The sequence below is a fragment of the Rhipicephalus microplus genome, chromosome 1, assembly GCF_043290135.1.
Source record: "Rhipicephalus microplus isolate Deutch F79 chromosome 1, USDA_Rmic, whole genome shotgun sequence".
NCBI classification, from domain to species: Eukaryota; Metazoa; Arthropoda; class Arachnida; order Ixodida; family Ixodidae; genus Rhipicephalus; species Rhipicephalus microplus.
The window spans coordinates 196,437,440-196,581,618 of NC_134700.1; the positions used below are offsets into that span (position 1 = coordinate 196,437,440).

The following is a 144,179-nucleotide window of genomic DNA, read 5'->3' on the forward strand; positions in this document are numbered from 1 at the left end:
GCAGTCAAAGAGAGGCGCAGAAAATACTTTGGTTGTGAAAATAAGACTAGAAAGCCATCGGGATGTGTTTTTCAAATACGAAATGACTCTTGTACACAACAGTCCTTCAACCAACAGAACCAGCAGTAACACAAGAGAAACTGACTAAATGACACATGTAGATGAAGATAAAGTGCAGCAAAACCATAAATAGAATCAAAATATTTTTAGACGAACGAAATAAAAACTATTCGTTCCATAAGGAAATGGCCGGAGGTAAAGGTCCCAGAAGTCCGGCCCATAAAACACTTCCGGAACTCAGTATTAAGAATGGTAGTTCTGTATGGCCGGCTACGCAGGCCTTAGGGCTCTCGGAGGAACATACCAGAAAAAAATTACGGGTGGTGCCACAAACTTGCAAAAAAAAAAATTTATTATTTCAGATTGTTTTTGTATACAGGGGTATCCATGGCTTAGAGGCGTCACCAACAATTTGACGAAGCAGGTGAAATCTTTGTGTATATGAAATAAACATGGTACACAGTTTGAATCATAGAGCCCCTATTTCTCATAGTTACTTGACCGAGAGCAGTTTGCTGTATTCGTTTGCAAGGCTATAGATCTACAATACGATAGATAACCAGATCTATACTGTTTTCATAGCTTTTGCAAAAGACAGAGACCAACAGCGCGTCTGCCTTGTTCTTTTACGTGTAATACAAAACTCCTCCTACTTATGACCGTCTTCGAAGCCCGTTTTGAGTATCTTTCTTCCCGCGACAAAGAGAAGACAAAAAGATGGCCTGATGCAACAAACACTGCCGAGCCACCACACTCGTCGGGCGGGAGTTCAAACTCATGTTCTTAGTAAAATGTTGGCGTAACCCTTTCGTTCGCTGACTGCAGAGAAATCGATGAGCGATGTACTCAAAATGTGGCATTAACCTCCTCGTAGCATTCACGAGTCACTCTCGCGCGCACTTGGATGATTCTTTATTGCGCTACAGCCAATAAAAACACTGTTTGCAGTAGTACCATTTCCATCTGTGATAGTGCAGTCAAGGCAATGCAATCTGGATGCTAGAGATGACCGTTTCTCTTTCTTTGGTGTTTGAAATGCTCGAAGCGACTACCAATTACGGTAACTCTTGCGGCAGGACCACTCGAAATACGTGTAGTCACTCTGTCATCGCATGTTCGGTTAGTATCTGCCTCGCACGTTCTCGGTAGAACGTCGTCCCTCGGGAAATCTTGGTGGGCTCTTACTCTCGTTGGTGGCAGACATTCTTTCGCTATCGCATGTGAAGACCTTTTCTTTCTTTTCTTAAATTCCTGTGCTCTCAATGCAGTTATTCTACTGTTCCAAGCTGTCAGGTGATTTTGCGTGAATATTTTGTTCTGTACGCCTCGAGCGCATTGCCTACGTCTCTTAAAGCTGAATACCGCCCAAGTGCAGACCCTCTTTCAGGCTTCTCATCTTGCCCCGTCGCGGTGGTCTAGTGGTTAAGGTAATCGGCTGCTGACAGGCAGGTCACGGAATCGAATCCCGGCTGCGGCGGCTGCATTTCCGTTGGAGGCGGAAATGTTGTAGGCCCGTGTACTCAGATTTGGGTGCACGTTAAAGAACCCCAGGTTGTCGAAATTTCCGGAGCCCTCCACTACGGCGTCTCTCATAATCATACTGTGGTTTTGGGACGTTAAGCCCCACACATCAATCAATCAATCAATCAATCAATCAATCAATCAGGCCTCTCATCTTGATGGCTGAGGTGATGATTTATTTCGTGCATACTGATTACCACGTGCTATTTTTAACAGTATTTTCTTATTTTCTCTTACACGAACTTCAAATTCGTTGACGTTTGGTCCTTCCGTTTTTTTTCCACACGTTTAGCGCTTTTTTTTTTTGGCTATAAGGTTGAATCTCTTGAATCTCTATAGCTCCAATAACAGAATAACTAGAAATTTTCTCAGGGCTTCCAAAAGCCACAGGTGTTTGAGTATGACGTCCTAAGACAGTATTCTTGGCCGAAACGTTGGAACTCGTTTCTACCGACTTGTGCTCAGTCGAAGGTTGTGTCACTTCTTCATCTTCACCATCACTTAGACTGAGCATTACATGTTAAGGCCATGTTGTGAACTGCCTATGGAATTCACTACAATAACACTTTTGGCTCCATTTCGGCTCCATGGGTAAGGTCTTCCGCATGGAGGGGGGGAAGGGGCATTCCTTCTCCGTGCGAACAAGTCAAGTTCAGCTTACACCTCGTCACTTAGCTTCCTGCTGGTTGTGCAAGTGCGCATAATAGTCTCCTTTCCAATTCGTTTAATTAAAGTTGGAGGTCTCACATTGCTCCTAGGATGTCAAAGTCAAAGCGTTTACAACGTTCCACGTCGCTTTCTAGTTTTTCATGAAGTATTGCCTCAGAATTCTGGCAGTCAACTTTATTCAATACAGGCTTCATTGTTTGAAAAATAGGCAGTATAGTCGTTGAGCTTGCCAATTTGTCGTTCTGTAGACGAAAATACTACGTCAATTTCTCTTGAGATTTCTTCAAGAGCTCTGCGTAATGATGTTGGAGTGCCTTCAAGTCACTTATTGCTCTCGTCAATCGCTTTGTGTCTCCTTCACGCTCATTAGTTCATCGTTTTAACGCGTCAAAATAAACTATGTTTGCGTGGCGCTGTCTCATTTAAAGGAAGGCCCTTTTTAATTACCCTCATTGCAATGCTTTAGCGTTTTGATTTTGAGACTCCCGGATGCACTATTCACGCAAGCACAGTCGGTCGAGTAGCGAACAGGCGGCTTCGGAGTCTAGGCCTGCAGAACAGGCGTCATCATGGCAAAAGTTAATCGTCCTGGCCTCGCAGAACTTGTAGTTGCCTCCGAAGAAAAAATCAAGTGGGCGAACAGACATACCGTCATCTGCTCCGAGAGCTGGGCTTACAGGACGCGTCTCTCGTCTCTCCAAGGGCATTATAGCCTCATGATCCTTCGGCTGTCTTGAAAGACAAGGTCAGACCAGAGCCAAAGCAGTCATGATGGGCTCCCACCTCGCGAACCTCCAGGTGACGAACGCTGCTAGTTCAATGTGTGAGTAGCCGTTTGTGTTTTAGATCTAGCCGGAGTGTAAGGCCCGGGTTTCACGGCATAAAATTAAAAAAAAAACAGAAGCCAATGACAAGCCTGCTTCCTTATTCTACATTTAATTCCATACTAAATCCCACTGTGCAAGGTGCGAAACCGTCTGCGTCTCCCATTTTCAACAGTGATTTAGCCTGTGTCAACAGCGATTTAGCCTGTGAAACTGGTTGATTGGGCGAGACGCGTGCAAATGCAGGCTCCCTATTCCTCATATAAAAGCACCACCATCCAGCGGACATTCCAAGGACTGAACGAGAGGAGGCACACGCACACTTTCTTACGGCTTGCTCTTCGTGTACTTCCCACCTTCAACCACCGCGAGTTCATGGTATTTACTAGTTCACTGTACTCATGGCACTGCGGCCCAACGGTCGCTAAACCTTTCTAAAACCTAGGAGGTTACAACCAGCGAGTATAACATAGAACTTTTTTCTTGTCTTCTGTGCGTTGTTGAAGAATAAAACTTCGCAGCGTGCGCGTTCACTAAAAGCGTAATTCTCCTGTCTCTCATTCTCCCTTAGCAGCCATTGGCCTGTACATTGAGCACTATCTTTTCTTGTTCAACAACCCACAGAAGAAATCTCTCACCGGCACCACCTTGGAGGTCAAAATGTTATACTTGTTACACACTACTACAATGGCTACGAGGGATGAACGGGTGCCGCAATGATAAGTTTCGCCCCTAAAAGTTGAAGGCTTGGTGCCTTTTAAGACTTAATTAGCCTAACCGAGCTCCCGGCTTGCGCGTTTATTCCCGTCCTCGTTATCATAATAATAAAACAGAGTGGTATAGTGATCTCGGTGTCAGAGGTGTGGATCCCACTTCTCGAACAAAAGCCACGCTTTATAAGACATAAGTGTCATGGCTGAGAGTGATGTCAAGTTCCCCGGCAGAATCGCGTACTGTGACATTATTTGTCGCTCGCTTGTAAATGAACCGTAATTCAATTACCGAAGCAAAGAGTGCGCACTTTCTTCAAATTTTTTTGCCACGTTCTCAATGTTTTGTTTTAGAGCATCGTTATTTTACTATCTTGCTGGGATTTCACGGGCATAAATTTTTCTGGCATGATTGTCAGGTAATTGGGCGGAATAAGGCGGTCAACTATCGGCAAGAAAATGTATCACAGACACAGATAATGACATGTCCACTGATAACGGAAGCGTTTTTTTTGTTGTTAGATAATCAATTTTCAAAGGAGTTCCTTTTACAATATTGCATCACGCTTATTTTACCTTCATTTTTTATATAATTATGTGGTTTTTTTTACTAGCACTTACAGACTTTGTGAAATGTTTTATAATGCAGTGAAAACGAACACTGACATTATGTGCTCCCGGGAGATATTTCTTTTGCCAATTGCATTTTTTATCGATATTCACACATCAATTTCTACCTTGTTTTGTGAAGGGGCGGTTTCATTATATAATCAATACTCCGTGTACCTGAATAAACCAGAAAAAAGAACAGAAAGAAATTCAGACTGCATACTCATATTCATGTGACGTCCGCGCATTTTGTGAAGGTATGGCCATAAAAGGGAACGGAATCGACAATAAGGAATTGGATGTGTAGACCTTGATGGTCCATTCGACCAACTGCTGCACTGCACTGCCAAATAATTGTAGGCTGCTAAGCGCGTATCTCAAACGGGAATCATCTTCAGAATACGTTCTATTGGATATGTGAATGAACGAAGGATCATTACTGATTTTCCAAATTGTGGGGCTTTTTGGGCAAGGAGGTATTTTTTATAGTTGTCAGAATTGTAGAGAACGTAGAATTAATATATTTTTACTTACTCATGAGAGTATTCTTTGTTTGGTCGTATTTTTCTTCACTTACACAAATATATTCTTAGTTTATTGTGCTGAATGACCCTGTTTATGCACAATTCAGTAAGCGCGCTTCAGAAATGTATTGACGCTTTATTTTTCTTTCGATATACAAGTCTTCTTTCCAAAGTGCATAACCGAAATTCTCTACGGACAAGTCTATGTAGCTTAAAAAGACAGTCTATTGCGAAAGAAAGTTTATTTGGGTTGGCAGTCAGAGTGCCAGAAACTGTAGAAAAAAATTGCGTGGCCGAAACTGTTCGGCAGTTTCGATGGAAGGAAAAAGTTTTGGGATAGCGTTCTCCTAATGGGGGGTGTGCAATGTTCCATATCAATTCTCCGAGCAAATGATATCACGGCACATAGCAGCAGTTATGCTAAAGCGCGTAGTGGGTCACACGTGTACACAACATATCGATCATGGAGAGAAGCAAGTACATAGTACGGTTTCATTTTGAAGTTTGGTGGCTGCAAAATGTCGTAGAACTGATCAAGTAAAAAAAGTATTTTCTACTGGTTTATCGAATTTGTTTGCTAGAGCTACTTGTTTTTCATTCGTTTCTCCTCTCTCTAGATTTTTACAAGAAATTATAAAGTTGTTGCGGAACAGTTCTCCGGAATTCCAAAAAACAGCGGGATTACTGAAAAGCGAAATTTGTAACCACTCGCTTGTAACGCGAAGCTACAAAAATCTACTCGATTTTTCGTGTGAACTTTATACAGATTCCTCTTGATTTTTTGTGGTTTTGTGCTACAAATTAATGGCTAATCATTTCCCTTTTTCAAACAGTCATGTTATGCGCCAGTTCAGAAGTATGCATCGAATGTTTCTTATTAAGAGAATAGCTGATGAAGTGTTTGCTAGGTCACTCTAACCCACCGGCATTTTATATAAAAAAAGTGGCTACATTTCGTAGGATAAACGTGAAAGAGATCTCGCTCTTCTGTCACCCCTGTTATTGCAGCAAGAACTACATTAGCCGTATGCTCGTCGTTTCGCTGTAGCCGGCGGACGCACCACCAGCTGAGCCGTCGCCCAGCAACTGCCGCCGCTAGTAGCACACAAGTATAGCAGGTGTGGCTCGGTGAGATACATCAGCAGATATGAAAAGTCGTTGGAGCGGCTGCGAGAAGTCAGGCTTCGTCATTGGAACGAAACCAAGACGAGGCTGAAGAAGAACAAGCGGCACGCCTCTACAAGCGTAACCATACAGAGAACAAAGTTAAACAACGAGATTAACCACACTCATCCCTATAGCATACGCGAAGCCAGACACAACTGACTTGAGGCACAGCCCATATTTCGACAGGCTTCCTTGCTTAATATTTGCTTTAACGAGGTGCTAGAAATAGTGACGTACTTCGACGAAAACTTTGTTCTCACAGCACGGCTGTTTAGGATCTTTATTGAGGTGAGTAGGGGGAACGGATTGTATCATCATTATGAACTAGCATACAGTCTTTGTTTGCTTATTTGTTTGCTTCCTTGATGATGTAGTACATACCCACTGTGCGGAATTGGCCGAGAAATCGTAGCGTGCTTTTTTGTGGCCATTACAACTATGTTTATGAAAGAATGCATAATAAATTACAAATAATGTCAGAAAAGCCATAAAAAGGAACAAAAAAAGGAGAAAAAGGAAAAGGAATATTAAAGATTTCAAGATGACCACGCAGGTGCATTTACTTCACCTAATCATTCAGAATCTATGTGGTAAAGCACTTTTTGATGTGACACAACAATACTTATTACAGTGGAGATATACACTGAGGTACCTTTGGTAGCCTGAATGGAATCGCCAAGCGCATTGAGCGCGTCCTTGTGGCAATGTCTAAAGACAGAGGCACCAATGTTTAGCGCAGCCTTCACTGTCAACCTGACCCCTATCTTCGAAAAGTAAATAATTAAAAGCAACTTTTCTAAGTAATTGTTTCTATTTCTACGGAAAATGTCCAGAGTGGTGGTAACACCTTTATAGCTCTGTGTAAATTTAAAATAGGAGTGGGGACGCGGCATCGAATTGTAGTAATCATAACTTCGAGCTTTCTAAGTGGAGTTCACTGAAGTCGCCATGGGAATTGAGGTGGTTATATTCTGTTCATGTCTTTATTGTTTCTATCATATCAGTGCATATTGCTGATCTTCTATATGTGATTATAGTTATATAATATGCTTCAGGAAGTACGGACATTACTGAGCCATCGAGCGCTGTTAATGCTAAAGAATCGGCCAGTTCATTCAATATTAATCCGCAGTGACCTGGAACCCAGAGTATCTACAGGTGTTTCAACTGTGGCGGCACTAATGTATATAACGTTCTTGGAGTTCGAGAGCTTTCAAAAGCTGTAAGAGATGCTCAGACTGAACGGGAATTTCTCATTATGACTGCGCTGTCATCATTTGACGGAACGTTTTACATTTCTAAAATAACCGCCACAAGTTCAGCTTCAAAAACTGGTGTGAAGTCAGGCAGCGTAACTGAGAAAGACCAGACAAGCAATTTAGAGGCAATTCCTACGCCTGAGTTTTCATTATTCACTGAAGCATCTGTGGCTATTATATAATTTGTTTTTGCATGAACCCGGAAGTGTATTATTCTGTTATTTGAAAATCTAAGAGACTGAAATTTAACTTTTCAGAGAAAATGTCGCCATATTCTATTATAATATTACAACTCGAGACAGTGCTTTCAATACGACTTCTAATGTCGACATTTATACTTTCTAGTTTGTTTTGCAAAAACTTTATCTGGGGTCTGTCAAACTGTGGCTGATGAGCAAGAAAGAAGGCGTCTGGGTCTGAGATAAACGTATATTTAGATCTTGCGGGTAAGCTATAAAATTTCAAAAAAAAAATCACAGCATTTCCACAGAGTGATTGATAATGATAAGTGGGGCGAAGCGCTGGACGGTTTCATCGCTAAACCATGAACCATCCGCGAATATCTCCAACTACTTAATCAAAAGACTTGACGAACACTGTATATATTTATAGAAGAAATTATATTATTCGTAATTGGTAGCTATACGTCGCTAGGCGGAAATGTTGTAGGCCCGTGTGCTCAGATTTGGGCACACGTTAAAGAACCTCCGGTCGTCTAAATTTCTGGAGCCCTCCACTACGGCGTCTCTCATAATCATATGGTGGTTTTCGGACGTTAAACCCCACATATCAATCAATTAGCTGTACTTCGCTTCCATTCTTCTTTCGATAACCGGCTTTATTTTCGTTGAAGTGGTGGATAGGTGATGGGGCGAAGTGGAATGTTTTAAAGGACGAAGTAGTGGGCAGTTCGCAAAGGGAAAACTGTATAGGCGGTCGCGTACAAACAAGGGATGTACACAGTGGGACAATCTATAGTTCTTCAATGCGCACCTGGATAAAAGTACACGACCATATTGCATTTCATACTGGCTACTTCTCAATAGTATTTGCTTTATGGTCGGTGAAGGGGTAGGTCGGTGATGAGGCGTAGTGGGATGTTTCCAAGGACGAAGTAATGGGCAGCTGGTAAAGGTGGAACTATAGGCGGTCACGTACATACATCGAAGAGATGTACAGACCCACGCCTTTAGGAGCATCAGCCAGAAAATGGTTGTACTATCAAATTGCGAAATTGGCAAAGTAGTGTGTAGGCAGGCGCGCTTCATCATGCAGTGTTCTGATAGGCACAAACCTGGGGAGTCCCAGACAAATTCGTAGTGCTTCTGGCTCCAATACAACCAGAGCTTTTGTTTTATGAAGAGGGCTGCCCGAGAACAGTATGCATCTGAATTTCTGTATTAGACGCATGTACAGTGCCGTCCACTCTTGGTACGAACACGGCGCTACGTGGCCGCGCTTGGCGGGGCGCCAGCGAAAACGGTGCGGCCACGCATCGAAGTTAATAGGCGCAGGCGCACAGGCATTGAGCGAGATCTTGTGACACACTAGTGCATCGTGCTGGTTTTTAGGTGAAGCACGCCTATCTATGAGCATGTTTGAACTGATTGGGTGCCTCCGCAACTGCATTGCAGGAAAGCGCACTTCGCTTACAACACTTTTTTGGGAAGTTTTTCGCCAATTGTGAAACTGGTTTCTTCTCCCACTGCCACCACACTTGTTTATAAATCACATCTTTCAAAATTGCTCAGTGCTACTTTGGTTTATCGAAATGAAGAATCGCAAAGCTGCTTTGTACATATCGGAGACGTTGTAGAAGACGGCTGCGGATAATTTCGATGTTTGCTTCTTCAGAACGAGCTGGAATTAAGCAGCTCGTGGGCCTACTTGACTCTCATGTCCATGGAAGTTCCACGAAACTGATGGAGTTCTGGACGCGCAACCTTGATCTCAGCGTCTGTTGGCATTCTTTATACAAAAATATTAGGAACAGTCCAGCCTTTTTTGAAAGTCACCTAAGAAGCGGGCTTCATATAAGCAAGGCGATCGCCCCACCCTAATATGTTGCATTATTGTCATTCATCTCGATGTGCCATCCCGAACATTCTGAAGCTTACATAATACGTTGAGGTTTACTCGCATATATGGTCGTACATCAACGTTCAACTCATCAGCGCTCCCACGAGTCATTACAATATGGAATAACCTGCCAGACAGCATAGCTTCACTGTCCAACCCTGACACAATCCACCCACCAGCTAATTGCTCATTTTTACTGAAGTAGTTCATTGTCCAATAATAAACAGCAAAATTTTTGTATACACGTGTATGTATACGTAAATATGTATGCATGTATATTGCACCACTATTATGTACACATCATGTATTTAATCACTATGTATTATGCCTATGTACATCTTACTACGAAGTGTTTAATTTTTTTGTTTCCTAGTGGCGTTTGATTCATTTACATTTTTTCTTTACTGATTTATGTTGTTTTAGAGCCTCCCTTACATAATGTCCAAGAGGCCTGTAAGCAAATTCAAATAAATAAAAATCAATCCCCGTTCACCCAATCTTAAAGGCTTGTTATTTGGAGGCAGTGGTCCTCCCGCTTGTTGCCGCCCGCTAAGTATCCCTTTTCTGCTTCATGTCATATCTTTTCAGCAATGAAATTATGCTATAGCAATGACACTTCGCAATAATCAAGGGTTCACATCACGAATAGCTCCTCGGCTCTTGGTATGAACATCTCTTGAATTCTCTTTTCTATACGTAAACAAATGGCTTGGTTATACATCGCGCTCAGAAAAGTCATCAATGTTCAGAAACTTTGCATGTGTAGTTGAATCCAGAGGGCTCATAGAGCATCCTTCCGTTCATCACATCCGCCTATCAACACTCTACGACGCGACGTGATTCGTTCATCAAGCATCCCATAACCTATGACTTTTACTGTATACTCGATACAAGCTTTTTTTCAAGCATCATTCAACATTTTCGTATGGTTGTTTTACTTTTACACCTGGTTTCTTCCTGGTCATCATGCAAACTCAGTTTTGGGATGTCGTGTTATGATTTATCCGTCTCATCACAGAATATATATAAAACCCGTAAGCAACAGCAAATAAAACAGCTTGCAGCACCAAGCATGTGAGATATTGTTGTTAAAAGGCATTGATACCGTGGTCAAAAAAGCATATTCCAAAGTGTCGAGAATCTACCTGGGAGATTTCAAAAGTGTTTGATAAATATTTTATGTAGAACAAAAGATAAACTTATCAAGCAAAACAGCTCCCTTTGCCCACAGTCTTGCCAATGCTGATTCACTAAAGCTTGGTAAATTATGCACATTCACAGGCCTGCTTTGAAGTTTGTTGTTTCACTTCCACCGGCGTCAGACAAACACAACCAGCACGACAATGTCGTAGCGCGGAAATACTAGAGCTCCACGACGTTATGTTTTGGAAAAGTTCCCGACCTACTCGTTTCCTAAACAATGGCCCACTACAATTCGTAGGATCGTGAGTGCTTTATACTATATTATTTTTCTCCTACATGTGCATCGAGAAATAATGCAAAGCAACTTTATTGATAGCAGCAGTTTCTTCGCTTTCTGTGTCACTGATAAATGCAATTATGCATAGCGTAGATTTCCTGAGGGAGTTTCCGGCACACGCCGCGTAAATTTTCTCGAACTTTTAGCAAGATAGTTGTGCATGCCTTTAGAACAACACCTGCCTTTTCACAAGTAATATCTTCGTGCAGGTAGGCCACAATTAAACGTATATCATTCAGTATAAGCACCTCCTCTGGAGACAAACTAGGGGTATCTGATGCACCGTATGGGTCTTGCTTAATTGAGAAATCTATTCCGAGCTAAAGTTTTGCATACAGTTATCCTCTGGGTATGAAAAGTAGGGCACATAAAAGCCAGCCTTTTAAACTTTCTTTAAAATGAAAGAGGCATTCCCAGAGTTACGTTTTCGTAATAAAGACTACAATCTGTGCGCGTTCGTGTGTTTTTGCATATGCGTGCGTACGTGTGCCTCACACGCTTACACACACGCACAACAGCACTCCTTAGTTTAAGCTGAATAACTATATTCATGGAGATTTGGACATTTCATATTTAGGGTACTTAAAACCATGGCGTTTATGTCCTATTTTCTATCACTAGTGGATTCTTTCAGACAAAAATTGAGCTTGGAAAACTCGCGTTACTTGGTGATACTAATAGCTTTGTTCGGCAACACCCCAGATGTGCACTACACGCAGATACCCTGCAAGAGAAGATTGGTGCCAACCTTATAATGCAAGGCCGAACGAGAACCGACTGAGATGGTTACACGTCAACCAGCGGATGGACGTGCTTGCTACCAGAGTACCTGCCCTCTCCTGGTGATACCAAGGAACCAGGTATTACTCGCTTCTTCATTCAACTTGGCAGCTGATGAAGCGCTCTTGTGTGACTCTTTGGTACGCACTATCCCCTTGTAACAAGGTATTAAACGTAAGTTCTAAGTTGGCCCGACTTTCCCAGAGCCATTTCAGCAGATGTTCCGGGTTGAAACAATGGACAGGGCTGTTTGACGTGATGCTACCTCGTAAAAGGCCACAGACTGGTTATCCTTCGTGTGAATTCCCGTGATTTGTGATTTCTCTTTCTACAAATTTTATTGTATTCTCATCTACGCATAAGCTTGCTTTTGCTCCTAGACTTCTCTGGGCATCCACGGGCAGCTTATTCAACAAGGAATAAAACACACTTAGCGTCACTCCAACGTGTTCCTCCTTTTAGTAGCCTTTTCGCTAGCTTGCGCTTACTCGAAACCAAGGACATTTTGTATCCCAAAAATATTGATCTTCACTGAAGTAAAGTAATCCCCATTCCCATATCAAGAAAACACGTGCCTTGATTGCTGTGTTTTTTTTAGCGAGAAAACCGTAAAAAGGAGCTGCAGTTTTATAGCCAGACGCTGCACGGACTGCCCTTCCGTGTTACGGGCTTTGCGAACGAGCACACTACGCAAAGTTACGGTCTGCCCTTTAACGTGCCTTACGCTTTTCACGCTGCTCGCTGTAAGAGGCGGCTACAAATAATTTAGGAAAGAGAAACCTTCTCTTCCTGCAAATAACTTCTCGTAAAAAAGTTCGTAGAGTGAACTTAAAACAGCTAGAAGAAACAAAACAAAGAACAAACAAAGTTAAGTGAAAGGTACAAACAAGACACTACAGCTATACGATCATCGCGCATTGTTTGTTTTTTCCACCTGTTCTAGTTTTTATTGTTGTTGTTGTTTTGTTTTCACGCCGTTTAAGCTTACTAAAAGTATGAAACAAGTAGCCCTGAAAGCGTTGAACTTGTTTCTCAACAAACACTAAGCAGCAATTACGTAAATTAATTTTTTATTAATCGTTATGTCAAGTAATAACTATATCTTTAGCAGCCCCACCAATGGACTGCTTGTGAACTAAAACCATGTGCGAAGAAAAAGTCTGAAATGCTTCATAGTAACTCTGCAAAGAAGTACACTCCGGAATATTGTGTTAATATTTAGGAAGAGAGCGGAAAGAGTTATTTTGGGTTGAAAACTTATTATTTCCCACGACATTGCGGTACAATCAGCCGGCATATCGCAACAATGCTTTAAGTCCATGAAACAAGTAGTCTCAGTGGCTCTTTATGGCGAGAGTTTGCCTCATGGCTGTAATACATCAAATTGTAGCCGAAATCTGCCACATACGACGAAAAGGGACCTCAATTAAGGACTCCACTCTTGCAGAACTGTCTCGTCGGCTTGCATTAATAAATGTTTTTCATCTCTCTCTCTGTGTCTCTCTGCTGCCTAAGAAACGGATGTAAAAAGAGGAAAATTTGTTTTATAAAGCCATAAATGACAAAATCAGGGTTTCAGCCGTATGTAGCAAAGGAGTAGGAGGAAGCAATAAAAGGGAGAAGGCAGGGAGGTTGACCAGAAAGACATCTGGTTGGCTACCCATCCAGATGTCTACACTGGGGGATTAGAGAAGGGGACAAGAAAGATGAGAAAGAGGGAAAAGAAAGCAAAAGCGGGGGGGGGGGGGCGAGATACTGACAGTAATTTCACTGCACCATGTAGAACTCTACCGCATGTCAGAGGCGTTCACACAAGCCTGTATTTCTCAGAAAACACAGCAGGGCTTTCACTGCCTTGTGGGCGGTCGAGGCATGTGGACGTTGCTGTAATAGCACCTTCACTGAAAGAGGCTGATCATCCAGTCGCCGCACTGCGTTGGCAAGTACTTGTTTATCTGAGGCAAATTGAGGATAATGGCACAGCAGGTGTTTGATATTTTCATCGATGCCGCAAACATCGCACGCCACACTGTCAGTAATTAATATTAACGTGGTATAAGCTTTCGTGAAAGCAACTCCCAGCCAAAGGCGATAGAGAAGCGAAGCTGCACGTCGATGTAGGCCGGGTGGAGGCCGGAGTTGTAGTGAATGGTCGAGCTCGTGCAGTCTTGTACGTCGTATGCTTGGTGTGTTCCTGTCAGTCAGTGTGAGACTGCGGGCCACTTGACGAATCTTCCTCACCGCATCCGCTCTTGAAAGCGGAATCGGAACGCTGTTTGCTTTTTTATGTTTGCTTCTTTATGAATATTGCCTCATACCGTCCTGTCGCACTTGCCAGTTGTGTGGGAAAAACAATGGAACGAATGATTCTAACACGAATGGAGTGGTATTTAGAGCACTACGAAATCTATCCAGTATCCATGACCGGATTCAGGCGCGGCCTTTCGTCAATCAACAACGTTGTTGATCTGGTGACATATGTTCAACACCAGAAAGCCTGTAAGAGACTGTGCGCCACCGTGTTTCTAGACGTTAAGGGGGCTTACGACAATGTCACCCATGAAGCCATCCTTAGTGCTTTGGAAACAGTAGGTCTTCGTGGCAAGATATATATGTGGGTGTGCAGCTACTTACAGCTGAGATCATTTTACGTGATGACAGCGAATGGCCCAACACCTGATTATTACAGCAGCCGAGGAGTTCCTCAGGGAGGAGTGCTAAGCCCTACACTTTTCAATATCTCATTGGTCTAGTCGAGCAGCTACCTAGCGCTGAAGAACTTTCTGTCTACGCTGAGGACATCTGCATTTGGACATCAGGTGTGACAAGGCCTCAGCTTCGCGCCTACCTTCAGAAGGCTGCTACAACGACGTCACGCTACCTTCGTAAACAAGGTCTCGAGGTGTCCTGCGAAAAATGTGCAGTGGTAACGTTCACGCGGAAACCAATGTCTGCTTACAGCATATCGATTAATGAAGAATACGTATCGTTCAGCAGAAGCCACAGGTTCTTGGGAGTCATAATAGACAGAAACCTGTCGTGGACTCCACACGCGAACTATGCGAAGAAGCGGCTGATTGCAACATGCCACATGTTCAAATTCCTTGCAGGGAAGAATTGGGGAGTGCCCACACCATCTATGCTACAACTGTACAGAGTGCTGTTTATCGGATTTTTACGGTGCAGCTTACGTGCAATATATAACACCGGCAAGACCAACCTGCGCGCAATTCAGAGCATTCAAGCCCAATCACTTAAGATATGCCTTGGATTACCCCGCACTGCTTCAACGGCTGAAAGCATTGCCATCGCTCAAGATCACTCGATAAAGACGCGTATTATTACCGAGACAATGCGCATTTACCTCAGGCATTATTCCAGGACCCCTCTCACCACCAGGCGAGCCTAGCTGCTGAAAGACCCCGCACGACACACGGCGCTACTGTCTACAAGCATCGTTCGTCGTTTACTGAGACGTACGCACCTGCATCAAAGCCACTGCTTCCTCCTTGGAGCTTGAGCCGGCCGCGAGTTCGCTTAATGATTCCAAGAATGAGGAGAAAATGGGACTTACCGAAACATGCCCTGAAACAACTGAGTCTATTCCTACTGGAACAAAACTACAATAACCACGTGTACATTTACATGGACGGCTCTACTACGCCGTCTAGTTCAGGTGGAGCAGTGGTTATACCATTACAAAGGGTAACCCAGTGTTTTAAGACTTCACATGTGACAACGTCCACGACGGCAGAACTCGAGGCTCTGCGCAATGCACTGGAACTCATCAATTCGGAAAAAAGACCAGGTAAATGGGCTGTGTTTTCTGACTCAAAACCAGCGTTACAGTGCCAGATATCAGTTCTCCATCGTGGATGCCACGACCAGTTGACCTACCAAACCGGTAAACTTCATCACCTTTTAATACAAAAAGGCCACGACGTCGTCTTTCAGTGGTTATCTGGACATTGTGGTATAGGCGGCAATAATTCTGCAGATCATGCTTCTCACACGTATGTAGCAAAAAAGGAACTGAACTCACGGGGAGGAAAGGCCCGCGGAAAATTTTTTTTTAATTTTTTTACAGGAAAGCCTAAAATTCAGGCTATATAGAAATAAAGGCGGCAAACAAAACTTTGAACTGTTGGGTTCTGAAGCCACAACCTCTTCCTAACGGGCGTGCTTCACCATGAGTCTTCATGCATGGTAGCCCTTCCTGGCACGTCGCGTTTCTTCGGTTTTGTGTTTCTGTTCAATATTTGCGCATGCGAGTGAGCTGTTCATGTCGGATCGTTAGTTAACATAACAATGTGGCATTTTCGCACAAACGTAAAACCGCCAGTAACACAACTGCCACGTTTTTATTCGTGCAAACTTGAAGTTCTTAACACTCAACATTTTGCTCAAACCAGAAATTTTCGCGCAACAAGTAGACCTTCCTTGGAGGCGCAAGTCAAACGATGCTCTGTTATGGCTGAAGAAAACGGTGAAAGCTCCTGCTTCTAGCATTCATATTTCTTCTTAAACCGTTGAATGGTGCAACGTTACTTCACCCACACACTCGCGGATCCATTAAGAGTGTGGAAAGTAGCCAGCAAAGAAAAATGAAGACCATCCACACTGACCTGAGGCATACAGAACTCTAGTCAAGCGTCGTTCAATCAGTTATATAGCTCCGCCCGTACATTTACTGCGGCAGCCCGGGCTGCCGTTTGCTCTGCAACCCGCGAGGTGGTTTGAACACCTCAGTAAACAACAAAACTAGGCGAGTTTTTGCTGCTCTATAAGTGCTAGCTTAAGTTCTACAACCGGAGGCCCTTATATTTTATGCTGATTCTCGCCAAACGGGTGCCACTATTTGCTGGAGCAGAATGAAGCTTACAATGATGGATCGGCTTCTCTTTAGGACAAAACGAAAGTGTGGATGTACTTCTGCAAACAGCACATTGTTCTTTATTGTTCAACTACATCAGGCTGCCAACAGGCTAATCTAACCACACAATTTTTTAGTGTTTGTACACAAATTTCAGATAATTTTTTTTTGTGGATGTCATGGCAGCTTCACACCACAACACATAATCACGATAACTCCATCGCTCCATACAGTGATGAAGCTGTTCTCTGCAACATATTATATTGCCGAAATTTATTTCAGACTCTATCGCTAAACAGGTTTTGTCACTTTCAGTAATATAGTTTAAATGAGAGTTGTACACTGAACAAAGCAGGCAAAACTACGCGACATCCGTTTTCCCCTTATTCGTATAAATGTTGTCCCTCGGAAATCGTTCATTCATGAGGGAAAATGTCATCGTTTACGATACTTGTTATGAAGCCACTAAAATTGTTGACTACCCTAATGCTGCTATTTCGAATAAAACATCTGAATAAAGCATCTATTTCACTTACAGTATTGAAGATTCGCCTTAGGTATCACGTACTTCTTCGTAGCGTCCCCTTTATGCAGTTCAACCACCTACGAGGCCATCATCGTGATGATGTTCTCCTCTCAGAAACAGCCTTGTCCACGGAACAAAATAAATCCGAAAGAAACGTACTGAGGCAGGCTCATACCCACAAAAAGGAGGGGGGCTACGTTTTCATTTTTTTCCTGAAATTGAGATCAAGGAAGGTGACCCCTTCCTCTTGAAAAAATATTCCTGGCGACGGCCTTAGTACTCAGCTGTTGAAACAGTTCGTATGAGAAGGTAAGAGCTGAGTTTGAAGAGCTAAGTGACAGAACTGTCGACGCAGTTCAAGTTTTCGACTGTCTTGTATTTCTTTGATAAAGGTGCGACAGATCTAGGTATGCCTGATGATAAATATAGCTTGCTGTTAAGGTGAGAGGCCGTATCATTTGACGCTGGCGTCAACGACACATTTTTTAGCTCCGTAATGAATTTCTAATGTCACAATGATCGGCATACTCTTAAAACAAGGCTTGGATATTTATTCAGTGTCACCTTTCATATTGCTCATTTATTCTTTGTTAGTTTCACTGCATTGCCAGTTAGGGACGAACAGGGGAAAAGGGTGAAGAATACACGTGTATAGGGCGTCTTTCACAAAAATTACTGTGCATAGGTCGTTGTACAAAATGTAAGTGAGTGCAAGAGAATTATTGTCGGATTTTCATCTTGTTTGTTCTTCTAAAGCTGAAGGGAGATAACGGATTATGGGTAAGACAGAGAGACTTGTCATAGTTGTGGTACACTGTGATCTTCACTCTCACAGGCAAAGGGCAGCAAGAGGAAACAAACTGCGATATGCGATACGTGTTATCAATAGTCATAGACCAATGAAGGTGCCCCGCCACGTTGGTCTAGTGGCTAAGGTACTCGGCTGCTGACTTGCAGGTCGCGGGATCGAATCCTGGCTACGGCGGCTGCATTTTCGATGGAGGCGGAAATGTTGTAGGCCCGTGTGCTCAGATTAGGGCGCACGTTAAAGAGCCCCTGGTGGTCGAAATTTCTGGAGCCCTCCACTACAGCGTTTCTTACAAACATATCGTGGTTTTGGGACGCTAAACCCCACAAATCAATCAATCAATCAATCATCAATGGAGGTTCACAATGTGGGAGCCCATTTCGTTTACATTGGCTATGGTCTGCCTTTGCCCTTCAAGACGACCCGATCTTCGCAAGGCTACGATGCCTATGGAGAAAGTAGAGTCGCACCCTGTCACCACAGCTTTAGGAGCAGCTAATGATATGCGTGCCCACCCACTATGATTTTGCTTCTGTGACAACTAGCCTTGTGAGGCCAGGACGATGAACTTTCGCAGCAATGAAGGCCATCCTACAGGCCTCGATCTTGAAGACGACTATTAGGAATTCAACCCAACATGTTTGCGCAACGATAGTCAATATAGGGTTCCAGAAATCGAAGCTCTGAAGTCTTTTGGTGCGAGTAGTTGGGAAGACCCTATGAATCAGATTCCGCCACGCTAACACTGCTATTGTGTATGCGAGAAGACTGTGGAATTGCATCTCTCATAATCATATGGTGGTTTTGGGACGTTAAACCCCACATATCATTGTGGAATTGCAAGCGCGAAAGACACAGCGACTGTGAGTGACCAGAACTTGAAGGAGCTTGAAGATATGAAGATATGACTGAAAGCAGACATTGGCGAAGTCATGAGATAAAGCGACATGCATAGTCGGAAGCTGTGAAAGCTTCAATTTCGACATCTTCAGAGTGTTATCGAACCTCCAACTTGGAGTAGAACAATCAGGAAAAGGATCGATGGGCGCATTTGCACGACGAACAGACATTTCATTGACAGGGTCTAAGCCGAGCACCAGTAACTCGCCGGGCTAGAGAATGCACGTCGACCACAACGAAATTAGGGCTGCTACCAATTGGCAAGAAGGCCTAAGCATTGTAACTCTGAGATATGGTAGTCAAGATACAGTCACACAAGCTGCGTTTGAGCACAAGTGGCGCGGATCTACTTCCAACAAATGCACTGAGAACTGCGGCTTAGCAATCATTGCACTATCATCTGTTGGTTTTGGGAGCGCTAGTGACACTTTCAATAATTCTTTAATTGGTACTCATGATAGATCCGGCTCACCTGTCATAAACGCGTCAAACGTGGGTCATGAAGACCAAGGGACCAAGCAAGGAAAAATGAAAGTCCACTAGAGAAGAAGCATGCAAATACTGTTTTACTTTACACGTGTAAATCAATCTCATGAGTCACGATCGCGTCCACCGTGACGGAAAGCCTGAATAGGAGACGGTACTTGTGCCTTGTGCAATGAAACAGCCGCAGAATGTCGTACTGAAGGTGTGATATAAACACGATCATTGCGGAAAAAACATGGTAGCTTGCTACGACACAATAACGACTTCCAACAGCAAGGAATTCAAGAAAATAAAGACAAGACTATATTCGCTTGTGATTGCCCAATATTGCCTTGAAAAAGAGAGAGTTGGAGCCCGCGAATACTTCTAGAAACACGACGTGATACGAACAACGGGCGAGGCGTAGACTAACCGAACATGCGCTGGCAGACTGACCGCATGTAATCAGCGCGTTCGTGCCGAAAGTTGTATTGTAATTAGAAATCATTTCGGGCATTTGAGACATCGATTGAAGACAAGAGGCCCTCGCTAACATTCAAATAGCTCCCACTTGATAGCGCGACCTTGGCCTGAATTGGGAGTTTTCAAAAGGCGTTGTACTGAATACACTAAATGATTGACTGAATAAAAAGATTGTCGAAGTGTGTGCGAAAATAACTTGTGAACGCTAAGAGATGGTAAGAATACTGGGCGTAGAGGGCATCACACATCAGCTTTTCTGTAGACAGCGAACAGAAATGTGGCGCAACATGTTTCAAGGAAGGTGAATTCGCACTACCACCTGGACCGTCCTGCACCTCGGCAATGTTTTGTATCGTGCAAGCTTTTTTAAACACGATAATCTATCTTGGGGACTTTCGACGCAAACATTTTGGTCTCTCTGTCTATACATTGTATGTTTGTCCACTCTTAACGGCACCGCGTACTCTGAACGGCACCAGCCGATACCTCAAACGGCCGACCCCATCCGCAGCACCCACCATTGTTGTTCAAGATTCAGCGTTTATACTTGTGCGATTGTCAATTTAAAAGCAATTATTGCGCATATCTGGGGCACCATACCAACACGTATATATTCTGTATGTGCGTATTTTACTAGAAAAGGCATACATAAGTAACTCTAAAAGACCATAGCGTTTATCACGCTGCGCTGACAATGTAACGCTAGCACGAAAAGGCGAGCGTTTCCAACGCTTTGCTAGCTCGACACGGTGGTGGCGCCTACCCATCGCATTGCGTTCTACACCTTATCGCCTCTGAGACAGGCGCGCTCGCCTGTCTCAGAGCTGCGCGATTCACTTTCTAAGAAAACTGCCAGATGGCGCTCATGTTTTACGTGTGACGTGACTTGATGTGCTCGTTAACCTCTGCTGCACGCTCGAGGAACTGTAACACAGCGCCTCCAAAATACCATTCACCAATTTTCTTGCGCAGAACATCAAATGTCTTTTCCTCTCTCCATACGCAAGACTATCGTCTTTCGACGACATTTGCGGTGTAACATGTCGATATGAGGCCATTTTTTTTTGTGGTGTGCTCTTCCACATTTTTCACTTCTTGGTCGTGCCCGAGAAGACGTTGAAAATGGGAGATGAAGGCGATTTCAGCCCACACGCCTACAGTATTCGGCCGTATTTACTGTGGAGTTAAAGGTGGATGAAGCAGACAGGCATGGCGTTGCTGTCTGTTTTTTATGGGCACCGTAAAAGTGGTTGGGCCTTCACAGTACAAGGTGTCTGCAGAAAAACATGCATACTGTGATGCACCGAATGCAGGGAACATCTGACTAAATTGCTGTCTAAAAACCATGTTCGCAACAATGCAACGTTGTGTCTGCTTCAAATAAAAATACTGAAGTACAATATTTGCAAATTGCTTTGAGGCTATGAAGGCTTATATGTAACTAAAAGCAAAAATAATTTGTGGAGTATTCTTGCGAAAATTTTGATACATGCTTCAAGGCTTACGCTTAAGAAAAGCGTCATTAATAACAGGTATGCTGAAATAACGATTATTGTCCATTCAATTTTAAATTGAATAATGATCGAGGCTATTTTAAAAAGTGAAATTTTAGAAATATGTTCAGAAAAGCTTAACGTTCACTTGTTTAAAGCCCGCCCCGAATATCTTGAATAATTATTTCAACTTGGCTCATAAAAAGGGAAGCAATGCACGGTGGGGCATTGACATGCGAGAGTAGACATGAGCTTGCTCTATGTTTGGGATAGATCCATATAGTAGCTTGCAGTTTTGCGGAATATTATAGAGAATCAGGGGGTATTTCATCGTTCTCCCAAATTTTTAGTTTGAAGAAAAAGTGTCAATATTTAACGTTAAACATACGACACGTTGTGCTCAATTGTAAGCCAACAATGTTAATAATACAAACGTCGCAGTGCTTAAGTGTTGACTGATGGTTAACAAAGCGGCTTCGTTTACCGAAGAAGCCATGCTAGACTGACCATGTGACAGATCAATGGTCATTGTCTTCAGCAATTGCCGTTATTCGGGTAAGCCCTTTAATGGGAGGCACGTGCCTAATCGCTAGAGCAAGCTGACAGTTCATGCTCAGACGAGAAATTCTAGGTCATTGAACGTCGCCGAAGAAACAGAGATTGTAGAAAACATAAAGCCAATGCGCAAGCTATCTTCTGTTCAACGATTAAAGCTGCTACACCAAACTGTGGCCAGTTTTTCGTTAAGAAATAGAAACCGTAGTGATCCCGAGTACGCCGATTATAAATAACATAAAACGCAGTGAAGTGGGGAAGCTTTCGAAAGATGGACAAGAGTACTGCCGCTGCTGAGATGAGTGGCGCCAAAGAACAGGGGAGAAGAAAGCTAACATTTGGGTGAGTCGAACGTAGTTAAACATGTTGGATGGTTCAGCGTGAAGCGAATGAGAACGTGGAAAAAGAAAATACACAAATTCGAGACATCTTTCAAAACTACCTGTATTACATTAAAAAACACGGATTTTAAAGCACGACCTGCGCGAACGCAGTCAAGTAGATGACAGAAAAAAATATATTGTCGTTTTTTTTCCTGTAATATTTTACCACATAGGGTAGATTTATGAAACCCTTGTTAAATCATCTCAGCACAATTGTGGCATGAGAAAATAGCGTCGTGGCTCGCTATAAATGCTTCTGCGTGGAACATCGGTGTGCTGTAGAAAAGAAAAGAAATGAAGATTAAGGGTCATTTTTTTTTTGTTGTTGTTTTCACTGAAGTACATTTGTGAATGTCATCGACATTCTTAGCAACAAGCAATTATAACGAAAAGAAAATAATAAATTAAAATACATGCAGCCGCGAGCCCGCCTATAGCGCAAACGTGGTATCGAGTGTTTCAACTTATTAGCGATGTCCACTTGCACTAACACGAAGCCTTCGACATGCACAGTTATGATCGGTTTGGTTATTTTGCCATCAAGCACTAGATCATCTATGAGAGTCTTCGTGGGCTTAGATGGCACTTGCGCTTTGTGGTTAAGCGGCCTCGCCACAAACGAAGTCTGCTTGTGCCGAACCTCACATCGATGTGTAAACCCATCGATTATAGAACTGAGCGGCATGCGCTCCCGTGTTCACCCTAAGCTTTCGAACTTTGCTTCTTTGAAGCGTGGTAGATCGAAAGCTGTTACAATACAAGCTCTCTTTTCGCTTCTCAGTTTTTAAAGCAATCTGAGAAATACTCTGTGACGTATGGTCTTGGTAAGATTCTACAATATCCCTCCGCAGATCCACGTGAAAGTGTTTTAGATACCAAGCTGCTCTTCGGTTTGCTAGTGTAGTGATGTCCCTCCGTCCACACCGCTCCCCTCCCCGCCGGTGTTAGAGTGGTGCCAAGTACCTCACGCCCTTTTGGTGAAAAGAAATTTGGTGAATGGTATTCTGTAGGCGCTGCGTCAGAGAGCCTTGAGCGTGCAGCGGAGGCGAAGGAGTGCATCAATTCACGTCACACGTGAGACATGCGCGCTATATGACAGTTATCTTGGAAAACGAAGCGTGCGGCTCTGAGACGAGCACGCGCGTCCGTTCCAGAGGTGATAACGTGGAGAACGCAAGGCGACGGGTAGGTGCCATCACCATGTTGTCTTATCAAAGCGTTGAAAACACTAGCCTTTTCATGCAAGAGTTGCATGGTCAGTGCAGCGTGATTAACGCTATGGTCCTTAGAATTGCTTGTGTATGCCTTTCCTAGTAAAAGACGCCCATAAAGAAAATATACGTGTTCTTATGGTGCCTCAGATATGTGCAATAATTGTTTTTAATTGACAATCACACACGTATGAACGCTGAATACTGAGCAACATTGGTGGGTACTGCGGATAAGGTCGGCCGTTTGGGCCATCGGCTGGTGCTGTTTGGGTATCCGGTATCGTTAAGTGTGGACAAACAGACAAATGGACAGATCGACCAAAATTTTGGGGTCAAAGGTTCCCAAAATAAACTGTCGTCTTCAAAAACTGAAGCGGCGCCAACCACACCCCTTCGCCTCTACGTCCTCTCCCAGAAACCACAGCAGCGCATCTAGAGTTTCCACCGGGAAACTGCGAATTCAATAGCACGCGGGCGCATTGAATGTGCCAGACGCTTGGGAAGATTAGGCACTGCTACACAGTGTGTTCATTGTGTGGCCGTGCCTCGGGTATGTGACATGTGTTTGTGGAGCACGTGCTCGTGAAAGTCGACAAACAATATGGCGTTTGCGATACCTTCACAAAAGCTAGTGCGACATGCTGCAGATTCTTAGCACCACCGAGTACACGGAAAGCAGTGGCGCTGCCATCGAGAGCGTCACCGCTGAGCGCGGTGACGGTGGTCTATCGCGATGAGTATGGCATACTTACGGTGATGTTTTTAAGGGCGAAGCTCCTTAAGCCGCGGGTCGTGCGTCCACGATGTATAGTGGTAGAATTAGTAGTTGTCGTAGTAATAGGTAGCCACCCCCCCCCCCTCCGCTTATACCTTGGAAAGTCCACTGGACGGTGGCACTGCTATATAATAGATATATGATGAAAAGATACGAGATAGTGGTACTTGTAGTGTTCACTAGACGGACGGACGGATGCATGGACTGACAGACACACAAGCAGAGGCATGTATGGACGGACGAACGGAAAGAAAGGCAGATGCACGGATGGATGAATAGACGCAGAGACGCACGACCGGACGGACGCAGGCAGGGACGCACGCATGGATGCACACACGGACGAATGAACCGACGCAGTCAAGGAGAAACAGACAGCTGGACGCATGGACGGACGGACGCAAGGACAAACGCAGGGACGGACGGACAGACGAACGGAGGCACGGATGAACGCAGGAACGGACGCATGGACGAACGTACGTACAGACGGACGGACGCATGGATGGACGAAAGCAAGAATGAATGGATAGACTGATGGATGCTTTGCCCCACTCATAATCATTTACTCCGTGGATATGTTGTGATCTTTGGCTATTGCATGCCACTTGTTTATATACACGTTCCATTATCGTATTTAACGTTACTTTCCATAGTTTTTAAATGCGGAACATTTCTTAGCGAACATCAGCGACTTTGAGCGTATCTATCTATCTATCTATCTATCTATCTATCTATCTATCTATCTATCTATCTATCTATCTATCTATCTATCTATCTATTTCTCTTTATATCTATCTATCCGCCTACGACATTTAGCTCTCCTGGCCGTTTCGATAATGGTATCGATATCAAACTTGGTATGGCATAACATGACTGTATGAAGTACATATTTGGCTAGTATTAACATGAAAATCATGAAGAGTATGTCACGAATGTAATGATTTACATTTCATGGTCCTGCAGCTCTTGCGGTGGTTTCTTTCACATGACATGTTGCAAAACTGGTATGGTATGACATAATTGCATGGCGAACATAAGCGATAGACCCTCACATGAAAATCATGGCGTGCGTGTCACGTAACAACATGACTACATGCCACGCTCATGATGCGCTCGCAGTTGTGTCTCTCGCTTCACTTACACCAAATTTTGTATTACGGGGCATGAATGAATGACGAAGGTATGTGACTGGGGCAAACATAATAATCGTGAGATGCCTGTCATGTAACAACATGAATATATGCCACAGTCAAGGCACAATCCATTCCGACATGACGTGGTGCGCGTTCATTTCATCGTGTCACGCCGGCGTTGCCACGCCAGGCGCCGGTCCTGCTATATATTCGCAAGCGCGCCGCGCTTCGTTGCTTTGACGCATGCGCCTTTCAGCGCGTTCGGCGTCCCTCCGTCATGAAAAGAGGGAACGCATCAGCGCGTAATGCAGCATGTCGCATTTCGCACCAGTTGCCGTCGGGCCGTGCCGACGGACGCTGGTCGTGCCTGGCGCCAGACTATAGAGTGATTGCGTTTTGCTAACGTAGCGTCACTGTGCCCAATGTGCGCGGCCGTCAAGGCTACATTGGATTACACTGGGCCCTTCATGATGCGCTCGCCGCCGTTTTGCGAGCTCCACATATAACAAATTTGGTCTTACGTGACCTCAATGGAGGACGAACTATAAGACGGGTGCAAACATGATAATCCTGACTGTGAGAACATGACAACATACCACGCTCATAACGGGCTCACGGCCGTTTCGCTAGCTCCACATATACTAAATTTGGTATCGTGTGACGTGAATAGATTACAAAGGTAAATGACACATCCAAACATGATGACCATGACACGCAAGTCATGTGCGGCATCATTTACCTCCACCTCGTGACGCTGTGCTGATTTTAAAGTGACATACCAACATTTATCTTTCGTCTTCGTATATCATCGATGATAGATAGATAGATAGATAGATAGATAGATAGATAGATAGATAGATAGATAGATAGATAGATAGATAGATAGATAGATAGATAGATAGATAGATAGATAGATAGACGGACAGATGGATGGATGAACGTATGGACGGATGGACGGATGGATGGATGGATGGATGGCCAAACGGGCGGGCGGACGGGTGGATGGCCGGACGGACGGGCGAACGGATGGATGGCCGGACGGGCAGGCGGACGGATGGATGGCCGGATGGGTGGACGGATGAACAGACGGACGCACGGACGGGCGGACGTATTCGAAATCGCCGCAGTAGGCTAAGAAATGCTTCGCGTTTAAAAACCAGTAAAACATTATTATGGATGTGGTGAGCATAACTGCTAGATGGCGTATTTGAAACTAATTCATCAATTAGACAATTTGCGCAAAACAAACAAAGACGAAGGAAGGAGTGCGTGTGTGCTCCTTTCTGGGCCGTTGTGTTATTTTGTTTGATGTGGCTAAGATATGAATGTAATGAGCAGTATTATGACTTTTTGCAATATGACGAATTATTTGCTCACCAAAAAAAAACAATTGTGCAGCATTCTAATGAAGTACCACCATCTTCCTGAATCAATTATAATAACAAAATGTTCATTTGAAGCGGCCGTTACACCTATCTGGATGTACTTTATACAGTTTGAGAAATACCTAGTATTTTGACTCTTTTTTTTTAAAGCATGAATTAGGGGTGGAAAGAGGATAGAAAGACATATATCGAATGACAACGAAAACACGCACGCATGCACACGAAGGCAGGAATGCTAACCAGGTCAGTATAACCGCTACGCTAACCTGCACAGGGGAAATGAATGGAGGCACCGAAATAAATAAAGACAAATAAGAGAGAGTGAGACAGAGCGGAGCTAAGTACATGCTGATATGACTGCAAAATACACATGCTTTAAACGTATTTACGCCTTAGCAATGGTGAAGAAAATCAGCAACAGCTCCATAAGTTTAGCACCACAAGCTCAGCACTACTCTCGACATGCCATAACATTGAGGATAAATCATTTTGCGTAGCAATAAAGACTATACTTCAAGGAATACCAGTTCCTTGGCTATATTTTATAACGTGGTGATTGGAGCTTCTTCATCCGCTTTGCACTCTGTTTTATCACACTTTATAATGCGTTTAGGCGATTCTGCTAAGAAGTGATACACTTTCGGTACTTGTTATTTCTAAAAAAAAACTACTCTTTGCATATCAAACTGCCTTTAATTACGCCAGCGGTGTATTCAGTTCCCTTGTTGTGCAAATTATAAAAAAAGGAGGCGCTGTAATTTTGACGTGCTTTTTGACCTTTAGACAACTTTAATTATAAGCTAAAAAGAGCTTGTTGCACAATCGCAGGCACTGTTTCAAAAAGTAGTCACTTTCAAGGAAAACTCCCGTTTTGCTGTTACTGAGGAGAGAGTATGCCATCTTTTTAGATGCGAAGCAGCTCTTCGACTAGCCTATGTAACCCTGTCACGTGCGCCCGCACAAACCCCTCGCCGCAGCTGTTGAAGTGGTGCCAAGTAGGTGAAGTCGCAGCTGCACATTAACGTCACTCTCTCTCTCACCCGCAGCAGCTGCCGGCTCTTCCCAACACCACCTAGAGGAAATTCTTTCTAGAACACACTTCTTTCTCGCTTCACCCTCTCCACCAACCACAACGCTCAACCGCACGTTGAGTAGAACCACCGTGTCCGCAGCGGCCGTGCGGACACGGCCCGCCATTGCAGATGGCTAGCACGCTGCGTGTATGCGGCTGCTGTGGACGCGCGACTGAAATCTGTCCTGTTAAAGTATTGTCTGGACAGGCGGCAAGTTAGTATGTGTGGTCCCCTACAATTGTCATTCCCTATAGTTTACCGGGTTTCTCTGTTCTCGCTTTTTAATTTTTGGCACTACAGCACGAAATGTTAAATAGCAGCAGTAGCAACCACAAAGCACATGTTTATTTCTTTGCACTTCAGTGGTGCCATATTCCGTGAAGTGATCGTACAATGTCAAAGGGAGTTGACTTCCTCAGAATTTCATTAATAAATAAATAAGCTACTCAATCACTAGCTAACATATTTATGAAGTTCTTTGTACTCAACTGCAACTTGTCATATCTTCACTAAGATTCGAAGAAGAGACACGCATTATTGCATAGTCTTTCCCACTCTGAGTTTTCAAAAAAAAACGAAAGTTTATATTCAATTTCTTGTCTTTAGTTTTGAAATAATGTTAAACTTAACGGACGTGACAAGAATAATAAGCCAAAAAGAGGGTTAGCGAATACCAGCCAAGCACTGTAGTGTAGCTGCCACGAAAACACAAGCAGTTCTGCTGCTTCTGTGAACCACGTGTACGTTGGCGTATATGTCAACCTCCAATCGTGCTTTGTTTACTCTGAGAAAACTCAAAAGTACCGCACAATATGGCTCTTTTTTTTTTGCTCAAGAAAACATATGTCCGCGTTCATGAAACCAAGACTACAAACTTCGAGAAAAACGTGGGCGTACATTTCGAGACGTCGAACCAGGATTATATTCTGTCATTCGTTATTGACGAGCGATGAGTCTTTGAGTGCAGTCGTTTTTTCAGTACGTACTAACGCAGCAAGCTACAACTTCTACTCCACTTCAAAATGCCTCACGATACATACAATTCAACACGGTCTCCAAAAGCAAGTAAAGCAAGCTCACTACACCAACGTGTGCATCCAGCATGAAGATTGGGGAAACGTGGCATTTGACTGGAAGCTTCAATGCCCTGTTCACGGTATAAGATAGGCTGTCACAAGTGAATAACACAGCCAGTAAACATATGTTGAATGTATGTTGCAAGGGATCATGACAGGCGTATCGCTTAAAAGCCAGCCTTTCTATGAGAATAACAAACGCTGTCTCCCGATGTGGGTTGAAATATTGATTTCTGCCATCAGGTCTCACAAGTCAACATAAAGAAAAAAAATAGGCGGGAAAAGAGCAAACATCCGAAGTAAAATGCCATTCCAGCGAAACTTGATTTGGCTCGTTCTCGATTAGAAATTGAGTTTTGTCTATGGCAGATACTCGAGAACATTGATCATGTACGTTGATCTATCATGCACTAGTGGAAGACGTTGTCTTACGTTGACCTTTCTTGAATTCAGTCATTCCGCTTGAGTGCAGTTTTCGAATACAATTCAGCCGCTCGTTTCGAAATATTGTAAGTATTTTCATATTTATCGACTTACTCCGTATGGTACTTGGTGGCACAGCATTTTAAATTGCTACCATTTCCCTAGGTAGGTTCTCCGTAACTTCCGAAGGCATGCTCACAGGGTTTTCAAGCAGTGGTTGTTAATAATGCTGGTGTTATTTTACCATGAACTCTGCTTGCACACTGTGAAATATGTGCCTGAATGAAAATGGCAGACTTGGCTTGTTGGTTGTATATATTTGAAGTTTAAGGCGTGAAGATAAAGGCAACACGGACGAAGATAAGGTACACACAGACTCGGCACTCCCTGAGTGAGTAGTTTTATGGCCGTCCCATAGAAGCGAGATGCGTGCGCACAGGCCGCTCCTCTAGAGCCCGGCTGTGGTAGTGCCTTATTATCGTCCATGTCGTCTTCCTGGCTTAAACTTCAAATATGTGCCTGATTTTACACGCGCAAGTTAGAGAGCTACTGTATACTAGCACTTCTCTATAGTGATCAAATAAATAAAAACATTTCTAGAATTCACTTTCTTTAAAGGCACTCCTTCCCAGCTTGCTCGTGACATGAACAGTTTAGGATGAAATGAAACGTCAGCGAAAGCCATCTATTTCTCAAAGACCTTCAAGAAGTAAGCCATAAAATACTACTTTTTAAGATAAGAAAACTGAATCTTGGCTATAATGGATTTATCTTTAGTTTGAACACTGCCTCAATAAATTCTCCCAGTTTGTAACTGCTAACAACACTACTTTCTCGCTAAGCCTAGTCCACACTGCTGTGTCTCAGGTATCCGCATGAAGTCCGCTTGTGTTACACACTTAAAAAATGACGGACCTTGTTACGCGCCTTGTAACATGCAAGTATTCGCTGACCACTGCGTTACCTTTTGAGAGAAATGGCAAAAATGATTCTTGTATCCCCAAAATGAATTCACCTCTGTTTCTGAAGAGGGTAAAATTACGGCAAATGCAACCCAAATCATCCAAATGTACAGTTGTACCTGTCTCTTGCGCGTCATGTTTTTGTGGTACGTGTCACCTAATCAGCGCTTCACTCTTAAGAAGTGCAGTCTTATCGCTACCATACTGTTCATATCATTTTTTTAACATTGTCACTATACAAGTAAAACAATTAACAGTGCTCAGTGCTCATTAGGCTATCGTCAACAAAATTCCCCTTTGAAACTAGCACTGTACAAAACGCCACTTGTTTGTAGTTAATAAGAACACACATAATTCATTTGAGATCCATCTTCTGCTAACATAATTAGCGTGCTTGAGCTCGAGAAAACAAGAAAGCCCGTTTAATACATTTAACTACAATTGTACCGCAAGTGTTACTACCGTGAAAAACATAACGACAAACCTACAACCTGTATCATCTCGTCGTAAATTTACCCGGTTATGTGTGTTTCACAAAACTTTTTCCGGCTTCTCCAGTTTTCGCGATGAAGTATTATTTCTTCTGCATTTCATCTCAGCCAGGCAAGATCATCTCGCATAGTTGGCGTTGATTCATTTCAGACTAAATGTTGTTCACTGTCTTACACTCCCTGCACATCCGCATAATGCAGCCTCGTTCCTGGATTGACAGCCGGGAACCAGGTGCTTGTTTCTGTAATAACTTAGTTTACACTGTGTACTAAGGCTGGTTAAGCTGTGTTCATTCGCTGTTTACTTCCTACCTAATTTGTCTGGCAAATTCGTACTGCTTTAAATATATTTTTAGAAACCTGGAACACCATGATTGTATATGCAACTTTATTTTCTTCACAGACATACTGTACGTGACATGCTTATATTTGTACCCTTATAAAAACAATAAAAACGTTCAATCGGTATTTTTGTGACATGCTCACATTATCAGTACCGGACGATTTTGTGTACCAGCACCATAGCTACATCTTTTCATGCACACACACTTTTGAAGTGCCGGAGAACGCGGAGAGCTCTACGAAGTGAAGAAACAGAAAGTGCGTAGAGGTGAAAGTAAAAGAAAATCAGCTACAACAGGACTGAGTGACCTTGCGATCAATGGGAAGGGCCTTCATTGCGCAGTGCTCTAAAAGAGCCTGATAATCAAGATTTCGTCCATCTTGTGGAAGTCAATAGGGCTGATTCAGCACTGGAGCTGTAACTTCGTCATCTAGGAATCACCTCTGAAATTAATTTGCGAAGTAACACCACTAACGCTTAGCGCTTAGAGACAGTGCGACGTGCCCAGATCATCGGTATCTCTGAAATAAATACTGTTGTATTAACATTCAAATTATCTCGCACAATAAAACGACTCTATACTTAGGCCAGTACAAAGAAAAGCCGAAACCCAGAAGCGAGAATACCAGAAGCGAGAAAACCCAGAAGCGAGAGACACCACGACAATGGACGTAGGGTTTGCTCTGTCTCCGTGGAGACAAGTTGGCCTCCTTTTAGTGGCGGCATGTAATTCACCTACTGTGAGGCATCACGTATCGGGATTTCATGTTCTCATCAAACCAACAAAGGCCTCCACGCTCAAGAAACTTCCTCTACTTCCTCGCATTCTTACTTCGCGTTCCCAATGACACTGAAGTGTTTAACAGGAGCAGTGAGAGGAGAAACCGCAGCGGACAACAATGGTGCATTGGTTACGAGGGCAATAAATACATCACTATCCAGTTGGAGAAGCAGTGACAGCTTTCGCTGTGTGGTTGGATGTGTGCTTTCATATTCTTGAGAGCTCGGGGGGTCTCTCGGCGATCGACACACAAAAGAGTAGGGCGCACAATAATGCGGCCCCGTGTCATTGCCCTACTCTGCCTCTTCCTGTGCTTGAAAGGCGTCCTTCCCAATAAATCAATCTGCATGGTAATGCTCTTTCACTTTTACGGATGGTTGCCCACCAACTACTCGGCAGATAAAGTCGAATTACTTCCGTTTATTTGGCCCTGTTGATCAAAAAGGCTTTTCCTTGACGGGGAATCATCGTTACGATACATTCATAGAAGCAACTCACACATGTTGGGCATTCTCTGAAAAGCGTTTGATTTCCAAGAAAAAGTTATTCGTAAAGTCTTCATATCATGAATATGCAAGGTAGTTTAACAAAACTTAGCTAAGCTGAATGACAAGTGATAGCATGTGTCCACCTAAAGAATGGAAGGAGTGCATGTCAGCACACTTTTTGAACAGTTTCCTTTCAAAGTGAATGATCAAAAAGACAACAGACACTTGAGTTTAGTTCACGTCAGCTTCCGTTGTACCTATACAATCTGTAATGATGGTACAAAGGCCTCAATGCCTTGGAACTTCAAAGCCAAATAACTATAATCCAAATCAAAATTATTGCCGGGCTTGTCTGTCTAATTATCATGGGTATTATTCCCAACTTTCAAGCTCGCTGACGAATGAATGTATCAAGAAACAAAGAAACGGTGGATGATGGCACGACGTTATTCGTTTCATGGAAGCAAAAAACCGAATTTAAAACCCACGCCTATAGCCAGCATGAAAAAACAAACTAGAATGCATTAATAAGAAATATAAGGCGTTCCATGGTGCTAGAGAGCTCTGGAAATTGTTACCATCTAATGTTATTTGTAGTTCAACTAAATCATAGTATAAGGGCTTGTGTCATTTTTTCTTCATTGAAATGCGACCGCCACCACGGCCGCGATCAAACTCGACGCCATTGGGTGAATATATATATATATATATATATATATATATATATATATATATATATATATATATATATATATATATATATATATATATATATATATATATATATATATATATATATGTATGTGTGTGTGTGTGTGTGTGTGTGTGTGTGTGTCTACCGGATCCTGCTCACGGCAAGTTATCTTTTCGCCCACTTTTCTTTCTTCTCATTTACATTACAATTATCCTAATAACTTCCCCTATACCTTCCTTGGCAATATTGTCTGTTAGATCTCATTATTATTGTGTAAAACACGAAAAACGAGCCCTTAAGCATACACTTGTTTCCCTTAATCATTAACGAGGGTCTCGTACTTGCAGACTTGGTGCCTCCAGGTTGTATACGGGGGACTACTGATCAGCTGCCAGTTATTAGTAAGTTCACGTGCTACGTGACGCCAAACAGGCTCATAAAGAGTGTACCACACTCGCCGCCATCGCTACTAGTGGCGCTGACTGACACTCCCACGTTTAAATTGACATAGATACCCAATAAAATGACCGGGGGGGATAGCTGTCGTGGTAGCTAAGTGGTAGAACATCGAACGCGTTATTCAAATGTCGCAGGTTCGGATCCTGCCCACAGCAAGTTATCTTTTCACCCACTTTTCTTTCTTCTAATTTACATTTCAATTGGCCTAACAACTTCTCCTATACCTTCCTTGGCATTATTGTCTGTTAGATCTCATTAGTATTGTGTAAAACACGAAAAACGAGCCCTTAAGTATACCCTTGTTTCCCTTATATATATATATATATATATATATATATATATATATATATATATATATATATATATATATATATATATATACATATATATATATATATACATATATATAAAGCCGAGTCAAGCAAGACTAATGAAGTGGAGTCAAGTCTTCAATAGGAAAGTCTTCTTAGTAACCATGCCACCTTCATGCCTCAATTGCAATGAGAGTGAATCTGTGGATCATTTCTTTCTAACGTGGAGATTATTCTCAAATCAGAGGAAACCACGTTTGTACGAACCGCTTGGAAGGTTAAGCTTGAATTTATCCCTTCCGGTTCTTCTTTCGTTTGGGGCTACCATGCTGGGTTTCATCCACAGGGCTGGGGACTTTCCTTTTGCGAGGCCGTATGCCACTTTCTACAAGAAACGAGACGAATTACAATATTATCGAAGTTCATCGAAACCACAGTCAATCAAATTCAAAAATAATTTTCAGAAAGTTAGTCGGCTTCCTTCTTCAATAAAACAAATTTATTTGAACGTTATCAATATTAAACAGAATATTTGAAAATGTTAGTTTTTTTTCGTCTTTATTGTGAAACAATCTAACAGCTAATTTCCAAATAATCTGTTACTTTCCATTTGGAACTTATGAACAAATTATTTTATCTAGCAAGGCAGCGCTCGTTTCATGGCCGTTTCCCCTAATCGTTTTCACCAGGATAAAAAACAATCAATCAATCAATCAATCAATGAATCAATCAATCAGAATATTTTGTTCTTCGGAGCTGCTTCATAAGACTTCAGTGACAGAAACGTCTGCGGGGCCCTCTGTGGATTCCTATGTAACACAAGCAGATTACCTTGCTGGGCCATTGGTCAGCTTTCAATTTTACTAGCCAAGCCTAAACTTAGTATTTCATTATTACACTGCATTGACCTAACCTACTGAAGTTTTATGTATAATATTTATGCCTCGGTTATTCGTGAAGTTCTATTATTTCTCTTTTTTAACTCTTATATATTTTTCACATTGTGCCTAAGTAATCCCGTCCTGTAAAACAAAGTAATCATCTTTTTATAGCCTGTACAGTCCCAAGTTGTTAACTTACACTAACCGCTGGCTTATTGGCTGATCCCCCTTAGTGGGTGAGAGCCACAAAAAAGGATCAGGCGAGCAATCAGTCAATAAAATGAGCTCGGGATATGGAACTCTCTTTTTTTTCCCAAAAGTTGTCGAGGCAAGCTTTCGTACCATGCCTTATACAAAGCAGTCCTCTACAAATCTTCACCCTGCTTCACCCTAGCAAATTAGGCACTTGCTTTCTGGTTAACCTCCCTGCCTGTATTCATACTATATATCTCTCTCTCTCTCAACCTGAAGCTCATTCCAGCGGCAGGTTTTTCTCTGTATGGTAGCATTAGATATAGTAACAGTATACAACAGAAAAGGTAACTGAAATAACTGAAAATTCTTTTGCTTTCTTCATGCGAAATGTTGCGGTTTATTTAAGCTGTATTCTTTTCGTTTACGTAGTCGTGTTTCAAAAAGAAAGCATTTCCTGTTTAAATGCGAAGCATTTCTTCTTCGGCGACATTGAGCGTATCTATCTATCTATCTATCTATCTATCTATCTATCTATCTATCTATCTATCTATCTATCTATCTATCTATCTATCTATCTATCTATCTATCTATCTATCTATCTATCTATCTAGCCGCCTACGACTTTTAGCTCTCCTGGCCGTTTGGATAATGGTATCGATACCAAACTTGGTATGGCATAACATGACTGTATGATGAGCATACCTAACTAGTCACAACATAAAAATCATGACATGTATGTCTTGAATGTTATGATTTACAATTCATGGTCTTGCTGCTCTTGTGGTGGTCTCGATCACATGACATGTTGCAAAACTGGTATGGTATGAGATGATTGCATGGCGAACACAAGCGACAGATCCTAACGTGGAAATCATGACATGCATGTCATGTAAGTCATGAGCCATGACTACACGCCACGCTCATGACGTACTCACAACCCTCTCGCTAACTTCATATATACCCAATTCGGCGTTACGTGATGCGAATGGGAACGAAGGTATGCGACTGATGCAAACATGATAATCATGAGATGCGTGTAATGGGACATTATAACTACAAGCCACACTCATGATGCAATCGCAGCCGTTTCGCTAGCTTCATATACAATAAATTCGGTATTAAGGGACGTGAATGCACGACAAAAGGATGTGACTGGTGCAAGCATAATAATCATGTGATGCGTGTCATGTAACTGCATCACTACAGGCTACGCTCATGATGCGCTCGCGGCCGTCTTGCTAGCTTCACATGAACCAAATTCAGTATTACGTGACGCGAACGGACGACATATGTAAATGACATGTGCAAACATGATGATCATGACATGCGTGTCATGTAACAACATGACGACATGCCGAACTCATCATGCGCTCAGGGCCATTTCGCTAAATTCATATATGACAAATTTGGTATTACGTCACGTGAATGGATGACGAAGATATGTGACCGGTGCAAACAAAATAATTATGAGATGCGTGATATGAAAGAGCATGACTACATGTCACACTCAAGGCGCCAATACACTGAGACGTGGCCCAGTGCGCGTGTGCTCCAGCGTTCGTTTCATCGCGTCATGCCGGTGATGTCACGCTAGGCACCAATCTGCCTGGTACATATTCGCAGGCCCGGCGTCCTTTCGTCACGAAGCTAGGCAGATGCGGTGCTTTCTTGGTGACGTGGTTGGTGCGAAATACAGGTGGCATTTCGTACCGGTTGCTGCCGGGCTGCGCCGACAGACGCTGGTCGCGTCTGGTGTCATACTATAGAGCATAGAGTTTCATACAGTATTATTGTATGAAACTCTATGATATAGAGTGTTCGCGTTTTGCTAGCGTAGTGTCTGTGCGTCCAGCGTGCAGTCGTCAACGTTACGTCGCAGTATATAGGCACCCGGCAATGCAGTTTACGAGATCTGATGGTAGCACCAGACACACAGCCTAGCGAGCATGCGTAGCAAATTGAGTCTTCAAATGCGTATCCTAGCGAGTAGACGCAGCAAAACTGAACTTGCACGTGCATATTATTTTATATTTTAGTTGTGAGCAGGGGGTGACGTGTGATTATGTAAGCGCTCAGGAAGCCTTTCTTGGAAACTGAGCCAAAAAGGGCATTGATACTTCAGCGAGTTTCATTTGCTTGATCCCTGGCGGTCAGTACCAACAATGCTGAGGCGGCCCAAAATGCTTCGTCGTGCCCTCTTGTCCACTGTCGGGTGCTATTGGACCCTTCATGATGCTCTCCCCGACGTTTCGCTAGCTTCACATATTCCAAGTTTGGTATTACGGGATGTGCATGGACGACGAACGTATGTGACTGGTGCAAACATGATAATCATGAGATGCGTGTCTTGTAACAACACGACCTCATGCCACGCTCATGGTGCGCTCGCGGTCGTTTCTCTAGCTTCACATATACCAAATTGGTATTGCATGACGTCAATAGACGGCGAAGTTAAATGATACGCGCTACTACACCATATGGTTAAATGATACGTCCGAACATGATAATCATGATATGTGTGTCATGTAATACATGACTACTTGCTACGCTCATAGCACGTTCGCGGCCGTTTCGCTAGGTCCACTTATACAAAATTTGGTATCAGGTGGCGTAAATAGATGATGAAGGTAAATAACACGCCAAATCAAAATAATTATGACATGGAAGTTATGTACGGCATAATTTACCTCCGCCTCGTAACGTTGTTCTGATTTTAAACTGACATATAAACCTTCCTCATTCGTGCTTCACATATCATCGATTCCCACTGTACGTGGGATCTGCCAATTTTTATACTGGGAATGTAAGAAGGCCAAGCCAGCACGTGGTAGGCCCTGTACGTAGCGGTCGTGATCCAGCTGTATGGTTAACGGCCCGACGAACTGCTAACATACTTTATCTCAGTAGTTGGTCGGTTGTGATGCCGCCGCTTCAAACGTAACAGGAACTCGATGCAGACCATTTCGAAAAGTTAATTCGAGCGCGAAAACTTGACACGATCACTAACACACGCACACAACCATGCATCTAACACACAGCGCCCATGTGTGCGTGTGTGCGTCTGTGCGTGTGTGAGTGATCGTGTCAAGTTTTCGCGCTCGAATTAACTTTTCGAAATGCTCTACCAACTAGCCCAACAACAAGTTGTCTTCGATGCAGACGTCGAGCGTGAGAATAAAGCGATCCGTACATCCCGACTAGCGACAAAAACGCCTGCGACACGCTATACGAGCGATTCCCGCGATTAGAGTACACGCCCACCGACATGCTCTCGTTTATATTTCGTAGTGCACATCAGCAAAAGATGGCATCCTTAAGTTGTCTCTTAAAACATCACACTTCCCTTGGAAACGAACGTTCCTTTCAGGTGATTGCGTGATTTGTTGAATGTGTCTGTTCTTCTGCGTGAACCTGACTTACAGTATACACTGCTTCACCGTATAAGTGAGGCAGTTTTTTTCTCGAAATGACCGCATCGTTCTTGGAAGAAGAGCGTGGGCCGTTTCGTAAACAGTGCCTTGGAGTGCGCTCGTTGGCGCTGCCATTGGGCTGCGAGTCTCGGCAGAAAACGATGTTGTGTGGCAGCGCAGTCGAGAAGGATTATGTCTGTCTCGCCAGCTGACGCGTGGACCAGCTAGAAATTCAATTCTGTGTCGTGGTTTTCGGCGACAATGAACTGGCCTAGGTGACATTGGCCCTCGGAATCGTTTACCAAAGCTGGGGAGGCAATTCCCTTGACAGCAAGCTGGGTTCTCTGCGTAAAACACTTCACAGATTGGTGTTGAAGAAACTCTTTTGATTTATTTTCAATTTGCCCGAGTGAGACATGCAGGAAAAACCTTATTTTTCGAAACACAAGTCGGAGTCTGGATTTGCCAGACGTGGGTATCAGCAGTGCGGCGCGCTTGATAACCACGCAGGCCGAGCTTATGTTTTGTACACACACCGCCGATGAAGATTGAAAAATTATTACAATACTACTTACGTATTTATAGCGCTCTCTTCAATGCATGTTTATTTCTAATGGTGACATAAAGCGTTGTTTGCATTTCAAGTTTCAGGCATGAGTTGCATCGCACATTCTTACGCAGTTCATTTCTACATTTGTTTATGCCATGTTCTGTTCTGTTCTGTTTTAACTGTTTTGCTCTGGAGAGGTTGTGGTGCATATTGCCTCGGCTACTCCATATCACAATGTTCTGCAGTAAAAAAAAAAGAATAATACAGAACGGTACCCAATAATTAACAATACGAAAAAACATAATAACAAACTGAAACCAGCTCAAATATTATGCCAATACAGTGTTTTTAGAGCAGTTCACACAGTCATAAACTGTTTACACGCACACCTTCCTTTTATACTGTCAGTATATGCATCAACACATTAAATATATATATATATATATATATATATACATATATATATATATATATATATATATATATATATATATATATATATATATATATATATATATATATATATATATATATATATATCCCTCTCTGTCTGTCTATCATAGGTGCTTGTCTAGTCCGGTCTCCACTAAAAAGTCTGTCAGGAAGATTATTGCCTTTTTCTGGAAATGCATCTCAGGCCATGTTCCAGGCAGTTTCTGTATTGCGAGGGGCCGTCTGTCCAAACTTGCTAATTTGCTCTTTCATTTTTCTCTTTCATTCGCGTATTTAACGCACTCCAAAACAATATGGCGGATATTTTCTTCTGCATGGCCACTATGGCATTCCGGTGAGTTGGATCGATGTATCTCGTGCAGGAAGCTGTTTGTATATGGTACTTACAATCGCATTCGGTGGATTATTGTCGTTAGGTGTAGTGGGAGGTCTATCGCTGTGGAAAATTTTCTGTGTGGATCAACTTTATAAAGTACTGTTTCCTTTGATTTAGGGCTCTCAAAGAACTTCTTCATCGATCAATGGTTAGCTCCTCGCGTTATAAAATGTCGATTATCCACCCCAGACATAGGGATTGCGCAATCCCGTCCTTCCTTCAATGCTTTCTTTGCGAGGCTGTCAGCCTCTTCATTTCACTTTATTCCAATGTGGCTAGGCATCCATTTGTGTACGATGTTGTGACCCTGTGGTGAGGCATATTCCACAGTTACTACAATACATTGTGCTATTTCACCATTTTTGTAAAGTGATCTAGCATTTATGATTGGCTGAAAAGCAGGTTTTCTATCTGTGCATATCACCCACTTTCGTGGCTCAGGATTCTCGCAGATAAGCTTAACTGCTTCAAAGATAGCCGCAAATTCTGCTGTCGTCGATGAAGATTGGTGCGATAATTTGTACATTCTTTTTTCTTTGAAATTCGGGTATAAAGACCGCACAGGCTGACGCTTCTTCAATGCATGATCCATCTGTATATATCTTCGTTTTTTTCATTATACATTATGTGAAACTGATAATGTACCACCTGTGCCGCTACTAGAGGTGCCATCTCTGCTTTCATCTCTATGCCGTCTATTTAACGGATAACGTTGAGACGTGGCAGCGTCTAAGGTGGTATTGAAGGTTTCCATCGTTTAAATTCTGGTACTACTGCTTGAAGTGATGATACACTATCCTGTAGTCTCATTGCCGTCCTTTGTGTTGGTGCACCAGATAAAGAATGACTTTCATGTTGCGTGAAAATTCTAAATAAATTTCTTGATGTTTCTTTAGTTCGGAGTACTGCCAAAGGTGGCTGTTGAGCCTCTGCATACACTGAAGCACTGGAAGTTGACCGTGGCAACCGCAGTCATACCCTCATCCTTTGTCTTCGATGCATACGTTTTGCATTATAACAACGTTCAAGATTTTGTCTCTGTAGTTCTTGAAAGATTGCCCAATTTGTAAATCTTGTTGTGTGGTTAACTCTCGTTTTCTTCAACTTTTGATGATACATGAATACTGTCAAGTGGTCACTTCCTCTTGTATCAGCGTCTGTAGTCCAGTCTGCTCCAGCCGCTAATTCAGAGGAGCACACAGTGATTTCTAGCACGCTGCAGTAGTTATGCCTCTGTAGAAACGTCGGAGAACCATCATTTAGTATAGCGTAACCATGGTCTTCGCATATCTTTACTATAGCAGCTCCTCTCTTACATTACAACGCTCACTACCCCACAATTCATGGTGTGTGTTAAAATCACCACATATAATTATGGGATCATAATCAAATCTACACACTGCAGCCAACTCTGCGTATGAAACGTTTGCTTGAGGGTGCACGTATACACTAACTACAGTTACAGTTTCGTTACCAAACTTCACCTTGCATCTAACAAATTCCGGCGCATCTGTTTTTGAAGTAGCCACAAGTGTCGATGGAACATCGCGTCTCACCCACAACATCACTCTGCTTATTGCCGCAGAACGTTCTGCTTGGTATACCACATAATTGGATAAGCGGAAGTTTGTGGATACTCTTGTTTAAGAAATACGCAAAATCTGAAACCTGTGCTAAGCGACGAATTTCCGAAAATCTCCACTCTTATTCTGCAAACCGTTGCAGTTCCACTGGAATATTGCACTTTTTTTGTACGAGTTAGATAGTCCGGTAGCCATGATTACTACAAGATTAGATGCTCAACATGTTCATTACTGCCACGTTCATTACTAAATACTAGTTCATTGCTTTCATTTGCCAGTACTCTTGTTTGTCTTTTGAAATTAAAATGTTGCTGGACAACACGACTGCATTTGCACGGGTCGACTGGCGGACTAAGATTATAAATTTACGCCTTCATGGCGTCGCTGGCCTAAACTTAAAGTGGAATGAAACTATAAAGCTCCGACAAGCTGCTTTGTCAGCGTCTCAAAACCGGATTTTCGGCTATAATCTCTGGGATTTTATGGCGTGCACGTCACGGTTTTCAGAGGTCAAGGTATTGTGAGCATGACAGGTGGTACTATAAGTGGCTAGCTTGTCATTGGCTGTTATTTGATGGGATGCTTCAGCGCATTCAAAAATTTGTCACGCGTTTTCACCACTGGTGTGGAAGTCTACCGTTCATAATAAAGAGGAGCACGTGAGCATGTATCCCGAGCCTTACGGCGGCGGCCTATAGCGCGATCAATCGACCGCTAATAAAATCAGAAGCGCTTTTGGTGGCAATGCCCACTGCGAGACCGAAGCAAGAGTGTGATCTAGGAGCGCTTGACCAACGTAAATAACTCATCATTTTGTTTGCCAATAGATGGCGCCAAAAGCGGATGTGCTTTCTTTAGCTAACGGTTAGTGGTGCTGCAGGCCGTCACCACAGCCCCACGCTCGTGTATTCCTATTCATATGGGCGAGAGTGCACCTTCATGCGAGCGATATCAGTCTCCCGCGGCGTTCACAGCCTCGGAAGCACAAGAGCAATGCGAGGCTCGTGCACGCTGTTTTCCGTTCTGCACTTTGTCAATGCTGCTGGCTGCGGACACTATAAGCAAGTTTCTTTGACACAGATGCGTTTGTCGTTGAACCTAGAGCCTCGCAGTGTCCATTGATACGAATTCATCTAGACTGCAGTGGCTGAACCACTGTTGTACAACCAGCTGCAAGGTGTCCTACTCTATCATGCTGCACCTCATCTCATGGCAACTGCAGGAACATCGACAGCTCCTCCAACGCCCCGTTGAAAACCGAGTTCCACGTACTCGCTGCCCAATGGGCTCAGAAGCACAATGGTGAAGGGAGGCTGATGCACGTCGTTCTTCATTCTGCGGGTTAGTTACGAATCTCGGCTATCTTGCTATTGTTTAAAATAATGTGATGCATTTCTAGTCGTGCTTACATGTCCCGAAATGTGGTTTCAGCCTTTTTGTTCACTGCTATTACCGTTGTGACGTTGTGTGGGGATGTCGAGTGCAACCCGGGTCCTTATGAATCATTGGCTGCTCGCGCGGAAGTTTTTAAAATGGCCAAAGATTTAAATGAACGATCAATCACAGTAGAAACGGCACAAAAATCAGTTGTCGAAATGCAAGATTGCTTGTACAAAATGGAACTCTTCACTTGACAAAACTTGTGGCCCGGAAAGAAAAGCCACAACATACAATGTGGGCTGTATGCTGATATCGGCGAATGGAGCGTTGGCCGTCGAGTAAACTGAGAAGCGGCCACGCTCGTTGGCTGTTATACACATAAGATCGAAGATTTCGGCGTTGTCGTCAGTGGCTGCGTAAGTTTCAAAAATAACTTTAATAGTCTCATCAGAAGGTTTTTGCCACAGCTAAGCACAGGGAAATGTGAACGCATCTATGGGTAAGCATAGCCGTTAACGGTATTTAAATTGGGCACGCCACCTTTAATTAGCCATTATTCGTATATCTATATCACAGACCTGAAACTAACCGATGTGAGCAGTAGCAAGAAACCACCACGACGACGCCCGTATATCCGGCCAGCTCTTGCTGCTTCTGTCCTGACGCTGTTACTGCTTATTGCCCTGCATTTACATTATAGCACGTTCATGGCATTCTTTTGTTGTTCATGATGCCATTATTGTCCATAGTGGTCAGGTTGTTGTTGAACGACAGGCTGTAATAGCCGCAATAGAAGCTTTGATCGAGAAACTACCGCCAAAAGAAGACGCTGGCCCCAGATATTGCATTCGTGCCATCGCCACGTTGACGCTGCTCTGCTATCTCTTCCACCTCCTCGCCGCATGGTTGGCTATGGCTAGAGTGAACTAGAATATGTACTACCGCAGAGAGGACGATGTCATACACAGCGCAGCCAATGACGCACGCACTCGTGTATGACTTGTAGAACGACGTCATTGACGTCACTTACCATCAGACAAATACTGTTAAGATCCTGCAGACAAATTTTAATTTCGCCTAGCCATACGGTGCTTCACTGACTGTCTAATCTGACGTTGTGCAAACTAATCTTCAATGTTCTCACAAAAATTTTACTATCATCTAGTTCGTTTAATCATAATCTTCTAACAAAGCCTTTGAGCTGAAAACCTAAGTTTGGTCATCAATGCCACTGAAATTGGCGAGAATGTCCCAACTTTTGATTCAGCGTCCCAAGCCTCACATCGTCCTCATCGGGAAGGCTATATATGCCGGATTTATTCCGCACCGTACAGTTAGAACAAATTTTGTGATCGAGTGCACACTCAATAACATTTATCACGCTATCAAACACAAAGCTGCCACGAATCGCAGGCACGACGCATTGGTGCGGTGGGTAGTGGTGGCAAAGACTTCAGCAAAACGGTCGCCTAAATGAAAAAAAAAATTGCGTACATTTTATAACAAAAGGAAGTGTTGTGAAAGTCACGTAGCCACCTGAAATACCACTTCTAGAGGTCACAAAAAACAATGAATTTGCCAGGAAAGTAAAGCAGTCAAAGAACTGATTACGCTGGCTGCCTATGTAAGTTCTCCCCACCCGCCCCCGTTCCACCTCAATTCATTGATGAATATTGGTAATTCTACAGAAAAGTCGCGTTACATTTTGAAGTAGTCAGTAACATATACACGTGCTCACATCAACTTACTAACAGCATGCCTTAAACTGTGGCTAAAGCTTGCCAGGGTACCCTGTAGATATTTTGGGTAGTTTTACTTAAACATGCCGGCACGTGGCTATTGCGTGTATTTTGCGAATCAAGTTATACCCGCACGCATTCGCAGAATTCATGCATATCTTGGTCGTGACCCTTTATAGAAATATGCTTTCGAAAGCGTGAATCGAGAAAGCATGCCTTTGAAAACGCTACATATCAGTTTCGGTTGCTAATACATGTAACAAGACACGCGGTGCTCCAGGCTATATTTAGAGTTTCATGCTTGTTATCCAGTCCTCGAGCAAACACGGCACTCAGCCACATTAATAGCGGTGCGATCATGTTTCATGCACTATAGCGAACGCCAGAGGAATCCGCTCATGCAGCGGTGCATGGTCTTTATGCATTATGAATACAATTCAACATAACCCAGAGCTTGACATTTCTGAACGCCTCTTACAGAAATAGCCGACTTTCCATCTAGCTTCAAATTTCCCCACGTCATAGTGTCTTGCCCAATAACGTCCATATACTCGCACAAATTAAAGACAATATTCTTTCTTGGGGACCTTCGACGCCAAAATTTTGGTCTGTCTGTCTGCCTGTCTGTCTGTCTGTCTGTGCATCTGTCTGTTTGCCCGTGGTAACGATATCCCAGATGGCACTAAACGATTCTTCTAACGAACAACACCATTCGCAGCGCCCACAAATATTGCTCAAGTTTCAGCGTTCGTACTTATGCGATTGGTAATTAAAAAGCAATTATTGCTCATATCTGAAGCACCATAACAACACGTTGATGTTTTGTATGTGTGTGTTTATACTAGAGAAAACACACACAAGTAATTCTAAGAATCGTAGCGTTTACCACACTGCGCTGACAGTGCAACGCGATGCTCAAAAACGCAAGTGTTTCCAACGCTTTGCTAAGACGGCACAGTGATGGCACTTGCCCATCGCTTTTCGTTCTACGCTTTATCGCCTCCGAGACAGGCGCGCATCTTTCTCCGCGGGCGCGCACGTTTTCCTTCGTTTTCGAAGATAACTGCCAGATGGCGCTTGCGTGTAACGTGAAAAATGGCGCCGAACTTTTCAAAGCATTGGGGTTTAGGGACAGTGAAGGCAAAATATACTTTAACTGGATAGAAATAACCAAGAGGAGGCTAACTGATTGGTGGCTACAATCGATGCACGAGTGAAAGTCAGTCCCTAAACACACAGTAATAGTACTTAACTTTATGGCTAGGTGGCGTGAGCCACCGCTCGATTTAAAGGGCAAAGCAAGATCCACCCACCCACTCATCCACCCGTCCTTCCTTTCTTTCTTCCTTCCTTTCGTCCTTTCTTCCTTCCTTCCTTCCTCGATGCGGTCGTTCGCCGTCGATGCACGGATCTACAGGTTTTCCCGCTCAATTTAATCCAAGCGCCAGCCAAATTAATCTAGGCGCCAGTCAATTTAATCCAGCCGCCACTGAAATTAATCCAGGTGCCATTCATTTTAATCCAAGTGCCACTGAAATTAATCCAACCGCCAGCCGATTTAATCCGGACGCCAGCGAATTTAATCCTGATGACATGTGACTTCAAAACGACCCAGAATTTTCGGGAATGCGTGGAGTGAATAGCTTTGGAGTGAATTTAACAGGGAAAAACCATGAATGAGTCACTCGTGACACACTGTGACTCGCGCGACATTATCTCGCCTATCACCCGCGTAAGCACTATTCACACCTTCGACATGCAAAGGAAACGCCGTCCACACAGTAATAACTTGATACTTATTAACCAGGCCGATGATCTCATCACGAGTGACTTAGGTGACATCATCACGCATAATATCACCCACGCATGCACTGTCTTAACCTCCCGTGATGTATATCAAATGAAACGTCTTTGAAAGGGCGGGATCTTGATACCTAAAACTCGGCCAAGCCACCCTATCACCAGTGACTCAGGGGAAGTCATCACCCATATCACCCGCACACGTAATTTACTCGCCTACCGACATGCATACCAAACGAAACATCTTTGAGAGAGCGATAACGTGTTACCTATGACTCGGCCAACTGAATTGATCACTTGTGATTTAGGTGACGTCATCACGCCTATCACCCACGCACGCAATGTCTAACCTGCCATCATGTATACCAAACGAAACGTCTTCGAGAGGCTAATAAATTGAACGCTGTCAATCGGCAGAGTGACGTGATCACTAGTGACTCGTGTGACGTCATCGCGTTTGACACCCACGCACGCAGCGTCTAACCTGAGTTCATACATATCAAAGGAAACGTGTTTGAGAGAGTAATAACTTGAACGCTGTCACAAGGCCCAGTGACGTAATCACTAGTGACTGGCGTGACGTAATCTCGCCTAAGACTCACGCAAGCACTCTATAATGTGCCTTCATGCATATCAAACAAAACGTCTTTGAAAGGATAATAACTTGAATGCTGGCACTAGGCCGCGTGACGTCATCACTAGTGACTCACGTGACGTCATTACGCCTATCACACGCACACGCAGTGTCCAAACCTGTCTTCATGCATATCAAACGAAATGTCTTTGAGAGAGTATTAACTTGAACGCTGTCAAAAGGCCCAATGGCGTCATCACTAGTGACTGGCGTGACCTCATCACGCCTATCACACACGCACGCAGTGTCAAAACCTGTCTTCATGCATATCAAACGAAATGTCTTTGAGAGAGTAATAACTTGAACGCTGTCACAAGGCCCAGTGACGTCATCACTAGTGACTGGCGTGACGTCATCACGTCTGACAACCACGCACGCGGTGTCCTAACCTGTCTTCATGTATATCAAACGAAACGTCTTAGAGAGAGTAATAACTTGAACGCTGTCACAAGGCCCAGTGACGTCATCACTAGTGACTGGCGTGACGTCATCACGCCTATACCACACGTACGCAGTGTCCAAACCTGTTTTCATGCATATCAAACGAAACGTCTTTGAGAGAGTAATAACTTGAACGCTGTCACAAGGCCCAGTGACGTCATCACTAGTGACTGGCGTGACGTCATCACGAATATCACACACGCACGCGGTGTCCAAACCTGTTTTCATGCATATCAAACGAGATGTCTTTAAGAGAGTAATAACTTGAACGCTGTCACAAGGCCTAGTGACGTCATCACTAGTGACTGGCGTGACGTCATCACGTCTGACACCCACGCACGCGGTGTCCTAACCTGTCTTCATGCATATCAAACGAAATGTCTTTGAGAGAGTAATAACTTGAATGCTGTCACAAGGCCCAGTGACGTCATCACTAGTGACTGGCGTGACGTCATCACACCTGACACCCACGCACGCCGTGTCCTAACCTGTCTTCATGCATATCAAACGAAATGTCTTTCAGGGAGTAATAACCTGAACGCTGTCACAAGGCCCAGTGACGTCATGACTAGTGACTGGCGTGACGTCATCATGCCTGACACCCACGCAAGCACTCTGTAACCTGCCTTCATGTATATCAAACGAAACGTCTTAGAGAGAGTAATAACTTGAACGCTGTCACAAGGCCTAGTGACGTCATCACTAGTGACTGGCGTGACGTCATTATGCCTGTCACCCACGCAAGTACTCTGTAACCTGCCTTCATGTATATCAAACAAAACGTCTTAGAGAGAGTAATAACTTGAATGCTCTCACTAGGCCTAGCGACATGAATACTAGTGACTCATGTGACGTCATCACGTCTATCACACACGCACGCGCTGTCCTAACCTGTTCTCATGCATATCGAACGAAACGTCTGTGAGAGAGCAATAATGTTATACTTATGACCCGACCAACCGACTTGATCACTATTGACTCACGTGACGTCATCACGACTAACAGTCATGCAAGCGCTCTCTAATGTGCGTTCATGAATATCAAACGAAACGTCATTGAGAGAACATTAACTTGAAGGCCGTTGCAGGCAGCGTCTGCTAGTAAAAAACTAACTTCTCGCGCTGCACAGCCGTTCACCAGCTAACCGGTATACGTAGGCTTCAGATCGCGCGTTTCGAATTCAGTCAAAGGCGTCTTTACATGGCTTTTGTTTGACGTGACGCTTTTCTTGACTCGTGTAGATGCGATGGAAGCAATAGTACCTTCAAGCAGCAGTGTGGTATAACCCAACAACAGTGTCACATCGCTCGTTGAGGGCAGCGCTTCTCCTTCATTCAATAAATAGAAATAATGAAGTCGAAATGTTAATTAAGCATTTTACAAACCATACTCAATTACGCAACATTCAACCGATACCCTCACCTCCCTGCGACACGTTTACTCCAGCTCGTCGTGTGGGTAGATGTACGCGTCTTTTTTGTTGCTTCTCGTGTTTTGTAGAATGCCTTGAAAATGCGAGCCGCCAGGCCGCAATACTGTGAACGGACAGGCGTTCTACACTAAACAGGCACGCTTATTCCAAGCACACTAACCTATAAGAAATGGCGTGGCGTAGAATGTAGAAAGGAAGGCACGAGTCAGCCACAGCATTGAATGGCGCATCAGCAAATGGCCAGTTGCAAATAGCAATAGTATGTATCTCAAGTATGGGGACTGCCCTCTATTACAACGGATTTGTTTCACAGGATAACCAGATGAAATAATTGTTGAGCCGAAGGAGTGGTAGACAAATCTTTTTGTAGCAAGCTTTGGAGCAGGCAGACCGTGCGTCTTATGCTTGATTAAGGATATACAGTGTTATGACTATAGCCGAATTATATGCAAACGCCTGTTTCGTTTCTTGTGCTCATATCGTGTCATTTTGACACGTGAGCACAAATTAGAGGGCGAGGAGAGCTTCTATAGTGCTTTTATAGTGCCTATATATACCTATTTCGGGCGTTGTAGCCTCAATTTGTATAGGTGCCTGTAAATGTCTGTTTTCAAAATCGATGCCTATATAAACGCTATTTAACCTGAAATTTTGTTTTCAAGTACCACTGAGCCCGGTATTCATGTTACCGGGCAAAATATAGGTTTCGGGACACTGTGTGGTGCAAACTATTCTTTATTTCACGAGTTACGTTTAGAACTGTCAAACTCAGAAGGCATTTTAGCCAAGAGGGAGGTAGACTAGCCTCTACACATGTATACCATCCATGTCGCGTCGTCTGCTCAGCCTCTTTCCAGTGTGCGCTAAGATGCGTAGGGAGCAGGAGGTGCCTCTGTGCAGCGGCAGGAAGATGAAGAATGAATGCGAAACTGTGGAGAGTCATCAGGGGAAGTAAGGAAGTAGAGTGCAGATAAAAAAAGCAATATCTATGTAGTTTTTGTTTTTTGTTTGTCATTTACATGTGGTGCTTAACTGGGTCACCTGAAAATATTTATTTAGGCAGTGGAAAATGTTTCCTGCCCAATGAAAAGGTTTGTGTAACTAGAAATTTTAATTTGATCATTAGAAGCGGCGAAAGCATAATCTCAGGAGGTGAGCTTGAAACCTTCGCCACTAACTCTAAGAAGACTTCGTAAGTCTAATTCCTTCCCCGCTATTGGTATGAAATTCACTCGGAGCTGGAGCATCACACGACGTGCATGAGCACGTCATGCGCGCGTAACCTACACTCGCATGAGATGCCCATGTCAGCCCGTGCGTGCAAGCGGTGTTCTGCCGTCTCGATGTTCTTTTGTATTGTACTGCGAGTTTTTGTGGGATGGATCCCTATCTTCGCGCACGTTTGGAGAGGCTGGCTTGGATAACGTATCCTTACCCCGATACACAGCGTCACACCGCTGCATCTTCTGCTAGGGACGATACACCAAAACCACGCCCAGCGTTGTGAATGCTGGCCCTGACACAATGCGCAAACTGCGAGAACACCAACGCAAACAAAATGGAGGCACCTTAGTCTCGCGTCTCTCTCGATATGAAATTAAATAAATAAGGCGAATAGATTTCGCCTGTGTGTTCTAACATTTTTGTAAACTTTCATGCTTCTATTTAGGCAACAGTTTGTACAAATTACACACGTTGTCTCAAATAGTTCTCGCAGTGTCACGTACTACTTTGACATAGGCCGGACCATTCTATCACCTTCACCATGTTGGGGCGCACGCCCATGAGATGAAGGTGAAGCCGTGTTCAGTTTGGCCTATCACCTCTTTATGCTACGCGTAGTACTGAAAATCTTGGTAAATGAGATCTTGAGCACTCAGTGCATTCATTCCGTTACGCTTCTCAAAACTCTTAAGTTTGTGTAACGACCCTTAAAGTGTTAACAGACAGAAGAAAAATTGAGCCTGTGTGGTTAGACCAAGTTATTACGCCGCAAAAAAAAAATCCTTCTGGCGCCTGGTACTCTGACTATTTGCGCATGTATAGCCCTTCTTAGCTATGGCACACAGAAAGAGACCCAGAAGCATATTTCTACGATGGTGCACACTTAACTGACCATGCTGAACTAGAAATGGAGAGACCGTATTCTGCGAACCCCGCGGAAAAACGCATGTTTATGCTAAATCATTACTCGTTTGTACAATTATAAACTAGAATATTTTTGCTTGTTTTCATGTCGTATAGACAGATACCACACCTGTTTATTGGAAAATTTGAGTTTTGTCAAAGATTATTCTGCCTATATTCACAATTTTGGAAGCCTGAAAGAGTGTTTTGGCCACCTACTATTGGTGCCTAAATCCCGGTTTTTCGGTGCCTATAAAGCTGGCCTCTATAGTTACGACCTACCTGACATGTTTCCGCAACGCCGAAGCAAAGATGGTGCCCGTTTAAAACATCTACCGTACCTCAAGAAAAAAATTGTTGTTCTGATAACGTCGAGCTCGTCAAATTGGTTATGAAATGGGTGATGAAAGAGAACTGGGGCAAGTCCGTGAGAAACAAAATTTATTATTATACAGGCAAAGCAATTTTCATAAACACGCACCCATAGATGTGCTGCTGAGCAGTGTTTATGACATTTTTGCTCAAAAGCAACTATGCCGACACCAATGCCGACACCGGAATTCACCGGAGGTCTGTAATACTATCGCGTTAATATATGAGCACCTTTAGGTGGCCATTTCCATCGGAGGTCACCATGGTGGCCAAGTGGATGCGGGGTTCGGCTGCTCACCGGAAGGTCATGGGATCGAACCCAAAGGCCATGCCAACAAGAGTGGAGCAGTACCAGCAGTGAACACGCCCTTTCCGTGATATGAAAATCATCGTCATGTACGTAAGTCTACGAGACTATGTGATAACAGTTCTTATTTTCTTGTAATGCCATAGCAGGCACTGTAATATTTCCGTAACAATTATTTCTTGTCCTTTATATGTATCACATAATCTCCAGCTTATAACGATCCTTTGTACGCTCTTGTAGTTCTATTATGCATATATTTCCAATTTCATTGTTCGTTCGTCTCTCCCTGTGTTTTCCCAAAACATTCGCTCATGTCTCTTCAGCCGACAGAATTGACCTTGACCATTGAATGCAGATACATAAGTTTTTAGAAATAAAAATTCAACGGTAAGAATAAAGATATACAAAGATTCAAACAATCGATTCTACTCACGTCTTCTTTGTTTTACTCTAGCGTGATTTTATGCACAATCCACGTAAAACATGAGTGTGTGCCTCATCCGCCTTTGTCAATTGCCGGGAGCAAACTATATACTCATCGCATGAACTCTTCCACTTGATGTTCATTGCAGTGATAATGGAAAAAAAAAACTTTCAGGGTGTGAGTTACTTCTCTCAGGGCACATGTTACTAGTTTTTTTTTGACGTCCCGCCATTGTTATTTAGTGAGCAGTGGTAACAATATTATAATATTTTTCTTTGCCATAAATACACTTAGAGTTGATGAAAGGTGTGAGGCAAAAAGCAAGGAACGCTTTACTAAGGTTGCACAGCTTTTTAGGCTGCAGCAGCAAACACTATTGGGTGGAGTCTGTGGTTACACGTCACCAAAAGAAAAGAGAAAAAACAAAAAGTAATAAAAGCCATACCAATGAAAAGAGAAAATAAGAAGTGAAGCTAATTTCCGCACGTTTACTTTTAAACATGCGCGCTATAGAAATGTAAAAGGGTTGAAAAATGCCGCATCTAGAGGTGTCATTGATGGGAAAATTTCTCAATATAAAAGATATAATGAAAATAGGTAACAAGAAGTATAATAACATAAGGTAGGTAACAGTGTAAGTAGACTGTGATTTATCAGATGTGTTTACACTTGAACAGACATTATGTTCAATGTTGGGAGGCTGCTTACATGATGCGCAGAGTGATTACATACTGACGTAGAAGTGTCCTTTATGGAAATGTTTTGGAGCAGGCAATTTAGAAGTGACAACCTGTAACTAATCATTTGGCAGCCGTAGTTTATTCACACAGTATGCAAGATACAAGTTGCATCAGTCGAAGTTGATATGGAGATTAATATGAACTGGAAAATGCCAAATTTTTTATGAAGTTTCATAATTTTCTCTGTTCTTTCCTATAACAGCATTGTGTTTTGCACGTAAGCATCTAAATCGAGTATGTCTATTATTTTATGTTGATTAAACTGGTGTTTATTATGCTTCCGTATGGCATAATGCCTGCATTAAGAAGAATTCATTTTATAAGGACGGATATCTCTTTTAAGTATATAGCGGTGGTGGCAGTCCACAGCAATGGCGAGTAGTATAGATATGAACATAAGAAGAAGTCACACAATAGCAACCTTACTTTTAGCGGGAAAATGTGTCTGTGTCGTGACACGAAACATATTCTTTGGGTGGTTTTCCTGGCAATACGATGTATATCTTTGTCAAAAACATCATATAGATCATATCGCCATATACATGATATTTGAGTACTAAATGTGCCCCCCTCCTCTCCCCGTCTCATATCATGCTCACCTCACAGATGCTTAAGTTAATGTATAAACGCCAGTTCAATGCATTATATGGAGAACGCTTCCAAATGGCACAACTGCCGCAATCCAACATTATAGTTGAACACCGCCTTCGTGACATGGCAGCACTTCCGGAAAAATGATGCGCTGTGCAGCGAGGCGACCATCACGCCTAAGGAGGCCATCGAATGCCAAGTGCGCTAAGGTAGGAAGAGAAATGGGGGCTCGAGATGCGTTCTGTCGTTAGCGGAAGCTGGTCCATCATGGTAGCTACGCACTTAAGGCTGAGTGTCACTCAGCTCTGTCTAGCCTAAGACGACTGATTCCAGCGCCGCTTCTATAGAAATCACCAGCTGTCCTATTCCACCCTCCATCAGGCTCCTTCTCTATAGGAAACAATTGCACGGTATACTGCAAGCTACTGTTTCGGATTGTGCCGAGTCAGGCTTTGTCGAAAACCTGGTATATATACACACGGCCGGGAGGCCATAAATGGCTTGGCGGAAACACTCGGCTGATTGAGATACGGCGACCGCAGAATCTCGGGAATCGTGGATAAAAGCCGATGAGATTTTTCTTGTCATTGCTCTGGGATGAGGCGTACATCTTTTCTGAGTCCTGAGTAAGAAAGAAACGTAAGCCAAAATAGGTCAAGCTGAAGAAAGTGTGTACTCCAAAATTATATGAGGAACATTGAAATAAATATGGCTTAAAATCACACCAGTCTCACTCGTTGGGTGACACGGTGCGCACGATCGGTGTTCTTTCACGCCGATATTGTCTAACCTCCGCCCTTTCTTTGGTGTTTTCTGCCTGTGGCTTTTCGCCCTGATTACAAAGCCACTGTTAATTTCTGTATGTGACAAAGTTTTTTGAATGGGTGTGAAATGAAAACATTCATGCATTGCGATTTCTGTGTTCCTTAAATAACTTCAATAGGCTAAAATTGTTGTGGCAGTTAGTCTATGGTTAATCACATATATTCAGTTTGCATGCTACGCACTGTTGAGTTCAGGAACCTCAAACCGCACCCAATTGTTAAACAAGCATTTGCTTCATTTTCAATCACTTTTCCTATGTTCTTTCAAAGTATAGGACAAAGAAAGTAGTCGCGTTTTAGTACACATGTTGCTGTAAGAGAAAAAAAACGTGAACAATTTTCCTTAAAATTGTCACTCTGTTCTGCTTTTTGTGAATAACCTGACAACAGATCACCCATGTGGTTTCCTGAACGAGCCAGCCCTGTGTGCTCCGGAAGGAGTATGTAAAGAAGTGTAGTCGCACGAAAGCTGCAAATGTGGATTTTGCCTGGCTACTACATTATACCGTTAATTATAGCAACTTTAGATTATATCACACAATCCCACAGCAACGCAGTGCTGTGAGTCATCGAGTCATGCCGAAGGCTTTAACCTACGTGAAGCTACTAAGGAAGTAATTGATAATAGATCCAGATTGTAGTATTACGCATCGTTTTTTATGATCATTCAAAGTTTTATTGCAGTAGTGATAACACCAAAACACCTTGTGACAGGTGGTGAAAATACTCCTAATCTTTGGAGCAGAGAGCCGGAATATGTGTGTGATATGAAGACATCGCACGTACGCACATTCATGCGTTTCTGCGAGCTATTCTCCACTTAGTGAACTGCACTTTTGTTGTGCAAATAGAAAGACAAAAGGCTGTAACCCACAGAGATATATCTCCGATCCCCCGCCGATTGCCTTCCTCTCATGAGTCTTATTTGCACAGCTTACCCCAGCAAAAACAGCAACAGCTGATCTAGCAGGCTTGCACAGTAGCGCAAGGCAGTGGAGCTTTGTATTCAGAGGTCCACTCACAAAGTAAGCAGTGTGTTGAACTTCCTTAGTGCTTATTTGGTTTTTCTTCGGACACCAGGCTATGTCACGAAAGAAAAAGTTTGAAGTACGGGAATAACCAAATGTTTTCTTCTGTTCACAATTTTATAAGGTGAAATTGTCTTTCGCACGTAGCGTATTCACTTCAATTTTTATGAACAGAACGTTCCTACATGTTTTATTGATTTATAAAACAATAAAATGAAATATTTTCGCTTCTTTAGTTCTACATTCATGTCTCAGAAACTTCACTGGTTTTGCCAAATTTGGGACGAGTGCTAAGAAGCATAGCGAAATCTTTTAACGTGAAGTTTAACGAAGCTTTAGCATTCAACTAATAAAAATGATTGCAGGAAACGAGTGCTAAGGAAAAATTGTCAATAGCTTTCTAATAGCGAAGGGCCTGAATAATGCGGCAATGCGAACGAAAAATTGAGTATGGGCCTGTAATAGCATTTTTGTGTTACCATTTCTTAGAAATTTGAATACACCGTACAGCGGATGCTGACAGAGTTAAATGGGCATCTGCCATATAGGCTCACTTGTCTTTAAGGAAGGCAGTAGGCATAGCAGACCACGCGTCTTGGTTCCAAGACTACATACCTTTATACAGCCTCAACTGTCCGTACACTCAATCAGTACTTGCTTACCCACGTAAATCATTTCCACAGCGCGTGAAACTGTGCTTTCTTCTATGCAATTCATTGGGGCAGAGAAACACTTATACGCTGAGCTCTTCACATGGTACCTTAGAGCATCAGCCTTCAGGACTGTCATGGACGGCCATTTTTGGCGACACGGCGTCATGGCAATTAACGGGCGCCGAACTCCCCCATTGACCGTGAGAACGGCGGCGCATGAAAGGGAGCCGAGAAGTGCAGAATGGGGTGCTCTTCTTAGAACGTCGCCGCCGACAGTCGACCCTTTTGTAACTGCGGCGGCGTCTGCAAGGTCGTAGAAGGCGGCGGTATACCCCGAACAAGGATTAGACTACGAGACGCACCGGCTGAGAGCCAAACGGTTTGACCGTTCCCACGGGGAAAAGCGTGGGAAACGCTCTGGTGGCCAAGCAGTATGACAACAACCCGACAGGTTGTCACTCTCGCTAGTTGAGGGCCCTCTCCCAATTAAAAAGGGGTGGAGTAAAATATTTTTGGGGCGGAGTTTCCATCAATTAAACGCACATGTTTGGACCCATGTAGAGGTCTCTTGTCCCCAAGGAAGAGAGCGAGGAGACACGAGGGGAATTTAAGCGCAGGATTTTGCCCTGCTAGGCAGACTAGTCGCTGACCAACATGGTGTAGAAACATATCAACAAGCATCTCTTCTAGACGTTTTTAGTGTGGCTTTGTATCGGCTGGCCACCTAAACTTAGCCGTTTGTCCAGTTGTGACGCGATATTAACGTCTGCAACGTAGACACCGGGACTTCGCCTCGAGTTAGCTCAACCTGCTCGAAGTCACCTGCCAGCACTAGCCTCCCGGAGCCACCAGCATTGCAACACTGCCGACATCGCAGTCGGGCCAGAACTCTCTTCGACTTCTCGCATCCGATCGTCGGGGACGCAACGCTGCCGGTCATCACACGTATGCCTTCACCTGTTTATATCTTTGAACTTTCTCTTCCGTCGTTCTATTGTTGTTAGTTTGTGTAGTTTGTAAAAGTTCTCTCTCGTAAGCTGATTTTTTGTTTCGTTATATGTATTGTTTTGTTGTATCAAGTGTTGATGTATTTGTTAGATCTATTTGAAGTGTTGTACTAGATCCCGTGTGCTGCAATATCACTAGAGTAAAGTTGTTTTGTTTCCTCACGTCTCTGATCTCTTCACTGTCTTTGCTTGCGTACGAAACGAACCAACCTGCTGTCATTCCCGTCGCCGACTTCGCGCTGGCGACGCTAGAGTGGCAGCTTATAACAGAACTGGCGTCCGCGAGACAGGACGTTCCGTACAAGAGTAAGACATTGAGGGTTGAACGAGAACCGTGCGGAAAGCGTGGTGATAGAGCCGCACAGTTGAAGCGGTTGCATCCTGCAATGATTGCGCTTTTTTTATTGTGGCAGTATAGTGACAGTTGCAGTATGGAGTGTATGGATTTTGATAAGTGGATCGCGTACGGTAAACAGTTAGGCCTTGAGGGCGCCGAACTGAGACAATGGGTTAAGGAGCAGCAGGAACAGGCGCAAGCCAGAGAAAAGCGGGCACTGGTTAAAAAAGAAAGGGAAATAGAGCGCGAAGAAAGGGCGAAAGAACGAGAAGCGGCAAGAGAAGCGGCAAGGGAAGCCAGAGATCGGGAAGTGCAGTTACTGAAATTAAAGATTCGCCTCAGTGAGGGTAGCAGGGTGAGCCGATCCAGCAGTGAGCATGGCGATGCCGGCGAGGAACTGTCATTTGAGCGAGACACATGGTGTCAAGGGCTACTCATGGTTCTGCCTTGCGAGGCAAATGAAGCTGTTGCGCGACTCAGTCAGCAGAACGCGAACAACTACGAGGTAGTTAAGGCAGAGATGTTCCGGATATTCGGAACTTCTGTCTGGACAAAAGAAGAGCAGCTCAGACAAGAGTCTGAAAGAAAGCGCGAAACAGAAAGACAACAGTCTGAAAGCGAGGCGCGTCGGAAAGCGATGGACGTTAAAGTGTGGCAGGAAGCGCTAGAACCAGAGATCGCGCCAGAAAAGGGCCCGCGTATTCTAGAATGCGTCAAGGTAGAGTAGGCTGAGAACGAGGCCTTGGCCGGTCTGGAGGTAGAGACGATGTCGAAAGACGCTCTTTGCGTGGATGAGGAGAGTGCCAGCAGCCCTAATGGGCCCAGTAAGATGCTGGAAACCTCCTTCGTGCCTCAAGAGTACGTTTCGACGTCGTCAAGTGTGGGCATGATTAGCACAGTGGCGAATCAGAGCGAGGACGCGACGCTTCAGGAATGCAGCGATGCCGTCGGAGAGGGCCCAGTTAATGGCTTCATCAATGTTGACAAAGCTAATTTGGCCTGACAGTTCGTCGTGACGCAGAGTTCAAGAAGCGTTATCGGGAGGGAAGACCTAGCACTAGCTCCAAGGAGCTTCCAAACTTTTGAGGTCCCGAAGCGACATGATGATGACATCGAGGGAAAGGAGGTACGCAAACATCGCCGAAAAAGAAAGAAGAGGAAGCGTACCACACTGCGTGAGCCTAGGGCTGGTCCCACTCCGTCCCGACAAAGACGAAAGGCTAGGCCGTTAATCCGTTTCAAGAAACGTCAATGGCGGCGTTCATGGAGGCACAAGCGGCGAGCCAGGTGTAGAGGGGGAAAGGGAGGTGCGTCACCCGAACGAAACGCGCGGTTCGTTTCGACGACTTCGGAAAAGCGGCCTTGCCCGAAGGTTCAAAATCGAAAAGGCACAACAGCTAAGTACTGCGTGGGGGCGACCACAAAGACACTATTACCCAGGCTTCCCCCTTGTTTCTGGCGTCCCTTGCACATTCCTGAGGGGAGCCGGCCGAAATTCAGAATGAGGCGTGAGAGCAGGACACAGCCTGGCGTTCGTGTTTTTTGTAACCTCTGGCGTGCTCGAAAGCCGCCGGGAACGCAACCCCATCGTGTGCGATTCAAGCGAATCTAATTGAGAAAAGGGGGGTGGTCAGTTTGAAGAATTGTTGCACGTGCGTGCTAAGTATGGTTACTTAGTGTTGCTTTGCAGATGCAGACTTCAGGCATAATTTTTGCAAGTTACGTGATGCGATGTAAATTGTTCAGAAGATAAACCGCCGAGCCAAAGGCTGAAAGTTACCATCGAATTAGTTTCATCATGAGTGCGAAAATTTGCATAAGGTAAAAACCGAGAAAATGTGTCATTTTTCTAGTTGTTTCAAAGGTTTAGTGTGGCATCGTACGCCTCCACTGCCATGGGGATGTGGCATGAATGAGCATTTGAGGAAGATGTTAGCATAAACCGAATGATTTCGTAAATTGATTAAGATTGGCGTGACTCGGTAGAGTTGTCGTTGCGCGCATTGAGAATTGAGGTCTATGAGCATGTTATTTTTTTCCTTTCGTCGGTTGTTTTCTGTTTATATGTGCGTATTTCATTGTATAAGAAGTGTATTTTGAGTTATTTTCTTGTTGCTTGGTGCATTGGTTGTTTTACTTGTTGTAATGCACATTGAAAGATTGCCCTACAGTAAAGGAGCGCACCTGTTCCGTTTTGTTTCGTAGTATACATTCGTGCAGTGTATTCTGTTTTGATGGCTGCCGTACACGGCTATTTCCTCTTCTTGTTTGTATGGGGCATTAATATTGTTGCGTGTAAGTGAAGCTGGTACTCTAACAATTGTTTGTTTTTCTTTTGTGGTTACTTTGATGCACTCTGCCTATTTATGTTGCGTATGAGAGGGACAGTCCTCATGTCTCCCTCATTGGTGGTGTTTTGTTCCTTGTTGTCGAAAAATTCCCCTCCGTGTGAACAAATGTTATGAGTAACATTCTGAAAGTGGGGGGAAATGTCACGGACGGCCATTTTTGGCGACACCGCGTCACGGCAATTAACGGGCGCCGTACTCCCCCACTGACCGTGAGAACGGCGGCGCATGAAAGGGAGCCGAGAAGTGCAGAATGGGGTGCTCTTCTTAGAACGTCGCCGACAGTCGACCCTTTTGTAACTGCGGCGGCGTCTGCAAGGTCGTAGAAGGCCGCGGTATACCCCGAACAAGGATTAGGCTACGAGACGCACCGGCTGAGAGCCAAACGGTTTGACCGTTCCCACGGGAAAAGCGTGGGAAACGCTCTGGTGGCCAAGCCGTATGACAACAACCCGACAGGTTGTCACTCTCGCTAGTTGAGGGCCCTCTCCCAATTAAAAAGGGGTGGGGTCAAAATATTTTGGGGCGGAGTTTCCATCTATTCAATGCACATGATTGGACCCATGTAGAGGTCTCTTGTCCCCAAGGAAGAGAGCGAGGAGACACGAGGGGGATTTAGGCGCAGGATTTTGCCCTGCTAGGCAGACTTGTCGCTGACCAACATGGTGTAGAGACAGATCAACAAGCATCTCTTCTAGAAGTTTTTAGTGTGGCTTTGTATCGGCTGGCCACCTAAACTTAGCCGTTCGTCTAATTGTGACGCGATATTAACGTCTGCAACGTAGACACCGGGACTTCGCCTCGAGTTAGCTCATCCTGCTCGAAGTCACCTGCCAGCACTAGCCTCCCGGAGCCACCAGCATTGCAACACCGCGGACATCGCAGTCGTGCAAGAACTCTCTTCGACTTCTCGCATCCGATCGTCGTGGACGCAACGCTGCCGGTCATCACACGTATGCCTTCACCTGTTTATATCTTCGAACTTTCTCCTCCGTCGTTCTATTGTTGTTAGTTTGTGTAGTTTGTAAAAGTTCTCTCTCATAAGCTGATTTCTTGTTTCTTTATATGTATTGTTTTGTTGTATCAAGTGTTGATGTATTTGTTAGTTCTATTGAAGTGTTGTATTACATCCCGTGTGCTGCAATATCACTAGAGTAAAGTTGTTTTGTTTCCTCACGTCTCTGATCTCTTCACTGTCTCTGCTTGCGTACGGACGAGCCAACCTGCTGTCATTCCTGTCGCCGACTTCGCGCTGGCGACGCAAGAGTGGCAGCTTGTAACAAGGACACACATAGGAAACACATTACCAAAAAAAATGTTGCGGAGATTATTCTTTCATTTTATTTCGTTCAATGGAATGCGGCGTGTAGGTAGTGTTTGTCAATGTACAGTCAGCAGACAGAATCTCCCTCTATCTGTTAATATGGGGGAAAACGTAAAAAATGACTAAGAGGTTAACCTGACGAGGTTTCTAGAGGGCTACCCTGTAGGGTAAAAGACGTATGCTGAGCAGTATGCGGTATAAAACACTGCCTGAAATTTTTCCTCTTTTCTGTCATAATCTATCTTCCACCAGATTCTCTAGAGGAGTGTAGCCAGTTGGTTTGAGAATTACCTGATCTCGCTCTTTTCACCGATTGCTTCCTCCACCTCTTTCTTTTGCTTAAATCAAGGACCTTATTCACTAGCAGTGAAAGCCTCCGGTTACTTAAGCTTCAGCTAAAACGCAATACATGCCCTGTCTAGCAAACTGTCTATTCGGGCAGTCGTTGATGATGTAATTCCCATGAGGTCGTATGCTTTCTACTGTAGGCAGTTGATGTAGTCTAATTCACTGCATGTAACGCATCAGATAAGCCAGGTAATTACGAATTTCCCCTTGTCACTGATGACACATGCACCATGATCTTAATTTTCCAGGAGAAACACGGAAAAGCAAAAAAATACTGAGCTAGTTTTTCGAAATTAGGTTTACGCAAATAAGACACATGAACAACGCTTCAGAAATCGTCGGGTGGGCAACTTCATTGTAGCAATGCACGCGACTTGGCAAATGGGAATAGTGTTCACCGGTGCCCCATTCATGAGTATTAAAACGACGTACTTACCCTGCTGATTGTGCGGCTGTAAAAGTCCATACTAAAAGGGTGCTAAGAGATAATAGTGATCGCCTATGACACGTGTTTCTAATAAATACATTGAAAATATTTTGGGGTCTCAGCATATCAGCATTTACGTTCACGCATAGATTGAAAAGTTGGTAAGAAATTGATAGTCACATAGCACACTTTTTGTGCTACAAAACATTTGAGAAGAAATCTTTCTTGACACTAAAGTTTACTGTTGTCAAATTTAATAAACATGTAGAAGAAAAAATATTGCGGAACAAAAAGTAACATGGCTTATGAATTTCCTTCCGACTGCTGAGCTTGCTAACGTGTGTTCAAAAAGAAACTTCTCTCAGGTTTCAGATAACAACTACTGTCTTTCTGATAAATTTCTATCACAAATAAAAAAATTACTTATATATACAAAAACCTTCCGAACTTCCTATATCCATGCAGGAAAACAGTCTTTTTGCTGACACCAGCTTATGACAGGTGCTCAGAAATATGCTTTCACTGGCATTAAAGGAACAGAAAATGTCTGTGTCTGTTCCACAGAAAACAGAGAACTATATTGCAGAAACACTGCCCAAACAGGTTGCCAACGAATAGAAATCGAGATTTGTATATTTGTTTTGATCCCGCTGTGACTGAGGCCATTGGTGTGATTGTATACAGCAGAAGTGCTACATTAGCGAAACACTGCGTATGCTCATTCAGTAATACCTAGAAGTAGCTATGATTAATCATCCTTGCAATTGCAAACATTAATTTTAATTGAACTTTATGGCCACTGTAAAAAAATTGATCCCTTGCTCTCATTAGAAAAGAAAAACCTATTCAATGCATACGTACTACCGCAAACTAGCAACTAAGAACGACTGCAATTTGTGCTTGTCTTTTAAACTATGCCCAGTGTTCTTTGTATTCCCTCCTTTGTAGAGTCTCCCAAGTGTAACTACGTCACCAAGGTGTTTTAATGATGTGAGAAAGTGGGGTTTTTTATGCGAAAACAAGAAGGAATAAGATTAGGAGATCTCCTGGCCGTAAACAATATGGACAGCTACCTAAACCACTGGCTGCAAAGCAACAACTGGTAATCAATGTGATTACTATGTCTCGTCAGTAACAAAAGAAGGTACAGGTTGCGAAAGAGTGACTTCTGCGCTCTCTTCCAGCTTTGAACGAACGAGGATTGGCACTGCAGCAGTGGCTCGAAGGCATTGACATTACTCTCTGGCGCTCTCAAGCAGAAAATCACAGCGACTATGTCTGTGCATGGCGTCTTTCTAGTGGCTATTCGATCGCTTTCTCCGCACTTTGTCACAGAGGTATTTATCTGAAAGTCCAGACTCAAGCTGGACATTGCGCAGTCAAGTGTACGACACTTTGCCTTTGCTGCTACTTGAGCTCGGTAAAAGTTTCGCTGTTGTATTATTTCGAGCGTTGTGAGTGCTGTATGTGTTTCCTTTTTGTTGTTCCCGAGTCGGGGTCACGAACTCTAGAAATTGATTCGTGAAGAGGTTCGTGTCAAAGAAATTACACTTGTCCCACCTGTTCATCGTGTAGTTTTTTTTTTTTTTTTGCAGCCTTGATTTAGACAGTTTGACTAGTGATAGATTCGTTAAAACAGAAACATAAAATTGGATGAGTTGGTTGCTGTATAATATTACTTAGCTACTGTGTGCTTTTAATGCTCTTAGAAAAAAATCCTCACGTAGGTGTTCCTCTTGAAGCGATTGTACTGCTGAATAAATGGGGCTAAATATCGTACTGTGTACATAAACATGTTTATATAGCATGGATGATGACGAACTTGAGCGTGAGAATATCAAAACATAGCATCGTAACAATGTTGACATGTACAGTAAAGTCCGCAACATTTAAGTGAAAGAGATGATTCTACTAAAAAATTCCCCCACCTCTCCGAAGAAACTCGTGAGGAAATGCGAATGCAATGCGTAGCGTCCATAACGGCGTTTCGCGCATGAGAACCCAGCGTTACAAGAAAGAGCCGTTCGGCGCACGTGTCGTATTTCTGTCGCGATAAAAGTAGTACGCCTTTCCAGCTCTAGTAGCTAGCGTGCATCGTTGAAAAATTGGCCCCGCATCTGTATTTATTTTAAAATTTTTGCGTCGAAGGTCCCCAAGAAAGACTATTGTCTTTAAAATACCATGACGTGATTTAAACAGCGTTCTCAGCTCTGCATTGGCGTTTCACAGCAGCGTCTCGGCCACACATTTCTGGATGTTCTTGAGAGGCGTCCAGCCAGCGAACGGTCGAGAGTGAGGCGCGAGCGGACGAGAAAGCTGGGCGGAAGGAGGAGAGAGGGCGAACTGCGAGACAAGGAGCGTCGAAGCACTGCACCTGCACTGCGCCGTACTCCCGACCGGGCTGCAGAAATTAGGTGCCTTTTCTCGTGTGCCTATACAGCGGTTGCTATGGCAGAGTGCGGTGGATGGATTCTGACGGACGCCTGACATAGCCCGACTAAGAAATTCATTCGCATTTAATAGTCGGACCATTGTGATTTGCCGAGCGCGTCCGCCTGTTCAATCAACCCAAGCGAAAAGATCGAGCCGCTCTCACATTTCACAGCATTTTACCAGAAAATCGTTCTGGGCCGAAAAAAATTCTGTGTAATCAACCCTGTGACTCAAGTACAGTTCAAAACGTCAAGAAGTTAGAGGAAAAAGCCCGCGGGTCAACTGCATTTTTAGGCTCAGTACAAGTGGTGCGGACCAACTAAGGCCTGCTTTTTTGTGTGAGTCGAGGATATCACACCACAACTGCCCTAGCAAACAACCACCACTATAAAGATAAAATAGGTTCCGATGGAATGTATTCCGAAATATCAAGAATAACAAAATGGATCAAAGCGATGTTTCTGTATTGCAGTACCTGCTGCGGAAAATTCTCGACTGTTCTGCAAGTGCCACAAACACGGGACTTATCTTTCGAGTGACAGGCCAGTTAAGTTAAGCAAAACTTGATCTTTGCAAGTGACACATCATGAAAGATGCACTCTGCATTCAATTTTGCTTATTGTCTAAAGTTCTTTGTATCAGTACAGTCCATTTCGAAGCTTAGCTCTAAAGTAAATCATGTAAGAACTTTGCTACTCGATCGACAACAGACTTGAAATCTTCAGCAACGCATTGTTCACGGAAAAAAAGTCTGGAATCGTTTTTCAGGTCACGCTTACTGTTGTATAAGGAGTAGCGCGCATATTCCAATAACTTATTTGATTCTCGTTTATTGTAACGGTATAGAAGGTCATTTATTTCTATGGTAAAGGTCCACCTTTGTACGAAGTTGTTGTGGTGACGGAGAGGAGAATAAATGCAAGTATGAGAAAACTGCAAAGTTCGTACAAAAAAAAAGCATAGGCATTTTCGGTATCTGCCACTCAGGCATTGGCGCAAGGTGAGGTCGCTGTCGTAACACTTTTGTGAGTCCAAAGCACTACCAAAGCTTATTTTGTGGAGGCACAAAAGCCTAAACCCTGGTTTCGTACTACCTCTTGATACAATCCGAATGACGGCTGCAATTGCATTATATATCAGCTTTGATATGGAAATTCAAGTAATGGCTCCGATGATAGGTTTGTTGATTCAGATAGAAAATGATGTCCAACCGCCCCCCCCCCTGTCGCAGCTCACCGCATATAATAGAGGCGGAAAAGCTATTTGACTCACATGTGTAAGTACGTGCGTGCGTCCGTACGAACGCGCGGCAACGCGTTTCCCGAGCCGTAGGTGTTGGAGTGGTGCCATGTAAAACAGGTCTCTTCTGCGCGTTGACATCACGCTCCCGTCACACGTGCGCGTTGACGTCTCTCTCTCTCTCTCTCTCTCATGCGCAGCACGCTTGCCGCAGCACCTGCAGCTGCCGGCTCCTAAGGTGCCTAGACATCTAGGGACCTTACCGGCTCCTCCACCCGCTCGCAGCACACTTTTCGCTCCCGATTCACCCTCTTCACCAGCCGCCACGCTTTACCGAACGTCGAATGAAAATAGTATCTCAGCTTGTTTATCCGCAATGAAACTTACATGAAACCAATGCGTCTTCAGTGTCTTTGCGCAGTAGACAGGCGCGGGCTCGGACGCTTGAGAGGCAACACGGCTCCCGACCTGGTGTATTCTGCGTAGATATAGCAGGGCCTTCGCCCTCGGGATTTTACACGGCCTCTGTAGGTCACCGGGCAAAGCATGTCATTGGGCCCTCGTTCCGAGCACAAAATCCAGAGCGCGCTGAGGAAGTCGCGATAGCGCTTGCTGCTGCGGACCCCAACTCGAAAGTTATCATCACGGACTCCCGGAAAGCACGTGCTCACTACTTGGTAGGAGAGATATCCCCCCTAGCCAGCCAAATTCTAAAATGGGCTCTCGCTGATCCAGCCCCGAAACGCATCGTATGGGCTCCTGGCCATCAGGGCTTACGAGGTAATGAGGCCGCTGACGCGGCCGCCCGAGCGCTTACCCACCGGGCTCTTCCCATTGGCTCTTATGACTCGGAGGCCAATACACCACTGCTGCGGTTCAAAGAAATTCTGACCTAGTATCGCGACACTCACCGCCTTTACCCGGCTCCTGCAAAGGGGTTGAGTAAGGTGGAAGGGCGAACTCTATGGCGCCTGCAGACAGGTACTCTACTCTGTCCTGCAATCCTAAAACATTTCGATGCGAACACAGATGGGCGGTGCCCACACTGTGGGGAGACGTGTGATATCTTCCACATGGTATGGGCATGTCCGAAAAATCCCCACCTACCCCCTTCCCCTACTCCTTCCCGAGAGGCATGGGAGACTGCCCTCCTCAACTGCTCATCACTAGAGTCTCAACGGGCTCTGGTGAGACGGGCGCGAGTAGGGGCCTCGTCATGCGGTGTCCCGGACTAAGGACGCCGACCATGTAGCGGGGTCATGCTTCGGCCCCGTACCTCTCTCTTTTAAAATAAATGTTTTTCATCATGTTCATCAGTGTCTTTGCGTTTCAAACAAACGTTTAGTCGACTAAACGCTACACTAAGTTTCGCTTCAAACCATTCTTCCAGCACCGGCGTCGACGCTCGTTTTAAGTGGGTCAATGCTGCGCGCACTGCTGCTGCTTCGCATCCCTTTAGGAATCCTTTCCGGGAGATGGTCTATAATTTTGTCATTTTTCTGTTTTCATTATCTCTCCATGGTCACAACCTCATCTTGCCGCCTCACTTACAGCGCAACAGGAAGACGAGCATGTTCACGTTTCAAGAGCACTTTGAGAAAAAGAAAAAAGTCACTTTGGTCTTTCCTATGCATTTAGGTTGTTAAAATAGCAGTCCAGAAACCTCGCAGTGTTACTTTTGTGCCAAGGAAGGGCTTAATATGCAATAAAATCACGTTTTTGTGGCCCGCATTGGGTTAGCGCACTTCGATTTACCCGCCTGAAAAGTGGCCATGTCACGTCACGGTTGCCAAGCACAACGTTACCCGGCTTCACTGCACGGCCGCCGGCACTGTAGAACACTGTAGCAGCATAGCGAAAGTAGTGGGAGCCACAGGAGCAACAACGGCCGTTGAACAATTTTTAGCCATGGCCTCAGAAATGGCAGATGTGTTTTGGTTCAACTACGCCCCGCTAGATGACACGACCTGTTCAGATTAACCACGCAAAAATTGAATTTTTGAACCACTCGCACCATTCCTCGAATAACGTCCAGCGGTTATTTTTGCCATGAATCAAATAGAAACGAACAAGCAGCATTTAAATGCGTCTCTTGATTTGCGGAAGGCTAAAGAACCTTCCGTGCATCAAGTGTAGCTAGATGGAGTACTAGTGATTGATTGCGGACGGTTCGTCTGATGTCATCGGTATCATTTTGTGAATGTACTGCGGAGCATCTATTCTTGGGCGTTTACTATAATTTCTCAGTAATTAGGGCCCTGCTGTTGATAAATTTGTCGTTTTAGAAGTTACCATGTATTGAGCTTTCACTCGGACGTGAATTGTGATTTGACAAAGAGACACGAGAACTATCATCGAAGAGCTAGCGTGTCTCTTTAAAGGGAGTGAAATACGTCGACAGTAGGGACTCTGCGAAAAACTTGGTGAGTGTTTGAACTTCACCTTCAATAGTAGAAGGAGATCGCGTATTCGAGCCCTGTTCGCCTATTTTTCCCAATCTCAAGCCTGGCTTTGCTTCTCGGGGAAACTTCAATTATGCTGTTGTAAACTATTCTAGAACACCTACTGCACATAAAAGTTGGAAGTGGCTTCTATGTCAAAGTTCTTCCTTTTGCATTAGGAAGAAGTACCCAATGCAAGCACAAAAGGCAGCATGAACAATCATGCAGCGGCTAAACTTGTGAATTGTTTTTATTGATATAATGTGAATATTTTTATGCCTGTGCACTTGGTGATTAGCGGGCCTATAGATCAAACTGTCCTATGCATAATTCATATATAAGATTCATGTAGCGTTTTCATTTTTCGAAACCGTTCTAAATACAGGCATGGCTGTGCAAAGTAATACCTGCGTAACATGAAGAGATCCTGGGTGGTCTGTACTTTCCGCTATAACTGAAATTTTTAGTACTTGCTTGCTCGCAGTTGTGTTTCAAATTTTCGCTCAAGCGTAATGTTGATTTTTCCCTCACAACCGACGACGCTGACACCAACAGTTGAATTTCTGCGAAACGAGCTCCTTAAAGCTATTGCGTTAAAATATGTATAGTGTTATGCCTGCGAGCCCACAGCGAACGTCCGTGCCTCTGAAAAACGCAATCTGTGTCAAGGCCAGCCCGCCTGACGCGAACAACTCCACGGGCGTAAACACGCGTGGCGCCTTTCTGGCGCCCACGTGCAGTGAGTCATCTCAGCCACGAGCCCGTCGAGTAAACAACCGGCGTCTTCCTGTCTGGCGGCTGACGCAATGCGCGGCGGCGTCACTCGTCCTTGGGTGCAGCCACCTGCAGCGCAGCCTCTCCAGATTCGATGAAAAAGAAGGACGCGGCCCAGCGGCGACCTCATTGGAGGATTCTAACCTCGCGACCAGTGGCGCTTCGGGTTGGGCATTTGGTTTGGACCCGGGGCATATTAATATAAAAAAAGCCCTGCGGCGCGTCGAGAGAGACCCCTTTTGAGAGTAGACCTATGTGTTAGAGAGGAGAGCTCGGCTCTTCGAGTCTGTGTCGGCCCCAGTGCCGAATTTGTAACGCCTCTGTATATATGCTGTACATAAACCTTGTTTAACTCACCGTCGTCTCGTCCGCTCGTCTATCAGCTCAGCGCAGAAGCAGTCGTGAGCTGAGAAACCTACGCTACCAAACGGCTGGTGACCTTCCCGGCGAAGTTCGAAGCAGTGGCGCCTTCGGGACCGTGTTGGCGTCGCCGTCTTTCGAAACAGTGGTTAGCAGCTGTGGGATTGGCCGGCGTCGCAACAGTAGTTGGCAGCTGCGGAATCGGCCGGCGTCAGCGACATCGATGCGGTGAGTGTCTGATGTTTTCCCCTCAGTTCACCAGACTACTCTAGCTCAGGTTGTAGTAGTTTAGAGAAGCGCTGTGTGAAGCATTGAAGTGAGCTTTGATTGTTTCAAGCCAAGTCAAAGCGCTTTGAAACCAAAGTTAATGCGGAGGGTGTAAACACGGGAGTGTGAAAAATTGCTTGCGCGTCTTGCTAGTTGACTTATAGTGGGTACGGCAAGTAACTTGTTAACAGGGGTAAACAGCAAGAAGCTAGTGTGAGCGATAGAGAACCATAAAGTGAATGAACTCATCGAAATTTGTGAGGAACTCGGCATTACTTTGGGCCGTGCGAAACGAAAGCAAGCGATCCTTGAGATCATGAGAGATGAAGGAGTTTCGGCTGAGGAAGTCGATGAGGCCTGGGTGGATATCAAAGCACGCCGCGAGGAGGCTGAAAGGCGAGAAGCTCGCGAACATGAAGAAGCTGAAAGGCGAGAAGCTCGTGAAGAAGCTGAAAGGCGAGAAGCTCGCGAACGTGAAGAAGCTGAAAGGCGAGAAGCTCGTGAAGAAGCTGAAAGGCGCGAACGTCGCGAGCACGAGGAGGCCGAGAGACAGGAGCGCCTCGAGTTGAAACGAATAGAATTGGCAATCCTACAGTGTTCGCAGGCACCTAGCGTAGCTTCTCCGACGATTCAGGTCAGTGGTTTTAGAATTCGGGACCAACTGCCACCGTTTGTAGTAGGCGAAGACATGGCGAAGTATCTCGTCAAGTTTGAACACGTGTGTGAGCGAAACGCTTTGGAGAAGTCTCTTTGGGCGCAGAACCTGTTAGCTCTTCTTCCCGGCGAAGTGTTCGACGCGATAACTTGCTTGTCGAGGGAAGCGTTTGAGAGCTATGACGAGGTTAAGGAAGTGCTCTTGAGACGTTATAAGTTGTCACCCGAGGCTTTCAGGCAAAGGTTCCGGTATGCTAAAAAGGGGAATGAGTCACACGTTGACTTCGCGTTTCGTCTTAAAGCCGATTTAATTGAATGGCTCAAGGGCGAAGGTGTTTATGACGACCGCGATAAAGTGGTGGAATGCGTTGCATTGGAGCAATTCTACCGCTGCGTCGAAGAGGATGTCAAACTTTGGCTGCAGGACAAACTTGAAGTACAGCTAAACAAGGCAGCAGAGTTAGCTGAGGAGTATTATATTCGCCGAAAGTTGCATAGCAGGGCAGTGCCCGTTGAAAAGGATGAAAGGAAAGAGGGCTTTTCAAAGAAACCTGATCAATGGAAACCCGCTCCGTACCGTAATTTCAAGAAGGACCCGTCTCTTACGAAGGACACTTTAGGGGAAGGGCAAACGGAAGCGGAGAAATCGAGTGAGGTTCCTAAACAACGCACTGAAACCACATGGGCGTTTGAATCACGGAAGCCACTAATCTGCTACAACTGCAAAAAGGAAGGGCACATCGCGATAAACTGTAAGCAAAAGTTTGCTTTTGCAACAATCCGAGAATCGGAAAAGGACATGCGGTTGTTGGAGCCGTATATCCAAGAAATTAGTGTGAATGGGCAAACGTGTCGAGCACTTCGTGACTCAGCGGCAGCCATGGATGTTGTCCATCCTTCATTGGTGTCTCCGGATGACTTTACAGGAGAATGCGCGTGGATCAGGCAAGTCGCCGAGGAGCAGAGTGCTTGCTTACCAATCGCCACGGTTGTCATTGAAGGCCCCTTCGGTAAGCTTCGCACCGAAGCGGCTGTGTCTGCCGTGCTTTCCGATCGTTTTCTTTATCTTTTCTCCAACAACTCAGAGCAGCTTCTCAAAGAGCATGGTAAATCGTTCTGCCCCAACTTGGCGTACATGGCCCTCACGCGATCGCAAGCGCGGAAGCTTTCGCAGGAGCTTGATCTTGTTCGATGCGGTGAACTCTCAAGTGACCTTGTCAGCGGGTCGACTGAACCTCAGAGAGGAAATTTTCCGCGTGAGTAATGTGAGCAGTCACGCGAGCGGCCCGTCGCCGAAGTGACCGGCGCGGCTTCCGTAGTCAGGGGAGACGACATGGTGCCATTGAATCAGAGCGAGAAGGCTGCAACGCTCTCGCCTGGAGCGGAAAGTTGGAGCGAGCTGTCGAGGGTTGATCGCGAGACGCTCATTCGAGAGCAGCGTGAGGACTTCTCGATTGAAGCGCTAATAGAAAGCGTAAACTTTGGAAAAAGGAAAAAGAATGTTTCTTTTTTTCAGAAAGCAGGGCTATTGTATCGGAGCTACACAAATGCGCAAGGTCGCAAGTATGAGCAGCTCTTGGTGCCACAAAAGTATCGTCGCCAACTATTGGAACTGGCACATGAAAACGCGTGGGCCGGGCATCTCGGCATAAAAAAGAGCAAGGCTAGAGTTTCCCGTGAGTTTTATTGGCCGAAATGCTGGAAGGATATCGAAGACTTTGTGCGCTCATGCGACACTTGTCAGAGAGCGGGAAAATCCACGGACAAGTGGAAGGCCCCCATGAAGCTTGTGCCAATTATCACAGAACCTTTTCGGCGCCTAGTAATTGATATAGTCGGGCCATTGCCAGAGTCAAGGCAAGGTTGTCGGTACATCCTGACGGCTCTCTGTTTAGCCACAAAATTTCCAGAAGCGATACCACTTAAGGAGCTCAATTCTCCTCATGTCATGGATGCACTGCTATCTATATTTGCACGCGTTGGATTTCCTTCGGAAATCCAATGCGACAATGGTAGTGTCTTCACCAGCTGCCTTACCTCTACCTTTATGGATAAATGTGGAATAAAAGTAGTGCACAGCTCGATCCATCACCCGCAATCTAATCCGGTAGAGCGTATGCATTCCGTTCTGAAACGGATATTGAGAGCTCTCTGCTACGAGCACAAATGCGACTGGGAAGCGTGTATTCCTCCCGCTATGTTCGCTTTGAGATCAGCTCCTCATGAGAGCACTGGTTTTAGCCCTTCAGAGCTTGTGTATGGCAGGAGTTTGAGAACACCCTTGCGAATGCTACGCGAGTCCTGGGAGGGATTCGATGAGGACCCTAATGTAGTCGCGTATGTTTTAGACCTCCTTCAGAGGCTTGGAAAAATGAATGATCTTGTGGAAAGCCACATGAAGGCTGCACAAGTGTTGTCGAAGGAGTACTACGACCAATCGGCGAAGAAGCGCACATTTGAAGTTGGTAGTCAAGTAATGCTGCTGCGGCCGTCCAAAAAGAACAAGCTTGAGGTTCATTGGGAAGGGCCCGCCAAAGTAATATCGAAGCTTTCTGATACCAATTATGAAGTGAAATTAGGAAGGCGGCCGAACAAAATTTATCACAGTAACTTGATGAAACCATACGTTCAACGTCAAGCGGTCGTAAATCTGCTGTTGAATGCTCCAGAGGAAGAAGGAGAAAAATTTTTGAGTTCTAGTGAGGTAATCGAAAGGGGATCGAAGATAATCTTGAAGCAGTTGAACCTAGAGCCTAGGTTAAGTGAAGTCCAGAAGGAGGACCTGAGAAGGATTGTTTCCGAGTTTCAAGACGTGTTTTCGGACCGTCCCGGAAACACGACGGTGATCGAGCACGATATCGAGCTAACTTGTGAGGAGCCAATCCGTAGCAAGCCATATTGTTGTTCCCCCGTGCAAAAGCAGATCGCGAAAGAGGAGATCCATAAAATGCTGGAGTTGGGAGTCATAGTACCGGGCGAGAGGGACTATACATCCCCTCTAATATTGGTTCAGGTGCCAGGAAAACATCCGAGGCCATGCATCGATTACCGGCGTCTTAACGCAATTACTCGAGACCAAACTTACCCGATACCAAACCTAGAGGACTGTGTCACAGTCCAGCTATATTTCCACGTTAGACCTCGTGCGAGGGTATTGGCAAGTCCCCCTTACAGAGCGTGCTAGCCGCTATGCCACATTTGTTTCTCCATTTGGAACGTATCGTCCACTTAAGCTGAGCTTTGGATTGAAAAATGCACCCTTTTGTTTTTCAGGCTTAATGGACCGCGTTCTTAAAGACCTCTCCGAGTTTGCTCTGCCGTATCTTGACGATGTCGCCATCTTCTATAACAACTGGGAAGAACATGTCGAGCATTCACGCGTTGTGCTGAACAGGTTGAGAAAGGCTGGCCTTACCGTGAAACCTACTAAATGTCACCTAGGGTGTGGCGAGGTGTCTTACCTGGGGCACGTTGTGGGGCGTGGCCGGCGTAGACCTTCAGAAATTAAGGTAGCCGCTGTCGTGAACTATCCAGGACCAACCACAAAATCAGAGATAAGGGCATTCTTGGGCCTGGCTGGATACTATCAGCATTACGTGCAAAATTACTGTAGCATTGCCAGCCCTCTAACTGACGCGCTTCGAAAATCCGAGCCGGTTAAAGAAGTATGGGACTCAGAAAAGGAAAATGCGTTTTGCCAGCTAAAACAAGCCCTAAGCGAAAAGCCTTTTCTCATGGCACCCGATTTCTCTAAGAGATTTGTGATTCAATGCGACGCGAGTGATCGCGGCATGGGAGCTGTATTGTGCCAGGAGGACAGTGCTAGTAACGAAAGGCCAGTTTTGTATTTAAGTCGAAAACTCAGCGGCAGGGAAGAGGCGTAAAGTACCTCTGAAAAGGAATGCGCTTGCCTCGTGTGGGTTGTTCAAAAGTTAGCTTGTTATGTCTCCGGTTCGAGGTTTGTGGTTGAAACGGACCACTGTCCTCTAACCTGGTTAAATAACATGTCGCCTAAAAGTGGCCGGTTACCAAGGTGGAGCATGATACTCTAACAGCACAACTTTGACGTTCGCTACAAAAAAGGAAAGCTAGACGCTAATACAGACGCATTAAGCCGTGCGTTTAGTTAGTACCTTCTCAACCTTTCGGTTTCTCGCCGGCGATTCGGGGCAAAATTTTGACCTCATCACGACCTGAGCTGAGCGTTCTCGTCCAGAGTGAGCTCAAGGAGCCAACTTTATGTTCTATTATAATTCGTTACGTTGTTGTACATGTAAAAAAATTGAGCTGTCATTTTAACAGTCTTGTGTCCCACATGTGCCTCTTGATGTAGAGGGAACGAAATTCCGATAGACACGTACCTAGGTATATGTTGTACTATTCTTTGTCTGGTGTTCTGTCGGGTTACCAAGGGCACTTGCTTGTGTCGTGTGTTGTCTGTTGTCGAACCGTTCTTGACAAGTTGCAGAACCTTCGACAAGTGCTGAAACCCAGGATCCTCAGAAGAGACGAGCGAAGCTGGCCGGCAAGTTGTGGCGACAAGCCAGTGGAGGTGGGATCCGTCCTCAAGAATGGGATGTGTTCCCTGAACAGAGTATAGAGCTGCAGTCTCTCCATGGCCCTGGAGGCGAACCTGGAGGGACCTGGCGAACGAGCGCGCCTGACATCCGAGCCACGTGGAAGCAGCTCGTCTTTTCGGCGCATTGTCTGGCGGCGGGGGTGCTGTTATGCCTGCGAGTCCACAGCGAACGTCCGTGCCTCTGAGAAAGGCAATCTGTGTCAAGGCAAGCCCGCCTGACGCGAACAACTCAACGGGCGTAAACACGCACGGCGCCTTTCTGTCGCCCACGTGCAGTGAGTCATCTCAGCCGCGAGCCCGTCAAATAAACAACCAGCGTCTTCCTGTCTGGCGGCTGACGCAATGCGCGGCGACGTCACTCGTCCTTGGGTGCAGCCACCTGCAGCGCAGCCTCTCCATATTCGATGAGAAAGAAGGACGCGGCCCAGCGGCGACCTCATTGGAGGATTCTGACCTCGCGACCAGCGGCGCTTCGGGTTGGACATTTGGGTTGGACCCGGGGCATAGAAAAGAAGCCTTGCGGCGCATCGAGAGCAGACCCCTTTGACAGCGGACCCATTTGAGAGCAGACCTATGTGTTAGAGAGGAGAGCTCGGCTCTTTGAGTGTCTGTCGGCCCCAGTGCCGAATTTGTAACGCCTCTGTATATATGCTGTACATAAACCTTGTTTAACTCACCGTCGTCTCGTCCGCTCGTCTATCAGCTCAGCGCAGAAGCAGTCGCGAGCTGAGAAACCTACGCTACCAAACGGCTGGTGACCTTCCCGGCGGAGTTCGAAGCAGTGGCGCCTTCGGGACCGTGTTGGCGTCGCCGTCTTTCGAAACAGTGGTTGGCAGCTGTGGGATTGGCCGGTGTCGCAACAATAGATACATTTTCTTAAGTTCATAAACATTCAGGGGTCCAGCGTGTCGTTCATTCAGAAATGTCTTGTGACATGGTCACGCTCAAAACAAAGTGGTAAATACAGGCCCAACCAATGCTAGCAATGTGCAAAACAGGTATACAACAAAAGAACTAGGTATACCCTGATTTATTTAACATAAACAAGAATAAACTGCAATATTTACCTTAAAATAGCTGGTAATGTTTATAAAACAGATGATTGACTTCCGTGTAAGAGATTGCGACATCGCATCACAAAGCCCCCGACTTATCCTTACACTGCCGCCTCTCCGGCGCTACACCTGAAATGGGAAGCAGCCTGACTGAAGTCATTGCAGATTGCACGTATCTCAAATGGTGAAAAAAAAAGGAACTCTATAGAGCGCTGCACAAAAATAGCACCCATGTTGAGCACCTAGTTTTCGAATCTGCATAAAAAGATTATGCTCGCTCAAGGAAAACCCTACCCACTTACTTAAAGGGGCCCCGAAACACTTTTTTAGGTAACCTTGGCTAGCATTCACTGACAAAGCTTTTTACCTCTCGAATTCAACGCCGCCAAAAAATTAGTAGTGTGTCCAGTACGAGCGGAGTTACCGAGATTTGTCGCGCGCTCAACCACTTTCTCTCTTCTTTCATGCCGACGAAAGCGCTGGAAGCTACAGGGCGGGACAGCAAGGGCAAGCAAAATACCTCACGTGTGCCTCATGACCTTGAGCACGTTCTGTCTTTTTTTTTTCTTTAAATGCGTGGCGTCGTCAGTGTAGCATGTCGCGGCCTTCCACGGCAATCCCTGTCACGACTAAGTGCGCCATGTTCAAATAGGCCAATGGCAGATAGAAGGCAAGCAGTTTTTGAGCGTCTTCTGTGACACGTTGAAAGAAGAGAAAGCATTTTAGCTGACTTTGGTAATTTCTTGCGAATTTGAAGCCGCGTGCGGCGCTCTAATATTGGGCATGCGTGTTCTCTGGAGCTTCTACTGCCGATATGCAGCACTTTTTGACCATGCTCAAAAGTATTGGAGGGCGCCTTCTGAGCATTGATTGCATTCACGATTTAGCAAAACGAAAAGTGGGTGCTCTATGAACTACGATTGTTGAGTGCCCACAATACGCACTTCTCATCATTTACAGCAATGGAGTAGTATTTATCGCAAGATTTAAAAATGCAGAAATCCCTATACAAAATTGACATTTCAGGGACGAAGCACGGGTGTAAGCTTGTCATTGTGTAATGTGACCACGGTATGTCATGTCGTCATGGTCCATAATAAACGTTGATTGAGAAGGTTCCGTCATATGCAGAGGAACAACATTTCCGCTAGGGAATGTTTTGCGACGTCAGCGCGTCGCATAGTCACGGTTTGCCTAGCACTCATGGTGTGCCCTGCGGTTGTGGGTCATCAAATAATATGGATGTGCACAGCAGAAATTGTGTAAATTAGACTGCTCAGAAACGACCCACCAAAAATAAAATGGACTGCAGTTAACCGAATAAATAGCCGACGACACAAATGCTCTTTCCCTTTCCAAAGTCCCTTTCCCAGCACGCCATGGGAACTAAAACCATGCATTGAAAGAAGGAGGAGGAGAAGAAGATAAAGGAGACGGAGGAGCAGGAGGAGCAGGAGAAGGAGAAGGTTAAGGAGAAGGAGATGGAGAAGGAGATGGAGAAGGAGGAGAAGGTTGAAAAGGAGGAGGCGAAGGAGGAGAAGGAGAACAAGGAGGAGGAGGAGAAGGAGGAGGAGAAGGAGGAGAAGGAGAAGGAGGAGAAGAGGAAGCAGAACGAGAATGCGGAGGAGGAGGATGAGAAGAGGAACCAGAAGGAGGAGGAGAATAAAAGGAGGCGCCTTAGGGTAAGCTACACACCGACGAAGTTTTGTAACGTTCGTGGCGCGGTAACTCCCTTTTTAAATGCGAACTTTGATAAATATGACCGCATCTATCTATCTATCTATCTATCTATCTATCTATCTATCTATCTATCTATCTATCTATCTATCTATCTATCTATCTAACCATCTATCTATCTATCTATCTATCTATTTATCTATCTATCTATCTACGAATGTTACCTTCCTGGTAGCTTGTGTAATAGGATCTATACCAAATTTGGTATGGCATAACATGACCGTATGACGAGCATAACTGACTAGTCATAACAAAAAAATTCTGACACGTATGCCATGAATGTCACAATTTACGTGTCATGGTCTTGCTGCTCCTGCAGTAATATTGCTCACATGACATATCGTAAACCGGTATAGTATGACATGACTGCATGGCAAACATAAGTGACAGGCCCTTATGTGGAAATCGTGACATGCGTGCCATGCAACAACATGACTATATGTCACACTCGTGATGCGCTCGCGGCTGTTTCGCGAGCTTCACATATACCGAATTTGGTATTTCGTGACGTGAATCGATGAAGCAGATACGTGACTGGAGGACACATGATAATCGTTAATGTGTGTCATGTAAGAACATGACTACATGCCACACTCGCGATGCGCTTGTGGTCGTTTCGCTAGTTTCACATACACCACATTTGGTTTTGCGGGACGTGAATGGATGACGAAACTATGTGACTGGTGAAAACATGATAATTCTTAGTTGTGTGTCATCTAAGAACATGACTCTATTCCGCACTAATGATGCGCTCGTGGTCGTTTCGCTAGTTTTACGCACACCACGCTTGGTATTAGTGATGAGAATGGACAATGAAGGTATATGACTGGTGCAAACATGATAATCATGGCATGCATGTCATGTCTGACTCATACCACATGACTCATACCACGCTCATGGTCGTTCCGGGTCGTCTCGCTGGCTTCACATACCCCAAATTTAGTATTACGGCAAGTGAATGCATGACGAACGTATAAGACTGCTGTGAACATTGTAATTATGACATGCGGGTCAATAAAGAGCATGACTACAAGCTACACACATAGTGTGCTCGCGGCCGTTTCGTTAGCTTCACATAATCCAAATTTGGTGTGACGTGACGTGAATGTATGATGAAGGTAAACGACCTGTCCAATCTTGATAACCATGGCATGCGTCTCATGTAAAACATGATTACATGCTACGCTCAGCTGTTTCGCTAGCTTCAGATTCACCAAGTTTTGTATCACGTGACGTAAATAGACGACGAGTGTAAACGACACGGCTAAACATGATAATCATGTTATGCGTTCCATGTCAAACATGACTACATGCTACACTCATAGCGTGCTTGCTACCGCTTCGCTAGTTGCAAGTACACCAAATTTGTTATTACGAGACGTGAATAGGCGATGAAGGCAAATGATAGCTGCAAACATTATAATCATGACGTTGTAGTCTTGTACGGCCTAATTTATGTCCACATCACAATGTTGTGCTTATTTTAAAGTGACATACCAACCTTCTACAATCGTGCTGCGCACATCATCGTTTCCCACTGTACGTGGGATCTGCCACTTTTTTCTGCAAGAACTTTAGATGTGAAGCAGCTCATGGCGGAGTTCACTCCGGCGGTGTGCGGCGCGATCACCCTTACTGCGCATGCGTGACAGCTGGCCCAAGCACAGCAAGAACGCGCTCACGCGCTAGCGCGTTCCGGTCTGTGTAACTGGCTCGGTAATGCACTCTGGTCTCTCCCCCCAACTGCACTCTCTCAGCAGCCATGCGATGCGGTCGGAAAACGAGATTCTGTGGACGTGCGATGAACCAACGTGGGGTATCTTATAGTGAGAACGTGCTGGCAAGCAGTAGTCCATTCGGGCCTGTGTAAGTGCTTGTTTAAGAGCCTCTGGCCTCTACCCTTTACACTCTCTCAGAAATGAAGTGATTGCGTCGGAGAACGAGATCCTGCAGCCGCGCGATGAACCCACGTGCTCCCACGTTGCGTGCCGGTGAAGCCACGTGGCGCCATATAAGAAGAGTTCGCTGAAGAACTAAATAGTTGTTTCTGTGTGTACATCTCTTCCTTCGGACTGCATTTGAAGCAAGTACACTTACGAAGAAATAAATATTATTCTTGATTTTTTATGCCACGTAAGAGAACGGATTCAACACTTTCAGATGCCTACGTTGAGCAAACATTTTTGAAGCAATAAAATGATGTTGGTTAAGCCCGGAATTTTTCTTTTATAGCCATCGTTTGAGGGGCGTGTTATCCCTGTAGTTTCCGTCACATATCAAGATGTTTGTTTATCAGGCTTTAACAGAACAGTAATAAACAGAATTATCAACACAGTGATTTTGACATTTAAACAGCAAGGGTCGTTTTATAAATGGACCCTGCAAGGTGTTCATGAAGGGTCCTTGTTGCTGTACATTTCAGAGAGCCAACTGCAACGCAATACAGGCCACGTGAAATAAGGGAAGCTTCGGTCAGGTTTTTTTTTTCTTCAAATTTTCAGCAGCTTGAAGCTGTAATTTTCACTTTCTGTCGCCTCTAATATCAATGCTATCACATGCCGTTTTCGTTATTTGTTAACGTCATTTAGTGGAGAGACTTCGCAAAGTACACGTGCTTTATAGCTTAGAGGGGCTGTCAGCGTCTGTACAAACAACGGGTGTCGCTGACAGAATGTTTCCTTGTTTCTTGGGACTTGTGCGGTCTTTTGCTTTTCCCTACTTTCGTAGAACAAAACGAAAAGTGAAAGCTGGAGAACTTTTGAGTAATACTTTCAAAAAGTTCCCAAATGGAAAGGCTTCAAGCGACACGCTGGTGTTAATTCTTCCCGCTATGGGTAGCAAGTTGAGTTGTTTTTAGTGAGACCAAAATACGGGTACCCTTATACCATATTTGAGTGCTACGTAATATAATACGACAGTAAATTTTCACCTGGCATCCAATGATTTATAAATAGCAATATCCGGACCTTATAAGCGTGCCTCTACGCGCCGATCATGACCTGGCACCCGGTTTTGATAAAAGCATGCATCAAGTGTGGGCAGAGATACTCAGAAAAAAAAATCCTGAACATATATATATCGAAATACACATGCCGAAAGCCTAACATACAGATTCTGAGATAAATTTCTAAGTCAAATATTGGGACATTTTGAAGACACTACTTCCAAAAGATGATAAAAGTATCCCGGATTGCAAATGAAAACATACGGAAGCAAGATATACTAAAGTATATTTAGATTATACGTGCATGCTGATGGTCTTCTTTAACTCGTAATAAGTGTAACCTAATACTCTTATTTAGGTTGCGGTGGATTAAAGATGAATTTCAGCCATATCGCTTGAATCATTAGTGAACATAAAAAAATTAGCATAAAGTATGCCTTTATTTTACACCATCTATTTTGCTGAGACCAGTCGGCCATGCCAAGATGAATGCCCCGTTTCGCGGTAGAGGTCGCTGGGTGAATTGCAGCCCCAGTAAGCCCCAGTACGTGACAATTTGGCGTTCCCGATGTCACATTAATACTATCGATACATCACATGCAGGTGTTTTTATTATTCCTTCACTGAGACGTTCCTTGCGCTGCATTTTCACATAAACGCAACTTCTTTGTCATCAAAGCTGCCATTTTGGAGTACCAGTTATTTTGAGAAGCTGCGGTCATGACGTCACCTGCAAGCCACCTCTCGCGGCACTGAATCACCACTGGCTGGAAATGGCAGCCGATAAGCCATAGGTGTATCAGATACATCTTTTCAATCTGGCTCTGGACTCAAATTGGCACAGAAATATTTCTCAAGTAAGTGATCATTCTTTATTCTGTAGTACCTGCTACGTGTGTGTGGCGCATCGTGCTTTCCGGTAACGGGCTCGATCTCGATATCGCGTACGTGAAATTCACCGCAAATACCGGCTTTAGCATCAGCTTACCGGTGCTTTGTGAACACCTGAAAAGTGGGGGACATTGTTGGCGGTCGCCCGGAGGCTCGCCCATCGTACGCTTGCCACGGTGAGGAGCTGCGGGCTGGGAATATTTCGCTGAGGCCTCTCCTCTGCGCTCCGACTCGCCCAAAACGCATTGCACTGGCCGGCAAAGAACTCGGTTGTATAGTTGATGCTCGAAATGCAGTTTCGTGGGCTTGCGGGACGTTTAGCGAGCCAACTTCATCTCATCAGAGACGGCAAGAATCCATAAAAGCAATAGGAACATGCGCGTGCATTAGTGAACTATGAGTGGTTTTGATAGGTGTGCATGTGAGACAACAATCATGATTATGTACAGTATAAGTTTTACAGAACAACACGTTAGTTCGTATTGGCTCCACTATAAATATAAAATTGTTTCGCCAGTATAGCTACAAGGATTCATTCGCCGGCACGTGACCTTACGTTGACACAGTGTAACTCGACAGAATTCGCGAACGCTTTCCTGCATAACTTTGATCCCGATCTCATGCATCTTTCCTTAGGAATATCTCGAGCTGAGGAAACAGTTCTGTGCCGCCTGTGGCTTGGCGTGGCCTTTTCTAATCCATACTCTTTTCTTATTAGAATGACCACCATCTCTAGGTCCCATAACTGTAGCTGTGATTGAAACAATAGAACATCTTTTTTGCGTGTGTACCCCTTTCAACGTGCCGACAAAACTTACCGAAGCTCCATATAAACTAGATGGTCACCCTTTGTCGGTAGAAGGATTTTGAACCAGTGGCCAAATCTGTCCTGAGCCCAAAAGGCTTTGAAAGCTTTATTAAGTTTTTTTGTAGACACCAAGCCTTGAGAGACCGATTTGAGTCCGATACGGTCTTTAATTTTGCTTTTCCTCTTTCGCTCACTTTAGTATTCTCTCTCTCTCTCTTCGTAACATCTCTTTTGATATTTTATTCTTCTTACCCCCCCCCCCTCTTGCCCAGCCCAGTGTAGCCAGCCGATCTAAGAACTGCCTGACCTCCATGTTCTTCCGCTTATTTCAGACCTCAACCTCCGCGTCAGCCGAGGCAACTGCCATCACTCGCGCCATTCGAATGGCAGACCAGCAGGGTATCTCAGCTTACGTTGTCTCAGACTCTCGGACAGCTTATCGCATGTAGCTCAAGGGCTTATTACCAACAAAGGCCATCAAGTTGTTGGGAAACTAACTCCTCTTTAACCAAGGATTAGTTTGGTGTCCGGCCCATGCGGGCCAGGGTGGCAATGAACTTGTTCATTGCCAAGCTCGAGTACTCAGCGGCCGAGCCTCACTACCACCCGCTGCGGAAGAAAATAGAGATGAAGGAGTCACACAGCCTGGAATCTTAGAGAGACAAATATTAGATCGCTGCATCAGGGCACCACCTCACAAGAACCTCAATAGACATCAAGGTTGGGACTGGTGCCACCTGCAGACTAATACATTTCCAAATCTGCATAAGCTTCACATTATGTACCCGGTAAGATATCCCAATGCATTCCCGTGGTGCGGGTATACTCCTACAATAACACATAAAACATACAGCTGTCCAGAGCGACCTGTCACAATCGACATAAGACATACACACCCAATACATACGTGGTCGTGGGAGGTGCGACACACTGAACGAACCTTGGGAAGGCAACAGGCAACCCTGTTTAGGCCCACCGAGCCGCTATAGCCAGTGGATCCTTAGAAGAGCCCCAGCCGCGATAAACCACTTTTTTGTTTTAATAAATGTTGTCTCTCTCCCTCTGTGTCAGTCCTCCTCCTCTTTGTCAGTAATTATTAGATGTTCACAATTGTTCTGCGGTCTTGTTCAGACTACCATATTGTTCATCAGGCAGGGTACGTTACTTTGCTTTGTTATACGTTCGGGGAGTGTAAAAGGCTTTTCTACACATGTCTGTATATGTCTGTGTACCCACAGGCATGTATTTTATTTTTATTTCGCAAGGAACCTACTTTTATCGACTTCAGTTAACGGGTGGTCATACCGCCTTTGTTTTGTCATGTTTCATCGTTTGACATGATGTTATACAGTAGATAAAAGACTTACCATCGAGCAGCGTCTTTTTTTTATACCTAAAGTGTCCTCGACATGACTCGTTTTACCGCTGTAAGGTTAGGACTCCGAAAACAATGTTACCTTTATAATATAGTCTTATTGATGTTTTTTTTTCTTTTTATGGGTACATGGGGCTCCTTTGAATCTTCTAAAATTTAAAGAGACACCCTCACTCGAGGAGCCCTTGTCAAAACAGATAAGGCAATCGTTCAGCATCGATTGTAAAAATGATGTTATTTTTAATACACTGTGCGAGCTGAGCTGCTCAGTAGAGGCTGTCAAACAAGAAGCACATCAAAAGTTTTATTACCCCAGGCGTGGACGTCGTATATCGAATAGAAATTTCTGGTCAAAATGTCCATTGCACTGCTGTAACTGAGTTGTTTACACTGGACGTTCCGCCTCTCTAAACGAATTTATTGTTTCTCAACTGAAGGCGATGTATGGTGCGTTTTGATGAGTTCACGGACATAGAATTTATTTACGAATGCGATGAGCTTTTACGACAGCATGACGATGCTGCATTGAAAAACCAAGTTTTGGCTACCAATGTGGGATGTCATCAAGAACTTTATCGACAAAGTTTCAGGCAGAGCTCGGAGAGTCCTACTTGCTCAAGAAATATTTTCAATTGTTTTCTTTTTTAGGTTCGACAGGGCTATGCTCTCATTCCACGACATCTGTAAAGAGGCACACATGGTGGATGAATAAGCTATGTATCAAATAGCAAACTTTGCCACCCGGAATGTTTTCGAGAAGAATAGCTGTTTATGAAGCTGGCACGCTTGAATGAACGCAATGAATAGCAAAGGGGCAAAGAAATTTCTTGAGTGCGTTCTCTATCTCTTTGTTCCCGAAGCTCTAATTTAACACGCATGTGTGCGTACCTGCGTGCATGCGCGCGGGTGTTGAACGTAGACGTTGAGAAGTTCGCAGTGGGCGAAGGGAAGACGTTCAAGTGTCTGTTGAAGTTTCCAGGGCAGACGGAAAGTAATTGACTTTATGATTAAGCTATACGTGTATCATTAAGTCGAAAGTCTTAACCCCGTATTCTAGAACGTCCCTTCACTCAACGCTTCACCTTCCCTCTAATAAGCCGATGGAAGCGCCCTCTCTAGACACTGCAAGTCACTGCATATCAGTGATAATGTGGTGTGATTATAGAGCAGCACAGCGTCATTTTCCGCAGAGAAGTGGCGCAGTGCTCAACTCTGTCAAGTGAAGGGTGAAAGTCGAGTCGAGGAGTGTATGTGAATACAGGGGTTAGATGCTTCACCAAACGCAAAAACTGACTGTCGCCGTTGACACGGTTGATGAAAAAAAAAATTATCGGTAATATCACCATACGTCACCTTCATGATGTCACTCATAGCTAAATATTGTGACTTTACGATGCTAGTAAGATGTCACACGATGTAGCGTCAAAAAAAGAAAGGAGGTAGTGTAAAACCAGTTTCACGCGCTGACGGCTTGCAATGCCCGTGATCGTGGTGGGAGGGCAAAAAGCTTGCGGAGGAAGAAATGTAGGGAAAAGTGGCAGCTCAAAACACAAGGCACCAACGGGAGAAGGCCCGTATTGATCGAGTGGGGCCTACTGGCCCTCTCAAGACGTCCAGATAATAAAGGAGCCTGCAAGTTTTTGCATGACTGTGTTCGTGAGAGTTCGCCTATAGATGTATGCGGTTCTGTGCGATATAGAAAACGGGTAATTTGGAAGATGAGTCAAAGCGGCAGCTTTGGCTTGTATTGAGCTTCCCGTAATATTCACTATTGCTTCAAACAAAACGACGCTCCCCACTAAAACTTCATTTATTTTGAGTATATCGATTGCAAATTACCTCTCAATATTTGCCTACTGAAATATCAACGATTTCCTGAATGTGCAGCTAATTTTTGCATGATAACACAACGACCTATAAAAATACAGATACAAGAAACACGATCACGCTTTAGCGATCGGCTTTGCCGAAAGCAACTCCAGCAGAATAAAACTTGAAACACACATGTTTGCAAGCACAAGAAGTGCACGTGGCGTTATTGGGCGGAGACAACGTTTAGGAGGCCCCGCCATGGTGGTCTAACGGCTAAGGTACTCGGCTGCTGACACGCAGATTTCTCGATTATATTCTGGCTCTGGCAGCTGCATTTTTTGATGGAGGTAGAAATGCAGTAGGTCTGTTTACTTAGATCTGGGTGCACGTTAAAGAACCCCAGGTGGTTAAAATTTTTGATGCCCTTCATTACCGCGTCTCTCATAATCGTATCGTAGTTTTGGGACGTTAAACCCATCAATCAATCAATCAACCAACCAACCAATCAATCAATCTATCTATCTATCTGTCTATGCAACCAACCCAATTTATCAATCAATCAATCAATCACGTTTAGAAGTGTCACCAAATGTTTGACCGCATTGTTTCGGTAGTGTTCATTCAAAGATGTCGTTCTTAACGCCAACCGTTAGTTACTCTGTTAGTTCTACTTGAGGTGGAAAATTCGGCTAAAGTTGACATCGCGAATAATGACGCCAGGTAATAGATGTAAAATGGAACGATATCGAGAAGGGGAAAAAAAGCTAGGGACCAGTGTGTGCTTTGTAACCAAATCGGCTTCGTGCTTTAACGTTGCTGAAAGCGGGCATATCAAAATACTGCAATTCCTAATATAGGACGTCTTTCCATTTTATCCACAAATTTATTCACTTCTTCTTTCATCATTACGCAAGAAAGAAGCTTCACGAAGTTCGCAGTTTTTCTTTCTTTTTCCAGTTCTTAAAGTGCTGCGAGCTCATGGGGCCTTCACCATTATTTTTGATACAGGACACTTGAGCGCTGTCGAGTGTACTCACGAAAGAGTATTCGACAACTTTTCCAGGCCATATTTCTGGCTTTTTAACTGGAGCTTTTTTTTTTCAAACTTAACTTGCATTCCAGAGAGGCAGCCGAAGCGGACCAATTACGGAACCGATGTTTTCGTGCAGCGAAGACGCACGCATAAATTCACGAATATTCTTAGAGACGGCTGGCAGGGGAGACATATATATCGTTTATCAAATAAAGAAAAACAGTGAAGTCACAGAAGAAATTCACGTGGGCGAGTGCTTGGAAGCGATGCAAGGACGGCGCTATCCATCTCAAAAACGTTACTGGAATCGGCGCAAGACGTTTCATGGGCTGAAAAGTTTTCCACGGAGACGGTAACTTCTCTCTAAGGTTTCAGTTCGTGCTCAGTTGCCACGTTCCGCTCTGATGAGTGAGAACTAACTGCTTTAGAGTGATTTATTACTGCAGCCGAAGAACACAAGGCGATGACGTTAAATGGACAATGCAGGCTTGTTATCTTTGGCAAGAATTTTTTTTGAAGCCTTGCTGCAGGCCGAAAAAAATATTCAGTTAAATGTACTCATCAAAAACGCATGATCGAGAGAGCTGGTTTATACTAGACCTACTGTCTATATATATATATATATATATGCGCCATTCTGTGTGCATCGTCGATTTGCACTGTCTTATTCTTTTTAAGTATCGGCTTCATGTCTCATACTACAAAGGACAACCTGTAGCCTTTGCGACAAAAACACCACTAATAATCAATCCTCATTGTTCGTGATACCCGTTCGCGACGAAAACGCGTGGCATAAAGTAGTTCGTAAGTCTTTCTTCGCAGTTTATTTATTAACAAATGAAGATATTCATAGTTTATATGCTCTCTTGTGAAACATGTTATTCCGGTAATCAGTGTATTTTTTCGTATTGTCTTATTCGGTAGGCAATCATGGCATTTTTAAAACTGCCCTAGATTAACAAATTAGTTTATTCGCAAACGTCGATCGGCGTATTTCATTATAGTTTTGTTAGAAATATGCACCCGCGACTCATTATTTAACGGAAAAAAGGATATGTTTATGAAGAAAGCAAGGAATATCTTTTAATAATAAATAATTCATTTATGCATTTGTTTGAATATTTGTGGAGAGTTTGTATTTTCCTTGAATTAGGGAATACGTGTGGCAAATATTAATCGTTTACTAGGCTCCCTGAATGTGCATGACAGGTCTAGGTTATTCAAAATAGTGTTGCTTCCCAGCTTGCTTTCGGAATTCGTTATTCAGAAATATTCTGTAAATTGACAGTGAGCGTGATTAAATTACTTTTTATAGTTATGCAGTCCATGGTTACACTGCCTTCGTAACGTAACTTTGTCTGCCCTCAGCGCAATGTAACAAGCATGTTTTTGTATGATATGTAAGTTGCTCCATGTGATATTTGAGTATTTCATTTTTACTGCTTTTACAGACGCATCTATGGGCAGTCCAATGGACCCACGACGTGGCGGACCGGTTATGCCTATCTGTCTCGACCTGGGATTGGCCCGCTACGTGCTAGTTCACAGCTCGACGGACCTAAATAAAGGTTTTCCTTGCCACACTATTCCATTTGCCAAATACATCGTTCTTGCAGTGTTATACTATGGCAAGCAGGCCGCTGAGACAAGTGCGGCGTTTATGTTTTTTATTGAACAGATAACAGTTATGTTTCACGTTACGTTATCACTTTAAATGTCGGTAGTGATCCTTTAATTTCAAATGTCCCTCTCAAGAGGTGCCCCTCCCTAAAGCAGCCAGCACGAATTTCAGGCTCTCATTTTACTAAAAGCTAGTGATTTTACTTATGGAGTGTTGCGATTAGTGAAATGAATACACGACATCTGGTCTTTTGCGTCTGATGCCTTTTGATCGATGATGATTGCTTTGTGGTGTTTGACGTCCCAAAACCACCATATGATTATGAGAGACGCCGTAGTAGAGGGCTCCAGAAATTTCGACCACCTGGGGTTCCTTAACGTGCAACCAACTCAGAGTACAAGGGCCTACAACATTTCCGTCTCCATCGGAAATGCAGCCGCCACAGCCGGGATTTGATGCCGCGACCTATGGGTCAGCAGCCGAGTACCTTAGCCACTATACCACCGCGGCAGGGCGACGCAATTCAACAACTCGTCTTCACTGATTACTGTTCAAAAAACAAAGTCTCGACATAATTATCAAACGTCGTGTTGGCCTTTAAGGGGGCTCTGAAACACTTATTCAAGTAACCATGGAACGAAATCATTGGAAGAGCTTATTGCCTCACGAATTCAACGCCGCAAGTCTTTTAAGAATTCGTCCAGTGCGAGTGGAGTTACAAAGATTTGTCGCATGCTGCAATTGCATTCTCTCTTCTCGCGTTCCGACGAAAGCGCTGGAAGCTAAGCAGGGAAGTATGGCATGGCCACTGAAAAACGTCTTGCGCTCTTTGTGACCTTGAGCATTTTTTTTTCTTCGAATGCGCGGCTTTTTAGTGTGATAGCGGGAGCACGTGTGGACAAGTAGTGGGCTCCCACGGCGAGCTCTGTAACGAGCGAGCGCGCCATGTTCAAATCAACCAATGGCTGATAGATGGGTCGTTGACGTGTGATTTTTAGGGATATAACGTGATTTGTCGAGAAGAGAGGAAGCACTTTTTGGCTGACAGTTTATTGTGATTTCCGGGCCGTGTGCTGTGATATAATATTGGGCTCACGTGTTGCGGGAGCCTCTACTACCGATCGGCAGCGTTTTCTGACCATGCTCGAAAAGTGTTTCAGGGCTGCTTTAAGGAGACCTCCCTCCCTTTCCGTAAAGTCGAAAGAGCCCCAAGAACGACGTATACGTGCTGAGAGCATGGTGCTTATACCTTCCACAGCCTTCCAAGGCGTGAGCGAGAAAGATTTAATAAAAATGGGTAGTAATCGCACTCTTCAGCCATGCTTTTAAACAAGCAAAATCTATGTTCTTTGACTACCAATCGAGCATGAAGCCAATACATGAGACACATGCCTAGGAGACCCTCTGAAGACGTTTTAAGCTATGTAGATTCGTTAAAACAGTAATATCGCCTACATCATTATAAAAAAAACGTGCAAGTGCGTGCATCATGGAGATAAGGGTTCAAATCTCACCTTGATGGGAAATATTTTTGCCAAGTGTTTCTTCACTTTTTTTATTTCATTTTTCTTTCTGTTTTTTTACCTGTGTCTATATTTGTTCTCCAAACATCAGTTTTTGCATCTCACGCCAAGCAAATCACCGCTTGTGTATTCTGGGAGCTAAGCATTGTACTAACAAGAAGAACGCAATGTATATAGAAGAAAACGAATACAGTGCGGGTCAGTTCATCATAATATATTTCAATTTACAACACAAGGCAAAGCTTGACCATAATGGCTTTGCTGTCAAAAAAGTCGGTTTCACCGCTATAGGGAGAACAAATTAATGCAACATCAAGATAATAAAATGTCACGCAATGAAAGCTAAGGGACTTGATGCTTGCAGCGCGTCGCTCATGTGAAAGCGGCGCACAAATAAAAATGTATTGTGCAAACAACTGCCACCGCTAGACACCCGCACCACGCTGCTCAAACACACTTACTCACATAAACAAAAGACGCTCGAAAAAAACGCGAAGACGTACATAAGATCAACGTGGACTAAAAAATGTCTCAGTTGATACTTTTTCTTGTTTGATCAACACGCTGCAAGGCTAGACTACGCCAACACTTTTCAGTTACCAATTTCAAGATCTATTGTAACAAAACGTGACAGCGTTGCTTTACATCGCACCTTTCCCACCATTTCGCGGGTGTTACTGAACACACCGAAGCGCGTCCGAGATCGGCGTATTGCCGGCGGTAGCTGCTCGCCGTTACTAGTCCGAAGAACGAGTTGCTTGTGGCAAAGCTGGCTAGCACCGCAGGCTGCGTAGGGCTGGTTTACAGGTTCGCTTCCCTTTTTCGCGTTTGAAAAATTTTTATAATTTATGTTTATTTGTGCGAATGTAGAATACACATCCGGAACATCAAGACAATGGCAACGGCTAAAAACTCGCTGAAAGTATATTAAATTGCTGTTGCAACAAAAGGAAGACTGCAACAAACGGTGCAGGGCAATCATCAATCACTGACATTGTTCTCTCTTTTTACTTTTACATTCACTACGGTGACGCGCCACATCTACGGTACGAGACTATCTACTTACTGCACGCTCGCATGTTCTCTTTCATAAAGATGATGGCTGGACACAATTTTGTAGCGAAGTTAGAAAAAATAAAGTGCTGGACTAGTACAGTGTAATATAGAGAGTGATGGTGCGCTTGTTGCTGTCTCGTTACACAAGCACTCTTCGCGCTTTATTTTCTGCCTCTATCTGGCGCCTTCGGCTTTTGTTCTTTAGATCTGTTGCTAAGTGACACAGTGTGGCTATTGCGCCGTGAAATTCAGTTACCGGATGATCATTAAAGAGAATGACCGACTATAAAAGTAATATTGTCGTATTAAAGTAAAAGTTTCACCTGTCAGTACCGAATTCAGTATTGCATTCCAGCCTTATCAAGAGGAAAACTTTATCTCCAGTGTCTGTAATCAGTGAAGCGTCAGAGAGCGGGTAGTGGCAGCCGATATAACTAGCAAGCTGGCCTTTCAACCTGTGTCGAAACTGTAAGTGGGTAGTGGGATGGGTAACTTGACCTTTATTCTGCCCGCAATATCACACGATACTTCTAGGCTGTTCGAAGAAGGTTTATATAAAAACACCCCCTTCTAGTTGCACCTAAAAAGCTTTTGTTTAAAACCAAATTGCTTTTTGCCTTTTTTCTCATTACTATCATTCTACACACTATTAGTTTCCGCGCCACTTGCGTTACAAAACAATATTGTTCATTTTTCTCCTTCAATAAAGGTTTTTTTACTCATTCTGATAAAACTGCATCGCCGTTATTAAACTTGCTGTTACTGCTTTCAACTAGTTATCGAGCTAGCTTACATATCACTCATAACAGTTCACTTGGAACATAGAAGTATAAAAAAACACGATTTTCCAATTTATCAAGCCTAGTTCATCCACGTACATTTAAGCGAGAAGTTGAGCTTCTCTGTCAAAATTAAGATAGTCATATATCAGCGGTGTTCCTATATGGACTGCAGTGCGGTTTGAGCCGGTTGTAATGTATCCAAGGCGAAAAAAAAAGTCCGTGCAGGGAACACGTCACCACGGGTTGCTTAGCAACCAGTTGTGAAGCTGTAGCCCATGCAACGCTCCACCTCCAGCCCCCCTACCTGTACACTGCGTGAAACCACTTGGTTAAGCTAAATGTAACGTCATGGCCAACTGCTTCTTAAGCTCCTGCACTCTGTATAGAGAGACCGGATTGGGCTCGCGCTGTCACGCGAGACTGCATGAATCGGCTCGTTTAAGGCAGTCCACGCCGTAACGGTTGAAACAGCGAAAGCGACTGTGCGGGACTCATCTGGAGCTTGGCATCTCTTGGCATTATTTCGCCTAACTTGCGTCACTTGACATCACTTCGTCTAACTTGGCACCGCTTCGTACAGCCAGGATTAGCCAGGAATTTATCAGCTATATTGAAATTTCAGCATTGCGCCATTAGTGTAAGCTGCACCTTGCTTTTTTTTATTTACTCGCAGATAGGCGTACGAATACCTATAACCCTTAGTTAAATTCAGGTGAACGTTAGCTGAGACTGGACCCTGCGTCACGTGATAAACAAGCACGAACAGAATAGACACTATGTCTCGTAAATGAACTTTTGTTGGACTATATTTTCGTAAATCTTGATCTTCCTAAAGCAGAGGAGCTTATATTGTGAAATAGACTTCTAAATACGGGATATTTTTATACGAGATTTTTCTGAAAAATATAAAGTTTGAAGCAATATAATTTTAATGTGATCAAGGAACCGTAACAACGAGGAAGAAGAATTAAGCTTTTCGTGACAACAGCCACAATGCAAGGAAAGAGGATTAGCCTCCACAACGCCTTGGCAACAACATTGTCATATACTCTATGCTGCTGGTTTCCTTGGCTTCATGTGCTACAGCTTACGCGTGCTGGGCAGGCATGAATAACAAACGTACGCGTATTCCAGTCAGTATAAGCTCAAGCACCGAGAATATGCCTCGGGCTTCCGAGATGCGCATCCTTAGCAGCGACTGTCGCCATCGCTCATGAACACCCTATCGCAACCTACATTCGTACCGATGCTTTAAGAACGCACATAAGACAAGTAACCCCGCTTTCTACGCACCACCTCGCCTTCCTTCCAAGTTCTAGTGCACACTCTGCATTCTGCACTCTGCATTCTGCAGCGGCTGCAGAACTCCGCTTCATACGGTGATTCCCACAAAATAGAAGCACGCAGCAACACCATCATTACCATTGTGGTGTGTATACATCCAGTGGAAGCTCTGACAACCATCCTCGAATTGCAAGAGAAACAATTTCGTCAAATTTGGCCCTGAAACAAACAACACTATTGTTCCTGCATGAGATTTACAGTGTACGTATCCATATTTACATGTATTGGTCGGATACGTTCGCAAGCTCAGCAGGGGCAGTGATAATTCCGGAGAGATCCGTCACGACGTCGCATCTGAAATCATCAGCGGCTGCAGAACTCAGCACCATGCGTGCTGCTTTGGTGTTCCTAGTTGAAGAACCACCACAGACATGGTCACCTTCTCTGACTCCAAAACAGCCCTACAGGACAATACCTCACCATACCGTCATGAACCAAATCAACAGCTAGTCACTGTCATAAAAATGCTTCTCCACCACGCTATAGAGATACAGCATGGCATATTTTACCAATGGATATCGGGGCCACTGTGACATCGACAGAAACGACCGTCCATATGAAGCAGCCCCATGTGCTCATGATCCTTTCCCTTGTGCAGCTATTAAGCCATCAGGAACGGACGTCGCTACAAGGCTTCGATCACTTGCAAGAGAACTGACGCTTGCACAGTGGAACTCGACGGCATTTACCAGCGCCCGTTTTCATAAGTTGAACCCACACCTACAGCTCTTTCTTCCGTCAGGAACTACCAGAGCTGAACCGCCACTAATAGGCCGACTGTGGCTCTGGGTGGGCTTTAAGGATGCTTACTCCTTTCATAGTGAAATGGCCAGCAGCCTGACATGCGACATATGCAGTTGCACGGAGACAATTGCTTACCTTTTCTGCGAATATTCTCGCTTCAGTGCGCCAAGAAAAGAACTTTCGTAGGTTCTAGATAAGCTTAACAACCGCCTATTGTCGGAAGAAAGGGTCTTAGGACACTGGCTGAGACTATCCTCGTCCCGCAAGGCATTTACAGCGTTGTTGTGCTTGTTGCGGGAAAGTGGTCTCAGAGATAGACTGCCAGCATTGTCGTCGATCGTAATGTTGTCCTTCTTTTTCTCCTGTTTTTTATTTAACATCTTTTCTTTCAACGTGTATTCTCTTTACCCCTTTCTCATGTCATCTGAACGAAACTACCGCCACACAGCAATACTACATGTAAGTCATGAAATTCATGATATACACGTCATGACTTCTATCATATGACTAGTCGCTTACACTCGTCATAAAATCACGTAGTGCCATACCTATTTCGGTATAGATCGCAATATTGAAACGGCCAAGAGAGCTAAAAGTCCTAGGCTGCTTGATAGATAGATAGATAGATAGATAGATAGATAGATAGATAGATAGATAGATAGATAGATAGATAGATAGATAGATAGATAGATAGATAGATAGATAGATAGATAGATAGATAGATAGATAATGATGAGTTTTTGCAATATGACAAAATATTTACTCACCAAAAAAACATAATTGTGCGGCATTCTACTAAAGTACCCACCGTTCTCCTGAATCAATTGGCATGGATAAACAAAATTTTCGTTTGAAGCGGCCATTACACCGATACGGATGCATTTATACAGGCTGAGAAACAACGGCTTTTTTACTCTTTTTTCTTGAAAGGCACGACTTGTCGCTTGCATCCCTTTTTTCGAAAGATATTCGAGAACGCCCTTAGGTGGTCATTGTACTTTATTCGGAGTGCCCTGGGACACAGTAAAGTTATCGTATCTCTGAAAACAGTCATATACTTGAGAAGTCTGAACTCACAAAAATGGGTAACACGCACTCTTGTTTAAATTATATTTCACCGAATAATCCACTAATATGTTTGGGCGATTGACTCCTGTTAATTTATGTGGTCCCAGAAAATGTTCTTCCGCTAAATACACTCAGATACGCATTACAACTTATTTGGCTTTCTCGCTCTTCGGCTTCGTCGCACTTTTCTCTTCTGGTTATAAGCCGATAATTGTCGGTAGAGCCATTCCTATCGTCTCCAAAAATAGACCAGCTAACATTACTTACGTTTATAGCTCTGACATTGGAAGGAAATTGTGTTTTTATACTTCCCAAGTTGTTCTGCTTTTCCTCTCTCTCCTCAAACGAGGCGTTTTCCATACAAAGAGGACATATTGCGGCCGCTTTTCGGGATGATAGCAGTAAACGTCGTGCCTAGTGATGCATTCAGATTAATGAAAGTGGCGGGTGATCCAATACAGAACATTTGGAAAATCTTAAGCTTCCTCTAGGAGTTGAACGCGGCAGATAAATATTGTCCCCAGAGGATATTTCATCCATTTAGTGCCTACTTTTCTTTGCAGATTACTGCAATTTAATTGATAAAGCTGTAAGTGGATTTTGTCAGTGAAGCATTCACATATAGCTGCATTCTGTCTAACGTGCTTTTTATAAATGCTGAGCGGATTAAAGCAAAGCAGTCGTTATGAAAATCACATTTTTGGGCACCCTATGACAATGTACGCTTGTTGCATGCAATATTACTGTGATAATACATGTTGTATCTTGAAGCCTGTTTTTAGGATACGTGTTTGTAAAGCATGAATCTTATTTTCACTACATTTCCAAGCATAAGTAATTTTCATGGTTTCGCCAAGAAGACACAATGCTGTGTCATATGAGAACACCACTAGTCCGCTGAGAACAGGATTCTCACTGAATTCACTGGATCAGACTTTCACAGATGAAAAACAAGGACGTGATAAATTTTGACCTAATTATGCTTCTAGGCTTCCACATTTTATGGTTGGCAAGGATGGCCAGATTTTACTGCGACCCTGACAGGCAACCTGCATGTGTGCTTTTTAAGGGCGAAGCTCCTTAGGGTTTCGGTCTGTCCTTCCTCCGATGGTGTATGTAGCCACCGGTGACACATACCCGAAAAAGCTGTCCTAAGAATGCCCGCTGGATGGCAGCACTTGTATATGATGAATACATGATTAAAAGATGTGAGATGGCTGTACGGAGTGTTCACTAGATAGACGGGTGTACGGACAGACATACAGATAGACAGACAACCTGGCGGATGCAGAGACAGACAGAGGGGCGGATGCACGGACGGAGGGACAGACATACAGAGGGACGGCAGCACGAACAGACTCATGGATAAACGGATAAACAGACGAAAGAATGGACGCACGGACGGACGCATGGAGGGACGCACGGATGGACGGGCGCACCGATGGTCACACGGATGGTCGGACATATTGACGGATGTACGGACAGACGCATGGACGGACGGAAGCAAGAGCGAATGGGTGGACGAAATCACGGACGGACTGACGAACACTTCGCCCCTCGGATCATCATTCACTCCACGGATATGCTGTGACGTTTTTTACGAGAGCAGTGTTGAATACATAGATGCGGTGAACCAACAGGACTTCGTTCCCGACTGCCTGGCCAGCGCTTAACCTCTGGCATACTTTAAGGAATTTTTAAAAAGTCACTCCTGTACGTGGGACGTTAGTGATCCGGTACTAAAAAAGAATCTTATTGCGTGGCTGTGTGTTAGAGCACCTGCTTTCCACGTAAACGGCCTGTGTTCGATCCTCCCTCGGACCTGGTATTTCTTATTATTCATTTTATTTGCATCCTTCTCCATTTTTTGCTCACAACCGACGACACCAACGTGAGCACCGACGCCGACGCTGGAGTTTCTGCAAAACGAGCTCTTTATCGCTGTGGCGATGAAAAGTGTGCCGCGCACCTACAGGCCATCATTTTCACGGTCTCGCCTTCATAAATCTGTTCCGCGAGGAAGGCCAATTGCTGTACTTGGTTTCTTTAACTCAGTCTTTTGAATCTTTGGGTTGTTTATCCTGCATATAATGACTGAATGAATATCTCAGTGTGTTTATTTTCATAACAAGTTCTTTTTTTCTCTCTCGACGAGAAATATATACATTGTGGTGTGTGAGAGAAGCACCTTCCGTGAAAATGCAATTTTTTTGTATCCCTATGCGCTAAGTACGACGAAAGAAAGTAAAACAACGTATACGATCTCCCTGTTTTGTACGAAATATGTGCGTCCATTAATTCTTAAAGAAGAGGTTCAGTTACCCCTATTACATACTTCCTAAATTATTCACCTGTATGTTCCTTCCATAGCTTATCATTCGCACATTGTCCAAACAAGATAAGATAAAGTTTTATATTGCCCTAATTAGTATTCCTTTTTTTCAGTAAAATCAATGTCAGCGCATGCAGCCCATTAACAGCTTCGTCTAACACGTACATAAAAACGCCATGTGACAAAGCAAGTCAAGTAGAAACGTACACTTTCTTCGAGAGATATTTCTCTGTAATGCCAGCTCGGATTGTTTAAATGTAAACTTATGGACTGACTTGTCACGCCCACTACCATTACTGGTCTATTTATCAATAAAGCTTCGCCATAAATTCTCAGTATCGTTAGAGACTACGCATATACGCATATTTACCATGATACTACGCATATACGTAGTACCATGGTTAATGCTGCATGCAAGGTGGAAACGTATAAGCAGATTTCAACGCTACATATTTGTTTGCAGGGTGACTCCTTTGCTAACGCATTGAGGCGCGTCCTACGGTGGGCTTCAAACGTGCTTGACCAGGACTCTTTGTATTGGATGTAACTTACTATCTGTGAGCTTTATTGGTTGAATAGTTCAACTTGACACCTTGCACTTCAAGACCAGAGGTGTGCTCGCAGTACCACTACTTATGAAGAGCTTGCAGGCGGGCAAGTCATGCGTAGCCTAGAAACTTCATTAAGGTGTCGCTCTGGCACCATGCCTGACACGCTTAAATCTCCAGCCGATTTCGGAGCAAGCGTAAAACAGCTGGAAGCAGCCAGGCACCAAAAGGAAGCAGTCAGGCACCAAAAAGTATGACGCAACATGCGATAGAAAGTGGGACCTGGAAACCAAGGTTATGTCTCTGCCTCAGTGTATCTTTCCAGGGCTCATCTTGGTTTTTCTCATTGTAGCAACATTGTTAACGCACACGGTGATTGAAGCTACATTATGAAACGGGGCGCTGAGAACAGTTCTAAAAGTTGTTGAGAATAGCCTTTTTTCTGAGTGGTCAGAACGCGGTGAAATCATTGTGTAGTAGGATGCTTTTCTAGGTTTAAGCGATGACATTTTTTATCAAAACGAAGTGTATACCACGTTGCGATGATGGGCGTATCATCAGTATGACCATCGGTGTATTCAAGCCCCTCTTGCTCATGATTGGCACAAAGCTCCTCCTCCCCGCCAGGGGTGCCCAAAGTGGCGAGCAACCGCTGTAGCTAAACGGCTTTTTCCAAGACTAGTCTATGCACCTCCGCCTCACTGAGCTTCATCATTTCACCAGTGTCGGAAGTGCCGGTCGACGCGCTGTTGGTCACTTGGCGACTGTAGCCACCAATCATCTCGGCGAAGATGACCATTGGCACGAGGGGTGTGGGATCGCATACGTAGCAGCGCCACTCATTCCGAGAATTGACCCGGGTCACCTCTCGTCGCTAGAGGTTGTGGCGAATGCAGTTCTTGCAAAAATTGCTGGTGCACTTGTCGCACACAAACAGTTTTCCGCTTTCGGCGCACCGGGAACAATGCTCATCGGTGCCGCTGTCATCTTTTTGACACTGGCCATCGCCGTAGTACCCATAGCTTCTCTTACAGACAAAGACATTGATAAGTTGGTGATAATGAAACTTGCGCTTGCGAGGTTATGTTTATAAGACTCTTATCAAACCAAACCGGATAGGCAACAGGGCAACCACAAGAAGCGTTGGCCCACCAGTACACTTGCGTAGAGTCTTTTTTTTTTTCTTAGAAGACTGAAGCTCTTTATTGCGTAGCTGTTTGGTAGAATGCTTGAGTGTTATGCTGACTGCATAAGTTTGATTCCGATTCGATTCATGGTTTTGTTCTATTATTTCACCGTGACTTTCCGCCGACAAACAATATTATCGGCGCCGGCACTAGATTTCCTGTGAGATGGGCTCCTTCAGGCTATCGCAAGAAGATTAACAAATACTATGGCTTTAGCGCAGTTCAGTTTGAGCGTGAAGGAAAGGCACTATACAGTCAAGAGGGGTATACGCAATAAACAAAAGTTGAAAGTTAGCACTCACACTGTCGTCTGTTTTTTCCCCTTCTTGACTGTATAGTACATTTCCTTCACGCGCAAACTGAGCTGCGCTAAAGCCATATCATATTACCATGCACCAGCTCGCCCAGTCAGCAATACTTCACAAATACGTTTTCTCGCTGTACCAAAAGGGATAAAAACTATGAGTTCCCTTTGGCACATACCCATGTTTCACAAGCCATGTCTTGTCGGTATATGCCACAAATGACAGGTGGAAAAATGTTTCATTACGCATGCAACTGTCAAGCTAAGTTTCAGTTGTCATGGTTGGTGAATCACTTTCATCGCAGACTCATGTCCTCCTATAGTTATTTGGAGAGTGAAGCAGCTTAAGGCAGCCACAATTTGTGCGTGCGGCCCGCCAAAAAACTGCCATCATTAAAAATGGGTATGTTTGACTGAAATTGGCTAAATCTCCCTAATCCCCAGCAGTCGACTAAAAATAAAACGCGTTACAGTCAGCCCTACAAATCATTAGCGTGTATGTGCCACAAAAGATTGGGTAAATGCCACTACTTGTACTCGCCACTGGTACACTACAGATGAAGTAGACTACAGTTAGGCCAACAAAAGACTGTGAAGCTACGGCAGCAAGCTGAAGACCCTGACTACCTACAACTTGATCTTCGTTATCCTTATCAACTGATTCTCATGATTATCCCTTGGCACGGAACTTATGTAATACTTTATACTAGTTTGTGTATTATAACGCATGTATCTCGTGTTTCTCTAGGAACATCATTTTGCTATTGTACTAAGAATGCTTCCTGAACGTGACATTAACAAAGCCACATATTGACAAACATACAGCAGAAATATGGGTGCCACAACGACGTTGAACCGATTTCATAATTTTCTAAGTGTCATAAGTAATGTGTCAGCCTGAAAAAAGCAACGTAGCACAATCCCTGAAGTTGGCGACAACTCTCACACTGACAAGCACCTAACTGAACTTTTTGACCAAGTTAACTCCTGAACGCCACAAATGCTTCAGTCATAACTCTTCCTCGAGCTACACTTCTAAACGAGGAAGTGCTGGATGTTTTATGGCGCCGGCAATGCGAAAACACTGCCTACTTGCACGGAAACTGCCATCCCTTTATTCTGCTTGTGTGCACCTATGTGCGGTTGCGATTTAAAGTAACTCTTCTTCACATATGTCTTGACGTGCCGCCTCGGCGCTCATAACTTTTCCTCGGGTTTTTATTCATAAAACACTGCTTGGAAAAGGGCTGATTTATAAACCTACTTGGCGAAAGCTGCTACCTCTTTGCACAGTCTCTGCATACGCATGGTTGCATTATTAAGAGCAAGCAAGCACTCTGCCGTGTCAGCGAAAAACGAGCCTGGCGACGGTTGCGCAAGGAGGCCGAAGGCTCCTTTTGCCTTGGAAATTATTCATGACATGCTTCCGACACGCTGAGAAATTATGCCTGACAGGTCTTCATGGCTTCGGCTCTGCGCAATCTCCGCAGCTCCACGAGCATTGTTCTGTTAGGCAACGGGGATATGTGGCACATTAGAAGCTAAGGGAAACACAGGACTGTGTCATAAGCGATGCTAATATGGTCATCCAGTCGTCGCACGCTTTCTCATGCTTTCGCGTCATGCGTTTGTCACTCACAAGCAGGTTATTCAGCTCAAGAGTGAGTCATATCACGTAATTATGATGAAGCATTTCTACTGCTCCTACCGCTTTTAGTCACACTAGTTCTACGTCCAGCAATGGTCACTAAACCGTGTAAGTGGCATTATATTTATGAAGTGTACCTATGCGTGCAGGTGTGCGCTTAGAACGTCGGTATACGTATTGTATGTTCTGCGCGTTATTGTTCCGTACATGCACCCTAAAAACTCCATGCTTACCTAATCGTGCATTTTAACTTTTTCTTATACGCTTTGGCTATGCGTAATTTTTCTCCACGCTTGCCGATCCCACCTACTAGGAGGGATCAGGGAGCCCCTCTTCAAGCATGGCAGGCGTGACATACGCGACGCTTTTCTCGTGCTTCTTATAGAATGACTATTAGGCACGCCTAAGGATGGCGCCGAAAATGTTTGCCACAGGAAGAAACAGACGAAGTGGGGACGAACCTCACACCCTCTTTCGTGTCTCCATGGACGCAGATACCAGTCAGCACCAGTAATTTGGGTATCTTTCACGGAACAAGCTTTCCCAGCAATGATGTTTTTTTTTTTCCTTTCCAGCAGCAGCAAGCTGGCGAAACAGTTGCTGAGCCTTCTGCAGAAAGATCATGCAAGGCATTGTTGCCATTGCTGCTGAAAATATTCTATTAACAAATGTTTTCGGTAATCTTTTGTGCATTCTAAAGACTATTAGCCTGATAATGTGTAAATGAGACTCTCTCTATTTCTTTGCACAAATTGGCGAACGCTACATGAAACACGCTATGCAGCGCTGGCCTTTTTAATACAGTGAACCATAAGCCCGACGTATGTGACGACAGGACAGTATTTCCCTCTTCGAGCATTCAGAGTACCTTGTATTGTTAGAAATATACGCAACCATATCGTATTTATCTGGCTTTTTTATTGTAAGACACACGACCTATACATTTTTATTATAGCATTTAACACTCCCAGAAAACGCAATGCACCTAAACAATAGGTAAACGGGGTGGTACAACCGAGTCGCTATTGGCCCTACATGTTGCGTGGATACGCCTCATCGTAAGTTACTCACTGCCTCTGCGGCATGGACTTTCAGGCTTCACCGAAAGGAGATTTGACTTGTTAATGGCAAGGAGCTTGAGAGTATGTCTGGGGTTGCCACGGTCAACTTCCAGTGCTTTACTGTATGCAGAGGCTCGACAACCACCTTTGGCAGTACTCCGAGCTAAAGAAACATCTAGAAATATATTTAGAATTTTCACGCAACATGAAAGTCATTCTTTATCTGGTGCACCAGCACGAAGGACGGCAACGAGACTACAGGATAGTGTATCATCACTTCAAGCAGTACCAAGATTTGAACGATGGAAGCCTTCAAAACAACCTTGAACGTTGCTGCTTCTCAACGTTTTCTGTGAAGTAGATGGCATACAGAAGGAGGTAGACATGGCGCCTCTGATTGCGGCACAAATCGTACTTCATCATTTTCATATAATGCATAATGAAAAATGAAGCTTCATACAGATGGATTATTCATTGAAGAAGTTGCAGCCTGTGCGATCTTTATACCCGAAGTTCAGAAAAAGAGAATGTACAATTTATCGCACAAATCTTCATCGTCGAAAGCAGTATTGCTGGCTATATTCGAAGCACTTAAGCTTATCTGCGAGAATTCTGAGCCACGAAAGTGGGTGATATGCACGGATAGCAAACCTGCCCTTCAGCTATTCAAAAATGCAAGATCACTTTACAAAAATTACGAAATAGCACAGTGTATTGCAGAAACTGTAGAAGATGCCTCAGCGCAGGGTCACATCATCGTATTCCAATGGATACTCAGTCACATTAGAATAAAGAGAATTGAAGAGGCTGACAGCCTCGCCAAGAGAGCATTGAACGAAGGATGGGATTGCTCAATCTCTACGTCTGGGGCGGATATTCGTGTTTTAACACCCAAGGAGATAATCATTGTTCGATGAAGAACTGGTTTGATAGCCCTAAATCAAAGGAATCGCTACTTTATGAAGTTGATCCACACAGAATTTTTTTCATAGCGACAGATATTCTACGATACTCAGAGACTATAATCCACAGACTTAGACTTGAAGTAGCATACACAAACAACTACCTGCACCAAATACATCAATCGAACTCCCCGAATTGTCATTCTGGTCATACAGAAGAAAATGTTCGCCATATTCTTTTAGAGTGCGTGAAATACGCGAATGAAACAGAAAAATTAAAATAAGAGCAATTTAGGACCGACGGCACCTCACATTAAAGAAATTACTCGGACCATGGCCTGAGATGCATGTTCAGAAAAAGGCAAAAATCTTCCTGACAGACTTTTTAGTGGAGACCGGACCGGATAAGCACCTGTCAGAGACAGACAGAGATCAATATACATGAAATGTGTTAGTGCATATACTGACAGTTGAAAAGAAAGGTGTGCGTGTGAACACTTCATGACAGTGTGAACTGCTGCAAGCAAACTGTGCATTGGCTTGATATTTCATCTGGTTTCAGTGTCCTGTTATGTTTTTATTGTTCATTTTTGGGTACCGTTAAATATTATTCTTGTTTTTTTTTTGTCGCTGCATATCTTATTGGTATGGAGCTCAACCTCTCCACAGCAAAACAGTTAAAACAAAGCAGAACTGAAAGTATTACATTTTACAGCTGAAATATTTTTATGTTGCTGAGTAACCTTAAGTCGGTGTACATTGTCCATTTGAGAGCGCAGTTCAGTGAACAATCTACTTAAGGTTATTTCAATTCCTGATGACTCCTCGCTTCCATCCGGTTTTATAACAGACTGGAAGAAGCTAAGCCATTGGTCATATGCTGGCGGATATGCCAAATATTTCATGTATTACAGGCATATGCAGACCACTAGTGCGTTTTCTGGGGACGACTCCTCATTATTATCAAGTTTTTTTTGGATTCGCTGCCGCTAAGGAGAAGCCTTCTTTTCACCGCACAAAATTTAAGATAGTGTTGGGTTTCTTGAGTGTGTTTGTAAAAAATGTATTCTTTTAAGCGCTGATCAATATAGGCAAGCATGAGAGTGACTGGTACAAAACTCATCAATGTCAGAGAAAAGAAATACGAAAAAAAACAGCACACACACGCACCCGTTGAAGCAAAACATCTCTGTTGAATTAGCTGATCCAGCCTTAAGGCTGATTAAAAAAACATGAAGGCGAATATATAATAGAGAGAGAGAGAGAGATAGGTAGTGCATGCTGTTGCTCCGACAGCAGGTTATCACCCCCGCTATATACGAAATGCGAATTACGGCACCTTTCGCACCCCACACGTAACAAGCATGAAACTCTTGCAAATAATTAATGTCACGTGCCACAGAGTATGGGCAAGACATGACAAACGTTCTTACCTATACGTATTTCAATCGTTCATGATTGACAGTTCAGTTTTCTTAGTGTATGCACCATCCATGTAGAACTGCTTCTCCCAAGTAATTCGAGCGAGTTGAATCTTCTTATGCAATACGACACAATAACAATTGGTTTGCTTGCACCACTCGCACTTCAACGCCAAGAGTGTTTGCAAAAGTGAACATGGCAAAAAAGCTTTGCACTGCAATGAGCAAAGATTCCTACAGCCCTCTGCTGAATCGGCAGCGAAAATGGCGGAGAGCGACCTTTTAAGCCCACGATGTTTGACAGCCTTCCGCGAAGAAGATTCGTATTCATCTCATGGGGCTTCGGGAGAAAGAGTATGCGCATGCGAAGGCACCTCGGCACGTCCGTGCTAGCGAGTGCGCATGCTCGCCCTTCGGGCAGACCGATGCCACGGCTGCCACGGCTGCCACGGCTCCCCTATTAGGATCTGTAGTAGCGGGATGGCAAATGCTTACGCGAGTTTGCCGCCAAATCGTAAGTGTGTGATGTGCGCTGCACACGCGTACGCGACTTGTTCACACTTGCACATGACTGAACAACGGCACGCTGACTTGCCTTCACGCTGACCTGAAGGAACTGCACGCCTACTTTTGATGGGGGGTTCTAGAAACGTCATTCAAGCCTCATTTATATGCGCATCACGCTTAAACTTACAGCTTAGCAGGACCTTTAGCGTGATATTTTTTTAGAGTTTACATCAACTGTTCATAAGCTGCAACTTATTATCGAGCATGCAGGAGTCATGCGCGAGGGTCCTACAGTGATCTTACTCGGTATAGCGCATGCGCTTTTCAACCGATACTTCAAGCAGTGCGCCGTGATCTGATATCTGCATCACTCAATAACAGCATTTAAAAATGGATAGCTTTGACCACTATAACGCAAGGTATACAAGATTGTGCAACGAGAACAAAAAAAGTCCTGAGGACATTGATAAAGCTCAGAATGAAATTATTGCTCTTTTCTACGGGGTGGGATGAAATTTGGTACTACCAGGTTGCATTTCCAAAGACAGTGGCATGCAAACAAAGCCACAACTAGAAACGCTCTGTCCTAATCGATGTCACAAATTGTCTCTATTTTTATGACACCATTCTTGTCAATGCATTCTCGCGTGTTCGTTAGTTAGAAAAGAAAGAACATTTCTTTAGAAATCATAACTTTGCTAATCATAATAGAAAATTTGGACCCTTTTAGTCTCTACAGCTCAAACCAGGCGAAAGCGGCAAGACTCGCTAGTAATCTGAGCTTTTAGCCACCTTCAGGCTGCCGGAAAACGAGGCGGTAAGTTCCGTCGCTTTCGGATCATTCTTTTTTTTTAGCAGTGGCGATAACAGAGCGCTTGTCAGCTCCATTACAAGCTGCACTTTCACTATATACACCAGCACGTGGATAATCGGTCAGGAATTCAAAATGGCGGTAGGCAGATTCATTTGCTGACGCCTCACAATATTTCTAGTCTTCAAAAGAACGCGTTATTTAAAAGCGTGAATTAGATTAAGATTGCCGAGGAGTAGAGAATAGTCCCCAGGCGCCTCAAAAGTCCGATTGCGCTCCCGGCATACCACTCTTTTTTTTTCTAAACCGCGCGCATCCGCCACCGCCGCTGCTGTATGCCGCCAGAAGGGACGAAGGCAGTGGCAGAAGAAAATGGGAACATCTTGAATGGGTCAGCATAACAATATTCTCCCGTTTATGTGTTTTCACTCTCCTGGTGTTTGCATAGCAGCAGTCATCGCTGAAACAAGTTGTATATGAGAAAATTACCACGTCTGGGATGCCTCCTTCGGGCTGGTCTGTGAGATCACCACGGTGGAGAACCGGTGCATGACGGGGCCAATTATTATTTGTTTGTTGCCTGTAGTGGTGCTAGCTCGGAATCAATTTGGCATAGGGATAATGTGTAAACCACACCGGGTAGATACCAAAGAGAAATGAAGTTAAGCTAGTAATGTGTGTAGGTTTTTTTTTCAGAAAAAAAAGAACACCGTAGTAAACACCATATAAACACGACGACATATTAGAAACATAAAGCCGGAGTTTCAGATTGTTAATACATAAGAGAGAGAAAGAAGGCCTTAAAAGATAAGTTTAGCACAAATCGCAGCATTTCGATAGTTTAACATTGATCTACCTCATAAGGCGACAAGCTATTGCGATTACAGCGTTTCTTTCTGTTTTTTTTTCTTTTTTCCCAGTCACTGTGTACGATTTCGGCTATCCATTTGTTTGGAGTTGACATGAGACCCTCTATAGTTGTGTCTGTCTGTGAATAGAGAGCTTGTGAAATAACATGTTCCAACGCCTAAGGATAAAAAATTCAACCATTTAATGAACACCACTTCGTGCCTCACATGGTCATAGGATATTTATGTTTAGCTATCTTTGTATTCTGAATGTTAAAGTGGTGATAAAATTACAGACAGCAAGCTGCTCCGCCAGTGTAAGCCCTCGTTGGCTTTCATCTCACATCGATTGCCCGGTTCACATAGAAGCATGGTTTAAGATGAAATTTACGCTAATCATCACTTAGGAGAGTTATACAGGACTTCTCTGCGTCTAAACTATGTCTTGTCTTATGTACAGTTTCGCAACTGTATTATCACTAGACATGGTAGTTAAACCGTAACGCAACTGGAGCAAACACGCTTGCTCGTAAACGTGGGGCTTTACAAATCGAAATTAAACAGCACTTCAGACAGGAACAAGTTTGGATGACAGACAGGGTACCGGGTCTCTCTTGGTCCTGTCTCAAGTGCTGTTTCACTGCCTTCCAATATTGTGCCAAAATGTTAGAGCTGTTCGAAGCTGTAGTTGCGTAGAAGCGCAAGAGGAAAGTGGCGGCTCCTTTCTTAGTGGCATGATTATATTGAAGGAGTACATGGTACCACACTCCTTACACAAATGAAATCAACAGTTCTTTGAGGCAATGCTATATAAAGTGTACATAAAATTATATGCTCGGTGTTATGCATTTTTCAGGCACTAATTGAATGAGATGAGTGTTGTCAGAAGGGTCTTCAAAGGCCTCGTTGTTTTGTTTGACACATCCCTAATTAAAACCAGCAGATGATGAAGCCAAAAAAGGTACAGGCGACAGTTGATATACTGTTTGAAGTGTATTGTAGTATTCACAGTACAAATGTGGGAAAAGTGCTGGAGCAGGTTAGGTTCCACTAGCAGAAACCAATCCTGCGACCTACGGATTACTTTTCTGATGGTCTAACAACTGCACATAGTCCATGGCGGCAAATTTTGAGGTTCGGTCACTCACTACCGGAGGCAAGTTGTTTTTGCGTTCACTTTGCTTTGCCGCACAAGCTGTCTAGGGTAATACATGCATTCACGCTAGCTGATATAGTACAGTCAGTGGTAGAAGAATTCAGAAGTGGTCGCTTGCAGTTGCAACAGTAATGGGTAATTATCCATATATTCAGACCTTTATATCTTGTTAGAAGTAATGATGCACGATTTAGCGTGCGTGCGTCCCTCTCAGATGAGTATAGCAAGATATACCAGCCTGGCTCTTATGCTTTGACTAAGAGACCCTGATAATTAGCAATAAATGCACAGAATACAAAAACGTTACACAATCTCCCTGAAGAGAGCCATGGAATGATGCGGAACACCGCGGAGAATTTCAACGGTGTTTTTATCGGCGGTGCTTAGTGGTTCGTAGTGTTACCTTTGCGGTGAACTTTGCGTGTTATTACGTTAAATTGGTTCTTTACCACAGATCACGTGAACGTTGTGTTGAAAACTCCCGTGATGCTCCGCCTTCCCCCACGATACACTTCGTTGAGGTGGGGTAATTTCTAAGTTAACGCGCACGCTGCGAATTTCTATTGCTCAACGACGCACAGAAGAAATCTCTCACCGGCACTACTTAGGAGGTCAAGATTTAGTGCCTATGTATACGGTGTAGCCAGTGAACGGCTGTGCAGCGCAAGCAGTCAGTTTTTTTAAATCAAGAAACTCGCTAGCAGACGCTGCCTGTGATGGTTCGAGAAAACGCCGCGCAGTGGAATGCCGAAAGAAAAGCGGGAGTGAGCTTATACGCTAGCACACGCTCCCTGCGTCCTCGTTGAGAGGCAGGAAAGGGTGAGCGTAAAAGAGGAGAGGGGAGGCGACGCGCATGCGCAATGGGGGAGCAAGGGCAAGCAGGTGGTAGGAAAGAGGTGGACAGAGTAACGCGCAGCTTTTGGAGAGAAGAAAGAAGGAGAGTCGCTCATGCGTAGTTTGAGTGCGGACTATTGACGCGTCACATACCCGCGAGAAAGGCATGCTCCCCATCGAAAACAAACAAAACTTTCTACGAGCTGATCATGCATAAGCACACTGCAGATGATAATTCCAGGTGTTTTTTTTTTTCTGGTACTCTTTGCATGACAGGAAAGCATAGTGACCGTGGTCCAAAAAGGTATAGGAATCTGAGGATGGCGAGGCAAATACGCAATAGACACAGTTGCCATTGGTAGCTAGTTAGCGCCAAGTTTGCCACCTTACGAGCCCGTATGGTGACGAAAATTTCAAGTTGGCGCCACGGCTACTTTTGACAACATCGAGTTTGAGCCCTGACTAGTTTTCAAACCTACCCTATACGGGAACCCTGTGTCTATAAAAAACAAGGAAATAGATTACTCTCGTATAGGTCTAGTTTTGAAAGCTATGACTGCTCTGGTGTTGCCCGCAGAAGGCCTTTACAAGCCAGGAGTGTCAAATCGCGCACCAATTGAATGTACAATTTAGTTCATTTTCAGTTTTTTTGTCATTTATTCTGTGAAGTTAACTAGTATTTTTCCTAAATTTTGGTACACGCGTAGAGCATGCGTCATTACTGCCTACATCGTAAAAAAAATTCAGTCAAAACGTGACTGCTGCTCAGCAGAAAACCACAGCATTGTAATTCCTAAGAACAATCATACATCATTAAAACCACAAGCCCCAAGCGGCGCTTCGACACAGTTTCCTCTTTTAATAGGCAGCTGTAATAAGTCACTCGACAGCGCTCGCTTGCCTCGTTTCCCCAGAGACCGACGCAGTTGAGCGCTAAATGGCGCTAAGTGAAATCTGAGGGGGGGGGGGGGGGATTTTCGTTCCGACGCACCGGAAATTCATTCTCCGACTGAAGAAATGTTTCTGAGACGGATAGCGACCTCTCCTACACGCTTCGACGCACACAAAAGTAGCCGCAGTTGTTCGGCTAATTCATTTATTTATTTTTTGCCGCATTCCCGTCCCTTTTTGCCACCATCTTTATGTCTCAGTGTAGAATGAAGCGCCACTCGAAAAAGTTGTGCGTTGCCACTGCGCAAAAGCGTGAGTTCTCTAATTTCTCTGCTTCGGCGATTCCTGCTGTACGGAAGTTAATTCTGAAGATAGCTTGTTTTTTCGCTGAAAAAAAATAGTCGAACAACTTGTCGTTCATTATTTCCAGCGTCAGATTACTGGAGATGTTCTCGGTGCCTCTCGGATCCGCTTAGTGGAAAATTGTCTCTAAAAGAAGAGCGTCAACTCTCCGAGTGATAAGGAACGGAAATCGGGATCACACTTTGGACTTGCAACCTCTCCTTTCTTCTTTTCTCTTAAAGGCTTAGCAGACTGAAAAAATCGGGCATGATCACAGTCTGGATTGGGAGTTCAATGAATTCAGCAGCAAACAGGCAGGGTGACCGAAACATTCACGCACTCGCTCATCATAAAAAATTGCCACGAGAACCAAAAAGCACGAGTGTGCAGATCGGAAGTGTGCGCGAATGTTTGAAGAAATCCTGAAGTAGGGTTGCTAAATCTTTTAAGACCACATTGACTTCATTCAATTTCGCGTAAAATTTTTCTTATTTTCTACATCTTGTGTACTTGCCAAGTGCAGATTGATTAAGGATGGTGTCACTGAACTTATTTGTTTGGTTACCTTTGTCTAGGTTTTTGGATAGTCACGCTACATTTCAAAGTTCGCTTTTGTTTTCTCGCAGGGGTTGTGTGGTATTGCCGAGCTTGCCCGAAGCACGTTATATGTTAACAAAAGCGTTCGTCTTACAGGATATCTCGCGGCTGTAGGCACAACGCACTCCCTATTATATGAATTTTATCACAGTGAGAATTATTCTTTGAGAACACGTTGAGCAAAGGACTCATCATGCACCCTCATACTCTCTCGACCTTTGGAATTGCTCCTGTCGTCATTTTGAGTAAAGACTGCATATGGCACTTCGAGAGTGGCTTCACGGAAGTAATTTTGTGCGCCCGCTGACTAGCGTTCTCGTGTGTGTGTGGAGGGGGGGGGGGGGGTGCGTGCGTGGATATGTTTTCTATTCTCAACACCTATACATCTTACCTATTTCAGTAATAGGATGTTGTTGTCATGAAATGCGGGACACTTTATGAGCCTGGACTGTAGTATGCTGTCGTATGTTGTCATTATATGCAGCAGTAGCTGAGGCTAAACCATGAGCTAATCTGTAGTGTTAGTGAACGGAGATGTCTTCTTCCTCTTGTTCGTTCAGCGCCTTGGTGATGAAAAGTGCGGGTCCCTCTAGGGGCACGGGCTGTCGTATGATGCCATGTAACGCACGCAAAACCATCTATAGAAATAGAAAAAAAGAACAAAAAAAGTCAAGAGAACAAGTACAAATAGAAAAAATAAAAGCAGCAAGAAAGGCAGAAAGTATATCAATATATAAGAGTATATATACAAGAGTATATCAATATAGCCAAAAAACACAAAAAAGAGGAAAATTAAGAAAGGGGCGAGCAAAGAAAGATAAAACTGTAGAGAAGTGAGGGCTGACCAACTCCTCCTGTCTTTCAGGCTTGGCATCCCTAAGGCGAAGCTGCCTCCCTATTTTTACTGATAGTTTTATATAGTTTGGTGATACTTTTTGAGTAATTAACATCAATAACAAAAAAAACAACGTACGTAAGACAGAATGAGTGCAGCAGTTGCTTATTGTACGTTCAGATGAGCAATGCAGCCCACATCTTGAACAGAAATTAACAAGATTGAAAAAAAATTACGTTAAAATATTCTTTGCAGCAATAATTGCGCACGCAAGTAGTAACCTAAAAGTCTGAATCATTTAGTTTTGTGAAGATGAACATCTAACGTCATTATCGTCAACGCCACGCCAGCTGCGCGCGTGCATTACCAACGCTCGTTGCGCTCGTAAAAAATAAAAAATAAAAAAATAAAAAATAAAAATAAAAAAGTAGGCGGTCGTGTCAATAACGACTGAAGTTACTCTTTATCATGGCTCATTTGTGACCGTAATGCTACTCGCCGCTAGCTCACTTGCTAAAGCACTAATTCAGCTATTTTTCAGAAACACACACACGCAGTTATATAAACGCACGACTCGTACTAATGTTTAGTTCATTGCGTGTCTAAATATTATTTATCCCAAAATACATTGACATACCGCTCTTCAGAATTTTTTTCTTTCATCTTTTTGCTAGTGTTGCTCATACCACGTACTGGACGCGAACAAAATATGTCAGTATATACCCTAAAAAGTAGCGAGCTTAAAAATACAAAGCCTCGTTCACGCTTGCCCTTTGTCTTAAGTAGTAAAATGTTGTAACGTGAGTAGACACCGTTCGCATGTCATTCACCTGCCAAGCTTCGTTTGTCATTGAGCACTTCCCTGGTGCCTCGAGGATAGGAACATCTGTGCACGTCATATCGGCCACTTGCAACTCTGTTTTAGAATGCACGCATACAACAAGTGCAGCGGAAAGTTACCCTTAAACATAATTCCTCACATTGCGACTTAGCCAAGCACCCAGTACACATATTCCTATGACAGAACACTGAGTTGCACACTCAGGGTGTCGCTAATTATTTGCTGAATATGTATTGCTGCTGATTGTTGGTACTCGTGATGCTGCTGGTGAAGCTTAGATATTCCTGATCACGTGGTAATTGGTGGTCTTGTAAATGACCAACTCATTCAGTAACTCACATGATTGAACACCTGGTGCAGGTGCACGCTTTGGTCGCATAATATAACTTGTGTTAGCACTTAACACGACACCTGCACAGGTCTTATTCCGAAGCGGTTTCAAGCAATTGCAGTGTTCTGGGACACGGAAATAATGTATCTGATGGCTTAAAAGGAGAGCGAGACTATGATATTGAAATGTTGCTGTGGCGGTACCGCATATATAGGTTTTTAAAGCACAGCTTGCTGGGCCGTATGCTCTTCTGTGTGTCATGACGATGAGCAATAGAAAACGTTTGAGAGCCACTGTATTTGTTTCCTGTATAGGAAGAGATAGAGAGAGAGAGAGAGATAAAGATGCAAGGAAAGGCAGGGAGGTTAACCAGACGCACATCTGGTTTGCTACCCTGCACTGGGGAAGGGATAAGGGGAGAAAAGAGGTTGCGGAAAGATGAGAAGGTACACACAATCACGAGCACACTCGGGGAGCACACACAGTCTACAGGCGGTCGCTCAGGTTTGTTGACTTAAGGTAAAGTAGCAGTGCTTTAGTTGCTTTCTGCGCAACTGAGGCAGATGCCCAAGGTCCTAGTATCTTCTGCACACAAAATGGTCCGGGGTCAAGTCGATTCAAAACCATCCGGAGCTGGCATCGCTGTGTATCGTAGCAAGCGCAGCTGCACAGAACGTGTTCGATGGTCTCTTCAGCTCCGCAGTAATCGCATGTAGAGGTGTCTGCCATACCAATGCGAAAGGAGTACACCTTTGTGAATGCAACACCCAACCAAAGGCGGCATAACAGTGTCGCATCGGAGCGGGAAAGTTGTGATGGTAGCTTTAGCTTGAGTGAAGGATCCAGTTCATAAATTTGACACCTTTGGAAGCTGGTAGACGACCAAAACGTGCGTGTGAAATCTCGAGCCAGCAGGTAAAGTTGCTTGCTGCATCATTCCTTGATAGAGGAATCGGGACTACACGGGTTTCTTCATGGGCTGAGTGGGCTGCATCATCGGCAGCCCGCTCAGCCTGGTAATACCGATATTCCGGTAATACCGATATGTCCAGGCAGCCATTGATATATAATATCATGCCCTCGTGCTAGAGCTTCATGATGACAATGTCTTATTTCTTGTACCAGTTGGTCATGACTCCTCCTACGCATGACACACTGCAAACTCTGAAGCGCTGCCTTCGAATAAAAGAATATGACCCATTTTCCTGGACGTTCTTGAACGAGATATTGTAAAGCAGCCCTTATAGCAGCAAGCTCTGATGCCGTAGATGTAGTCATATGCGACAACTTAAACTTGATTGTCATTTTTGCAGCCGGAATTACAGCGGCACCTGATGAGCTGCTGGATGAGTCGGACCCATCAGTGTATATCTGCGTTCGGTCTAAGTACAATTCATGTAATAATAGCAGTGTTGCTTGCTTCAATGCTACTCTGGAGTGACTGCTTTTCTTTTTGATTTCCGGAATTTCTAGACGTACTTGCGGCTGGTCGAGGCACCACAAAGGACATGCCGTTCTCGCAGCTGGTGTATATCCTGATGGAATGCTGTTAGGTGCTTGGCTATGACGTCTGAAAACGTAGCACGTGGTCTTCCGGAACGTAGAAGGGCCAAGTGGTGGTCGGGGACACGGCTAGCATGTCGAATGTGCGCTCTGAGGCACTCCACAACTATATGTCCTGACCGGATGGTCTTTGTCAAGCATGATTGTGGCATAAGTAGAAGCGAATTGGGGCAGTCCTAGGCAGATACGCAGTGCCTGACCCTGCAAACTCTCCAATAAATGAGTATTCGATTTGCAAGTGTTAGTCACTACCGGCAAGCTGTAGCTCAATAGACGCAGAAATAGGGCCCTGTACAGCTGTAGCATGGAGGCCACAGAAGTTCCCCATGCTTTACCGCACAAGAATTTCATGATATGCACAATATATAGCAGTCTCTTCTTCAAGTACGCACAATGTGGGCTCTACGAAAGACTTCTGTCGATTATTATGCCCAGGAAACGATGCGTTCATGCATATTTGACACTCTGCCCATTGATGTGAACAGGGTAAGGCGTCATTTGTTTGCGTGTAAACGCCATCAACGCGCACTTCACAGTTGATATATTTAGGCCTTGTTTCTGAAGGTAGGCTGTTGTGAGAGTTGCTGCCCGCTGTATTCGTGCACGCACATGAGGGCGATTAACTGCAGCACTCCAGAGGCAAATATCATCGGCGTATATGGATAGGCACACCGACTTTGGCAGAACCTTCACTAGACCAATGAGGGCCACATTGAACAATGTGGGGTTTAAAACACCTCCCTGAGGTACTCCGCAGTAGGTGTATATTTGGGCAGTTGTACCCTCGTATGTTTGTGCAAAGAAACCCCTGCCAGTTATATAATCTTTTATCCATTGAAACATTCGTCCACCAATGCCCATTGCCGCGAGAGAAGTGAGGATGGCATCGTGAGCTACATTATCATATGCACCCTTCACGTCAAGAAAGAGTGCCACTGAGACGCGCTTGCGACTTTTTTCTTGTTGAACAAATGTCGATAAGTCAAGGACACAGTCAATGGAGGAGCGGCCCCGACGAAAGCCTGCCATGCAAGAAGGGTATTTGGTGTATCGTTCCAAGTACCACTCGAGACGAAATAAAACCATTCTTTCGATCACTTTTCCGACGCAGCTTGCGAGGTCAATAGGGCGGTACGCTGTCAAGTCCAATGGTGATTTTGCCGATTTCAAAAGTGGTATTATTCGACTTATTTTCCATTCTCGGGGAACACTGCCGCTGAGCCAGGAGTTGTTGAAGCATGTTAAAAGTTCTTTTCTGGCTTTTTGTCCAAGGTGTTCCAACGCACTATAAGTAATACGATCAGGACCTGGCGATGACATGCGCTTAGAAGCGACTAACCCACCTTCCAGTTCTTCCATGGTGATCGGAATGTCGATTTCTGGTAATCGCGTCTCAGGAACGATCACGGCGTCGATGCTCTCGTTCATAATATTCCCGGCAACTCTCGTGCATAATTCTTCAGCCATCTCGAGTTCTGTTTTTCCACGATGGAATGCCAAAGCTTTAAAAGGGTGCCGTTGTTGCGGAGAGGAGCGAAGACCACGAACTGTTCTCCAGATATATGACAGCGGTTTATGAGGGTCTAGAGATTCGCAGAATGCTTTCCAGCATTCGCTCTCCAGTTTGTAAATGCGTCGTTGAATCTTTTTCTGGAGCCGCCTTGCTTCCCTCAGATCGTAAATTGATCTTGTGCGTCTGTATCGTCGTTCATCACGCCTTTGTATAGCTCGTAATTTTTCCAGTTCGATGTCAAACTGTGTTACTTTAGACGAAAATGGTAGTTTACATTTGGACGCTTGCATAGCTTCCGCTATGGTATTTTCCAGGCTGCAGGCGAGGCCTTCTTGGCAAGCGTTCTGAACACGCGATGCAAACATCGACCAGTCAGTGCCAATTGCAACACCGGAAGAGAAATTTTTTATGATACCATCGATCGTCACGTAGGTGGGTATGTGATCACTCCCATGAGTCTCAATATTGCAAAACCACTTAACTTTGTGAGAGAAGCACCGTGACACCAATGTCAGGTCAAGGCAACTGCCATACGTGAGACCCCGCAGATATGTGGGGGTACCATCGTTCATGATGGAAAGGTCGTAATCGGAAGCGAATGTAACAATGTTCCGGCCCCTGGCATTCATCTTAGTGCTCCCCCAAAGCATGTGATGGGCGTTGAAGTCACCGGTGATGATCCAAGGCCTATCGGTTCTCATTAGGATGTCTTTTAGTCTGTCACAGTCAAATCGCGATGACGGAGATATATATCCACCAATAGGTGTGAACGAAACTGCATTCTTCTTCACACGAAGACACACGTACTGATTGTCGTCATTTGAACTTATTGGGTGCGAAAGATAAGTCAAGTCTGTGTGAATGTAAACAATTACTTTGCTTCGTTCTTCGCAAGCGGCTGAACAAAAAGCTTCATAACCGGACAATCTATAAGGCGTTGATACGTTTGGTTCACACATGACAAGTGTAGGGAATTGATTTGCCCGAACAAATTGGCGAAAGTCCGAGATACGGGACTCCATGCCTCTGGCATTCCACTGGAAAATCGACGCACTTTTAACTTCAGTGCGGAAGATGAGATTTCGTTGAGCCATTGTGCTTATACGAAGTTAGCAAGAACTGGATTCAGTGCATCCAGTATTTGCAGTGCACTCTTAGCAGACGGAGATTGTATGCTGCTCAGTAGCGTGCGAATCGTGGCAATTGATGATTGCACGATTGCAGCCACTTGCCTGTCTTGGTTGGAAAGATCTCGAACCGGGAGCGCGGACTGGCCGTCATGAAGCTCCTTCGGTTCGCTTGATGCTGCTTCCCTTTGAAGTGCAGGCCACTCTGTCGCAGTTAGGGTATGCTCACTGGCTTTGTCCTTTAGAGCCTTTCCCACGGCATGTGGTCTGGGAGGCAAAGGAGGTGGTACTGATGAGGGATCACGCAAACATGTCGAGGAGGTAGCGGGCGTCCTCGAAGACCGACGTCGACGTGAACGACGCCTTCTGACTTTAGCTGCGGCTTCTCGATGAGATGAGTGATCGCGCACCATCTCCTTCAAGATGGCAATTTCCTTCTGAATCCACGGGCAGTCTTTCGATGTGGCTTCATGGGATCCATTGCAATTAGAGCATTTCTTGACAGTTGCGACGCACTTAGCCGCTTCATGGTGCTCGGCGCAGCGGTGGCATACCACCGAATTCTCGCAGACGCTGCTCACATGTCCAAGTTTCATGCATTTACGGCATTGGAGAGGCTTTGGAATGAAAGGCCGCACAGCATGTCTGAAGTACCCCACCTTCCCATGAGAGGGGAGTGATGTGCTCTTAAACGCAATCTTCAAACAGCGAGACTTGCTTAGCCGGGTGACATCAACAATTGGAGTATCAGTTGTTGGCTTGACAAGAAGTTGTAAGTCCTTATTGGAAATAGCGACATCAATGTCGTAGATCACGCCGGTTACTACATCACATCCCAAGGGAACACGAAAGCGCACCTGGTTGCCGTCCAAGTCAGTTACACTGCGCAGAACGCCCAACGCACTTGCGTGCAAAACGTCCACAGCCAGTATATTTTTTCTGGCGTTCACTCTTATGTCCGTGATCTCATTTGGCACGAGCGTTTCCAGAGACTTCGACACAGACTGTCTGTTAAGGCGTTTCATGCTGACGGTAGGAAGTGCAGGCAGAAACAGGATGGTATAAGTGTTCGATTTTGGCGCTTCACTTACAGTTTGAATAGTTGAGGATGAGGATTTCCTCATGTTCCTTCTCTTGGCCTTGTGGCTCAGCACAGGTTGGAAACCGTCATCTGAGAAGTCCTCACTGCTGAGATAGTAAGCACGAGTATCTTCACTGTCGCTGTCGCTCGCTTGTCCCATCCGCTTCCTGGAGGCGGCCGCCACTGACGCCGCTGGTGCCGGCAGGCGCCCGGGGTAGTCTACATCCACCCCTTTAAGGGAGCAGTGAAAACAGATCAAAAGACTTAAATTACAACTGAAATACGCCGGAGTTAGCAGAAGTAGCAGAGTTAGCAGAAGAGATACAAAATATACCCTGCTGGGTGCCTCGCATGGAAATCTCTTTGTATTTATGATGTCCCTGCGCAAGAGCGAACGACAAAAAATAATTTTAATAATAACTTTTTTGTATCACCTATGTTGTCTACTTCATACCACTGTTTTGCAATCGTGTATACGGGAGCCAAACAGAACGTTGCTTAAGTGTAAGACTAAGAGAACATTATGATTCTCTGAAAAGCCACGTTAGCCTTTATCTTGCAGAGCACTGCAGGAAGTGTGGCTGTGCACCACACTTTAGTCGCACTTTTCTGTTGTTCCAACATGAAAATCAAAAAGCACGGGAAATTATTGAGGCGGTGCACAATCACAAAAATCTGAGTCTTGCGTCAGTGTTCCCTCTTGTTGTCTTGTATTGAAACGAGTGAAGTTATGTTGTTGTATGACGGACATGCTATAGTTTATGTGGCCTGGTTTCTTCTTTATATGAATCCCTTTTATCTTGCTCCTCCTCTTCCATGGCGCTCTCTTGCTTTTTATCTCGTCCTTTATATTGTCTTGTTCTTGCAATAAAGCTTCCATTGATATAATCTGCACCTGTTTGTATTTTTTCCCTTTGTATTTCCGTTCGATTCTAGCGCAGTTACATAATGGATAACTCGGTGTTTTAAGACTTCACATGTGACAACGTCAACGACGGCAGAACTCGAGGCTCTGCGCAATGCACTGGAACTCATCAATTCAGAAGAAAGACCAGGTAAATGGGCTGTGGTTTCTGACTCAAAACCAGCGTTACAGTGCCTTATATCAGTTCTCCGATGCGGATGCCACGACCAGTTGACCTATCAAACCGTGAAACTTCACCACCTTTTAATACAAAAAGGCCACGACATCGTCTTTCAGTGGTTACCTGGGCATTGTGGTGTAGGCGGCAATGATTCTGCAGACCATGCTGCTCGCACGTCACATAAAGAAGCGAACAGTGTTCCGATTCCGCTTTCAATAGCGGATACGGCGAGGCAGATTCGTCAACTGGCCCACAGTCTCACACTGACTGAGTGGAACACACCAAGCATACGACGTACAAGACTGCACGAGCTCGACCCTTCACTACAACTCCGGCCTCCACCCGGCCTACATCGACGTGCAGCTTCGCTTCTCTATCGCCTTTGGCTGAAAGTTGCTTTCACGAAAGCTTTTACCACGTTAATTGGAATTACTGACAGTGCGGCGTGCGATGTTTGCGGAACCGACGAAAGTATCAAACACCTGCTGTGCCATTGTCCTCGATTTGCCTCAGATAGACAAGTACTTGCCAACGCAATGCGGCGACTGGATGATCGGCCTCTTTCTGTGCAGGTGCTATTACAGCAACGTCCGCATGCCTCGACAGCCCACAAGGCAGTGAAAGCCCTGCTGTGTTTCCCGAGAAAGACAGGCTTGTGTGAACGCCTCTGACATGGGGTAGACTTCAACACGCTGCGGTGAAATTACTGTCAGTCTCTCTCCAACCCTTTTTTTTCCTTTTCCCTCTCTTCCCTTCTTCTCGTCTTTCTTGTCCCCTTCCCTAATCACCCAGTGTAGGGTAGCCAACTGAATGTCTTTCTGGTTAACCTCCCTGCCTTCTCCCTTTTGTTGCTTCCTCCTCCTCCTACATAATGGATCTTTACAAACTCGCCCATCTTACCACTCTTCTACTATCCTCGTTGTACATAAAAGAATTGTAGACAACCCGCTTTCATAAATTTTTTGAAATCTTAGGCACGGCAACAAAAAAAAACTGGTTTGGATTCGAGGCAAAACCATTGACTTACTACAGGCAGAAGGCCTGGGTTCTCTTCTAAAAAACTTATTATCATCATTATTTTTATTCGTGCTTATTTTGCTTCCCTGCTGATGAACAGCTTCGACTTCTGCTCAAAACCAGCAATGCCGAGACGGAGCACGAAATTTTTGCGACACTGGCTGTTTGAAGCTGTCATGTTAAAATGCCCGATTTTCGTTAGTTCTGCGAAGGTCATTTCACTTACGAATTCACTCAGCAATCATCAGCCTGGTGTCACAGAACGAGCGCTAAAAAAGAGCGCGCCGCCAAATTCTTGCGGTAACGCGCGGAAGAAACGCCGCGAAGTCAAAAGAAAAAAAAATGGAAAGAAAAAGAAAACAAACGGCAAGGCTCCCCGGGCGCGCGCCCTCCCCGCTGAAGCGTGGCTTCATCGACGAACCTCCTCACCCCACAACGGCGGCCGAGCAGGCCCACGATTTTTCTAGAACGAAGGAGGCGTGGCCACGCCGAGGTGAGTCATCCGACGGGGAGGGCAGTCGAACCGTCTCGCACCTCTCCCCAGCCTTCGCTGCGTATCGCGCCGACGAAATGACAAGAACTTTCTAGAATGTGGCGCGGAAGGTATTTAATCGAGCGGCCGAGACGAGAGATCAGGAGGAGACGGAAGTTAGCGCCAGAGCGCGTAGGGATTCCGCCGTGTAGTCGGCGAAGTTTTTGGTCCGTAGGGACGAGGCCGGAGGTGAAGAGGATTTCCACCTGAGGGGTGACGACTCGAGCTACCGGCAAGAGTGTGTGTTTACCGCTATCGAGCAAAGACGCGGGGCAACAGCTGCGTGTGTGAAGCCGACGTGTTCCGGCGAAGAAGTTGAAGTTGGAAGAGTGGCCAATTGAAGACGGGAGGTTTCCTGGAAGAGAAACTTCGAGAGCTGCGGAACGACAACAACGCTGGACTTTGAGTGAGTGATTCTTGGAAGAGTATCATTCAGACTTTTGTCCCAAGGACTTTGGACTGAACAGGTTTTATATCTCTTTAGTCTTTAAGTGTCTTGGTTGTTCAATGCATGCGACTGCATTGTAGCGCGTATTGTTGTCTGTGTCCGTTGTTTCAAGTGTGGTTGATTGTACTGTGTAGTACGTTGTTTGTTTGGTGACGTATTGTATGTAACTATTGTGGAGTGTGCATTCTCGTGTATTGTTTTCAATCTGCCAATTTTGAGAATATAATTTGTTGTTTATCAACTCTCGGCTCTGACTTGTTCTTTGGGCCACAGCCGGCGTCCGCTGGCGCGCCAAAAAGGACCACTTCTAAATTGTCCACGCTTTCGTGGTGCGGTTCGGAGGGCCGATACTTCGGCTCTTAGAATTAGCTCGGCGATCGCCTCCCTAATTAACGGGACCGGTTTGACACCTGGGTAGCGCAGGTACATGGGCGTAGCCACACCGATGGCAAAAATAGGACAACGTGAAGAGAGAGATTGTTTTGGCAAAGATATCTGTGCTTGAAAGAGCTGCAGTATTCTTTACGAACACACTTCGAAAGTAGTTTCGCGATCAAGGATCCCGCTTGCATCGAGCAGAATATGTCTGGTTGTATACGCTAAAAAGGAGAAGGAGGTCGAAATAAAAGAATAAATATCTGTATACCCTTAAAGAGGAAAATACGTAAGAAACGGGAAAGCCAAGCCGGCTGCATATTTCACAATGTTACGTCACAACTTGGAGCTCACCCTTTTGCGACCCCAAAGGAACAGGTCTTGTGCAATGCACACATCGCTTATCGCGGTGCGGCGGCAGACCGCAACTGCTTGCAGCACTTATTCTGATGAGTCAGGCACATTTCTCAAGGCACTAGCGAAGCGTTCGAAGCAAGGTTTTTCTTTTTTACAATTCATCGCTGACGCCTATAAGAATAGTTTGTAAAAGCAACAGTAATATTACACGCTTCGTAGATAACAGCTCCCACGAGAGCGATAAAGCTGTAGGCAGCCAGCAGGCCAAAGCAAATTTTTTGCGCACGCATGGCTGCTTTTGAACTTTAGCCGCAAGCCTTTTCAAACAGTATCGCCTTGATTGTACTTTTTTGCCTAGTAGAGAAGAAGATGAAGAGAAATGCCTTTTATATTTTAGATCTAGAAACCATTCCATTTCATTTTGTTTGTATATTCGAGCTATACCCTCAAATTTTCGGGTTCAGCGTACTCAAACGTATAGAAAAAGGTCCGATTTCGAGAAGGTTAGCAGGAGAATATGTTTTCATTTTATTGAACTAACGTTATAGAGACGTTCGTGACTTCTTGTCTTTCAAAACGCGATATGCAATACTATGAAACATTCCCAAAATATGTCATGTAATAAACATAAGATCTGAAATTAAAATTTACAAATATTCTAAAAAGAGTACAGGAACGTAAAATAAATTCTGAATACCCGTACTATTCAGTTTGGCCTGGCGCATACAATAAAGATGCAAACGACAACAGACTAAAGGCAATGTAAGTCCCCCGATCATAAGATACTCCGATTTGGTTCTTCAGTGCTCAGTTTTGAATAGAGCGAACAGATCATGAAGCGCCTTGGGCAAGTGGCTAAACCCAGCATCCTGCAGCATTTAAGCTGCCGACAGTGCAGCTCTACTAAAAAAATGCGTATAGGTGCAACCGCTTTTCTGAAGGGGTCACTGTGATTCAGAGCTACTTCGCGCTGACGCTGTAAATGTATACAGAGAAAGTAAACATATATCACGGTATACACGCAAAGTGTGTTCACCAAGAATTTAATGCGTTAAATTTAAAGGCAGAACCTTAAGTCACACGTACCAACACGACGTTGCGAAAGTAAATATGTGATTTATAGCGGAAGTCATGATGTCATGATGAGATCGATTGAGAAAAAATTGCCCGCAGCTTCCCTCGGGGGAACACTGAGGAGGATGCGGAGCATATAATTGGTTAACGGGGTGTTAAAGTGTGACTTACTTGGGTCGATGGCTAAATTGGTTAACGTGGTTGTGAAATGGGGTGTTAAATTGCGACTTACTTGGGTCGATGGCTAAATTGGTTAACGTGGTTGTAGGAGGGGGTGTTAAATGAGTGAACACGTACACACGTATGCGAAAGGGCGGCGCTGGTCGAAGGGACGTCGATCATTGTGTTTGTGGATTCGTTGGAATTCATTTCACCGCGACCTTGGACGTCGACGCGCCGTACAAACCAACCGACGAGCGGCAACTGAGCGAGCGAGCGCCGACCTTGAGTATATATACAGCTCGACAGCGCATGCACTATCAGCTGTTGAATGTTCTCGAAGCGCGACGCCACATGCGCGTCCACTGGAGAATCAGGAGAATTGTAGATGTCGAACGCGGTGTGTAGAGGAGGAAGGGTGCACAGATGGTGGAAGAGTGGGCGACGGCGCGACGGCGCATGCGCGCGCGTCAGCTGTCGAATGTTCGAGAAGCGGTGCGGACGGCGTGGACGGCGCGGACGGCGCACTACAAGGCACGAGTATAAGATGCTTCCGCATCTAAAAAACCTACGATTCCAGTTAGTCGGTAAAAAGCTGCGCGTGCTCCTTGTGTTTGTCGTATTGCGGTGGCGGCACTTGGAGAGGAGGGCATGTAAAGTTGCTTTGGCCCCTAAACCACCCAGAGGTCTAAATGCCGTTGTGGTGGGGAAGTTGTGCACGAGGCTACAACAGACACATTGTAGCCGATTCACCGAGCAGCATAAACAGTTGAAAGGTTGCAAAAAGAAGCACGCTTGGCCGTTCATAAAGTGTGCCACTGAAGTGATCTACGAAATACCCTTATCATGCGGAAAAAAATTTGTTTGCCAGACGCGGTGCTGCGTCAATGATCAGACGAGGCAACATGCTCTCACAGTAAAAAAAAAGGCAAGAATGATGCGCATTTAGGCACGCATGTGACTTCATGTGAACGCACGCCACACTTCACGCAGATGAGGATCTTGGGTGAAAGCGAGAACAACGTAGCAGAAGAAATTTTTCAGGCATTTTACGTAAAGAAACGTGGTATCAATCGTATTAGCGAAACTTCACTCATCACGTACGAGTCGGAAGCACAATATCCAGTATACAAGTGTCCTACATTGTGATTAGGTAAACGACGGCCCGAGCGTGGTGCGCATGTGTGCACAAAAAGTGGATTTTTATTAGCCTGTTTGCTCAAGGAATAAACAGTTGCAAGTAACCATCCGTCTTGTCTACGTGTTTTCTTCGTTTTCTGGTTGTGATTTTGACGCGAAATTTACTATTAAATTCACACGTGTTCACGTCATCTATTGAAACGTAGAGCTGATACGTCATATGCCGAGATCTTGAGTGTCATTCGATATCAACTGCTATTGCACCAGACGTAGTGAGTCATGTAACAATAAGCAGTTCGAATTTAATATCAGATAGCACTCTTCGTCTAGTGCAATGACCTTCGTTCACCACCAACTTGTAATCCCTACTCGAAGACCACGTCTGTATATACTTACAATGTTATTGCCTGATCTCGACGAGACGATAACAAGAAGGCTCCCTCAGAAATAGGAGAGGGAATAAACACAGCTAGAAATACGAATTCTCGTGTGAAATCGTTCGGAGATCATCGCTGCGTAAGCGATGGGCGCCAGCCGGAGACCCATCAATTGTTGTGATAGGTGATCTGAATGCGCAGCGTGACAAAAGACACTCGAAAATACCACGAACACACATGCACAAACCATCACTGCTATTACACGTCCGGCAATGTCCTCTACCGAAATGCCTACCGGAAGTGCTTGTGTCACGTGATCCATACTTCCAACCAAATGGCGCTACGCTCTCACTTAGAAGTCAGAGCGGTTGGGAGCACTTCGAGTCAAAGTTAGGCGCTTTGAAAGAACCAACGGAAGGTGTACTCCGAGTGCTCAAATTTCACCGATTGAAGACAAGTGCACTTTTCAAAATGCCCTGGGGTGCTCGTTAACTATTAACTAAACATGTCGTAAGAGACGCCCACGGGCAGTTGTGTCTCGCCCAGCAATTGGTCATCTCAGATGCGGCTTCTGAGCATGCCTCGCAAACTCTTCGTTTTAATGCAGCACGTGCTACCGTAATACAAATGATAAGCCATTTCGCAGATCAAAACCTGAAGAAGCAACGCCTTAGAGTTGCGCCCCGAAACTTCACTAATCATCATCAGCAACACCTACGACAGTGGCCTCAAACAACCACGCACATTATGATGCAATTTTGGGTGTCAGAGTTCCCACCATTTTAATTAGCCCACCACGTTGTGCACTAATTAGTATGCGACACCGAGTTTTCAGAGTATACAGAACGCAATAATGGAGTTGATGGCGCTTTTTGCCAGGCGACTCAGTTTGGTGGCCCGGAAGTATTTATGAATGCAGCCATATTGCGCAAACCAAAGACCATTGAGAATGGCGCGGAAAGGTGTCCAAGCCCCCCTTCCGGCAGTGACTGTTACGCGTCGCTGGATCTCAGCTAATCGTTTCCAGTCAATTAGCCGAGAAAGAAGAGATTTTATTTTGTGTTAAAACGAAGTGCATTGTTCATCGCAATAGAGCCGGCAAAATAGAATCAACTGGACAAAGCATAAAATGCCGTTTTCAAGAGGCATCAGTGATCCGGTATGTACTAACGACTATGATAATCATGATAATTGTAGAGGTTTAACGCGAATTTTAAATACCCAGTTCCTTCATTGTGCACCTAAATCTAAGTATACGGGCCTCAATCTTTTCCTGCTCTATCGAAAATTCCGCCGCCATGGCTGGGGTTTGCTATGCGACCTGCGGGTGAGCAGGCGAACACCGTAGCCATATACACTACGCATAACCACTAGATCACTAATTGTGTAAGTAGAGCTGTAGGTTTATTTCACTAGCCAGCGAGAATGATCTTCGAGCACAGTTACTTGATAAGTAATCAGAGCTTGCTAGCTTGGAGAAGTGGTCACGCATGTTTGCGCGTAGGCGACTAAGTTTGTGACTGCGACGGTTTCAGGCATGACCTTAGCTCGTGCTAAGCATGTAGGCACTCAGCTTTGAAAATAAAGTTATGAAATTGAGGTCAAGAGCCTGGCTTCCACTTTGACACATGTATACGACTGTTGCTGGCTTCACTTTTCTGGGTTGCGTGTTTCCAGTCTCGTAATATGCACAACTTCTAGCTACAACGCTTTCGACAAAGGGGATTATGGTCGCCACGTGCAGCGAGCTTATGCAGCCTCGAGCGATGAGCCTGTTGGAAAAAGCGACTCACTGAAACGTGTTTTCGGGATAAAGTGCACTTCTTCCCTAAATGCTTTCATCACGCGTGTGGAAAGCCACGAAGAAAAACTTTCAAGCTCCTAAGTGTCACGACACTGCCTATGCGGGGCCAAGTCTTCGGTGTGCAGGAAATGCACATTGAACGAGAAATTCAAATATAGGCAGCTCTTGCTTACCCAATTACTTGTTGGCTTGTGCAAGCTCCTGAGCTTAGTTCGCCACGAAGCAAGCTGTGAAGAAAATGACCCCAATAGACCAAAAAGGATGAATTTTTCTAAGATAACACTTGGTACAAGTTTGTACCAAGTGTTATGTAAGAATGCGTGTTGTTATGCTATGAAACAGCAGTGTTGATCATGCACACATTTTTTGACGCTAAGAATTGTGCAGATACTGTTTTTTGCCATGAGCGTAGAAATGTCAGAGTACGCGTGACTTTTAACTTTTACAGAGTAGAGCAGTGGAAGAGACATGTATTTATTACGTTCTCTCAAGTGTATGCAAGAGAAGCACAACTTTGCACCCGCGAGGGTTGCGCCAGAAGAGCGCCATAGCTATCTTCTTTTTCAAAACCGCTTCAGTGACATATAGGAGGCAAAATATGCGGCCTTTCATGGCCTAACGCATGACCATTGTTCCGATTTGCCAAGACGTTGCAATGACCACTTGATTAAAGAACAATGCTTTTGGAGTCGACTTCTTAGAGTCGAAGAAGCCGCAGCTTCTTATTGTTGTCATGTTCTTGCATTTCATGTTCTTACAGGTTGTCATGTTCTTTCATGACACACGTGTCAGGATTATCATGTTTCCACCAATCATATACTTTCGTCATCCATTGATGTCACGTAACACCAAAGTTGGTATATGTGGAGCTAGCGAAAAGGCCACGAGTGCATCATGAAGGGCCAAATATACTCCAATGTAGCGTTGACGCGCGCGCAAACCGGCCATAGCTACGCTGCGTCAGCAAAACGCAAGCACCGTATAGTCTGACGCCAGGCACAACCGGCTCGACCGTCGTCCGTCGGCGCCGCCCGACGGCAACCGGCGCAAAATGCGACATGCTGCATTTCGCACCGATGCGCTACCCAGACAAGACGGCGTGTCCCACTTTTCAAGACGGAGAAACGCCGGACGCGCTGAAACGCTCATGCGTCAAAGCAACCAAACGCGCCACGTGCCTGCGAGTATATGGTAGGACCGGCACCTGGCGTGGCAAATCCGGCGTGAAGCGACGAAATGAACGCCGGCGAGCACGCGCACCGCGTCACGTCGAAATGTATTGGAGCCTTGACTGTGGCATGTAGTCATGTTCTCACATGACACACATCTCATGATTATCATGTTTGCCTCAGTCACATACCTTCGTCATCCATTGACGTCACGTAATACCTAATTTGGCATACGTGACGCTACCAAAACGGCCACGAGCGCATCATGACTGTGGCATGTAGCCATGTTGTTACGTGACACGCGCGTCGTCATTATCATGTTTGGATGTGTCATTTACCTTTGTCGTCCATACGCGTAATATAATACCTTGTTTTGCACATGTGAAGCTAGCGAAATGGCCGCGAGCGCATCATGAGCGTAGCATGTACTGATGTTGTTACACGACACGCATGTCATGTTTTTAATGTTTGGACCAGCATCATACTTTCGTCATCTATTCACATACCATAATACCAAATTTGGCATATGTTACGCTAGCGAAACGGCCGCGAAGGCGTCATGAGCGTGGCATGTAGTGATGTTACATGACACGCATAACATGATTTTCATGTTAGGGTCCGTCGCTTGTGTTCACCATGCAATCATGTCATACCATACCAGTTTTGCAACATGCCATGTAAACGAAACCACCGCAAGAGCTGCAGGACCAGGAAACGTAAATCATGACATTCATTACATACATGTCATCATTTTCATGTTATGACAAGTCAGATATGTTCTTCATACAGTCATGTTATGCCATACCAAGATCGATACCAATACCATTATCGAAATGGCCGGGAGAGCTAAAAGTCGTTGGCGGCTAGATAGATAGATAGATAGATAGATAGATAGATAGATAGATAGATAGATAGATAGATAGATAGACAGACAGACAGACAGACAGACAGACAGACAGACAGACAGACAGACAGACAGACAGACAGATAGATAGATAGATAGATAGATAGATAGATAGATAGATAGATAGATAGATAGATAGATAGATAGATAGATAGATAGATAGATAGATAGGTAGATAGATAGATAGATAGATAGATAGATAGATAGATAGATAGATAGATAGATAGATAGATAGATAGATGTATAGATGGATCTTCTTTGCGTACTGGGAACAAATCCAAATTTTTCAATCATGATGACCATACATAGCACTTGCGTTCAGAAGTGTTACTCTTCCCGTGGAAGAGGGGGTTGTGCTTCTGGGACAACGTATAGCCGCACGTGGCACAAAAAGCATCATGGAAGCTGTAGGACTCAACCGTTATAATTGAGCTTTCTTGAATAATGAAACTCAAATGACCGATTCGACAACAGGTTTATTGAGTGTAGGTGTAATAGACAAATTGCGCATGCATTTGAATCATGGTGTTCATAGCATTTCATCACTACGCCAACAATTCAACATAAGTTGACCAAAATTTAACATCGATCTACATGAGTTGATCAATGTTGATTGATGGTTCACGCTCTGTTTGTCCTTATGAGTGCCAGACAGCAACAAAGTGTGGCAACGTGAAATAACATCTGCCTCGATGACAAACTAGTTTGCCGCTTCAGTGATAGCTTTCCCGAGAAGCATGCGATAGTGCGTTGAGAAATCGGAACTGACATTGCTGCAAGTGCTCCTATAGTAGTGGATACAACAGTTGATAGATGCGAAGCAGCTTATGGCCGAGCTCTGTTCAGTGTGCGTGGTCATGCACTCTGTCTGCACATACACAACAGTTGACCCAAGCACTGCCACAACGAGCTCACACGCTAGTGCGTTCGGCCCTGAGTAAATGCCTGAGTAAGACGCTGTGTCTTCTCCCCTTACACTCTACCAGCAATCATGTGATGGCACCGGGGAACGAGATTCTTCAGACGCACGACGAACCAGCCCGTTGTATCCTAGTCGTTAGGCTGCAAGGAAAGTAATCCACAGAAGCAGTGCGCAACAAATGAAATATCTGTGGCACACTTTTCTTGTGCTGACGTTTCAAACTTCAATGTTGCATAATGAAAGTTACACTGAAAAAGAAGCTATACCCGTGCATTTGCGCACTGTTTCACCGGAGGCATTCTTATACTACCATATAGGTAAGCACCATATATACTGTAGAAACTGTGGACACCTTCTAGTAAAATCAACAATTTTTTTCAATCGGTCAGATCACTGTGCCAATGCCCTCCTGAGCTCTTTGCAACTTGAAAATGCTATGCCAAAAGCACACTTTTCGACCTGTGATGTCGTCTACAACCCTGTTGGTCGATATTCAGGTTCCCTTATCAAGTCGCTCCCGCCAGTTGCTTCGGTCTGTGCACTTGAGTTCATGGTTAGTGGAAGTGCTCGCTTTATATTCTTCTGGAGAACTACAGGGCCTGTTTGGCAACGACGCAACTCTAAGCACGGTAAATTTTTGTAGCAGTTATTTCACGTCACCCAGAAAGAGCAAGAATAAGGAAAAAGGCGGGGAGGTTAACCCAGTCTGAGCCCGGTAGCCCACTCTACACTGAGGAAGAAGATAGGGAGAAAAAAAGTTATAAAGCAGGAGAAAACATTCATTGGCCTGATGCACTAACTAGAAATACCGCAAGACTCATCTTGTTTCTTCTTTTGTTCATTTGTTTTTCTCTTTACCATTTCTTCTGTCTTCTCCTTCTTCTTTTATTTCCATAAAATTTTTAATTTCTTCAAGATTTTCTTTTTCTCTCTCTTTTATATTTCAATTTCCTCATCGTGTATTTTTGTTTTCATACTACAGCAAGTGACTGCAGCATAAAACAGCATACCACAGGTCGGGCTCTCAAAGTGCGCCGCACTCAATATCATCATCAGAACACTTGAAGCACAAGAAGAAGATTGCTTCCTTTTGTTTCGAGCAAGTGCTCATAACGCTACAGATGGCTATGATACACGCTGTTTTACCTCCATTGCTTCAAGTGACGACGACAACATATGACGTCGGCATACGGTAGTCGAGGTTTGTAAAGTGATCCACACTTTTAAAAAATCCAGAGCTCTTACATTATCAAGAAAGTAGGGAGAAAATAAATGCCTGCCTGACGTACAACTTTTCATGCTTTTTTTTACTTCTTACTTTCTTTTCCTTTCTTCCCTTTTCATTTTAATTCTTCCATGCTTTCTTCTTTTGTTTCGTTCTCGCTGCACGATGATCCCTCTAAACTGTTTTGAAAAGAAAAAGGGCCAAGGAGAAAGAAAGTGGCTTGCTGAGTAAACTTGCTGTACAAACAATTACCGACTCCCTATGGCTTAACTTTTTCAGCGGCGCGGTCATTGCAACTCGAAAACGACCGTAAATGTATGGCTGCGCCACTGAGTCTCCCTACCCCGCTTTGACACGCTGCAGTGTTTCGTTGAAATCTTTCATTAGATTCTTTCTTGAAGTACTAGAATACGAAGCCTTGAAGTATGGCTAAAGTGAAATATTACAACACTTTTATATTTATGCTGTAGTATACCATATGCACCAACGGGTATGCTCCTGCGAAAGAAGAAGGAAAGCCCACGTTCTGATCGTGCGAGTACCTGCATCGCCTTTCCCAGCCTTGCCGTACGGTCGTTTTTTCGTTGCGACCTCGTTGCGACTTCGCCAATTTAGTGAAACTCATCACATTGTACACAAAAAACAGGATAATGTTCAACATTCTGTAGAGACAAATTCAGGATGAAATTTATCGTATGAAAAGGTCCGGAACTTGAGAATTCCGCTAAACCTTCATTGCAAAGAACAGCGTGAAAATACAAAAAACGAGACAGTTTCTCAAGTGCTGTTGTTCCCAGCTTGCTTTCTGCAACAAATATGTAGCAATACCTATTTGGAGTTTAGCATCCCAAAACTACGATATGATTATGAGAAACTTCATAGTGGAGGTCTCCTAATATTTCGACTATATGGGGTTCTTTAACATGCACTGACATTGCACAGTATATGGGCCCGTATAGAAAGCGTGATCTTAGGTTCAGACACAGAGCACCATACGCACTGCTCTACTATTGTGGATTCTTGTAAGACGGATGTTTCAGTCACAGTTGTTCAAGCTCATTGTTGTTCGTTTGCATAACTCACCTGGTTTTCAATTATTCTCGCATTGCGTATATAGGACTCAGTTCTTAGAAAATAATTGTGAAACACGAAAGCTTGATAAACCACCTCAAATGCATTTAATACATGAGTTCACTATAACTTTCTTCGACATTTTGTTTTCGCCTTCTGCAGGTATCCATATATTTCTGCACCTATGCCACACACTTATTAAAGACTGTTTTCTACCACAAGGTGTCATTACACGCACACTTACATATTCTAGGGCACTTTAGAGCACGGCTCCACTTGTGTCGGAATTTAGAAGCCGTAAGACGTGTTTGGAATGACCTTGTTTTCAAAAACCTTTTCAGACAAATAACAGCGTACTTGCATCAGTTATTACGCTCTACCTTGACGTGTCAGATTTTAGCATTATTTCGGTATCGCAATATATATATATATATATATATATATATATATATATATATATATATATATATATATATATATATATATATATATATATATATATATGGTCATAATGAAGGTTCAATGCACGTACACGTGCATATACCGAATTAGCTTTCTAAATGACTAAGATTGATATCATCGGCTCTCGCGTGTACACTATTACCCGAAAGAGGTTGCCACTGCAGATGATGCGTCTTCTTTACAGTATTGCCGTAGGCACTTCGACGCTTGTCGATATAGACGCTTCCAAGTGACTATGAACTGTTGGTGGTAACAGGAGCTATGTACTCACGTGGGGCACAGAATGAAGGTTTGGTTCATGAAAGCTGATCATTTTGTTTCCTACGCAGTGGAAAAAAAACATAACACAGTCCCTTGTTGCGATAGGTATATCTTGTATCGTGTATATTCCTGTAAAAACTGCAGAGACGAAGACCATGATGTGTAGAGAAAAACGTTCTAGTCATCTTATGTCGCCTAAAATTGGCTCTTTTTTTGTAAAGCAAAAGTGTGTAAAGGTATAATAAGTAGTGGGGCTAGTTGGGCTTGTTGGTACATAATTTTGGTCTCGTATAGTGTGCAAAAAGCACACAACAGACGGAACACAAACGTCAAAGACAAGCGCTCAGCTTTCAATAGAAAAAGTTGCTGAAACATCAAGAAATATTACTGTAAAAGTATATAAACGTTGCAATAACATTCCTATAAATATACCTTAAAGGTGCATCACTTTTTCTATGAAGGTTCTTGAAATTTGTACCAATCTTCCTATAAAGTTGTTGAAAGTTTAGCGCTCATCATCATCGTTTCTGTTCTATTCGTGTGTGTGTGTGTGTGTGTGTGTGTGTGTGTGTGTGTGTGTGTGTGTGTGTGTGTGTGTGTGTGTGTGTGTGTGTGTGTGTGTGTGTGTGTGTGTGTGTGTGTGTGTGTGTGCTGCGCTGTATTGCGCCTGATATCAGTACATCAGTACTTCTACATAACAAGAGTGGCGATGTGGGCTTGTTGGTTTGTTGGTGAAACATTTTAAGAAATTTATGTCGCGCGAGGCGAAAAAATGAACACAGGAAAGAACAGAGTGAGAGGACAGAGCGCTACTAGCAACAACATGTTTATTTTTGACCTCCAAGCCGCTTTTAAACCATAATCGTCAGGCGAGCAAGCAGATAAGCACGTGTATTCAGGTAAATGCACGACAACGTCATCTACCTACAAGAAAAAACGATAAATAGGACAACAAAAAAACCTCACAAATAAAATCACGTATCACTGCGTACGCAGGAACGCCAGTTCCTTGGGTGAGGAGGCAATTGAAGGCTTGCTAATACATACATCTCCAAGAGCATCAATAAGTTCGGCTTCTATGATCAACCGAGTCATCTCATCCTTATGCCGACCAACTATGATTGTACTCTGGAACAAAGGCCGGCACCCACACGCGTGCATGTGAAGAGCGAGAAAACCTTCTGGCGGCAGTTTATCCGCCTTGTAATTGTGTTCTCTCAACCGCTCATGCACACACCTACTGGTTTGGCCGACATAATTTTCCTACATGTGAACAGAATAAGATAAATGGCGAACGAAATGCACTCCACAAGTTTGTGTGTATGCCTTTTTGTGCACAACACCTTTTCCCCACGTGACGGATTCGTCAGCACACACAGTTTACCAAGTTTATCACGTACTGAAAATAGCACCCCTATATTGTCCCGAAGTGCCACTTTCTTAAGGTTATGCGACAGGTGGTGAACATATGGAATTATGGCCGTGCATCTTGATTTTGCCGGTGAATCGACATGAACATTAGATTGGCTTGACCTTGCACGAATCCTTTTCAACTCTTTTTCCGCAACCTGAACTAAAACATGATCCGGATAGCCCGATCCTTGCAAACGTGTGATCTGATCATAGAAGCTCTGCTTCATAAGGTGCGCACACGACTTGTTCAATGCGTTTTTGAGGCAAGTCGTCGCGATGGCTCTATTGGTTAGTTTGGAATGACCAGAATGAAATGGGAGTAAAGCTTTCTGAACACGCGGATCATAGCACCAGCATAGCTGGTTGTCAGAACACTGGACACTTAAATCTAAAAACCTTATTCGTCCATCGCTTGGCCATTCTACTGTCACTTCAAGGGGCTTAAGACCATCACGAAACACATTCAACACACTAGTACTCTCACTTTAGAAATTTTTCCCCGAGCTGTCAATTAAAATAATAAAATCATCTACATATCGAAACACTTTCTTAGCCGTCGTCTCTGCGAGACGATATGCCACAATTCTATCAAGTTCTGCCAGAAACAGATTGCTCAAGGCAGGCGCGATGCAAGAGCCGATACATATACCTTGCTTTTGCAAAAGAATATCATTATTCCATTTAATGAACGTCGAAGTAAGATAAAATTCCAACAAGGTAAGAAAATAATCAGCGGATATACCTGACTCAAAAGAAACCTTAACAGCACCAAATTCATCAATGCTACTTCCAACACATTTTAGCATTTGTGGATGGGGGAGGGAATAGTACAGGTCTGTCACGTCAATTGAGAAGGCTCTTAGCCCTTTATTTTCATGAGCTTCCATGAACCTTAAAATACTATCAGAGCTCTTGACTAAAAACGGATCTCGGACTTCGAGAAGATTGAGTTTGTCTAACAAAAAAGCAGTGAGTTCTTTCTGCCAAGTACCTATTTCCGAGACTATTACTCGAAAAGAAGTGTTACCTTTGGGAGTTTTTGCATTAAAAAATACATCGAGGCTATTCTTCGTACTTTTTTTAATACTTTTTATAGTTCCAACTACGTTCATGTTTTTGCACAATTGGATAGCCTTTGCTTTTACTTTGTTCAGCAATACGCCATCTTTTACATGGAACACCCTAGAAATAGTATTATTAGCTTTTTCCAAGAAGCATGAACACGAAAAAGTTGCGAAGCCACCTTCCTTATCTCCCTGCAAAACACACAGCGAATTATTGTCCAGGTACGACAAAACACGAATAACAGGAATGTGAGAACACACAGGTTTACAACGCGAAATGGCGTCTATTCCTTGAGAGGTAATTCTTTCCTCCTCAACTTCAGTCGCACGACGTGCCACCTGGCGAACGACAGTCAGGAGTTCAGAATTTGTCCTCTCTCTTTGAAGCCCGAACTTCGCCCCCAACTCTAGGACTTAAATGACGTCATCAGGAAGCTGGGGGTCTTCAGGAACATGAACCATTCCCTTGGCCATCCGTCGAACAGTGGTGACCCGCTCACGAAGATAGTGTAGCTCAGGCATCCGAAGAGCTTCGGTAGCTTGCCCAGCCAATTGCAGGTACCTTTTCAGTAGAGATCCAGCGACAGATGAATCAAAGGAAGTATGAAGATGTGCACGAAGACAAATCCGGTGCAAGCGAACGTAGCGATACAATTCAGCGCCTGATGCTCAGTTTCATTTCTAAAAACGTCACAGTTTACGACACAACACAGTTGCGAAACAGAGTTTAGCTCTCTCAGCTTCCAACCGATGAAACTGCGGTTGCATTTCCACCGCTTGTTTAACTTCTCCTTTTTTTTTGGTTCAAATGTTCTCTCTACCGATGAATGATTGAATCAACTGTGGCTAACAGTGGCTTTATAAGGAACGCTAGACTAAAGATTAACACTTAGTCTCCAGTAAAAATAATGACAGCGGCAACATGGTTAGTGCCTCAAAAGAATAGCTTTTGATCCAAAACGGTAAGAAAATCACTTGCGTATACATTTAAGCACTTATGTTTTCGCTGCAAAATATCATATCACCTTGATTTTTTTATATCCGTGAGCAAAAGAAGCAGACTACGAAAAAGGAATAGATGTACGCGGTGTGAAGGTACTCTTGAAAGCATCGTTTGGCCTGAACGGAAGAAGACGCACTGCTGAAACCAAGTCTTGCATTCATCTCCGCTTCCTTGCAGGAGAGAGCGATCGCTCATTGTCTGCGCACACTCTCCGGGATTTATTTCCTTGAGTTCGCTTTAGGGATGCATCCGCCTGGGTTTCCAGCTCTCATGCGTGTCTCGAAGCCCTTGGAAGGAATATTTTAGCATTTATTACTCACCCATGCGACAGCTAGAGAAGCACGTGATGCCGCCGCTGCGCGGCGCAGACAGCGTGAGTGCAGCGATATATCGTTTTTCGAAGTGCGCAGGCTCCCTTCTCTCTGCCTGCACACATCGAAGAACACGCCTGCGCCGACACCTTGTAGCGAAGAGTTAGTTACTTTAGTATTCTCGTGGAGATGGGTGGGAGGCATATTTGCATAACTTATGTAACGCGAAAGTCTCGTGTTCACTGGATGGAAAAGTACACCTTGTTCCAATCTAGTAAACTCAAATTGCATGGCTGTAAAAGTCTACTCTGGTGTTCTCCCGAAACTGCGAGAATGCACGGGTGTAGTAGGCGGGATAAGGTGAACGGATGTGCTTATCCACCAGGGCGTGAGAAAATTACTTTGCGAACACACATGTAATCATTTCTCAAGCCTGAGCTTTCTGAAAGTAGAGAGGAAGCTTAAATGTTTTTGTCTGGGACGTTCTAGTTCTCTGCCCTACCAGAACAAAAGTTCTGTTAGCTGTGTTCGCATAATGCGGCAGCTTATGGCTCTTCCGAATCTAAGGTCACTCGCCCTTACAAAGTTTTGTATTGTTTTTTGCCAGCGCGTTAAATGCGACAATCTCAGAATCATAACTGCATGAAGGAGAGCCTCAGAAAGCGGGTTGATATAGTCCGTAGTATTAAAATTATGTGATCCGAAATCAGTGGTAAACGATCGGTTTATCCATAGGTTAGTTCATTCACGGACGAAGTCATTTGTGATTCGCATTCCAAAGTGAGTGCAAGAAAACAGGTTTGTGAACACTTTTCTATTAAAGATAGTGATTTCACCTTAATAAGAGTATGACCCGAATAACTTGCGTGTATGTTGAAGTAGCGCCTGCTGCAGTTGAACACGTGTACATACGTTGAAGTGATGGATAGGTGGAAAGATATACGAAAGCAGGAGAGTTAACCAGAAGTATTCAGTTGACTCCCCTACACTTGGCAAGGAGAAAGGGGGATGCCAGAAATTTAAGAAGAAGAAGAAGCTCCGACTACAGTGCGAAATTTGGACATTAATACCATGCATTGTCATTGAACACTAAAAAAAAAGTTTCTCTTAGAAACCGCCACAACGCCTTCAGAGCGGCTGGCGTTATAGACCGGGTAGGTCAGTTCCCTATAAGCTTGCTTTCCACGACAGTGCAGATTTAGGCTATAACTAATTCTTGTTTTTTTTATTGCGAAACATGTGCCTTTCATTCCACAATGGGCACCGATGTATGACCGTGTTTTCACGCTTTCACACTAATGAGTTTTACAAGCTTTGATAATAACACCTAGAAATATGGTTTTCAGGCTAAATTTGGCTATATGGATGGTGAGAAGCTACTTCAATAATTTGACTGTTATTTTTGTGATAGGGCGGATTCCTCAGTTTTTATATCTGTACGTTTCTTCTTGTCTCACGACCAATAATAGGCATGTTCATCAGCAAAGGCAGCACTATATAACGATCCTGCGTTCTTTTCAACCACTGTGTTGGCGCATGAATTATGTGAGCTAAGACTTTCAGCTCTTACATGTCATGAAGACCTTGTATAAATTAGTATAAAATGTCGTTCAAAACAATTCTGCAAGCCACTTATACCTGGGCAGAACACTCATATCAATAGGGCTGAGTCCAAGGGCTCTGTAAAGTATATGGATACTAATTTTTGTGCCATTAAATACTGCAGCGCACTTCCATGAAATAATTCCATTATAAAGAGCGATGTAGAGCACTCACCGGTAAGCATATCGGATTCAATTCTCGCAACGCTGCCTTTCATAGCGCTGGTGTGATTAAGAGTAAAGGAAAATGGCACCAGTGAGTGGGTAGTTGAGGGGCTGCAGTATATTGACGCAGCGAGGAATGAGACGACGGTAAAAGTTGGCGCGTCCAAGAAATTTACGCAGCTGCCTGCTGGTGGATGGCAGTTCGACGTGTCGGTAAAGTACGAATGCTGCGTGCGTTGACGCGATCGCCGAGGAAGTGCAGATGCGTGTGCCGAAGTCACTCCTAGGGCTATGAAAAACGAGGCCGAACTTGCTGAGTAGCTCAAGCACTTGACGTGTATGGTGCTTACGAGCTCCAGCAGAGTTGGTGAATACGAGTATATTGTCGAGATAGGCGAAGCAGCAGGTCAAGCCACGTAGGGCGTGGTCGCGAATAAACTTTGAAAGGTTTATGTCGTTCGACGAAGACCGAACCGCATGGGCAAATATTTAAACGGGCCAAGAGGTGTTATAATGACGGACTTCGTAATGTCTGTGCTTTCGACTGGGATTTAGCGATCGGCTTTCACCAGGTACAGGTCGATCTTGCTAAAAATGGTGCAGCCGTGCAGTGTTGAAGTGAAATCCTGGATATGGGAATCAGTTACTGATCCGGGACAGTGAACTTGTTAAGAGCACGGTAATCACCGAATTTGCACCAATCGCCAGTCTTTTTTAGGCACCATGTGGAGTGGTGATGCCCAAGTATTGGAGGAGGAAGAATAAAACCAAAATAAAGCAAGTGCTCAAACTCAATTTCGGCAGTGGTGAGACAATGTGGTGCGAGGCGACGAGCCCGAGAAAATGCGTTGCACGTTACAATGTGATGTGTCACGCTGTGGAGGGCTGAAAACAGGGTGGTCGGAAGACGTCCGCAAACTCGGTAGTAATGCTTGAACAAGGGTCGGGATCGATCACGTGCACCTGCAGAATCCGGGGTGGTGAAGTATGACAAGAAACGCTTTAAGTTGCTAAGCTTCTTACAGACCCCAAGATGTGGCCATGCCGCATCTTCACGACGAGCTTGCAGTGCCACAGGCATTCGGCTCAGATTATTGATTGGCGAAAGTTCGCGATGACAAAGAGACATACTAGAGAAGGCACACATAAGTAATTCTAATGAATTTATCCCGCTGCGCTGACAGTGAAACACGATGCTCAAAAGGGCAAATGTTTCCAATTCTTTGCTAAGACGAAACGCTGGTGGCACCAACCTGTCGCCTTGCATTCTACACCTCATCGCCTCCAAGATGGGCGCGCACGTCACGCGCTTCATTTTCCAAGATAACTGCCAGATAGCGCTCATGTCGAATCGTGCAGCGGAGGCGAATCGAGTCACGTGTGACGTGACTCGATTCGCCTCCGCTGCACGCTCGAGGCACTCTGACGCAGTGCCTCCAGAATACCATTCCCCGATTTTCTTGCGCAGAACATCAAATAAATGTTTTGTTAACTCTCTCCTGACGCAAGACTGTCGTCTTTCGACGACATTTGCAGTATAACATGCAGATACGGGGTTAATTTTTTCGTCGTCAGATTCTTCTATCCCGCCCTCACCCACCAAGATGTAATATCAGGTGCGATATCTGTGGAAGTTTGGGCAGAAATAGTGACAAAGAAGCAAACAACCAGAGTGGCTCACTCAGCCTCTGAAGTCGTCACAGATTAGGAAACGCCAAGATAGGTTCACGTGTGCCGGTTTAAGTGAACGTTCCAGCAGAGAGCAATAGTCTAGCTTGCTTTTGTTGGGATTTGGGTTAGTGGCCAGTAGTAACACAACTTGGTGGCATGCCTAGATCAGTCATCAAGGCATGTTCACAGAAGAATTTTTTTTGTGTACTGTATTTACATGATTTCGATCTAAATGAACAGGCACCAGCCCTCTTTGTTGCACCTAAATGACAAAAATAGTAAAACCGCGATCCACCCTACTGCTTCCACAGGGGGTGGTCAGAAGTTCACCAATTTTTTAGCACTGACAAGTGCGAAATAAAAAGCACGCCTTAGCCTCCAAAATTCATTATCCAGTCGAAGATGTAAGACTTTGAGATCGGTAATTTACACCTCAGATGAACATCTTTAGGAAATAGACGGCTTGCTTACGCCACTTAGTTGCACTTGGGTGGCATGAGGATGGCATGGCGAGATGATATGTATAGTGGCAGAGAATTCACACCACAGCAGTGGGGAGTGCTAACGTCTACCCCTTCGTTATGGAATATTCTACATCGCTTAGAAGCACAAGGGTGGTGTCTGATGTCGGTGGTCGGGACCGGCAAGGCAATGGCGCAAAGTCGCACACCTTGCGAGCCCAAAAGTATTAAAAGAACGGTCTTTTAAACCAAGAGTCTGAAACTCCACCCAGCCAGCGGGTTTCAGTCACAACACTTAGTACCGCAAGGGCCGGGGAAGTAAATAAACTTGGAATGAAAGAAGGGGTAGTTTGAACACAATGTCTGCTTTTTTCTGTACATCGGCACTATCCTCCACCAGTTGGTCCCAGCACTTCAGCGGCGATACTCAGTAGCTGCCAGTGATTCAAGTGAAGGAGTTTGAAAGAGAACAGAAAGAGCACCCCTTCAAAGTTTTACTGCAAGCATGAGCACTGACATTCGAATTGCGACTTTGATTTCAACCAGAACAAACTGAACCCCCCCCCCCCCCCACTGAAATGTTCCGTCAACATTGGTACGAAACCTCAAAAGGACGGCATGTGCATGACCATGAAAGCAGCAAAATCTTTCGAAAGAACTAATCACTGAGGGTGAGCACAACTGGTATCTAGCTTCTCTGTAATATCTGCGAAAGTGCATGGTGTCCAGACATCACAGCTTCTGTCCTGTCCACTACAACACGTCGGAGAAGAAAACCTAATATTATCAGCTCTCTATCCCCAGATTAGCCTCGTTAGGACTGTTTTTGCCATCCGGGGCTCATTATATGAATCCATAGATTTCTTCCTGTCTGGTGCTCTGAACGGATGGCGGCTACACCTACGCCACACCTTCTAGCGTTCTCATGGGATCGTTACGTCAATTTAATCTGAGTTCTTTTCCCTGTGCTCCGTTATAATCCAATTTGCTGAGCATAGTGCGGGCGGCTAAGCTGAAATGCCTTTTGTTCGTGATAGACCACCCACACAGCAGATATATTTGGACTTTCTAACCTTTTTTATATGAATACTCAAGGGTCTCGCTGGACACCCACGAGAACAATTCTAGTATGGCTTTTCGCACTGACCTCCCCTACATTCACTTGAATGTAACACTAAAGAACATTTTACTGCATGTCAAAAGAAAAAGCATTGCTGGGGTGAGTAAAACCTCATATCGGGAACATTACGTTTTTCGATGCTACGCATACCACCATCCAATTGAGCCACATTGCAAACTTTGAATGCGGTAGCACTCACTGAGACATAATGTATACCACAGTGTCTGTGGAAGTGCGTGGTTATGAGATTGTCTTGACACAATTCTTGACCGAAAAGGACGAAAAGCCAGAATACCACGATGGAGACAAACATTGCAATTACGCGAAATAAAGAAAGTTCTTCAGAAACTTCGAGAATAGTCCTAGCGTTGACGCAGCATTTCGATAAAAGTGCAGTCCAGTCACAACACTGCTGGTATTCTTCAGCAAGGTGTTTCTTGCAAGCGCCGAGACAGTGCGCAGTCGAGCACAAACCCACGACGAGTGGTTTTTCGCAGGCTCTCAGCATGGGCGTGAACAACGACTTACTCGCGGCTGACCATCAGCCGTAGTGCCACGTTCTGTAAACTAATTTCGGAGCGTGAATAGTGACTGAAACTAAAAAAATAGAGTGTTCAGTATATAAACAACGCAGTTCGAAATAAAGACTTTGATTTGCACAATACCCTTCTCTCTTGGTGTGTACTACGTGGTGATCTGTATCTAGGTATGACGTTTAGGTGGATATTTTTCCTGTTATTTTTGTTTCTTTTGAAACAGTTAAAAACAGAAGGAACAAACATGTGCAAACAGAGTGGTTCATTTCCTTCAGAAGGTTACAACACGTTTTCTCAGAGCGCCGCATAAGGGAGCTTGCAGTACTGGTCATTGCCAAGCCTGCACATTTTCACGGTGTGTTGTCAGCGAGAGAGAGTGAACATACAGATCTAATGTATAAGGAAGAAACATTGCTGAAGTTGAGTAACGTTCATTGTTTAGAGTGCTCACAGAAACGGACGGACGAGGAGACTATGCCGAACGGCGCTGCCTTTCAAATGAAAGCTTAGCCAGCCAATGGGGAGACAGTTCTTAGGTGGAGGCAGATCGGCAACTCAGACTCACATTAGAGCAGTTCGAGGAAAACTGGGGCGCAGAAGAAGATTGCTTTAGTAAAAACGTTGCGATCACTGTTATGTTCATGGGTCACTAAATTAAACGAATCACCAGAGAGCTAATTGCGATATTATCGCTTTCACTGTCTTCAGTTCGCCTTACGTCTGGGGAATAACGGTTCCTCCACTTACATCGGAGCAGAACATTACTTTAATATGAGATTCATAGCCACGGAAGTTATTACTTTTAGCAACCTTGCATACACGTTGTTATTCTTAACGTTTAAACGTCGCGCTCTTAATTACGTAGCACAGTGCATGACTAACGGGAGAGTGTCAAGAACATGCTTTTTATTATTTTTTGCGTAGTTGTGCTTAGGAAGGAAACACAGCAAGCACACAATTGGTATTTATTATCACATGTTGATAATTTCGTATGTTTAACCCCTAGGCAACAAGAAAACTTGAGGCAATGGTAGCGCGCGGACTGAAACAAGTAATAACTAAATCTCATGCATTTAAACGATGCTTTTTTCTTGGCAGAAAACTTTTTGCTGGAACACTCTTCCTAAATATCCTTTTGAAAACAGTAATTTCTAAGTGGTGTTGGAAAAATTGTTGTTTTAGTTGTCGTATTTATAGCCCTGTTACCTAATATATATATAAACTTTTTAGTAATGAAACACTGTTCTATTGAATATAACGTCACATTTTGTAATCTCGATCATCGTTTGCTTATTGCGCTTCCATTTTTCACTCATGCTTGGGCCTCTTATAACTGGCAGTATTCTTGAATGAATAAATAATAACTATAACCGTGAAGGCAGTTTAAACCGGCTACATACTGCAAGTAACACGACCGGGTGCTAAAGTAATATACTCGTATACCCCTTGCTTTCACGTTGTTTCATGAATGTGAATAAATGGAACCCCACTTTTCACAGTCAATGGTTTTGGAACATGTACATGAGCTCCAATTATACTGAATGCAACAGTGTCGTTGTTGAAATAATGGTGTAAAGAGGCTTCAAACGACTATCGCCTTTGTGTACTCCTCACAAGTGTACACGTGGTTTTGTGTATCTCCATCTGTTTTATTCTCGCTTGTTTAGCCCTTTTCACCTTTCCCCTAGTGCAGGATAGCAGCCTGTTCATGTGTCTAACTAGCCTCCCCGCATTTCGTTACATCTCTGCTGCTCCCTATCCCCGCTGTTTTTGTTTTTTTGTTGTTGTTATTAGTCTTCAAGAGAGCTGTATGCCCTCTTTGCCTACAACGCTACTGCTGCGCACACAAGAGGGTCGCTCTAATCAAAGTGGCGTGTACAACATAGCCTACTACCATAGTTGGAGACGCAAATCAAAGGCACCGCAACTACAGCTCGATATGAACAGCCGTACGATGGTTCTGTCTTAATGATGTCCAACTCTTTGTATCTTCAGTCATGCAATTAGTAGTGACCCTATACCCAGTAGCTCGTCGGTGTACGTGCGGAAGAGAATTAGTCACTCAAGATACCTCCTAGAACAAACCTAGCTGTTGCCCTACCTGTGTCGTCGGCATACGGTAAGTGCCTTGTCGACTAGTCCGGCTTCTATTGTTGTTCTCTGCTTTCATTACAGTCAGTTCCTGGTCATAATTTTGCAATACTATGGCATATTTCGTACCACATAAATAATAAGTCGTCTTTTTCTGCACTGTACCAATGAAATGTGTGTTATTTAGTTTTTTTCTTTCCAAACACTTATTGTATCCCTCGCACCTTACTCTAATTTCGAGATGCAAAGAACTAAAAGTTTGAAGGATTGTTTTCTTTGCTGCGAAAAACATTATTAATTATGGCCAGTTGAAAACCTAATTGCCTTTTACACAGAGCAATGTGTTAAGCAATAATACTTCACTTTTCTGGGAACCTTCCGGCTGTTTTTTTCTTGTTTTTTCCAAGAACAATACACGCTTTTAACATGCAGATGGCTAATACTGTATCCTTCTTGTAAAGTGAGCAAATAACACTAGCACTGTGTGTTTAGAAAACGTGGTTAACATTTTAGAGTATTTGGTACTCTACTATGAAATGGCATAAAGCCATCCCATGGGCCTCACACTTGAAGAGACTGTTTTGACAGAAAGAAACGATGACTCAGAAGTTAGAATATGCTCGTGTTTAAGAAGCGCGAAGAAACACGCGCACGAAGTAGAAAATACACAAGCGCCGGTCCTCTGTGTTTTCTCTGCTTCGTCCCAGTGTTTTCTCGCGCTTGTTACATTTTAAACAAGAAGTTGTCAAACGCGAGAAAAAACAAATGTGTGTTCGTGATATACAAGTCCCTTACTTTTAGAAAGACGTTGCAGGGTTTTTGTTTCACTGTTACTGTACCTTAGTGTTGAAGGTATATTGAAAATGGAAGAAAGGGTACTCCAACGAAGAGCGATCGCTGAAGGTAGAAGACAAAAAAGACAGAAAAGGTGAAGAGCAACCTCCCGTATGCAGCGCGATGCCACTGTATTATGAGATCTAGCCGACAATAACGCCAAGCAAAGTATAGGGGACGTTATAGGAAGTAATTTTAATGTAAATGTGAAGAAAAAAAGGTGTACGAAAAGATTGCTTGCTTCCGGCATGGACCGAACCCGTGACCTTTGAATGACGTGTCCTATGCTCTACCACTGAGCCACGGTAGCGGTCAACTGCTCGTTCACTTTATGTGCATAAAAACTTTGAATAGTCAGTCAGCGCCACTTGTTGCCATTGCGGCAAATAGCAACACTCACTGAAGTGGCAACTTGTTCCGACTAGCCAGAAACCTGTCGCGACCGTGACTACAGGTATACCTTGGGAATGGTGGTTACAGCTGAAGTTGTTAGGGTGCTTGTGAAGAAACGTTTGCTCAATGCCACCTTGATCCAGTCTGTTTTTCCAGCACTGTCCACATTGTGCATTTCGTTTACGCACACTAAGTGAATCCACTTGTATTCTGCCGGTGTTGCGCAAGTAAAAAAAATCGCTTAATAAAGGTCTTCGTAAAATAGAAAACCGAAGCGCACAACTTCTTTAACACATCACTCGATTTATTTGTCTTACATAATTTCGTCTGATGACGACGAGAATTGATGTCCGATTATTAAACCAGTACATCTTCTTGGGCGCGCTATTGTGCTAATGGGGTTGACGTTAAAT

The 144,179-nt window shown here is 44.3% G+C and overlaps 1 long non-coding RNA gene across 1 annotated transcript; it reads left to right on the forward strand.

Annotated features, from left to right (window-relative positions):
• The first annotated feature begins 11,667 nt into the window (after nt 1-11,667).
• On the forward strand, nt 11,668-87,503 carry LOC142769151 (uncharacterized). Its single transcript, XR_012885685.1, has 2 exons — nt 11,668-11,762; nt 87,355-87,503. It is a non-coding gene; the product is annotated as an uncharacterized LOC142769151 (long non-coding RNA).
• The last annotated feature ends 56,676 nt before the right edge of the window (nt 87,504-144,179 follow it).